The 124719-nt window shown below is 39.1% G+C and overlaps 3 protein-coding genes across 5 annotated transcripts; 1 reads left to right on the forward strand and 2 right to left on the reverse strand.

Annotated features, from left to right (window-relative positions):
* Positions 1–16267: 16267 nt before the first annotated feature.
* Positions 16268–70510, reverse strand: gatad2b (GATA zinc finger domain containing 2B). Its single transcript, XM_047604762.1, has 11 exons — positions 70372–70510; positions 39229–39609; positions 37786–37915; positions 34960–35091; positions 34142–34270; positions 29277–29447; positions 27683–28046; positions 26038–26240; positions 24077–24187; positions 23724–23934; positions 16268–21975 (listed from the first exon to the last, which is right to left on the reverse strand). The coding sequence occupies exons 2-11, from the start codon at positions 39606–39608 to the stop codon at positions 21839–21841; spliced, it is 1968 nt and encodes a 655-aa protein (XP_047460718.1). The 5' UTR covers position 39609; positions 70372–70510; the 3' UTR covers positions 16268–21838.
* An 8217-nt stretch (positions 70511–78727) lies between these two features.
* si:ch211-57n23.4 (immunoglobulin superfamily DCC subclass member 3) lies at positions 78728–102944 on the reverse strand. 2 transcript variants are annotated; one of them, XM_047604381.1, is made up of 14 exons: positions 102595–102944; positions 98103–98408; positions 96572–96716; positions 95927–96057; positions 95195–95332; positions 92813–92971; positions 87509–87674; positions 86509–86759; positions 86177–86341; positions 85555–85743; positions 84520–84633; positions 84086–84209; positions 83578–83689; positions 78728–82369 (listed from the first exon to the last, which is right to left on the reverse strand). In XM_047604381.1, exons 1-14 carry the CDS (start codon positions 102641–102643, stop codon positions 82295–82297), a joined length of 2124 nt encoding a protein of 707 aa, XP_047460337.1. In that variant the 5' UTR covers positions 102644–102944; the 3' UTR covers positions 78728–82294. The 2 variants fall into 2 exon arrangements, with proteins under 2 accessions (XP_047460337.1, XP_047460336.1); XM_047604380.1 differs by having other exon boundaries at positions 78728–82372; positions 102595–102942.
* A 7392-nt stretch (positions 102945–110336) lies between these two features.
* LOC125020499 (syntaxin-12-like) lies at positions 110337–118660 on the forward strand. 2 transcript variants are annotated; one of them, XM_047605862.1, is made up of 10 exons: positions 110337–110462; positions 110996–111134; positions 111695–111764; positions 112156–112255; positions 114288–114425; positions 115712–115755; positions 116770–116875; positions 117013–117085; positions 117790–117872; positions 117968–118660. In XM_047605862.1, the coding sequence occupies exons 2-10, from the start codon at positions 111038–111040 to the stop codon at positions 118058–118060; spliced, it is 804 nt and encodes a 267-aa protein (XP_047461818.1). In that variant the 5' UTR covers positions 110337–110462; positions 110996–111037; the 3' UTR covers positions 118061–118660. The 2 variants fall into 2 exon arrangements, with proteins under 2 accessions (XP_047461818.1, XP_047461817.1); XM_047605861.1 differs by having other exon boundaries at positions 110368–110466.
* The last annotated feature ends 6059 nt before the right edge of the window (positions 118661–124719 follow it).

The raw sequence follows: 124719 nt of genomic DNA on the forward strand, positions 1-124719 counted from the left end.
TTCTGACTGAGATACACTGATGTAACTCTTTTTTTTGAGAGGGGCCAGGGGTTGTTCTGATGAGTTGATGGTTGAACTTTAAGCACAACGTGTACAAATTGTGATAGTTAAATTTTTAAATTTGTTTTCCAAGCATTTTGGATCCCTCCTCTAAATGTCCCTTTTTGTTATTTCTATCATTGTTATTATTATTTATTTATTTTTTTAATTATTATTATTTTTGTTGTTGTGTTCTTGTTTGTTTGTTTGTTGGTTTGGTAATTGTTCACCCCTCCTGTTTCTCTTTGAGGAGGAGAGAGTCGTGTTTGCTCATTGTCAGCATTACTCATTGCATTTTGCTCATGGTTTGTGAATGTAACTCTTTTATTTGTGTGTGTGTGGGGGGGGGGGGGTGGGGGGGGGGGGGGTTCTGAAAGGGGGAAAAATGGGTGAAATGTATCCTCACTAAAGGAAATGTGTTGTATTTTGATAACCCAATAAAAAATATATATGAAAAAAAAAAAGAAATAAACAAAATCATAGCGTTTACACAACTGTATTTCTGCATATGCTTAACATCAATCAAACAATCAACAAAACCTTTGTAAATCTGTTACTTTTTTTTCTTGAATCATCTGTGTTAATTTACATCTTCTTTTTATTCTTAGACTGACCTCAAAATCACTGTCTCTTTCTGCAGAGAACAGTCTGAGCATGTCCAGGTATAAAAACATAATTTCCATGTGCACACACAGCATACAGCTTCATCGTTTTTCCCCTAATAACCCAACAGTCTCACATACAAGGTGGAACATCCATCACAGATATTTACCAGATATAAAGGTAATTTGGACGTGACTCATAAAGTCTGCACAGACATGTAGCAGTTAAGGGTTGTGTGTGACAGTGAGTGCATGTCAGGACATGTGGGTGAGAATGAGCAAGTGAAACTAATATTGCGCAAACACACTGAGGAAATGTGGAATGTCTGGCTACACCATCAACAGCAAAACACGTTTCACCATGAGAAAAACCTTGACAGCCTTGTTCCATTAGCCATTTATTGCCACCAACACATACAAGAAGAAAATAGTAAACCTCCAATAACTGGAAGGGGAAATGGCCATTGACCAATAACTGGACTACAGGATGTAACCATTCTATTTACATAAAAGATACAAAAGGAATGGTTCATTTTACAAGACAACACACTGACTGATGGAGCCAGCTTCACACCAGATCATATTATGTCTAATTCAGTGCTTCTCAAACTTTTTTGGTCATTCCCCACTTTGAACAAGGCGGAATTTTCTGACACAATTGCCCCAACAAAAATCCTGACAAATTACACATTTTTAAATTTATTAAGCAAAGTAACACAAAGTAATGTTATACTTCAACAAATCAACACCAAATAACACAATGTTCTAAAGAAAATGAAAGTACAGTTGTGGAATCACTTGCATCAAAATCAAAAGTCAAAAGTACAGAACATAATAAAACCCTGTTTTAGTCATTTGTAATCTGTGCAAAAAAGGTACACAAAACAATGTAATCCATTTGTCAAGGCAGGTTGTAACGAGCCTGTTTTCCACTGCACATCTTTTCAAAACAGGGTAACAAGCTTGACACTGACACTTTTAAATCATGCTCAATGTTGAGCTGGGATCTGGGATTTTGTTTTCAGCAAAGCAACGGCTAAGAAGCCCATTTCACAGAGATGAGATGTGGCAAAAGGTAGAAGAATGCAGACAGCTCTCTGACCAGTGAGTGGATACTGCCTCTCCTCTCCAAATCAGAATTCTCTAACCCTGGATTTCCACCAGATGTGTCTGTGTCGTTTATGCAGCACGGTCACAGCTCTGCAGTAGATCATGGCAATTCAAGTCAATCTGAGTGTTTCCACCAGACATGCTTCAGAAGTGTCCTGGAACCATGATGCTGTACTAACCTGCTAAAAATATGTGGCTGTTCTACTTTTTCCCAATTAATGCTTGGAAACCACATCAATAGGAGTGGATTGATCGTTCAGACATTAAGTCCATCGTTGGAAATCAGTGGATCCAGGGTTATTGTCAAATTTAATATTAGGGAGGAAGTGGAGTTAATTTAGCTTGTGAGGCCTTGTACAAAACTCACAACAATAATACTTGAACAAACCAGAAAACATGTAACCAGTCAGGCAGACAGGTATAAGTACATAGCAAGATAAGATAAGATAAGATAAGATAAGAGTTTTGCCGCACACAACCGATATGATCTGGAAAAAATCATTGTGTTAAGCAAGCTATTGGAACAGATAACAAGATGGAACAATGGAAAAGAAGAAAAGAGATAAAAAAAAGAACAAAAGAGGGTTAGGGGAACTGTTGCAGGAAATACAGTTATTTTACAGTCACAGTTCACTTTAAAATCACACTTCATCCATGGAGTTCCCACTGTTCCTGCAACCCCCTTTGGTCACAGGGTCTCACTTGATGTGTGATCATGTGAGCACAACATTACGCTGGAGTAAGGAAGGGAAAGAATAATAAATATGTACTTTCATTTGGGTTAGAAGCAGAGAGGGACCACCATCTGCTCTCTGGACAAGATAGTGACACTGACTACTCTATTTAGTATTTAGTCTAACCCTAGAAGACTTTACAATTTAGACCTCCAGACAAACTGTGCTGGAGAAAAGTGTTGTCTTACTGTCTTAATACTGAGAACTCACAAATCCACATGGCTGTATCAAGGTTCTATGTTCCAATATGGGAAGGTCCTAAACATGCCACACATAACTACATGTATGACATGCTCTGTGAGGTCATAGTCATATGTGCTTAGCACTGGTGGTCCTAAGCATACCAAACACTACACAAAGTAGGTTAAGGTTCACTGGCAAAGTTGCACAGTGGTTATGAGTCCTATCACATCCATGTGATTCCATCTGTTCCATCCATCTGTTCCGAAAGATGTCCCAAATAAAGATATTGGAAACGTTTCAACATAGTTTTTTCTTTGTTTTTTTGTTTGTTTGTTTTTCTATATTATCAGCCTACTACTAATACTAATTTGTATACTATTATTACTTTTATTTCTTAGTATCACCAAAACCTCTACAACTTATCTAAAGCATAGATAAGCACTCAGACACCAGCCCTCTCCACCAGTGACGCAGCAGTACAATAGCAGCCAGCTAGCGACGGTCAGAACTCAACAGTTTGTTCACAGAGAAGTTAATGTCATTATGTCAAAAAGGCCAAAGATCTTGGTTGCACAGTGAACAAAGAGAAGAAAATAGGAGGAGGCAAAACAGGAAAAACACATAAGTGATTAGGTGTTGAAAATCCGTATGTAATGTTTTGTTGCTAGCTAGCTTAATTGGAGCAGAAAGTGGGATACTATCTAATAGTAATATTAGTAATTACTAGTAATCTAGTTTACTTTGGAGAACAACAGAGTGAACTTTGGCAATTAGATAAATAATAGCAGCAAGAGTTACCATCAGTGACTCCCGCCTTAGGGGATCTTGGAAAGTATCCAGGTGTAGAAATAGAATATTTTAGTTGTAGAAGTAGAATAGCATAGCAACTTTTTCTCTTATATCCTACTGCATAGACCAGTGGTTCCCACCCTGGGGTGTGCCAAAACTTGTCTGATCTGAGCTCACCATCAGCGTTTCATCAGTCACCAGTAGTATTGTGTGTGTCTTGCATGGTTTACAATATTCTAGCACATTTCCTAATGAAATGAGAGTAAGGCAGTTTTCGCATTCCAAACTAACGTCACTAGCCAATCAGAACTAGGGAGGGGGTGGGTCTTGGAAAGCATGGTTGAAATCCAGTTGCAGTTGATGCTGCATTCAAGGCAACTTGGGAAAAAATGAGCTCTGAAATGACTGCTTCTAAAATAAAAATAGCTGCTGCACATATTTTAATGTTCAGCAAACGGTGACAACATACCTAACTTATTTTTGCTCATCTGAGTTAACCTTTAACGTGAAAGCTATGATATCAGAAGTCTGTAATTTCCAAGTCGGAATCTCGAGGTGTTATTGGTTTGTCATCTAAGTCTGTGTTTTTTCATTGAAGTCACTGCTGTTGAACCTCAAATCGAGAAGGAGCAATGCGTTTTTCGTCCCGGGTGAGGAAATGGGACTTTGCCCAACCAGTCCATGTGTTTTGTGGATTTGGAGAAGGCCTACGACCGTGTTCCCAGAGACAGAGAGGGTTGGCCTTCGCAAATGGCTGCCCTTTGTCACCGGTTCTGTTCATAACTTTTATTAACAGAATTTCTAGGTGCAGCCAGGTAGTGGAGAGTGTTGACTTCAGTGATCAGGTGATCTCGTCCCTGATGCCCCTTTTGCAGATGATGTGGTCCTCTTAGCCACGGATCGGAGCAGCATCTGCAGTGATGCAGGTGCTTAACTGGGCTGTTGCGGTGAAGGCGAAGCTATCAATTTACTGGTTGATCAACGTTCCAATCCTCACCTATGGTCATGAACTTTGGGTAATGACCGAACAGATTTTTCAATACGCATGCTAATGCATGTAATGCATTAGTGCATTACTTTGTTATGCAACAGAAGAAGACTGTTGTTGGGGCTACAAGCCTGACTGGGGCCTGTATGCTTCAACTACAGCCTGACCACAGGAAAGCGCCGTAAAACTCAAAGGGAGTCCTAAAAAGACTCTCCCACTGCAGCATTCACACCTAGGTGTGTTCCACCTAGTACCTCCACTGTTAAATGTAACGGCATAGGCGGAGTTACTATGTGTGTGTGTATGGGTGCGCCCACGTGTCATCCCTACTCTCATACAAGATGGACACAGAGAATGCATGGATAGAGATTTCTGTCACGATGGGAAAGAGTGTAAAAAAAGTGTCAAAAAACACTGGAAAAAATGTGAGGGACAAATTTGGTAGGGCGCATAAACAGCAACATGTGCTATCGTCTCTTATTGCGCTGGCAAAAACATTCCTGTGTTTTTCCTGACTGAACAACAAGATTGAATTTGAATTTAATTTTTATACTTTAAACAAAATATAAACACATTTAAAAGCCAAAAAAAAAAAAAAAAAAAAAGTTTAGTGTCCGAAAATGAGCAGGTGGTGTAAAATGTATCTCTACCCTGTCTCACCCATTTATAAATAAATAAAGATGAAAACTAAATACAGCTTTAAATAAATCAAGATGACTCACAATAAAATAATGCACTCCTCCTCAGTAGATATTTTGTTATATAGATAATAATATCTCAATAAATGCTGCCCCCTGGTATGTGATGGATATGTCGCATTTCACTTATGGCCTGTCTGTCTCGCATCCATTGTTTATGGACGTGTTTGTTTGCGTTGCGTCATTGCATCGCATTGTTCACGTTGACTATGGACCAGGCCTAAGTGGTGTTGTCCTTGAGTATTCAAAGTTGGCACACAGTTAAAAAATAAGTTTTTGGTTTGCCTGAATTTTTTTGTTTATCAATGAAATCAGAAGAAAATGACATATGCAGCTTTCACTCATGTACAGAGCTCTGATTGGTTCAAAAAGCTACTGCTTTCCCATATACCACCCAGTGGAATTAAAGGGTTAAAGGGTTAATACTGTTTTTATTTTTTGGTATTTTGTTGCATGTAACATGGAGTTGTATTTGCCCGTGTGTGCTATAGAATAGTGCTACATGATGTACAATGTACTGAGGTTTCATCAGTATATTTTGTGCAATAGCTTATTGATCGGGGTGGGGGCGCCACTATAATTTTGCCTAGGAAATTACTAGGGCTGGTTAGGCACTGGCTGGTCCCTGTACCAGCTGTCACTGACCGAGAGGCAGTAGTCGGCTGATGGATTCGGCTAACAAGTCTCAATCAATTAATCAATTAAACTGATTTTGACTGTGACTGTGTTTTAATTAAAGTAAATAGCGTTCTCAGAGTCATTTATATTTCACTATTATTTTTGTCAACACAAAATGCAAGTTTGCTTTTGTGTGCGCTGGCTTAGGTGTGGCCCAGGATACTTTCATTTTGATCTAATCTAAGAAGGAATGAGAAATATGCAACCACTGATGAACGCCACAACTGTTCCTAAATGTGCATAAATCAAGCTTAAAGTGAGCTTCTACCGCTCTGCTCCTACTGGCACACTGCCTGTGCTCACGCAATGTCATACCTCATACTCTAGTAAGACACCTGTCTACACACAGTGTGCCATTTACAGCCACACTTCAGAGCCACATGACTGTTATTGAGTTATGTAATGTGTTTCCATCCTGCAGACAAACAGAGACCAAGGTGCAGTTGTTTGCTTTTCATATGTCAGCAAAGTGTTCAAAGCCTAGAGACATCATTAACATGTAACTGTACTGTTAACTCAGCAAGATAACAAATAATTTAAATGCATTAAGTACCATTGTATTAAAATGCAATCAAGCATGATGACAAGACATTACCTGAATTTTGATGGAATTTGTTTTGCATATTATGTGTTGTTTGGGTAGTCAACATTTTATTTGAAATAGTGAGAATTCATTTCAACAGTGAAAATATCAATTTTCTTATAAAATATGAGTAGAATGTGTGTTCACCAAAATCAGCTCTGGACTCTGAGGTTATTTGTCACATCATGGTTACAGTCACAATGAGCAGTCACATGGCATGCCACACCCCAAAAGAGACATTTTGCACAAATTAAACTGTCCAAGGATGTGATGTCAACACTGAAGAACATTCCTTGGGTTAAACATAAACACTTTGCAGGAGTACATCTTGTGTGGAGTAGATGCAGGTAAACATGATAATCAGGAAGATCAGGTCAGGCAGCAAAATTTCACACTTTTTTCGATTTTCTGCAACGGTGCTTTGCTTTGCTACTGAAATGATGAGTGTGTCGCTATTGTGTTGGATGTTGGATGGCGTACGTGAGTGTGTCCAAAGTCAAAGGTCACACTCTGTGTTATAAACTAATTCAAAAAAAAAAAAAAAAAAAAACCTTGTGGAGCGAGTTCCAAAGCAAGACTGCACTTTGACTTGGTTATTGCTCTGGTTACTTACTTGCTACTCAACCTCCTCTTCCTATCTTTGAGTCCTCCTCCATGTCAGCCTCAGAAGTAGAAACAGACCAGCTGGAATCCAACTCTGATGTGTGTGAAGATGAGAGTGTAGGGGAGATGGATTGTTATGACTGGGGGTCATAATCTTGTTTTGTTGTACTGACAGCTCTCTCTCCTCCCCTCCTTTACAGAGAGATTCAGGTGTGTGTGTGTCTGTGTGTGAGAGATCCAGGTGCTGGTCGAGTCCTGATTGCCCACGTGACCGGGTTTCCACCTGCAGATTGGCTGACTCTGTAGTTAAAGCTCCAGCTGAAGCTGCCGACGTTCTCCCCATTCCCATCTGACAGCAGCCTGTGTGTGTGTGCGCGTGGGTGTGAGCATGAGAGAGAGCTCATCTTTGTTAAACTACATTTGTTAAACTGTCCATTGTTTAGGCTAAAGCTCAAATTGTGATCATCAACTACTAGCATCTTGTGATCATTGTAAATATTGTAAATAGTTGTATAGAATTCTTCAAGGGTAGCAGATTTGAGTAGGAGGAAGAAGCCTTTTTAAGTTGATTTTTTTTTCTCCTGTTTGTCTATTAGGGGTCAGGTCAGTTTGACTGTTTTTTGTTTTCATCTTTATTTTGGAAACAGGTAAGATAGGATCCTCATTTAGCTGTTTTGTTTGTTATTTTGGCATTGCTCTGCTCCAAAGATTCAAATTATTAATAAACTGCTACTTCAAAAAAAAAATAAAAAAAAATAAAAACTCAGATTGTATGTTTGGCTGTCCTACTTGGGAGTGGGAAGAGCAAGGGCACTTTATCGTGTGTGACCCAGGTGTCCCTAGGCCTGGGCCATAACATGGATAAAGCAGGTAGAGTGGGAAATCAGGATAGAGCTGATGGGATGATTTGATGTGCCACAAGAGGTTTCACCACATCTGTTGAACATTAGGATTCAGCTACAAGCTTTCTTGACCCAGGAACTACAATGATGAGCTGACTGCCTTCTGCCGGTCTGAGATATGTGGATGCACCCTGTACAAAGCAAGAGGAGTCATAGGTGGATTTTGAAAAATAAGGGTTTTATTTACTCCCAAAAAATGACAAAAACAATTTACAAAAAAGCAAGCAATTAATTCTAGGCCTATAAAAGAGGTCAAATCAACAAAACTAAACTCAGGCTATAATGCTAAAGTAACATGGCAAACCAATGAACATAACACAACTCAACTGACCTAACAAAGAGGACCAAAGGGGACTTATCTAGTGGCTGATCAGGCAAAGTACACAAAAGGGGGACCATCATAAAACACTAACACAATAACTAACAACAAAAGAAACAACACAGAACAGTTAATTTACCAGTTAAATAAAGACCATATTGAACCAAACTCAGACTATTCAAATAACCACTTTTAACCTAATGAAATACCCCCAAATAGTTAAACTAAATAACCCCAATCCCCCGCTGCTGTAGCAGGCTCTTGGTATGGCTTTATTGGCACTTCCTGTATTTAAACCGACTGTTTCCTGGGGCCTGTCCTTTTGCCCACTTCCAGCCAGTAGAAAAACTTAATATAATGTAGAATATACAAAAGTTAACTAAATGTTACACACTAACAAATGGAACTATCGTATTTTCAACAAATGCTAAATAAACAATAAATATGCTGTATGACCTAAAAATGTGGTCATTTACATGTTTGTGTATGTGCATATGAATGTATGTCACAAACAGTGATGGGCAGATGAAGCTTCATGAAGCATTGAAACCTTTCATCCAATTAGTTCACTCCAGCGCAAAGCTTCTTGAGGCTTCATTTACTCTAGTAGGACATCTACTGGACGCAAAAATATCAGTTGGCATGAGTTTGAAGTGTGTGGCATTTTGCAGAAAGCCTGTGGATAAAACTGTCAGCAAAATAAAGAAGTATGCAAAACATGTATATTGTAGTGATGGAAGTATACTATATATACAATATACAGTGAGGTGAGGGTGGCTGGGGTTGGAGTATGGACAGTGATTGTGCTTTTGTAACGTTGATGTATGGCCAGTGATTATGGTTTAAGGGACACATTATTGTTTTTTTATTCTCCACTGTGGCAGGTGTTAGGCGAACCACTTCCTGAATCAGTCACGTGGTATCAGCCGGGCACCGAGGCTTCGGACGTCCTCATTTTCAGCTCCTCCCCTAAATGAAACAAGCCTCGATACGCACATCGCGGAAACGCCCCCTCTCCTACTCGGCACATGCTTCAAGTGTGGCGTTACGCAGGCGTTACCAATTTTGTTGTGGCTGTGGGGCTGCAAATGAGGCTTTAGACGGTATATGCCAAAAAAAACACGGCCAAATATGTAAGGAAGATTTAGGTAACTTGTAATCTCAAAACAACCTATGCCTGGAGACTGTCGGTGAAAGTACTGAAGTCAACCAGGACATGTTGGTGGTCCTGGAGATGACAGAGGGACTCCAGGGAGACATCATTACCTGTGACAATTCAGAAGAGAACCGGCCCTGGGTGGCACAATTTGCCAAAACAAACTGACCTTCATAATTTTCACACATATTTGTTTAAAAAAAATCACCACGTTTTAGTAATATGTAAATTATAATGGGATAACCGGGGGAGCAGCAGCATTCTGACACATAATAATGCAACAGCAGTGACGTCATTAACTGCGCGTCAAACGATGACACGTATAGTGTCTGAAAGCTGTTGGGATTGAGCTCACTATATAGTGCAACCCTACACACTGAGTGAATGATTCGACATAGGGCATAACTTCAGCCAAAACTTTGCAGCTGGCCTTTTCTTCTACTGGAGCGTATTAAACAAATAGTTGCCACCTCACTGCCACCAAGTGATGGAAAGCTGCATTGCGGTCCCGCAGCCTCAGCCCACAGGTGCAGAACTGAAAGTTTTTTGAAGCCCATTAGTTGGCGCTTGGGGCACAAGCATGGTTAAGAATCCCAAGTGTCTACATCAGATACAAGTATACACTTATGTCTTTTTAAAAAATAAAACTAATGTGTGTGTGTATACATATATATACAATATCTAGTTATATATATATATATACAGTTATCTGTGTCATCTGCCTGGTTCAGCCTCCGACTGAAACAATTGTTTCTCTGCAGCTGTAAGTATTCCATCTTTAGTGTGTCTTAATATTATGTATAGCTACTGGCAATGCTCTACCCATTCATATTCATTTACATTCTTGAGTGGAATTTGGTGATATGATGATATAGGTAATGGACAAACTAGCACATTCTTGTCCTTCAACAGAACATGGCTGGGCATCACCAAGAGGAGGGTCCATCAACTTCTAGAGCACAGCTTCACACTGAGATTTTCGGTCAATACCATGTTAAATCTGTATGTAGAACTGCAGAAATTAAATGTCGTCCATGTTTCTCAGTTGCTGGTAAAAGAGTTGTACAGGGTGCACCTAATGAAAACCATTCAAAAAAGAAAGAAATGGTGTACCTGGACCAGCAAATCAGAAAAACAGACTTGGAAATTCTATTACTTGAACGCCCGTTGAGATGGGTGCATTGTCATGATGAAACAGGTGAATATGTGAAATATGTTAATGGTTGGAACTATATTACAGATCCTGACTGTTACTTTTGTACTTTTAGGGAATAAAGAAGAACCAAATCACATGTGAATTTGTCTTTTATTTTTAATCAAAAGTGATCCCTTGCAGCCCTTACATCTTGAACATCTGCAGGGATGGGATGGTCATCCTCAGTGTCATTTAATTGTTGCGGCAGGATGTTGCTCTCCTCTAATAATTGCAATATTATGGAGAACAACACATGCCACAATGATGTCACATGCCCTCTCTGGGGTGACCTTTAGCTTATGCAGGCACTGGAACCGGGATTTGAGTATGCCTATGGTCATCCCAACCTGGGCTCTAGACCTGCAGTGGGCCACATTAAAACATAGTTGGGGCCACGGCTTTGGGTCAGGGTGAGGGGTCAACAGAGAGGGCAGGCATGGATATACTCGATCCCCCAGCAGGTAGCCATAAAACTCTCCTGTAATTATAGAGGACACATTTGAGTGCATCTAGAAAGGGGGACAAAGAGTATTTGTACAAAGCTTTAGCTTCCTTACCACGTGCAAATCTGTAGAAGCTGCATCACATATGATCTTTACATTGCAATGTATATATACATAGATATACATACATTTTCATGTACATATTTTTTAAGATGGTAGGTCACATACCTGGACATTGATGCTGTGAAAGGATTTTCTATTCACATAGTCCCCTTCATTTTGTGTAGGCGCAGTAATAGGTATTTGTGTCCCATCTATGCATCCTGTCACATTTGGAAGGCCTGCAAAATGACAGCTAATTAAGCTACTGACCTCTCTCTGAGGCCGCAGCAGAATGTAGGCCTATATCATAATTTAAAAATAACAGAATATATGATTTCTACATCAGTCATCACCTGCAATCCTGTGGAATTCCTCTTTGATGTTGAGAACAGGTTTATGTCCGGGGAACACCACTATCACTGGTAACAGGCATTTCAGTGTGAGGGTTACCTTCCTCACAGCTCTACACACTGTTGCCTTTCCGTAATGCTCTGCATTCCTGATGTTATAAAGAAAACTGCTGTTTGCAAAAAAACGTAGCGATATGCATAGCGTTTGCTCTAATGTGGGTGCTTGTCCATGGTGTGTAAGGTTGGTGATATATGGCCGGACAATGTTATTGAGATAAATTATACTGTTGGAAGAAAAGCTTTGGAAATGATAAAACGTCTAATCTGGGTCGGAAGATTCTCTCGCGACGTAATGCATTTCTTATCGATACAGCTTTGATGTCGATTGGATTTCTAATGAATGGGCAATCCATGTCTAACCCCCGTGTGTGGGAGGAGACAGGTGGAAACTTTGGGTTTCTTATAGTAAACCTGCCAGTGAGCAGGCTATGTTCACAGAGTAAGTTACCGTAGTAACAGACCCAGAATTTAAGTTACCTCTCTTTCTGGAACTGGAACTCAGAGTTTTCACATAACCCGCTTTCTGGGATACCCCCCTGGTCACTTGCTTTATGAGAGAATTGAAACCAGGTGATTAGATGTTTAGGGCCAAACACAATGACCCATCCAGCCTGGAAGACACAAATGCATGAACTAGTTTTTCCGCATCACTCTGAGAAAGGATGCTCCTAATTTTGATGATATTATGAAGGTGAAAGAAAGCAGTCCTGGTCACCTGCTTTATGTGAGAATTAAAGGACATATCCTGGTCAAATATAACACCAAGGTTTTTCACAGTAGTACTGGAGGCCAAGGTAATGCCATCCAACAAAAGCAGGTGATTAGATAATGAATCTCTGACATGTTTAGAGCCAAATACGATAACTTCAGTTTTGTCTGAGTTTAAAAGTAGAAAATTACAGGTCATCCAAGCCTTTACGTCTTTAAGGCATGCCTGGAGTTTCGCCAGCTGATTAGTTTCATCTGGTTTCATGGATAAATATAGCTGGGTATCATCCGTGTAGCAATGGAAGTTTATGCCGTGCTTTCTAATGGTATTGCCTAAGGGAAGCCGGTATTATGTGAATAATATTGGTCCTAGCACAGAACCCTGAGGAACTCCATAGCTTACTTTGGTACATATAGAAGAATAATTGTCTGCATGGACAAACTAGAATCTGTCTGACAGATATGATTCAATTCACTTCAATAATGAAGTGCTGGTTGTTCATAATTTTCCAATGCCTTCAGACTAACCTTTTAAATTGGTTTTACTGATGCAACTATCTTTAATTTAAGTGGACCAGCAAAATATTTAGGTGTTTCTGACATTCTAACAAGTGCTGCAATATTAGGTCAGGCAAATACAAGACTTTGGGTAGCATATCTCTCATGTATTTAAATACAATTGTAGGCTACAGCAATTTATGTTATGGTATAACAAGACAGGTATAAGTACACTCAAGAGCGTTCCCCCACTTAAATAGGCATTTAAGCCTTACAGTTCAACAAACACTATTGTAATCCTGTCTAGGCCAGCTGAAATGTTATTTTTTAAAAAGCCAAATAGCCCCTTAGACTAAACTGTAGGGCTAGCTCTAGTTATTCGCTCTGGTGAAACAAGTGAGCTGAAATGCCCTGCTTGCAACTAGCATAGCCTACGACTGAACTAATTATGCTTTTACTTTTGTATGGTAAAAAAGACGTTTCATACTCAAGCTCAGACTAGAAAAGATAAATTGTATGCTCTCTCTATTTGTCAGGGGCATGTCAAAACATGAATCTGAAAGGACTTCAGTTGATTATCTGTGTTACACGATTAGCTTGCCTCGGCTTATGCTAACTATTGTCAGGCCAAAGTTAGCCATCCGAATGGCTTGCTACAGCCTGTTGAAAAAACAGCTGTCAAAGTGGCGGGTGCATGTGGCTTTGACTACTCAAACGTAACCGAGAGTGTAAAAAGCTGCATTATCGCAGCTAGCCAATCATTTAGTGCACTTTTCTGTAGCTAGAATCTAGCTTACAAATGTAAGGAACTTTATTTCAATGTACGTACCTTGACATGCTTCCGCAAGTTGGAGGATGAATTTTTGTAGGCGGTGATGAAGTTCTCTTTAGGTAAACAGAGCAAACACTTGAAGCGAAAACTATCATTAACTTGTTCAGAAAATTTAAATAGTCTGGTGAGGCGGGGCCATGGGTTGGCATATTCCCAGGATGGACCTGCTGCGTCTTCTTCCATTGTTTCCTCCATGGTTTCATCTCTCATCTAATCTGACCATGGAGTTGACTTTGGCGGAAAGTTGAAGGTGATTGCTGATAGGCTGTCCCAATCAGTGGTGCCTGCACAATCCAATCACGTTTGAGAGGGAAACGACAAATTGAGTTTTTTTTTAGTAGAAGTAATGGGTACTCACGGTTATGGATAGAAATGTAGCGGAGTAAAGAGTACAATATTTATTGTATTGTATTATATTGTTTCAATTTAATTACAAAACATGGAATGAACAACTGGACATTTCTTAAGAAAAAGAAGTGCAATTTCAGTTTTTATTGGAAAAATTAGCAATGTATTTTGCAAATTCATCCCTCCATGGGCCAGAAGAGACTTTCTGGAGGGCAGCTTTTGGTCCCCAGGGCACATGTTTGACACCTGTATTACAACACAATCATCAACTCTGCTCAAATATGAAGGTGATGGTCTACTTATGGAAACTCCTTGGATGCTGCTCTGAACAACTGGATCGGGTGACCAAACGCTGTCCTGGTGAGCTCAGTCTTCTACAGCAGTATCGTCGGGGAAAACCCAGTGGTACTGAAACGTTGAGAGCAAATTAATGGACAGTTACAGCAAAGTTTTCCTCAGTGTTATGAAAACCAAAGTGACAACTGTGAAGTTGTTCTGTGTCTGATAACGTGTTGAAAATTGATTGTGAATGAATGAATGGAAAAATACTTCCAATGGCTGGTCAAAAATATCTTCAGAAATATTATTAATGTGTGACTGTTTTGACAGTTAAAATAAAATTCAGCTTGTACTTTGAAAAAGTGGTGCGTTAAACATGGCGAGAATAATTCAAAAATAAAACTTAAACACGCCAACTGGCAGCCAATAAAAACTTCAAGTAAAAAAAAAATAAATAAATAAAAAGTATCACGAAAACAAAAGTGAACTAAGAAGAAATTTGAGCCAGGAGAAAACTGGACTCTAAAAAGATGTGAGTGAGAACTGGACACTAACAAGAACTTAACAACACAGAACTGAATAACAACTGGACTTAGACTGGCCAGGTGCTAGTTTATCGACTCTCCAGGGTGTGTGTCTTTGTTACGACACTGGTTTTCGCGCCTTTCGATGATTTACATATCATTGCTTTCATAAGAGTATTAACTAATGTTTGTACTTCTCACAATGTTAAACTCCGAATTAGGATGAGAGAGAGATTTGAAATCAAACACTTTCAATGAAACATGTCAGCATGAAAACACGTTATCAGAAACATTCATTCATTTCTACGACTTTCCTCAATATCCTAATTCATTTAACTAAATAATAATAGTAAGCAACGCTAACTAATAACACAAGAAGGAAAGGCAGATTATATTCGGGTTAGGCTAACCAGTCTTGCTTTGTAGAATATAGACGTATTAAAATAATATAACAGTATTACTTGTTAAAATTACGTTTCAAAAACATTTCTCTAACTAGCCTCTGGATGACAGTATGGTTCCATGGTAGAGACTTATGATTAAAATACTCAGGGGCTAACTTTATCAAATTTTGAGGTAGAAAAACTAACAAAACTCTAAATTGACACAAATCACAAGCTGAGTATAGATTAAACATTGTAATTTTGGTTACAAGTGTACATTTACACAAAATAATTTTGTAGTCTGAGAGAGATCTTGCAATTCTTAATTTGTTTACGACCACTATCTCCAGGTGGTCCAGGCGCCGAGAAGTCTGGTTGTTCTTATCTGAGAGAAATGGGAGAAAACTTTAAATCCCTGTTTGTTTTATGGTCTCAGAAATCTGCAAAGGAAACAACAACAGTCCTGTTCATTATAGACTGTCTGACAAAGTGACCTGTCCTTGTGGGTCAGGGAAGAAATACAATGTTCTCCTACATCTGAGACATTCCAAAGAAACCCAGAGTAACTTCTAGGCAACTAACGATCTCTGTTACATTGGTCAATGTTAATTTTGAACATTAAACAACCATGGTGTGATGGCAGAGTGGATCCACTGCTTACCATGAAGACCATTTCTGCACCTCTGCAGTTTGCAAAACCTGATGTAGACAAACCATGTGGACTATCAGGGAAAAAAGTGTTTGAAGAGACGCAAGTAGAATAGACTGGTTAAAATGGAATGCAGTATTGTTTTGTTTAGAAACAAAACAATACTGCATTCCAGCATCAGAATCTAATCCTGTCTGTTAAACATGTCCTTGTTGGAGCCTGTCTTCAGCTGATATTTTGGGTCATTTTATGCAGACATATAAAAATTCTGAAGGGTGCAAATATTTTTAACAATAGTGTACATGAATGCAGATCACTAGCAAACAGACAGCTGACTTTGGGAAATGTGGAGGAGGTTACTCGAGGGCTTCTGCGTAAGTGAAATATTCAGTAACCGACATTATAAAATAAATAGTGAACTGAGAGGAATGGGCGGCATAATAAAACAAACAACAGTTTCTAACACAACAAAGGGTCTGTCTTTGAAACGATTACAAAAAGGGTTGATGATATCTCACTTTGAAGCAAATTGTTTCAACCTTTATTAAACATAGCTTGCAAGAGATAAATAGTACAAAGTTATTTCCTCCAAAATTAGCTTTTTTTTTTTTTTTTAAACAATGCATAATTGTCAATCAACTGGCAGTATTCAAACAGCATCATTTTCTTTTTTGAAGACCTTTAAATATCAAGTATGTGCAAAAGGTCAGAATTGATGTAGGCAAACAAAAGTTACTTAAAATAGTCTCTGGATTTCATCATCCGTTTCTGCTTCTTCAGATGTTTATTTCAATACTATTCAAAAGGAAATGCTTTACATGAAAATTGAAAATTGATAAAACTGAATTTGCAATTGAATTTTCTCCTGCATTAGCAACACCAAATAGAATATTAAGTCTAAGAGTACAGGGCGAAACATGTTGTATGCAGGTGTTAGCAGAAGAAGTGATCACTGATTCAGGGCGAGCAGCAGCTGTGGCCATTAAAAAGAAAAGATATTTTCAAAAAAAGCAAACCAGTACTTCTGCAGACACAGATGTCGGACTAATGTTGAATCAATCCATTGATTAGGGAATCAAAATGTATTTATCTAGCATTTAGAAAACTTTTGTTAGAAACAATTATTTCAAGTTTCAATGCTTGAACAGTAAACAGTAAATGTGTTAAGAGATGTAATGTGTTTTAGACTGCAGGCTATGTCAGGCTGAACCAGTGATCACTTTACTGAAAACTTGAACAAGTTAAACACAAATTGAATGCATCCATCCAGACCACTTCAAGAAGCAAAGGAAGAGGGAAAAAGTATCCCGAACATTTTGCACATTTGTTACACAATACACAGTGATCACAAAACAAAATGACAAGCTTCACAATATTCATGGCTTTTTGTTTGCTTTTCTACACAATGTACAACCATTTAATTTTTTTTTCAGTACAAGGAAGGAAAATGCTTATGTACAATAAGTCATTATTACTTCAAACCTAGCAAATATTGTCATTTATTTTTATAGACAATACACTTTTTTAAAACTGCAATAAAAAGGAAACAAAAAATCAGCTGAGACAACAGAATGTCCTTTGAAATCTAAAAAGCTATGTTTGACAACAATCCATAGTCCAAATACAAAGGTGTGTGGATGTATCTGCAGGTATTTAAGAGAGAAAAGAGATTTTTTTTTTCTTTTTCTAAATGTATTTAAGCTTTGACTTGGCAGCAAAAGTAGAGATTCATGACACTGTAGATTGTGAATGGCAGTAAAAATGGAAATTTCAGTGGAAATAAATACCAAAATAATATTTTGACTGATGGGAAAATTCTTATCTTTTTATAATCAATGGCTCATTCTGCTATAGTGACAGGTCTGGATTATTCAAGGACAATCAGAATACATTAATTTTTACAAACAACCACCCACAATGGAATTGTGATGATGCAGTGAGGAAGTACAACAGTAACATAGATTACATATAAATAACAGAACCTACTAGAAAAGACTGTTGATAGTTAAAGACTGCAGAATCAGGGATATGTGAAATGAGCACTGTGGTACGAATTAGGATCTATGTATTAGGGTCATATTTTAATTTAGCAGTTTGACAAATGTACATTACCTTAGAAATGTCTTGGGGGCGTTCTAAATGAATATCACTAGATAACAGAAATTTAAGATTGCCCGTTCTAGCAATGCACACATTCCCTTATCAAGATTTTCCTTAAAAATGGTTGAAATTCACTGAGCAAGAAATGATCATGACGGCAAACCTCCCCATAAACATATTGAGCATTTTGATTTTGCTGACACAAATTTCATTTAAAATGAATATGATAATTGGCACAAACTTCTTTGTCCATTTTGCAAAATCTCACTTGTTCATGTAGTATATCCTAAAAGCAAAATAAAAAATAAAATAAAATAAAAATCTGTCATTGTGAAACGATAAAAATTTGAAATATGCAACTTCAACTACTTATGGTACAATAAAATGAGTTGCTGCTACTGTTACCAGGCGACGGCGACTTGCTATATTTTGTGACCTACGTTGAGATTAGATAGATCACGTCATACAGTTATGGATGACATCAAAGTGCACAATATTGTCACCCATCCCCTTGACCCTGTCCTCTGTTTGTAACACAAGATTGGAGAAATAAAAATTACAAAATATTTTGCAGGTACTTGGGGCTTATTTTGCATGAGAGTGTGAGAGACTTGTGAAACACAGGAACAGTGTTACAGATGTTAAACCCTGAATGAGTTACCACTGAGCAATGAAAATAAGTGAAACAGAGAGGAATCCGTAATTGACCTTTGTTGGGGGCAACAAAGTAGTAAAAGTGACCACTACTTCAACATAGTTATGTTAAAACCAGACAAAAACACTCTTCGATATTATCATTTTCTTTCTTTTTTTTATAGCAAGAAGCTACACCATTTTAACCGTTTTCTTAAAACAGGATAATTTTGCATCATCTGACATATTGTGTGACATAGGAGTGCTTTGAGCTAAATGCCAATGTCAAGGTGGTAACATGTCAACTTCCAATAAAACTTTGCAACTTGGGTCTTGACAAATGAAAACACATAATATTAGGTTAAAAAGTATCTATAATCTATTCTGACATACCTTGGACACAACTGTAATTTGTGAGCATTCCAATCATCATATGCTAACTGCATAGAAACAAAAATCAGGATTTTGTTTCACAAAGATCAGTTGTTTGCCAGCTGAACGGGCTCAACTCAACTGGCACAATATGTGTTAGACATGTAGCCCTCTGCCAGTGTTGATGTCATGTCAATGATGAACCTGTTCCGTACCATTTTTGACATTTTTTGTCTGAATGTTCTCCAACAAAAGTTTGTTAACCTGCCTTTTCACACAGATTGGACTTCTGGATCCTTTTGTAAGTCATAAAAACTGCATGTATTTAATTTTCAAGAGCTTGTAGATTAGGTAGAAATGGTTGACAATGTGAAATGTAAAGTGATGCCTTTACTCATTAGTTCTTGACTAATTAGACTGAGATGCGTTGATAAGCTTAAAGTCCTCAATGTAAACTTCTGGCTCTCCATGCTAAATCAGACTGACTGTGTCACCTCTATGTCCTTCTGTAACGATCCATTACAAATACTGCACATTGGCTGAACACTGCTTAGGAGTTACTGCAAACTGATGAACAGTATGTATATGGGAGCAAAATGAAATTTGGATTTCTGTCATAGTCCAACTTGTCAGGACTCTCATCTGAGCCCCGGTGGACAAACTTAAACCATAATCTAACCTGATTTGTAGGGAAGATGTGCTGATTTTGCTGGTTGTGGGTAGATAGTGTCACTCTCACTGAATGTCTGCACTAATAACTCCAAGTGGAAACAGCTCCCTTTGCAACCTCAGCATTACTTAGTGTTGGCCCGTGATTCTGCCACATAGTTTGAAGAATATCTACAAAGATAAATGGAAGTAGTACAATCTAGAAATAAGGGATCTTGCAGGTTTGCATCAGGAAGATAACAAAAATATGTTTGCAAATGCTAATGCTAACTCACATCTTTCAGATTTAAAACCTGCAGCATAAAACCACAGGGGAAAAAAGCATTCATGGCTTGGCCGTGTGATGCATAATGAAATATTCTTGCAATACTTTCCCCACTGTGGGATAAATTAAAGGATTATCCTATCTTATCTTAATGTGACAAAATGGTCAATGCCTCATTATTCTCCAAGAAAAATACAGGTTTTCAAACGGGACCCAATATATTTTTCATGAAAAGGAAAACAACTTATAAAATTGTAGTTTGGTATCAATGAAAGTCATTGATGGATTTTCCAGACAGTGAGTAAATAGGACACTGTACTGGTGCTGGTATATGAACAACAGAACCATCTCTTATGTATACTGGGTTTAAGCTCATCATCCTGGCTACCGGGGATGTGGAAATTGACACTTGAGGTCCAACATTTACAGAGAGCAACACTGCCAACATGAAATTGGGAATAAAGCATTTATCACCCACTTAAAAGAATCACATCATTGATGCTATCTACAATACTCGGGACATCTTGACTCTCTAGCTGACCACCACGAAAAAAAAAAGGCCTTTTTTTTTTTTTCCTAATTGGAAATATGCAAAGTGCTCCTCTAGAGAGAGGAAACTTGCGTGCCAGGCATGCACACAATGATTGATCCATGTCTCATAAAAGATAAAATCCACATCCTTTTTCTCTGAAGCTAGGTATCTATACAGAATCCATACAGGTATTTCATATTTATGCTGATTTTTATCGTCTCCAGGAGCTAAAACCTCTCAGGTATGCCACCATATTAAAAGGAGACGCCGCAAAAAACAAAAAAAAAAAAAAACTAATAAAAAAAACAAAAAAAACAAACACACACACAAACGGAGCACAAGGGATCAAAAAAAGGAAGTAAGGGCCACAACAATCAGAAAACTACCTACAAACACAAATATAAAAAGAATAGGAACCCAGATCTCTAGGTTTCTAGGAAAGAATATCTGTGGTTTAGATGCATAAAATGTGCTTCCACCTTCAGATTTGAGTTTTATTCACTCTCAAAGAAATCGTGATGCCAAGAAGAATTCCTGCTCGAGGTTCAGTTTATAAGTATTGGAATACGAAAGGGGGGCGGGGGAATCATTGGCAGGTACTAAGATAGGATGGGTCCAGTGGGGAAATTCGACTGGCTACTCGCCAAGTGGAGTTGACCATTCCCCTGAATACTTGATATGTCTGCAGATGACGTTGGAAGGGATTCCTCACTGCTGGAATCCGTATTGATGGTCTGGGCAAAAGGGCAGCACTTGTCAGTCCAGGTCAGCTGCTTATAGTCATCTGGACTGTTCAAAGAGGCTTAAATGAAGAAACTGATGAAATCCATTTGATGATGAATGGTGGAAGAAACGCAAAATGCTTTCCAAGCCTTGATTGGTCAGGAATCTCCGTTCCACACATCTGCAACTTTGGGGAGTTATTTCCAGACAACTATGTTGGCATGTACCAGTGTGAACAGCATTACCTATTGTTTATCAGGATTTTTACATTGCTAAAAAGTTGTTAAACTTTATGTTGCCTAGGAACAAGAATGAGCCCTGTTGATCTTCTGTTACTAGGAATAACCACATATAAGTAGAGAAACAAATCCTAAATTGTGGCTTAGTGCCCCAACAATGATTGACTGTATGTACTCAAAAGAAAGGATGGACAGCAGAGAAACAAAAAGTGAATAAACACAAAAAAGCATGAAGAGTAAAAGTAACTGAAACAAAAATGGTAGTTACAGGTATAATAGAGCTACTACAAGCAATAATAAAGGGAATTATAATTGCCAAACAACTCTGACGAAGAAGGTTTTTACTCTAATAGGAACATTTGAGATGCACTGACAGTTTAGTGTCTTTGTCCAACTTGGTGGGTTTTCAAGGGTTGGTTTAGGTAGGCACACGGACAGGCACTGCATGCGATGGGGCAGGGGGTGGGGATATCTGTTCTGGGAGTGCTTCAGAACTGAGTAGGTAGATAGATGGGGGTGTCTTCAGATGGGCAGGAGAGATGGATGGGATTTATTTCTGTCCGGTGATGGACTGCGATATGGATCGAGGTGGGATCATGTCCAACAGGTACTCTCTCTGCCGGTCTGCTAAGCTGGAGCTCTTATGGGCTCCAACTGCTGCTGGGTTCAGATAGGCAATATTTAACCCTGTGGGAAAAAGACAGAAACCTTAGAGCATACTATAAGGTCTATCAACAAATTACTTTAACATCAGCCTTTTGCGCTTCTCATCTCATCTCTCTCATCTTCTACTACTGCTTATCCTCACTAGGGTCCAGGTGGAGTACAGTCTGGACAGGTCGCCAGTCTATCGCAGGGCTAACACAGAGACAAACAACCATCCGCACTCACACTCACACCTAGGGTCAATTTAGAGTCACCAACGAACCTAACGAGCATGTCTTTAGGGGTGGGAGGAAACTGGAGTACCTGGAGAAAACCCACACAGACACAGGAAGAACATGGAAACTCCACTCAGAAAGGCCTGAGTATTCACATTTTGAGTATTCACATTTTTTTAAATATATTTTTTAAATTATTTTAACTGTTCAGCACTTTCTCTGCTTGATAGTTTGCTTGATAGAAATGGGCTTTTCACTCACTAATTATTTCAAGTCACTTAACATGTTTTTGTCCATGTTAAGATACTACTCTGGAAACCTGTGTAACTTGAATATCAATGTTTCAGAAATCTCTCTATTTCAAGTACTACTGATTATTAAAGTGTGGCTACAAGCAGCCCAAAAATGATATGTACAGCTTAACTATCTGCAACTTTAAATAAATATTTTCTACTGAGATAAATATAGTTTGTCATTTGCGTAATGCCATTATTAACATAACGCTATAAATGGTATTTGGTCGTATTTTGTATAACATGTCATTGACAATAGACACAATATTCGCACATTCTGAATGTTAAGTTGTTATTTTTGTTGAGTAAAGTAATAATTCCATTGCTCAGTGTGACTTTTGCTAAGTGTATGACAATAGACTCATTGAATGGGTTCTATGGTTTGAGGGGAGGGGCCTCTGTGGATCATCCCACAGAAACATGATCAGTTTGGGATCTAATGAATTTGGAGGCCAGGTCAACACCTTTTCTTGTATTTTATGTTTGTGTTTTTGCGTGTGCCTGTGTCAGGATGCATCCTGCTGAGGATAGTTGCTGTCATCAAGGGTGTCATTGCTTTGAGTTATGTGTCAGTGGGTAGGGGTCTGGCTAGGTGGGTGGTAATAATAAGTAATAATACATTTTATTTATAATGCCCTTTTCATCAAAGGATCTCAAAGGGCACATGTCTAAGTAACATTCACATGAATACCAGGTCCAAACATTTCCCAACAGAACTCTGAATTGTCACAAGATGGTCAATGTTACTTACTTCTCCTGTTAGTGGTCATAATGCTATGCCTGATGGCTCCAAAAATGGAGGACTTTAGAACAGAGGGCTCAGCACACAGTCTTTACCTTTAGCAAGTATACTGTTCACCATGTCTACAACTGCATCGTTATTGTGTTAGATTCCTAACATTTGCTAATAAGGACTAAACTATGTATGACTGAAGGTCATGACCATAGTCGATGGTCAATAATTATGAAAGTCTATCCTTGTAGAAACTTAATGTTTAAATCAGTTTTCAACCCCCTCAATTGTCAGAGTAAAAAAAAATTTCTTAGCTCATCAATTTCAGTTTGAAGAGGAGAAACATCACATTTCCCATTTCTAGAACTTCATTTAAAAATTAAGTTTCATCAAAGTTACAATTTACAACGTTACAACTGCCTTTTAGTGTTGTCCACGCTATCATAGTATGGTAATACAAATCCATGTGGCCAAGAGACAGCAGTTAACAGAAAATTAGAAGTGTGGTTAAAACTAATCATTTTCTACCTGGGATGTTGTAGATTTGACGACGGCTGTCATGCTGCAGCCTATTGCTGCTACTGCTGCTACTTCCACCACCGCTGCCACAGTGCTTGGCACTTGTCATACCCATGAGGCTGCTGGCCACTGACAGCTGGGAGGCCTGGGCAAAGTTGGACAGGACACCTCGAGCAGAGTTGGATAGACCTCGCTGCAGGGAAGCCTGAGGCTGGGGAGCCTGAGGAGAGAGTGAACAAATGAACACACTGGTCATTAGCAGAAGCAGTGCACTACTGACTTAGGTTAGTTATCACATACAGAGACAGACATTTTCTGCTGAGTGCCTAAACACTGTTGTAAGGTGCAGTGCTACAGTGTACCTGACGGAGGGCATGATGTCGGATCAAGTTTTCAGTCTTGGAGGCATTGGTGCCAGTAGGAGCTGAGCTGGGTGAAAGGGCTGCATGCTGCTGAAGCCGCTGTTCAATCTCCTATGCAAATACACATACATTTAGATGGATTAGTACTTTTCTGAAGATACAAAGGAATTAAAAAGTCTCTACACCCCAGGCATATTGTGCTTCTGTAATGCAAAAAATAAAACCTATATAGTGCAACTGAAAGCCATGGAGGCACATTTTCAGAGAAAAACAAAATGCTTTTTGTGTCTGAATTTGTGTGTACATAATCAAATTTACACTCATGATCTAGTATGCGTGTCTTGGTCGAACAGAGTTTACTTTAAAAAAAGGAACTTTAAAATCCATTTGAAGAGCTTTTTGAATAGATTTCTGATATCTCCTTAGTTGTTGCAACTATAGATGCCAGGGGCCACAAATAGTTGGCACAGCACCAACGGAATCTCACTGTTGAAAGCTATCGCTCAGATGAGGACAAACTCTCTTAATAACTGGAAGACTGTCATGAACAAGGAATATACACTGGCTGGCCAAAAAAAATCACCACCTGGATTCAAGTAAGCAAGTAGGTACGAGGCTCCTTTTGAAAAATTATTTTCAGCTGGCGACAAGATATTTAACACAAACCGATGCAATGAGTAGTTTCTCATTTCTTAAACTGGCTTAAGAACTGTCCAACACATTATTAAAGCTGGAAGGATAGCGGGGAACCATCGGCAACCACTTAAAAGTTTGGTGAAATCAAATTGAAGAAAGACAACAGTAGATCTCAGAACTATGTGTAACATTGAAAGTAAGAGCATTTCCACTCTACATTGTGAACTCAAGGGACTGGGACTGAACAGCTGTGTAGCCTTGAGAAAACCACGACTCAGTCAGTGCGTTTACATGCACGTGAAAAAAACAAATTATTGCCTTAATTGGACTATAACAGGAGAACTTAAGTGCATGTAAACATGTTACTCCGATTAAAACTGGAGGTCTCGTTATCCGATTAAGACGCCCAGATAATGCGATTGGAATTTGATTTTCTCCGGCATGTACATGGTGAATCGCATTTTTCAATTGCATGATGCATGTGCGCAGGCTCCACATCCCTCGTCTGAAGGATAGCACATATCTTACCTGCACAAGAAGTAGTGCGCAGATTACGTAGGAGATTAAAAAATATAGTATTAGCCATCTGGTTGTTGTTTGAAATGCCGGTCTGCCGCATGAATCTTGTTTATTATAAGAGGTAATAGGTAAACTGGAAAGCGAGCCGTATTAATGTGGTATTCATATGGTGGAAGAGTGCCGCAGTGAATGTGTGCTGTAATCAAAGCTAATAGCACACCAATGAAATACTAGAGTGTGCAACCTTTTTTTCAGGTGGTTTTTGGCCAGGCAGTGTATATTGCACAATGGTGACATTGTCAAGAATAGATACCCCTGCAAAATGAATTAAGACAAAGAAAAAAAAACAATTAGGAAGCAACAAGGTTTGTCAGTGCTGTACAACATTAAAGGAGTCACAACTCTGTCCGGCAGCTGCTCCCCACATGAGAGATCCCTCTCCTGTACTCTTCATTTGTCTGGGCTATGGAGCAAAGTGGCAAGATGCAAGTCTTCCCAAAACACATAGTTCAGCTGAACACACCAAAAACACACATCTAGTCTGTCAAAATCAAGTGGGAAGAAAACTGTTTTTAAAAGTTATGTGACCTTATGGCAAATAGTCCTTTGCAACAGTCAAGATTAAATTATCACTGACGTCTCTTGCAATTTGTCCCTCAGATATAAATTCCTTTAAATTATAAAAACAACAGGGTACAAAACACACTATACAAAATAACATTGTTTATGTCTTACTGGGCTGTAAGACTGTAGGAATACTATAAATAAGAAAATAAGACATGGAATAGAAGGATAGTAACCCTGACCTGCTCTTGCTGCAGGGCCTTGACAAAGGCATTCTTCAGCCTATTGGTATGCTCTGCCTTTAGAGCCTTCTTCTGATTGGATGTCATGCACTGCTCACAGAGGATTCGCCCATTCTTCTCTTGCTTCCAGTGGGGAGTAAAGTCAGTACGGCACTGAGCACAGAAGAAAGGCTCCATACGAGCCAGCGTACCTCTGAGTTTACCTATAAAGAACACCCAGCTTTAGCCAATAGTAATACTTGCAGTCAAAAAACAAAACAAGAAGCCCAAGCCCATGGATGTCTTGAACCTATAATGATAGTTCTACTACCCAATTATGAAAGTATAATTATAGATTCAATTTAATCAATAAAAGAAAAATGATGTAGTCCCTTTATGCTATACATGAAACAAATAAAGAATAAACAATCAAATAATAAAACTAAATATATATCTGTGGTATTTGGGCTGGGCAGTATGACAAAAAATGTATGTCACGATATTTTTCAAAATTCTGATGGCATAACAGTATATCATGGTATTTTTTTCATGCATAATTACATGTTCACAATGCGTTCTGAAATTAAACCTGGGGACATTTACAGCTTGTAGATAAAAAAAAAAAAAGATGAAGTGTTATCAAGATGAAATGAAGAAACAGGGACAAACGGTTTCAATTATTTTGGCATATTTATTCATATTTAAACCAGGGCTCTCAAGTTTTGAATTGAGATTTTTTTTGGTTGGGGGAGGGGGCGTGGGCTGTTTAAAGAGCCCACCATGATTCATAAGAAAATATCCTGCATAATTACTAGACTTCATCATAGCAATAATGATAATAATAATGAATTAAGTGATTACCAGATCACAGACTCCTACTTTCAGTTCTCCGCGTGGTTAGTGCACTCCTATTTCACGTGACAATGACAAATAACTAAAAACTAAAAACTATTTTCTGATTGGCCATTGATATTTTCTGATAGGTTAATGATTAAGCAGAGCAGCCAGCCTGTCTCATCTATTCATAGATTACTAGTCTCATTTAAAGTCTATGTGCGGTCAGTTTTATCGTCTTTCGGCATCAGAAATGTCATGTGTGACGTGAGAGCGTGTGAACTTATTGAATGCGTGAGGCTTGAGAGCCTGTAATGTCAACAGCAGCGCGACCAGCTACCGTAATAGCTGTTGTTGTAGTCTGTGCGCAACATTTTTTTTTCCTCATTCATAAAATGCTAAAATCAGGGCTATCAGGGCCCCCGTTTTGAATGACTACAAGTCATTCAAAATGGGGGCTGTCCACAGAAATAAGGGCTATCTGGTACCCTAAAAAAAGACAAACCCACAGGACTGACACTGCACCTTTCAAGTTCTTCTCGTTCTGCCACAAACTTTAAATCTTCACCACACCCCACAGTGATGCAGTCACACTATGCGTGTTTAGAAGCACTACATTGACAATGGTCCGGTCTGAAACAGTCTCTCGCGGCGAAACGCTTCGAACGCTGTATAATCAAATACACCGGTATGCCGGTATATTAAAAACTGATATCATAACGAAATATACCGGTAGTCGGTATGAACCGATACACCGCCCAGCCCTATGTAGTATTATGTGGAGGAACAATTGTCATCTCAGAGCAATGGGAAAGTGGGTGTCATTCCTTACCTTGACTGTCCAGCACACTCTGCACCACCTCCTCTAGGCCCACCATGTAGATGAACTCACTGTTGGCAGCAGAGGGTAGGAAATGAAGAAGAGGGGCTGGAGGTTTAGGCGGCGGGATCTCCAGCAAGGTTTTTTCCAACTGCTTCCTTAAAGCCAGTTTGGCTGCTGCCTGGCTGCTAGACTGGTCAGCAATGCAGCTCACCCCTCCACTGGCTGAGCCAGACATGGTGGACGGGCTGACGGCCGAAGTTCCACCAAGACTGCCCGCCACCCCGCCTGTCCCTGCTGTTGCTTGCATGTGGGCTAGGTTCATGTATATGGCACTGGAGCCTGAGCGCTGGGAAGCTGCCACCTGCTGACTGGCCTGCAGAAAGACACAAATTCTCCATAACTTCCCACAATTTTAAATCTCATCTCATCTTCTACTACCGCTTATCGTCACTGGGGTTACAGGGATTGCTGGAGCCCAATTTTAAGTCAATAAAGTCAAATTTGTGACACGGAATTTTGAGTATTTGGATTGAAAAACTTTTGAAAAATAAGATTATTACTTTATATACCTGTCTCATTTTTCATTACTTGTAGCCAGTTGCCACATGAAAAGAAAATTCTGTCCTGTCTTGTCAGGTATATAAGTGAATTTTGCTATAGTTTGTATAGCGTTGCTATTTGACTGACCTCTCCAACATCAGCAAGGCCAAAGCTGAAAGAAAGTGGGCTAGTACCCAAGCCCACTTAGTTTCAGCTTTGGTCCTGGGGGTGTTCTATCTATATTTGGAACAGTTGATCCCTATAAAATGTGTGTATGATACTACCAAAATTTTTAGGCATCAAAAGTTCCATATCCATGGGATACACATAAAAACTGCACAGTGCGTGTATATAGAGGATAAGGAAAAAAAAAAGATATAAAAAGCAAACAGGATATAAACAAGTAAATCAGAAGGTCAAAAATATAATCAAGTTCTATCTGAATCCTTCCTGAAGTGTAGCGATGGAATCTAGGACTCTTTGAAGGCAGCTGTGCCTTGTGGATCTGCTCCTCTCAAAGAGGCGTTCAAAAGACTGGTTCATTTTGATATTTTTAAGATTCCAGACTGGGGCGTCAACATATTCTTCATTTTTTTGGGGTGGGCAGCTTTAATGGTATGGCCAGCGAAGAGGAATAACATGATTTGACACTGTAGGGACGTGTTATTGGTTTGGCTGACGCCCAGTACCATTCTAATATGATCTCTACTACTGTCAAAGGCTTTGGATCAGGGTCCAACATTGTCCAGCCAAATGAAACAAGGTTATATGGTAGAACTGCATTAGTATTTTCTTAACAAAAATTATTATTATTTTTTATTTATTTATTTTTTTTACTTCCGGAACAGTCTAGGTGTCCAGAATGATCCTAGGCTCACTTTGAAAAAAAGTGTTGTGGGAGTGAACGTTTACTTGGTCCCCCACATAAACTATACTGTATATACTCTTACACTCTTCATCAGATACGGTTGATGCAGATCGCTACTGTGGACTTCACTGAGAGCACAATGTTTGCCTTCACAATGATTGGTGTGGTTAGCTGGGGCTTGGTATGAATCCATACCTGCTGGTAGCTGACAGCATTGGCCAAGCTGCTGGAGCTGGAGCGAGACATCCCAGGTTTGGACGAGAGCCTCTGGCCCTGAAGTTGGGCGGGGTTGGGAGCTATCACCCGCTGAGACATCAGCATGGGTGGCAGGCTAGCACTTGCAGCTGACCGGATGACAGTATGACCCTATAGAAGGAGATAAAGTTTTATGAAAAATGCTTTGTTGTACTGCTGATTCATAACAAACACTTCATGACACTGTTTTTGCACAACCACAGACCAGATATTCCCAGCCAAATACACTCACTTGTCAGTACATTAGGTACACTATTACATTGTGAATGCATTCTAAAGCCCTATTTGCACAGGTTTAGTTTTACCCGGGGACCTCCAGTAATTTCTAACAACCATGGAGGTTGTCTGTGATCTTAATCACGTGCGAATTGCCCACGTCCGTGATTAGTAAAGTAAAAATTACACCGCAAACTACCCATCATCATTCTTGTAACACAGAGGTCCTCTGATAATACTAATCCAGTGTGAATCGACATCTCTGTGATTTAGGGGCGAGTTTTTACATTTTCAAGACTTTTGTTTGATTTGTGACTTTTTTTCTGCTCCTTGTCAGTACAAGGGGCAGTGTTATCAGAGGACCTCTGTGTTATGAGAATTATGGCAGGAGACGAATTATGAAGGATGTTCTATAAATCGCTGAACTATTCACATGTTTAAACGGATGAAATCATTAAATGAATCATTACGCCTGGTTCATAGTCGACGCGAGCGACGCAATGGGTGCCATGGTGTGTTGCTGAATCAAAAAATGTGCCAGTGTCAGATTTTTAACACAATTCGTCACCGTAGGAGGCACTAATGTGTCACCACTGTGTCATACAACAGAAGAAGACTGTTGGAAACAAAAATGGCAGAGGCGGAGAAACTAAGCGAGGTTGTACAGGCACAACCACTTCCCATCCCTACTCTAGAAGACTGACACATAGAATGTGTGGAAATAGAAATTGCTATCACGATGGGAAAGACTTGAAAAAATGTGACGCGCAAGATCGGTACCGTGTTTTTCCTGATTTTGCAACAATTGAATTGAATTTGAATTTGAATTCGAACATAACAGAAATATATTTGAGAGCTGAAAGAAAATAACCAAAGTTTAGTGTATGAAAATGAGTAGGTAGAAGTAAAGCTTATATAACTAACCCTTCCTCAATTATTTATAAATAAATAAAGACAAAAACTAAATGCAGCTTTAAATCAAGATGACACACAATAAAATAATGCACTCCTCCTCAGCAGATATTTTTGGACTTTACCTCAGAGCTGTTCATAGAGATAATAATATCTCAATAAATGGCTCTGTTGCTGCCCCCTGGTGTGTCAGTGGTATATCAGATTTCACTTATGGCTTGTGTGTCTCATGTCCACTGTTTACACCATGAATGGACATGTGTCGCTCAGGCTGACTACGAACCGGGCCTATGAACGCATTATTTTATGTGTTCATCTGCAAAGGTGCAGCTGATTTAAATACCACCAGGCTGTTGGTAATTTCTTCCCTGCTATAAATAGTATCAAAAACATATTTTTATCATCCATTAGATTTTGCAAAGTAATTAAAATGGTGTCTGCAAGGCAGTGAGGCGGAAAGTAGCAGAGACATAACAACAGAACGGAAATTTCAGTAAATACAGAGTTTGTTTATCCTGTGTGAATGCGCCACATGAAACACAGATGTAGGGGGTAATATCTGAATCACAGGACATCCTCAGGTAAAACTTACTATATCAATATTACTATGTTGCACTAAATGTTCAGTGGTAGTTATCATTTGTTCAAAACAACAGAGAGCAGTTGATTCAACTACGTTTTGATCTTGGAGGCTGTGGTTTATAGTATTGTACCAATACATGTTACTGTTACATCAACAGCCCCATTTTAGTTAGAAGGCTAGAGTAGATAACAGGAACACCATTGTGTATAATTAATTACAGCTTATCAGTAGCACAAACAACATGCTCCAAAATGATCCTCCCGATGAATGACCACCTTTCTTATGCTATTTCAACATAAACTGAATTTAATAATAACTAATGATAATATATTTTATTTGTGGGTGTCTTCCTGAGGACTCAATTCCTCCTTACAAAAAATGCAGGAATGTATAAAACATACAGCAATGTAATAAAATAAAGGCCAATTCAAAAGTATAAAAAGTATAAAGATATGAAGTCATGTAAAGGAAAAACAACTTTAAACAGGGAAAGCAGTTCTAAAAATTTGTTTTCAATCTTTCATTTGAAGGTTTTCAGAGTGTATGTTTCAGATGTCTCTGCAATGGACACTGTGACACTGTCATGTCCGATGACAACAAGGCAGGTGGAAAGTCTTTGGAGCTGCTGAAGAAGTGGTGTCATGTGATTTATGGGGGGAGTCTACGTAATGATGCGAGCATCGGCCTTTTGGACCTGTTGAAGTTTCTGAAGACATTTGGAGGGTAGATCAAAAGGAACAAAACCACAGTAACTGATGCCTGATGTAATGAGAGCATGTATGAAAATGGCAGCATTATTCTCTGTCAGGGATATGAGGAGGAATTGAGGAATCAATTAATGTTGCAGAGGTAGAAGTATACCAACCAAGTTACAATGTTGATATGGGGTCCTAGAGATTAAGTACAGTCAAGTAAGACACCCACATTCCTAACTGAGTGATAGGACATACAGTGGAGTTATCAACACTTGAAAAAATGAAACATTTTAACTTTGACTAAAATAGACTGAGACAACAGTCTGGACTCTTCTGTTTTATTGCTGTTCATTTGTAAAAAGATGAAGAAGGACGACCCAAAACAGAAGTCGTAGGATAGTATTAAAGGATACACATAGATGGAGGAAAATAAGAACTGTTGAGTATGGAGTCAGCTTGCCATGAGGAGGTCAGTTGTGACTTTAAGCAATGTATGAAATTATTTTAAATTTTCAAATTTTTCAGATTTAGTTTATTTTACTGATAATAGTCATAGATTTGAGTTGCAGGCTTTTTTGTCAAGTATTTTCAATAGAAATAGTAAATTCGATGTGGGATAAAAGTGATGGGACTTCCCTGCCACTGTCACCTATGTGCTTGCTCTTGGAATTTCAGACTAGCTTTTTTAAAGCGTCTTGAGACAATTTGTATTGTAATTGACGTCATAAAAATAAAACTGAATTGAATTATTGGACAGGACAGAGAAAGCAGGCAGGCTTTTATTAGATGGGTTAGAAGAAGATCTCATTTGCAGATTGGTGGTTTGGAACAGTGCATTATTGTTACACTACAATCCATTTGTGTTCACTACTGTACCTAGCTGATTTGGCAAGTGAGTGATACAGGACCAATGCAGTATTTGCCGGATAGCATTTACAATGTGAACAGCAGAGGGCAGCAGTTGCTTGCTGAGTAAATTGACCAGTTCAGGTATACCCTTCTTCTAATTTTCAGGTTTGTATATACAAAAGGAGGCAAGGTGAAACACAAGGGTAGAACAGTCAAGGTAATAGGCATGCACCTTGTTTTGCCTTGTTTTTAAAGTAATGCCAATATGATGTGTGGTACAGCCACATTGAAATCATTTAATGATTTTATGTCACACAAGCATAGTAGTGTTTATGACAACATTTTAATTAAATTTTTGTCAATGCGCTGGTCGATCCTGTAATTTCTATTTACTGCTCGACTCTAACCAAAGTTTACCATTCCTTATACACTGGCTGGCCAAAAAAGGTCACACACAGTAATATTTTGTTGGACCACCTTTAGCTTTAATTACAGGACACATACTTTGTGGCACTGTTTGGATAAACTTCTACACCAAGATCTTGAATTGATGATGGGCACTGGCCACTGCCCAAAGTCTCCTCCAGCACATCCTAAAGATTCTCAATAGGGTTAAAGTCTGGACTCTGTAGCGACCAATCCATGAGATCCCTGAACCACTCTTTCACTATTTGAATCCTGACATTATCATCTTGGAATATGCCCGTGGCAACAGGGAAGAAAAAAATCAATTAATGGAATAACCATGTATTAAGTATATTCCGGTAGTCAGCTGACCTCATTCTTTGGACATTATGTTGTTGAACCTAGACCTGAGCAACTGCAGCAACCCCAGATCGTAGCATTGCCCCCACAGGCTGGTACAGTAGACACTAGGCATGATGGGAGAATCACTTCATCTGCCTGTCCTCTTACCCTGATGCCCCATCACTCTGGAACAGGGTCAGTCTGGACTCATCGGACCACATGACCTTGCTCTCTAGCAGACTGAAGCCTTTTCTCCCTGTCAGCCTCACTGATTAGTGATTTTCTCAAGGATACAAAGCTGTTCAGTCCCAGTCCCTTGAGTTCAAACTGTACGTGGGAAATGCTCTTACTTTCACTATTAAACACAGCTCTGAGTTCTACTTTTGTTTTTCTGAGTGATCGCTGATCACAATCAGGATTTTTTTCACGACCACATTACTTCCTCAAGTGGAAGATTTTAATAATGCGTCTTATCCCAATTTTAGTAGTTTCTGCTTCAATCTCTTCCAATGTTTCTCTGCTTGTTGCATGCCAATGATTTGACCCTTCTCAAGCAGACTAAGATACTTTCCACCACCATGGGATGTGTCTTTCAATATGGTTGTTTAAGAAATGAGAAACTATGCATAGCATCAGTTGGGGTTAAATAACTTGCCAGCTGAAAGATAATCACGCATGGAATAATTATCCAATAGGAGGCTTGTACCTACTGTATTTGCTTAGTTAAATCCAGGTGGCGCCTTTTTTGGACAGGCAGTGTAGCTCATCACACATAAAAAAAAACAATACAAAAACACATTGACCTGTGCAGTGCGGAGGTTCTGGGGTTCAAGGTTGTGTAGGCCTGGCCTCACAGGCAGCTTCCCCAGGCCAGGAGAGCTGTGGATGGGAGGAGGCTGCACAGAGGATGCAGTATTCTGGACCACTGGGACCTGCACACAACATTGTAAGGAGTATAACAACTCAGGTATCTCTGGGACACTTCCCAAGATCATATTTTCATATCTTTTTTATATTTTTATTTTATTTTATTTTATTTTATCTAAACACTGAATACTTGCCATGAGTAGCCTAAATAATATTTTATTCTATAGTCAGATCTTTTACAGTTAGACTGCTCTGTGCAAGTATTGATCAATGTCTCAAAAACAAATCAGCAGTTTTTAAACTCAGAACATTTTTGACACATTATTCATTTTGTCAGAACATATATATCCCACACAAATGCTTGTCGTTTTCCACTACAACACGCATCACACTCTTCCCAGTCTTATTGGCCTCCTTAACCACCCATGTTTGTCAATATCAAATATTATATGACATGAAATGATAACTCATTTATACAAAACCTTTAATGTTTTAATTTAAAGTGGGGTAAAGACTTATGGGATCTTTTACACTGAAGAGAGAATTGACAACATAGTTTTAGACTGAAATGTGTCCTGTAGAGTATAAATCTCTTTCAGTTCTTTAAATGTATTTATTTACATTCCATAAGTGAATGTTCCACTGCCAGGCAGTATAAATGAGATCCTGCAGATAGAACTTCACTGCCATAATATGGAACAATGGAATCAGTGGCATTTGATTGTGAAAGTGTCACATCGGGATAAACACTGACCTTTTGCACCACATTTTCCTTTTGCATCTGGCTTTGTCTGAGCTTCTTGAGCAGCACAAGGCGGGCTTCTTCCAGTCGCAGCTCTTCCCTCAGAGCTTTGATCATCTGTTGCCTTTCCTCTTCTGTCTTTCCCTAGAATATGAACACACACGCAATTGGAGTGACATGAACTCTTTCAACTATGGACTATTTGTGTCTTCAAGATCACTCATCCAGTGGCCAACAGGGAGAAGTTGGGAACATGGACATACAGTAGATGAATTGGTTTAATGTGTGGTGCTGACATGAATTACATGATGTTGCAGGAAGTGACCAGGCAGTAACATGACATCACCTGGACTGATTCTCAGCTCTACTGTGTAGAACTACAAAACCTAATCATTAGGATTATATTTACTGATTTCATTATTAACTGTACTGAATATTGAACAGATAGTTTAGAATATTTCATGAGACGGATCTTCATACTTGAGACTTATCTAAATAACAGTGCCCCAAAATAACCGTGGCTGATGAAGCATAAGTTGTTAACTGCTGTAACAACACGATACCAACGAGACTATTGATTAACAGGTCTTTAACTGCTGGTATGATATACTTAGACAATGAGGCTGGTCTTGGACAACCTTTTGCATGTTTGTCACACTTAAATGTTTCAGACTGGCAAACAGTAGAGGGTTTTTGAGCATGAACTATATTTTTAAGGTACAGTAATTTTCATGTCACAGCATCTCAATGGGATCCAGGTCAGACCACTCCGAAGTCTTCATTTAGTTTTACTTCAGCCATTCAGAGGTGGACTTGCTTGGATCTCTCAGCTTGAGGTCACGTACAGATGGCCGGACATTCTCCTTCAGGTTTTTTTCGTCAGAATTCATGCTTTCATTTATCACAGCAAGTCTTCCAGGCCCTGAGGGAGCAGAACAGCCCCAGACCATCACACTACCACCTCCAGTTTTAACTGTTGGTATGATGTTCTTTTTCTGAAATGTGGTGTTACTTTTAAGCCAGATGTGATGGGACACACGCCTTCCAACAAGGTCAACCTTTGGTAAGGTAAGGTGTCAGTCCACGGAGTATTTTCCCAAAAGTCCTGACACGACTCTTCATGTTCTTTTTGGTCACTAGGCAGGATGAGTCTTGATCTCTAACATGAGGCCATTTTTACCCAGTCTCTTTCTTGTGGTGGAGTCATGAACACTGACCTTAACCAAGTGGTCTGTAATTCTTGGATGTTGTTTAGGGGTTTTCTGTGACCTCTTGGATGAGTCGTTGCTGCACTCTTGGGGTAATTTTGGCTGTCCGGCCACTCCTGGGAAAGTTCACAACTTTTGCAGTCCAAAACCTTTAGAAATGGCTTTATAACCTTTTCCAGACTGATAGAGCTCAGTTACTGTCTTTCTATGGCAGTAACCACTCCTGGGTGTGGCTAGATAAACTGAATTCAGGTGTGATAAACCACAGTAAAATTATGTTTTAACAGGAGGGGCAAACAGCTTTTCCACACAGGGCCATGTAGGTTTGGATTTTGTTTTCCCTTAATAATAAAAACCTTCACTTAACCTGCATTTTGTGTACTAGTGTTATATTTGTGTTATATTTACATTAGTTTGATGATCTGAAACAATTAAGTGTGACACACATGCAAAAATATAAAAAAATTAGAAAGGAGACCAACACTTTTTCACCACTGTATAACCTTAATTTGATTGATTTTGAGAGAAAGCATTTCTCTTTACACAACAGAATTCATTTGACTTGTTCTATCTGCAGTCAGCCATGAACAATAGTAACCCTTAAGTAGTAGTAGCAACTGTCAGATCATGAACTTTCCCGGACCTTTTTCAGGCTTCCTTAGAGATTATGAGAAATAAAAAATTCACAACATTTCCATCATTTGACCGATTTGCATAGAATTTAAAATGCTAGGGCACAATGTACAAATTCAAATATCCACATCCATACACAGTAACAGTTCGAAGTAACCTCTGACTACTGGTAGTTTACTAGTGTGGAAAAACTGACCTTAAGTTGGCTTAGTTAAAAGGAGATTTTTCCAAAATGGAAACACACACTGCCACACACGGCCACACAAAATGACATCTCACTAATTCTTAATGATAAGGTTTCACACAATCTTTTCACACCCAACTTGTTTTTCCTGTTTGAAAAATCCAGGGGCTTTTTTTCCTATTTCGGAAGCAAATGCACACAAGGAAGATCTTTGTCAAGATCTTAAGCATAAAACTTTAAAATACACTGCAGTTCCACTGTTCGGTCGATTTTACAGCTGATAGTGCACAATGTACAAAATCTACAATTTGCTCACAAATTAATGACATAGGGTTCAGAAACTCATTTCACAGAAATATTGTCTTGGCCTGTATCATCAGATGTGGCTTCATTATAGGACTTGTATGGGTCATATGCTTAAATAAAGTGCATTCACCTTCAATATAGTGCCCCGTGTGGTTGACCTTTGTAACTATTTTCCTGCAAACCATTTGGGGCCCTTTTATCTACTATTAAAGTGGCACCTTTACACCATTTATGATAAAAAAACAACAACAACCTGGTACTTGGAACCCCAATAACAATAACAATAATAATAATAACAACAACAATAACAATAATAATAATAATAATAATAATAATAATAATAACAACAATAACAATCAAAATGAATAGTTTGACATTCATTCACTTTTGGTGGACCCCTAATAAAACAACAACAATAATGGCTCTGATATGCTATTCTCACTTAAAGCATTACAATTAATTCAGTTTATTTCCCCAGTCTGTGCAGATTGCTGTTGATCATTTTACCTTGAACATACTGAGGTTGGCCTGGTGCATACGCTCTTCAAGCCGAGGTGTTGTTCTAGGACTTGACACCTCGTTGTCTGACAGGATGATTACATCTGGAGATGGAGTTTGTCTGTCATGGTCCACATCACTTGATAGAAAAAAAACAAACAAAAAAAAACAAAACAAGGTCAACAAAGAGTCTTGTCAACTTTTCTACATATTAAATATTAATAATAAATATTCATCACAATTTGACATGAGCGTATTTTAGTTGTTCAAAACGTGCCTAAATCCATTATATAGACATTATATATACACTTGTGATTACATGGTCCTATTACATTATAGGACCAGTGTTTACATTACATATTTTATTTGACTGACAGTTTATTATTACAATTAAAAATTAAATTATGGCTTATTATATATAGTATGCCAATATTAGACCCATTATGAAACCAGATGAGAAGGAGTTTGAATTTTGCGTCATGTGGGCAAAACACTGCACACTTAAGCACTGAGAGAAATTAAATTATTTATTAATTGAACTCTTTAGTGTTCTAAGGGGAGTTCTAAGAAGTATTGACACGTTTTTGTTGGTTTAATTTGGTTGTGGAAATATGACACATTCAAGATGCTGCTTTGCTGGCAATAAAACAGCCACAAAATTAGAGCCAGTGTGTTGCATGACTCCTTATAGTAGGGGTGGCTAACCTTGTACTACTGATAACCGCATTCTACAGATCGCCAAAGGTCAACCCACTGATGAATTAGTGGCTCAAGAGGGGTTTAAGTGCCTCAATTCCTGAGGTACCTAATAGGCCTTTAGGTGGAAATATTCAACTATATAATGTCAGGATTTAGTTCCACTGCCTTGCAAGGTTGTTCATGATAGCTAACTATTATGGCCATTATTAAAGTTATTTTTTTCTGTGAAACAAACTAACTTATCTTTAATAGGGATGTCCGATAATATCGGCCGATATTAGCTTATTTTTGTATTATCGGTGCATATTGTTATTGGTTTTACCACCGATAATGAAAACAGATAACATCATGCCCGGGCTGTGCTGCTGCACGCTCCTGCTGCTGCTGCTTGTGGGATCCTGAGACATCGAACGCGATTGATGACCTTATCAAACCGCACCTGGAGCCAAAACAACAACTTGTAGCTAGTGTGGCTAACAGGTTACTTAAAATTAGCTACCTAAAATTAGTCTGGGCAAAAAAAAAAAAAACACCTGCATATATTGGTATACCATATCAGGAATCAGGAAGGAGTGATATTGGAATTAGAAATTAAGAATTTGGAGTAAAAGTAAAATTGGCAAAAAGTCAATACATCCCTAATCTTTAATGTCAGAATTTTAGTATTTTAAAGTTGGAAAAAAGCAACTTTCTTCTCTGTACAATGTTTTCAGAGAGAAACAGTGCGCCTTCTTTGAAGTACGATATTCTCACCATCTTCTCCCAGAGCTCATGTCCACTGGCTCGTCCAGGATGTTCTCCTTCCCATTTTTACTTGGTCCAACATGACTGCTGTGGACTCCCAGCCTCAGAGTCCCATTCAGCTTCTCCTCATAAGCAGCACCCATTAGACTCTGGTGGTGTAGAGTACTAGCGCTGGGGCCCTTCCCGTCTCCCAGTGTACCTGCAACCTCTATGGCTGCTAGGTCAGCTAGGTCTTTGCGTTTAAGTAGTGCCAGCATTTTGAGGCGCTCCATGGCCTCATGACCCTCCATTTTTAGGCGCTTGGCCAATGCTTCCTCTCGTTCACTAGGTGACTCCAGGCCTCGCTTTAGCAGGTTGAGCCGCAGCGCCTCCTCAGACATCCGCTCCATCCTGAAGGACACAAAAGAGGAAAAATGTGATCTCAAGGTCTTAACTGGGCTTGTAAAGTAAAATTAGAGTACATCATTCCTGAGAAAAAATGTCTGATATTTGAACAAACCAGCCAAACAAACACATCCACTCATGTCAATATTAAAAAAGGGACATGAGAGTGTACTTGCAGGAAGATGTGTTGTACTTTATGTATTTACATATCTCATCATCTCAACAATTAACCACTCACACATTTAATGGTTTTCATGTGTCCCATAAACCAGCTGTTAATGGTTGAGAACATAGACATAAAGATGGAAAGCAAAACTGCTCCTCAAAAGTGAAGCCAAAGCAAGTACAGCTCTCCCTGGTGGCTGACTGCAGTATAGGTCATAAGCTCCACCCCCTCCAGGTTAGTGGATGGGACTTGGGCCAACTTAAAACGAATGTACACATCAAATATATTTTTTTCCCAAGGATTGTTTTAGTCATTTTGTTAAAAAAATACTGGTGTGTGCAAGTGATCATTTTTCTGACTAGTTTCATTTTAGTTTATGAAGTGGCCCCGTAGGGCCGTGAATCCAACATTTTTTTGTAACTGCTGGACAGCCCTAGAAAAACAGTGTCAGTTTGGCCAATGCAAGGAAGTGGGGATGCATTATCCATATTGATACAGTTCATATTCTATGGTTGAGACTCCTAAAGACCTCTGAGCTGTCCTGAAGGGATGGCTCATTGGCGTCACCAACAACAGTATACACTGTAGGGTCACAGTAAGTTACTCCCCCCTACTCAAAGGACTGTGAGAGAGTGCTGTGTTTTTGTGTTTGTGGAAACATGGCTCAGCAGCAGTGTTCCAGGCGGCACTATACAGCTGGTCCAGCTACCATGCCACCGAGCGGACAGAACTATCGCCCACGGCGGCGGGCTCTGTGTTTACATCAACGCTGCCTGGTGCCGTGTTGCTGTCTTGGTCAGTAAACACTGTTCCCCACTGCTGGAGTTCATGGTTCTTAAGTGCCGGCCATTTTATCTACCGAGGGAATTTACAGCCATACTGTTTGTGGCTGTCTATATCCCCCCCAGCTCCAACAACAACAACAGGAGTGACACACTGAATGAACTATACCAACACATCAGTGAGCAGCAGACAGCCCACCCAGATGCTTTCCTTATCCTGGCTGGGGATTTCAACCATACTGAGCCCAAGACTGTGTTTCACAAACTATATCAGCATATTATCTTTCCAACACGGGGAAATAACACTTAGTGCGTTTACATGCACAGTCCTTGTCCCAGTTTACATGCAATGGAGAAACTCTAATAACTGAGGGAACATGTCCTTCTCCTCCACACTAGGTGGCGATATGTGTCTTTTCAGCAGAGTAATACCGTGTTAATACGGTCCGTTTTCCGGTTGACCTATAATGTCATATAATAAACAAGAGTCGTTCATGCGGCAGACCGGCATCTGCATCATGCACCTGGCTGCTGGACTTCCTGACCAGGAGAACACAGGCAGTACGGGTCGGCAGCAACACATCCAGCACCATCACCCTAAACACGGGGGCCCTCCAGGGATGTGTTTTGAGCCCCCTCTTCTTCACCCTGCTGACCCACAGCTGCACACCGATGCACAACTCCAACCTCCTCATCAAGTTTGTAGATGACACGACTGTGGTGGGTCTCATCAGCAACAGGAATGAAACGGACTACAGGAGTGAGGTGAGTGGGCCAGGGCCACCAGACTGAGGGACAGCTTCATCCACCGGACTGAACTCTCTTCCTGATTTTTTTCACGTACTCCTCAAACTAGAGATGAGTATCTCCATGGACCTCCTGAATCTGTAGGATTGGATTGATTTAGAGATGGTTCAGTTTTGAAACATTTTGTCTTGGTTATGAAATAGATTTTCACAAAAATAATGTTATCATCGGGTCCAGAGATTTTGGGATATTTCCAATATTTTCCCTCTGTGTCAAATGTTGCATATGGCTTTGTTTTGTCCAGCTTTTCTCTGTGATCATTATTTTTAAATCCAGTCAATTAATCAATTCCCTTCTTTTCAGATTAGTTGGTTTATTATTTGGTTAACCACTAAACAATACAACAGAACCTCTCCCATCAAACCTTACTCACACATAATCATATTTTAACATGAAATCTATGAACGAAGAGCCCACTTCAAACTAACTTTTTCTAATTATACTATTTACAACAAAAGTGAAGATTCATTCAGTGTTGGCCTAATTAGGAACGTGTTGTTTATGATATTTTGACATTTATTAGAAAACTTTATTCTGTAGAGGGTCATCATTCACACTAACATGCATACCTACAGCCAGTTTAGAATCCCCTCAGGCACAGAAAGAATATACAAACTCTACAGATTGTCCTCAGTCAGCTAACAGGTTGGAACCCAGAGCCAGCTGCAACCACTGCTAACCAGTGCACCACTATACTGACAGCAGTCACATTATTTAAATGCTAAACATTGCTTACACCAACATGGTACAGAAACAAACTGCTTACAACTTATAAATGCAGTGAAAAGCAGCAAAGCCATACTAGCAACTACCACCTGTTCGAAAGTCTTAGCTAACTGCTGCTGTAAAAATACAGACACTGCTTGTTTATCTGACATTGTAGAGACAATGTCAAATTGCTGTGTGGCTCACAGTTGTTCAGACCTTGCATTAAGATCCAATCTGGGCTATACAATTGCATGTTGCCTGTTTTACATATCTGGCATTAAACATCTGTCTCCTTAAGCATCTCCATATCCGATCCCAGTCTCTGTATGCAAATAAACGTAAACATCATCTGGGGCGCAGTAGAATATGTTAACAGCGAGAATCGAGTTGTTTTATGTGTGTGCATCATGACTTTGACGTACACAAAGTTAATTATTTATTGAGTACACATTAGAATTCTTACTGAAACCCTGGAAGTTTCTTTATATAATATATTAAATACTTTCATTTGTTAATTATTGGATTTATTTATTTTTTAGTTAGTTGACAGCTATAAGGACAGAATCATTTGAAAGGCTAGTATTACTAATGAATGAACATCACTTTCACATCACGGTGCCTTTTCCTTTTCAGGTGATCATATACACTCACTGGCCACTTTATTAGGTACACCTTGCTAGTAAAAGTAAAAAAACACGCCTAAATGCATCTAATTGCAGCCATTTTTGGCTGATTAGATATTTGTGTTAACAAGCAATTGAACAAGTGACAAGCAATTAGCAAGTGAGTGTATAACAACAGTCATAATTTTTTCTGAATGAATGAGACAAAACTCTGTTCATGCAGGAGCATCCCTGTTGAGTATATGGGTCTATAATGCAACTCAGGACATAATACATTTACACTGTCAAAAGATTGCAGACATATGCAGACACACACAACACAGACCACCTTCAAATGTGGTTACAATTCAAATCTCTCAAATGCTTTCACAATGCATCCTGGGGGTATTCACATCTGTCTTTCACGTGATCAGACTGTCCAGTTTGGCTCTTAATGCAAGGTCTGAAGAGGCCCTCAGAGGTTGTGCTGCAGTTATGGATAGGTGTACATAGATTTAAATAAGCAGTGTTTCTTTTTAAAGAATGTGCAGCCTTTTCATTCTCAGATTCAAGCTTCTCTTTGGCAGCAGTAGCTAGCATGGTTGGGGATAAACATGCTGCAAAGCATGATGTACAGTACCAGTCAAAAGTTGGGACACACCTAATGTTATGTTTTTTTCTTTATTTTCATGACTATTTACATTGTAGATTCTCATTGAAGGCATCAAAACTATGAATTAACACATATGGAATTGTGTAGTAAACACAAGAATGCGCAGACTTTTCATTCTCAGATTCAAGCTTCTCTTTGGCAGCAGTAGCTAGCATGGTTGGGGATAAACATGCTGCAAAGCATGATGTACAGTACCAGTCAAAAGTTGGGACACACCTAATGTTATGTTTTTTCTTTATTTTCGTGACTATTTACATTGTAGATTCTCATTGAAGGCATCAAAACTATGAATTAACACATATGGAATTGTGTAGTAAACAAAAGAGTGTGAAATAACTCATATTATACATTTTAGATTCTTTAAAGCAGCCACCCTTTGCTTTGACTACTGCTTTGCTCTCTCTCAGCATTCTCTCGATGAGCTTCATGAGGTGGTCACCTCAAATGGTTTTTCAACAGTCTTTAAGTAGTTCCCAGAGATATTGAGCACTTATTGGCCCTTTTGCCTTCATTCAGGTGACTGTGGAGGCCAGGTTATCTGGTGTAGCCCTCCATCACTCCCCTTCTTAGTCAAATAGCCCTTACACAGCCTGGAGTGTGTTTGGGGTCATTGTCCTGTTGAAAAAACCATGGCATGGCATGTTGCTGCAGGATGCTGTGGTAGACATGCAAGTTGAGTGTGCATTTAATTTTGAATAAATCCTCAACAGTGTCACTACCAAAGCATCACATCTCCTCCATGCTTCACGTTAGGAACTATGCACAGAACATGTTCGCACGTCGGGTGGCAACACGATAAGCCAGTTCAATCATTTGAAGAGGAAGCATCCTAAACAATATGCTGAGAGCCAACAGCGAGGGGCCCGGCGGCACTGCAGGCAGAGGCAGCAGCTAGTGTAAGACCAAAACAGTCAACATTAACACAGGCATTTAACAAAGGCACTCCGTAAGATAAGTCAAGCAAGCGATGGAAAAAGGTAACAGAAGCAGTTACCTTTTATCTTGCAAAAGATATGGTACCTTTCAAGACGGTAGAAAACGAGGGGTTCAAACGCCTGCTTAAAGTAGTTGACCCGTGGTTCGAGCTGCCCAGTCGAAAATATTTCTCCAACACTGCCATGCCACGTCTCTACTCTGAATGCCGAGAAAATATTGCCTGTTTTTAATTTTTCAATTTAAATTGAAATTGAAATTTTATTTTTTAAAATATGATATTTTTGCCATATCGCCCACCCCTACTGTGAAGTGAAAACCATTTCAGGTGACTACATCATGAAGCTCATTGAGAGATGACCAAGGGTTTGCAGCACTGTCAACAAAGCAAAAGGTGGCTACTTAGAGGAATCTAAAATATTAAACATATTTTATTATAATAGTTAATCAACATTTTTTCTTTGGTACATAATTCCATATATCTTGCTTCATATATTTGATCTTGTCTTCAGTATGTACCTAGAATGTAGATAGTAGTAAAAAAAAACATTGAGTGAAAAAGTGCGTCCAAACCTTTGACTAGTAGTGTGTTCCACACAAACTGACGGGTTTACGTAGTCATAGTGGTCGTAGTCAGTCAATAGTTGTTGCTGGACTAATTTACACGTGGATATTGTATAGTACTAAAGGGAAACCTACAGGCTTTATACAAAGTGGCTTGTGGTGGGTGTTGCTCAGTTGGCAGTGCGGGTGTACCACGAACTAGAGAGTTAGGAGTGATCCCGATACATGTTGAAGTGTCCTTGAGCAAGACACTGAACTCCAAGTGCTCCCAGTGTCATGTGACTGTAAAGCCCATTGAACAACAATATGAAGAAAAGTGCTCTTTTAATACAAAACTCACTGTATCTCACTGTAGCATTTTCCAACAGTGACTTGTGCTAAAAAGGGACAAGAAAACAGAAAACTCTCTAATATGTACCCATTATACAGTGTGGTAGCACCATGAATATTTTCCAATGTGTGAATGCGGAATATTGCTTGGACAAGTGTAGAGAATCGCAAAAATTTGTTGGGTATTACCAAAGTCTAAGACTGAAACATTACTTTTCTGGATAATTTGTGTAGCCTTCTGCATATTTCTAAATGTGTATAACTTAATCTTGTTTTCCACTGTTAGCCAGACAACACTACAATCAATGAGCACTGCAAAACCGCATAAACTTTGATCAGCAATGAATTTAACAAAAGTCTCATGTACTCTGTGACTATAATTCAGGCAGATTTAATTGACTGCATTAGCACTTAATCAGCTTCCCATTAGCAGATTGTATCTGTGAAATTCTATCATTTACTCTAATCTAATGCATCATGGAGCTGTAGCTGCCACTGCTCTAATCTGGTCATTCTGTGCTCCCCTAGTGTTATCCTCTTCACATACAGAGCAGCCTCTTTAATACGTAGGAGTCTTAATGATCCACACAATCCTCCCCACTTCCTCTTCTTCAATTAATTTGAGAAGCAGCAGCAGGACCATTGCCTCCATTTTCAGAGAAAAAACACAAGTAGTAACACAAGTAGTAATCTCGTACAAGCCTCCATCTTTAATCAGGCAAGGAGCTCAGCTGAAAATGTCTCTAATGAGCCAATCACAGTTGGCCTTTTTTGCACGTCATCAACTAGCAGCTCACACCCTCCCACTCTAACTACCCGTTTCCCGGTCAACGACACTGCCACCAGCCTTTACATAATATAATGACTGTTACAGTGAGCCACAAGACAAGCAGCACGCACATTTTCCCTCCCACCACCACCTCCCATTCATCTCCACCTTCATAAACTTCATAAGCTTTGGGTATTCTGCCATACCAAGGCAAGATAGAGACAAAGAGGGTGGAGGATGAAAGAATACTACAGCCACAGTCACACTATTCATATGACTAAAAGCAGAAGTCTCATCTTCTACTACCACTTATTCTCTCTAGGGTCGCAGGGGTTGCTGGAGCCTATCCCAGCTATCATCAGGCGAGAGGCGGGGTACACCCTGGACAGGTCCACCAGCCTATCACAGGACTAACACAGAGACAAACAACCATTCGCACACTCACACCTAGGGTCAAGTTAGAGTCACCAATTAGCCTAACGAGCATGTCTTTGGAGGTGGGAGGAAACCGGAGTACCCGCTCTAAAAGCAGAAGTTAGACAGGTAAATAGATACAGGTAAATATTTTTATCTTTTATGTGATTATGTTGAACATTAAACCTTACACTGCTACCATTGTGCTGCAAAAATATGGCATACTAAGTGATGTAGCACTCCCTTATAAAGCAGAAGATATATTCAGTCCAGACATCCACATACAGCCAGCATTCCAACAGAAGGCAGGATTTTACCTCGCTTGCTCCAGCTACATAGTACCACAAAGAAATCCTTCCCTGCTTCTCTACCCTCCCCCAATTCCTCAAACTCCCGTCTTTTCCTCCCCCCACATTTCACTGTAAAAATAAACACATGCTTATTTTCATGGGCCCCTCAAATGTAGTGCGATCTGAGACTCCCATTTCTTCATATTACACCAGCCAATCAGGTGTGGATATGTGTGGACGAGTGTGCATGCTGGGTGGGGTTTGGGGTTAAGAAATGACAGCCAAAATACACAGTGAGTTTTTCCCCCCTTCATCTTGAGATATCCTTAAACGTCTTTGTGTGTGTGTGTGTGTGTGTGTGTAGACAGGGCTAGAAAGGAGACAGAGATGGCAGCTCTCTCTTGACATAATGCCAACTCCTAATTCCATCCTCCCATCCCCCAAAACCCTCAAAACACACACACACACACACACACACACACACACACACACACACACACACACACACACACACACACACACACACACACACCAATCTTTTTATGCTTCTCAGAATAAAGCCATCAGCCTTCCTCTTACACTCCTACTATACATCTACAGCAAAGACCTCCTGTCTTTCCCTATCTATGTGGCACCAGATTAACATGCTTTGTTAAATTGACTGGGTCTTATGGTCACAAGCTCATTTGGGACTGCAGTATTGAATCTTTTGCTGATTTCATGCAAGATAAACATCAGAATTTATTTGGCTAACCTTCCATTTTCTGCCTGTTTACCAAATAATCACACTTTCTTCTTTGTTTGATTACGTGATGGATACTTATCATATCTTAAAATACTTATCAATACTGTGCAAGGAAAAAAAGTAAAGTCATACCTATTCCCGAGTATGATGTCCCCTCACATTGTCTGTGTGCACACCTAAGAGATATAACAACCAATGGCCAGCTGGCCACCGCAAGATTACAGCCAACAGCCAGCTGGCACATACGTTCTTGCGTCTATGGGAAAAGCATTAACTTTTCATACAAGCAAGTGGCAGTAGTCTATATTTGCCTTTCAATGAGGAAAACTGAAAGAACTGTTGAATGAGAGGCTAGGAAAAGCTGCAATCCCTTGTACAGAGGTGGGCTCTCTGATCAGTTGGTTAATTCATTCTAGAGATGATCATGTAGAAAGGGTAATAAACACCAACACTACTCAACACTAGCAAAGAGCCGACCAGAGACCAGAGACCAGATTGAGTCAAAAACATGGATTGGACCACCCAACCACTTCATCTGCAAAAAGCAATGACGCAATTCTGAGACACTTTCAATTTCTTTGTTTTACTCATTGCTTCGTTAACTGTTGCATTTCAGGCCAAAACTCCATTCTCCCTAGAGGTAATGGTAATGGCAACACCGCTTTTCCAGGGTGACTAATAACTAGGGGTGGGGATTGGCAAGAACAAGAATAAAACCAAAACAAAAAGAAGCGAATGGAAATACAAGATTTTGCATGGTTACTAATAATCCTTGTGGTTTAACCATTGCAATTGCAGACATAGGTTTGAACACAATTTAAACATAGCTACACACATGCAAGGGAGGCTCAAACCTCCTGCTCCACAATTTCCTTTGTTCTGATATAACTTATCAATTTCATGTCACTTGCAATATATATATTCACTCATTGGCCACTTTATTAGGTACACCTTGCTAGTAAATGGTTGGACCCACTTTTGCCTTCATCCTTCGTGGTATACCTTAACAAGGTGTTGGAAACATTCCTCAGACATTTTGGTTCATATTGACATGATAGCATCACAGTTGCTGCAGATTTTAATCTCACATTACACCACATCCCAAAGGTGCTCTATTGGACTGAGATCTGGTGACTGTGGAGGCCACTGGAGTTCAGTGAACTCATTCTCATGTTCAAGAAACCAGTTTGAGATGATGCGAGGTTTGTGACATGGTGCGTTTCCTGTCCTTAGCTGACAGGAGTGGCACCCAGTGTGGTCTTCTGTTGCTATAGCCCATCTACTTCAAGGTACGACATGTTGTGCGTTCAGAGATGGTATTCTGCACTCCTTGGTTGGGATGCACTGATATACATATATACATATATCGAAGAAAATTGTAGATCGGGTATCGGTGACAATGAGTCGATCCATATCAGTAATGGATGTATAATTCCCATTTGCACTAAACTACATTAAGAGCTGATTGCTATTTATTTTGAAAGTCTACCAACCAAGCTAGTAAAGCGATAGTTTTTTTCTCAATTTCAGCTCCTTTGTTTATTATTATTATTAATATTTATTTTGTTTTACATTGGATTTTGAATCCCTAATTGCACTGACCGAACCAGTTACACTTGTTATATTTTTATGGTAAAGATTGTTTTACTGGTGCACAATTATTAAATAAATAAGTAATTCAGTATATTTATATCTGATTATTTGATTTAAAATAAAATAGGAAAGAAATGTTTAAGTCAAGTCTGATGTTGCCTTGCACAAAAGAATGATCCCAGTCTTTTCCACACAATGAAACTTACCGTTTGTTACCATAATTCTACGCTGTTTTTCTGTATCGTTATCAGCTGATACTAAACCTCAGATATGGGCATTGGTGGTAAAAAAGGGGGATCGGTGCATCCCTAGTTGTAACGAGTGGTATTTGAATTACTGTTGCCTTTCTATCATCTCCAACCAGTCTGCCCCTTCTGCTCTGACCTCTTACATCAACAAGGCATTTTCGTCCATGCAACTGCCACTCACTGTATATTTTCTCTTTTTCGGACCATTCTCTGTAAACCCTAAAGATTGTTGTGTGTGAAAATCCCAGTAGATCAGCAGTTTCTGAAATAATCTGGCGCCAAATAATCTGGCACCAACAACCATACCACCGTCAAAATCACTTAAATCCCCTTTCTTACTCATTCTGATGCTCGGTTTGAACTTCAGCAAGTTGTCTTGATCTCCTCTACATGCCTTAATGCATTGAATTGCAGTTATGTGATTGGCTGATTAGATATTTGTGTTAACAAGCAACAGAACAGGTGTACTTAATAAAGTGGCAAGTGGGTGCGTGTATATGTATGTGTATATACATGAATGAATAAATAAATACTAGGGATCGACCAATTATCGGCCTGGTGGATAACATCGGCCAATATTCGGCATTTTTGCGATCATCGGCATCGGCCGTTTTTTTCACCGATGAAGGATAAAATTAATTAATGTATTTTAAAATGCGCTCCTTTGGTTCTGATGCAGCCGTCTCTCTGCCTGATGTCACAGCTCTCTTGGCTGTGTAACAACGTTTCGCATACAGCCCTCACTGATTGGCTACTGGGCACAAGTGAGTCAGTGACAGCAAATCAACACTGAAGCCTCTACATGCATTGCCACAGACACGGAGGAGAAGCGGACAACTGCTCCGGTGAGCCAGCATAGGAGGTAGGGCAGAGTCAGTCGAAGTTTCAAAACCCTCTAGGATGAAGTTTTAAAAATACCACAACCATATGATCAATTTCAGTGATAACATGCAGGCCCAGAGTCGACATTTCACCAACCTACTAGTCTAATCACAACAAGCATATTACTTTGCAAGATAAATAGCATCACGCATGACAAAAAAATAAATAAATAAAGATGGACATAATGACATAGGTAGGCTGTAGCAAGTACAAGGGAGGAAAACCTGCTGTTTGGCGCTGGAGATCAAACTTTTCACAACGTCAACACGGCGTAGGCTATTTCATGGTGGCCCACCGCTAAATTATAAATGCTGGGGCCAGATGCAAAATAATAATATAGACCCTTACGGTTATCATTACTTTGTGGGAATAATTAATCTCCTAACGTGTCTCAGCCCCTGGGGTGGCTCCCGGTTTATCAATAAACAACACCCAGGGTGATTATAGCCTTTAACTTTAACACCACACACTAACGTGTCCTTGTTTGTTTACAATTGGCTCTCCCTCAGCGATCATGCTCTCACTACACTATGATCAACTTAATTACACAGAATAGATGTTAAATATGCTGCCAGAAGGCCCCTGCACTTTTGTTTTAAAATAATTAAACTTAAAGGCATTTCAATTAAGATTTTGTGTTATTTTACAAAAAGGACATTTTTTCAGTGTACACAAAACAAACAGTATACTGTATTCATTCTAATCCCAAAGTGCGTTACTCTTAATTTTGACACCAAAATTTTCATTTTTACTGCAAATGAATATCGCTTCTCTATATTGGCTATTGGTTTTGCTTGGTTATTAATAATTGGGTGAGGGTTCGCGGTTGGATCCCCAGTATACTGACCATATGCCAAAATGTCCTTGAGCAGGACACCAAACATATGATTTGCACATGCACTAGTCAAGTGCATGGTGCCTATCCCATATCAGTTGAGCAGTTCAGCAGCCTAACAGCTTGGGGGAGAAAACTGCTGTTCCGGCACCGTTCGCCTGATGGCAAACATCCGAAGAGTAGAAGTGGAGGGCTGTGCATTTTAAATCTAGGCCTTCAATGCCCTCCAACCTCTAATGCGATTGTTGCTACCCATGCTATGGAAACTAACAACATATGGACACAGGTATCTCATACAGGAAGATGAATTCCATTGCTACAGGAAGAAACAATGCAAAAATGTCAGAAATATACATAAAAAATGTATGCCACTGTTGCTATGCAACTGACCAAACAACTGGATCACCCTGGACCCTGTTTTGCCAACTACTTTTGTACATTTGTTCATAATGCTAATTCTGTACATATTTTGATTACTCTGTTTATTTTATTTTACTAGATAAGTTTAGATTAAAATAAAAACATATTAAGTAATTTCTCTTGCAGATGACTAAAGTCTATCTAAGTCTAAATATAATTAATTTTACTCACCAGAATACAGAAACTATGAACTATGACTTCTCCTCGTAGCGCTCATTGTTGCTGCCCTGAAAGTGGCGGACACACCTCATCTCCAGCTGGGTCAGACTAGCTAGCTATGGGATAAGGCATCCTTTCCTCACAATATCCAGCTTTTCATTCAGATTCTGCCATGAAAATGGTTTTCTAAGATCTGCAACAAAGTCGACAGCCTCTCCTTCTCAGAGAATGCTAAGACGATGTCACTACCATAGACCACAGAGAATCCCTAAGAATATGAAATTGAAATGTGATGGCTGCTGGCTTTAGTATGCTAAGATAAAAGTTCTAATGCAAAGTTACACTGCCAGAGGCACTGCAACTGAGAGACAAAAATGAAAAGAATAGACTATTAGGAATAATTTAATAAGATTAATGAGAAAATATTTAAATGTGAGTCAGTGGCTTTGATTAGGTTTAGGGGAGAAGGCTTTGCTGGACCTGATGGTCTGCCTCCAAATTGTGAGGGTATTAAGTGTCTCTGACAATTCTTTGTGTCCCGTTTCTGCACTGACTCTGTAAAGCCACTTGAAAGGGTTAACCCGGGACCCGGACCCATTTCGACACGGGTCAAACGACCCAGGATTTTATCAGCTCTATTGAGCTTCAATATGAACAGGGATCCTGTGTCGACCCACTAATTTACACCATAGCGTTGATGTACCTGCTCTGTTTTTGAGCTGCGAGGAGCTCAAAAACAGAGCAAAGTTTGGTCTACTCCCAAAAGATCAGTCTTGCTATTGGTCAATGGGATTACACTGCCCGAGACCGATCTTTGAAGGGCAGAGATTTTTGCCCATTTTTTCATTCAAACAAATCAAATGTGTTGTTACACGATCGTTAATAGAAGCACATAGGTGAATTTGCCCAACGTCATGTTCGGGAAATGGCACCAATTGGGGAATGCATGTGAGACTGTGTTTATATACAGGTTGTATAGCAACATGGCACACTTTCTTTTATCATGGCAGGGTACTTGCAAGACTAGGGATGGGCATCGATAACCAGTTCTTTTAAAGAATTGATTCCAGCTGATTCAATTCAATATCATCAGCCTTCATGCTTATCGATTCCCTTATCGATACTTTTCGTGCAAAATCTTTACATCCCTGTCCAGATGGTATCGGTAATGCACCTTAAAGTCGTTTGCCAACAGCCAGGAAAGCCAGGAAAGCCAGGAAAGAAGAAGAAGAATTTTTATTTGAAGCAGTCATTCACATCACGTGATGACAAAGAAGATGCGGTGGCAGAAACGGTTGAAAGTGATTTCACTTCACCAGAAGGGACTGTAACAGCACAACATGCAACTTGACTGCAACTTGACTGAAAATATACCTCCTGATAAATGACAGGAGTGGTATGGGTACTATTTATTATCCACTGAGGACGTTGTTGACGCGGTGATGTATTAGAGGGAGGAAAAAAACAGGCAGGCAGCTCTCACAGCAGGAGGTCAGACCCGGGACTGCTGTCAGTGTAAAAGCACACCAAGGCAGGTCCACTCAGATCTAAAAATCCTGTGTCAACCCACTATCTTTAATGTGAAACCAATTTAAGAGTTCTTGGACAGTGAGTCCGTGCAGCTGTAGCACCACCAAAATATACAGTAATTCAGTACACTCTCCACCAACCCCTCTTTAGAATGTTGTGAGGATACTACTGGGAAATGTAGCCTGCTTCAGTTTCCTAGGTCTTCACAATGGCAGTGATGTTTTCTGACCCAGAGAGGTTCTCAAAGAGCTGAACTCCAAGGAGCTTGATGTTGCACACCTTCTCTACTGCAGAGTCACTGCTGCAAAGGGGTGTGTGCTTTGTTTTGTCTGCACCAAGCACCAAGTTGTTGTCTGCCGCAGCCCTCAAGATGTTTCAGCTCTTTCTAATCTCCCATCAATTTATTGCCACGAATGTGTCCCCCTACTATGGTATTATCCACAAACGCAATGATCAGAGTCTCCTCATGATGGGAAGCACAGTTATGCATTAGGAGTGAAAACAGTAACAGACCAAGTACATAGCCTTGGGGGGAAACGTTGCTCAGCATGATTGTACTGGAGATGTTATTTCCAATGCGAACTGACTTTCAGGCGGAAAGTTCAGTACCCAGTGGCAGGTGGTGGTGTTCAGGTCGAAGAGAGGGAATTTCTCTATTAACCTCTGGGGGATGATAGTATCAAACACTGAGGTAAAGTCAGTACACTGGATTCTGGCATATTATTTATCTTTATCATCCAGATGGGTGAGTACTGTGTGTAGGGTGGTGGACATGGCATCCTCTGTGCAGGCAAACGGGTATAGATTCAATAATGTAGGCAGACTGGCTGTGTGTTTGAAGTTTGAAAAGCCTTTCAAAATACTTCATCACTATCGAGGTAATTGCAGTGGGACGGTAGTCATTTAAACAGGACAGGACAACTGACCTGTCTGCCACTGGTTTAATAGTGCAATTTTTCAGCATCTGGAGATGATGTACTTGTCCATGGCAAATGTTGATTACTTCCGCCAGGATAATATTATTCTTTATTTAAGTCTTGAAAATTATTGTGGCAGCTTGTCAGCACACTCACTGAGCACAGAGGTTGTCTAGAGATGCCGCTTTACGTGACTCAACCCTAGATAGGGTCCTCCACCTATTTGCTGAGTTGATGGTAAATGCTAGCTCAGATGGTTAGAGAAGACCAGCTCTTCCCCTTGTTGCCAGATTTGTTGCTCAGAAGTGGGCAAAGAAGTGGATAAGACAATCTGGAACAGCAGTGTCATAGTCGCTGCCTGATTTTGTAATCCATTAAGTATTCCCCGCTACATTTGTCTGTTCCCTGTTTCACAAAGGTGATTCTGTAGTTTGCTATTAACTATGCTGGAACAAATCACAGACCTTTTCACTCTGGCTTCCTGAACTTCTCAATCCCATAGAATCTGTTTTGCATACACATACTCATCACCATGACACCAAGTGTCCAAGTGCTTAATGCCTTCAGTTTAAAATGTTACTTAATAAATGTGACTCACTGTGTTTACATGCACAGGTAATTGAGCTATGCTTGAAATTCGACTTTCTGACTACAGTCCTTGTCTCAGTTTACATGCAGCAGAGACATTCAAATAATTGACGGGAACATAACCTCCTCCACACTAGGTAGCGTATGTATCTTTTCAGCAGGATAATATCATGTTAATATGGCATCCTTTCCGGTTGACCCATTACGTCATTTAATAAACAAGAGTGGTTCATGTGGCAGACTGGCAACAACCAGATGGATAATAGTACAATTTTTTTTAAATTTTGTACATAATGTGCACACTACATTTGGTGCAAATGCTGACGATGAAGATATATGCTATCCTTCAGAATGTTCTTCTATTGGCTCTGTTTACCATCTTCTTCTGCAACTGATTGTTGAGCATACGCACACGTGTTATCATGTTGTAGTCCAATTAGGCATATATATGCTGGAGAAAACTGAATTCCAATCGCATTATCTGCGTGTCTTAATCGCATAAGGAGAACATAACATTTTAGTCGGAGTAACGTACATGCACTTCAGTTGTCCAGTTAGAGTTTGATTAAGGCAATAAGTAATCTTTTTCATGTGCATGTAAACGCAGTGACTGTCAGCATTTTGTGAAATTTGTACTTGAAACCAGAGACTAAGAAAGAGATTTGTTCCTAAATAACTGCGTACAACCCACAGCAGTATGTAAGTTAATCTTTTTATATCACTGAATTAAATCTGTATACCTTTAATGCTGTGAGGAAGGGTCCATGCTGAAACATGTATGTATATGATTTTCCAGGTACAATATCATACACTCCACTCCACTCCCATGTTAGGTATTATTATTCATGCAAGTTTAGGCAGCACTAAAAGGGAGAGAGCATCAAACTATGGAGTCGTAGGAGCACATGCATTTCCATTTATCTATCTATTATACTAACTGTCCTTTAGTAAGCACTACAGGTGGCTGCAATCTGGCTTTTTTGGCCTGTGCTAGCAAAGATGGAATATACAGAAAACAATAAACCACTCCCTGTACCATTAAGAGGCAGTAGCCCAGCTCATTGTCCAGTTGATGTACTAAAACAGAATCTCTACAATATACTGTAGATAAACATAAACACACAGTGACTGGGTGGCTAGAATATGTGGATGACAGGCCTGCATCAAATTTGACCAATATTTTCTATGGCTAGTTATTCACACAAATGAGGCCAATGAGAATGAAGCCCATAGCAACAGAGTTCTAATTGGCTGTGTGGAGCAGAATAGGCGTTGATGGTTGCGTGATGCAATGTCAGGGCCAATGGGAGTTCAGAAGGGAATGCTGGTGATGTCTTGTTGGCTGATGGGTGTGTTGACTCAGAAGTTAAACCCAGAAGGACCACAGTGTGATAATTACACACCTTCACACAGCACACAAGGCAACACATGCACGTTACACCTAATGCACAGAAGCTGTGCTTTATTAAAGTAGAAAACAGCTCATTGTGGGTGTTGCTATGACAACTAGTCATCTATTTTTAAGCCGTACCACTAATCAATTCTTGTTCTGCTGTCGCCTGGGGGGGGGGGGGGGGGGGGGGGGGGGGGGGGGGGGGGGGGGTGAGGGTAGAGAGAACTGATGTAAGAGAAGAGGGGCAGTAGTAGGGGGCAAAGGGGTAAAAGAGGAGGGGTGACTGAGCAGTTGGAGACAAAGAACAGAGCAGAAGAAACAGTGTTAAGGATTCCTCTACATATTCCACACAGCAGAGGTTGTGTTTTCACACCAAAACTGCACAGGTTATCTGGACCTGACTGACCTGACTGTCTCTTTCAACCATTCACTAATTACAAATATCAAACATTCCCAAGTTACAGCACCTCAAGTATGAAAAATTACTGTACTGTAATTTTCTTAGAGTTTTTTCTAGATTTTATGAATAAAATACCACTCCTGGTTTGTGGACTGGTTTATTTTATTCTATGTAGTGATGATTTTGAAGTTATTAAATGTACTTCTTGGAAATCTGGATGGTATTATAGTATAATTGCATATGGTTCCAGTGAATATATTGAAGTGATAAACATGCCACTTTTGCGTAGAAACAATTTCTGTAGGTGGAGATAAGATCTCCACCATACAGTGCAACCACAACCATTTGAAGGTAGATATCAGCAAATCCATTGTGCTTGAGGTGGTCTGCTAGAAGAAGAGGAGGTCCCCTGGTCTTGTTGTCATCATCTTGTTGGAGAGGAAGTGAAAAGAGTGTGAAATACAATTAAGACTTCCTCACTTGAGGGAAAAAACATAGTTTGTGAGAGTGCCTTTGTGTTTAATGGAATGGTATAAATGTAAGGCCACAGTGACAAGTCACCTTCACTGATGATCAGTTTATACTTAAGTCTAAGAGAACATCTATGGTAAGTCCGAACAAAGTCATTTGAAGGTATCTCAGAGATAATATATTCACAAGACGACAAACATGGACAACTCAAAACATAATGTCTCTAGTGACAAGAGAAAAAGAACATCATCTGCAAATAAACCGATCTTGAGTTACACTTGGAAATGTCCTGAGCCAAAGAGGAATAGACTGGTTTTGGAAACACTTCTAAAATAATGGTATTACTTAAATCAAACCAATCACCAAATCAAAAACCAATCTTATAAGTGCCTGGAAGTGATGCACCACTGTTCCCATCAATGACTGCTACAATGTAAATTGGTATTTAAATCAAATGCATTTTGTGAACCTAACTTGTTAATTTGTTGTCTACGCTTACTAAGATTAAGTTAGCAGAAATCTGGGATTACAACAATTTAAGTTTACCTTCTTTAGAAAAACTTCAGATCAGCCCCCAGTCACCATTTTACTTTGTTTCATTTCAAATTTTGAGAAAAAGTAGTAATTACATACAAATAAAACTAAACACCTTTTCCACACAGGGTCATGTGGGTTCCGATTTTGTTTTCAATTAATAATTCATTTAAAAACTGCACTGCAACTGTGTTTAGTAGCGTTGTCTTTGTGTTACATTTACATTAGTTTGATGATCTGACACATTTAAGTGTGACACATGCAAAAATATAAAAAAAAATAGGAAGGGGATCAGCACTTTTTCACCACTGTATAACCTTAATTTGACTGAATTTGAGAGAAAGCATTTCTCTTTACACAACAGAATTCATCCGACTTCTTCTGTCTGCAGTCAGCCATGAACAATAGTAACCCTTTGTCTCTGGAAGTCAGAGCATGAACTTTTCCAGGCCTTTTTCAGACTTCCTTAGAGATTGTAAGAAATATATTTAAAAATTCACTACATTTTCACTATTTGACCAATTTAAAATGTTAGCACACAATGTACAAATTCAAATATCCACATCCACACACAGTAACATAGTTACAAAGTAACCTCTGACTACTGGTAGTTTACTAGTGTGGAAAAACTGACCTTAAGGAAAATTATGCAAAAAAATAAGTAAATAAGGATATAATAATAAAAAATAAGTAAAGTTAACTTATTAGATCTTATAGTGAGGTTACACTAGGATTTATTGTGCCATATTGGTTTGTCAAAGTCTAGGACTGTAGCAGTTACTGACATTGTGACACTGACTGCGGAAATACAGCAAATTCAAGTGAAATATGTCAATGTAGTGCAATCCATACCCAACTCTAGCAGCTCTTGCTGCCAGGAATGCTGAGGAAAAAAAACACAAAAGTGTAGGGATGCTTAAAGGAGAGGCCCAGTAAGTGGCACGCACAAAACTGAAGCAGCCTGCCACTATAGCACAGGTGCTCTGCACGAGCAACTCAACAGAGAAGATCTATGCTGTATGTTTTATCAGACATTTAGTTAGTGGTCAGTGCCTGGGGTTAGCAATTGCATCCACATATGTGGTTTTTCAACAAAGATTCTCTAGAGCTGAAGCTTTACACTAGCATTGTGATGGTGTGCTTTGTTGCACAGATTTTCATTAATGTTACAGTTTAAGTGGGTGTAAGCACAAAAACGAAACAGCTACAGGCAGCATAGTGGTGCAGTGGTTAGCAATGTTGCATCATTGAATCGGTGAGGGTTTTGCATAGTTTCCCTGTACAAGTCATTCCCCATAGACCTTCATTTTAGGTTAATTGGCATTTCTTAATTCGCTATATGTGTGTACTAGATTGTGAATGTTGACCATCTATAGGATAATGCAGACACATCTGTAATTACAATAATTAATATATAATAATAATAATATAATTCATTTAAGTTAAATTACACCCAATGCTATAGCTGCCAATTAATGATAAAACATCATAAAGAATGTTTCCTAATTAGGTCAGCACTGAATAAATCTTATCAAAAGTTATGTTGAATAGTGTCATTAGGTAAAAGTTAAAAATTGAAATGTTTAGCTAACTTAGACCAAGTTTTTATCTGATACAGCTCACGTGTGGACCTTGTATTAAGCTCTGATCTGGGCAATCTGATCTTAGACCTGCCATTAACATGTGTCTCCTGATCCAACCTCAGTTTTGCCCTCTGTATACAAATAAACTGTACTTTAATAGCTCTGGTGTGTGTGTGTGTGTGTGTGTGTGTGTGTGTGTGTGTGTGCATCATGACTTTGACACACACGTTAAGTTATTATTTATTGATCTTTTATTGACATTAGGTAGACCTGCATAAAACTCATATTATAACTCCAGCCCTGGAAGTTTCTACACGCGCCGTAACCTCAGGTAATAAAAGGTAAATAATTCCTAATTCTATGACTGAAGAAATGCATAACTTAACCACCAATAGCTCCTAAAAAATGAGCATGTCAGTATCAATAATTAACACAGAATCACGCTTGTATACTCATATTAAATACATTCATTCATAAATTCTTACCTAGATTTTATTCATATTTTAGGTAACAGCTAAAAGAATAATTTAAATGGATATCTATTACTAATGAACAGACATGATTTACAGTGCTTTTTTCTTTTCAGGCGATCAGTTTTCCGTTTCATGTCTATATATCTCAAATCGCCTCAAAGTCCTGTGGTGGTCACACTTGCCTTTCATGTGATCATAGTGTCCAGTCCGAACCATAATGCAAGGACTATACAGGCCCTTATATACAAGAATGTCATTAGGACGAAGTCCATCAACAACTGAACTATTCAGCAGTGGCTAGAGGAGGGAGAGGAAGCGATGATGACGGGTCCCACACAGTGTCAAATGCAAAACTTTAGTTCCGTAGAGTAATAGAGTGCTTTCTTTACCAACAATCAATTCGACAACAAGCTATTGAGCAACAAGGACATCAAAACACTGCTGAACAGGAAGGGTGATTTATTATTCCTTATTGTCAGACAATAGTGGTTTGTATTTCTTGCAGCTGTGGCAGCACTACTGCAAATTAGGTTTGGGTTTCCTTAAAAAACGCTCATGAGTTGTTGTTTTTTGGAAGAGGGAACCGAGTGCAGTTGAAACACATTGAAACAGTCTGGGTTAGTTTGTAACCTCAGGGTATGGAATTATCTGTTAATACATAGCCGTTAGTGGTCAAGACGTCACACAGTAGATGGCTGAAAAAGGAGCCAAGGAGGGAGGTGAGGAGAAGAAGCAGCCGCCCTAGTGTTCTCAGAGGAGAAAAAGGAAAATCTCTTCTTTAAGAGCTGGCACCATGACAAAAAAGACACAGAACTTCAGACCACAGGGTGGGGTCAACACAATTTCACCAGCAAAACAAAAGGGAAAAAAGCAGCATGAACCCAAAGCATTTAGTCAAAATGAGGAAAAAAACATTTAAAATGGGACTTGAAGTGGCAGCCAGTTTGAGTATCAGTACACAGCAGACAGAGGAGTATAAGAGACAAAAGTATACACTTGCACTGCTCGCGTAAGCCTTCACTCTTAAGTAGAAAAGGACAATTTCAGCACAGCTGCACAGAGATTGCCAGACTAGGTGTTGCAGTCCATTTGATAGACATTGTTTAATTACTTAAGTTGTTGGCTTTTTGTATCCTTTGATTTATAAATTGATTTATAAAGTTACCAGCTGTATGTAGCTGTATGTAATCCATAGTGGTGCATGGAAAAACTGACAAGTTCATTCTGGCATTCAGGATCAATGCAAAAATGTTTAACTTCACTTTTCGTTTTGTCTTGATGTTTTACTGCAGTTACTATTACAATCACAATGACAATTCTATACCATATTATTCTAAAATTAAAATTTCTGTAACCACTACATCACATACTTTTGTTCATTTCCAGTGTTTCCCCTACCATTATATTAGGGGGACAGCCTGATGGGCATCTTCTGCTGCTGGGCTATGTTAATATAAGGGAAGGGGGAAATCTGTTCTTTCATTCACCTCAGTCAATTAAAGAAATGATCCAACAGTAATTGGCAGTGTAACTGTGACGAATCCAGCTGGTGATTAAGAACTGTTAGCATTATTGCTGAATCGCTATGCTGCATTTTACCAGGTACTTGCACAAGGTCATTCCTGTCAATTTCTCTGAATCCTTCTAATTTAGTCCTCCAACACAAAGCAGAGCAAAGCAAATATTTTACTTGAGATGAAATATGGGCAATTTATATAGTACTACACTTAACAGTTTAACAATTTATGGGAGGTGCTTTGCAGATTTATTTAAGAATACAATGGTGGGGGGCAGTGTTTGGCTCGGGGAGTGTAGCACCCGCTGCATGTGTTGAGGCTGCAGTCCTCACTGCAGGCGGCCCTGGTTCGAGTCCCACGTCAGGCGCCCTTCCCTGCATGTCACTCTCCTCTCTGCCTCCCATTTCCTGTCTGTTTCCACTGCCCTCTCAAATGAAGGCTAAAATGCCAAAAAAAAATATATATATATACAAAAAATAAATACAAATATTTAGTAATAATGTATATTACACTAACTATATGTGGAGAATCTGGGGATCTAATCAAGTTATAACACAGTAAGCAACCAGTCACCACAAGACAATTAGGTAAAACCAAGAAATAAAGAAATAATAACCAGACGTAGCCAAGCAGCCAAGCCAAGTATAGGATTTGCAAATGCCCAGTTGGTTTCTGAATTGTCCCAATGTTGGAAACTTGAAGGACCTCTTTTACACCTCTCTTCTCTTGAAACGGTTTCTAAGCGTCAAGCAGGAAAAATAGAACTATATTTACTAGTGCGGCACCATGCTTCTGGGACACTCCTGAAACTGGCCACAGCACGCCTGGTGGAAACACTCACATTGACTTAAATTGCTGCGATCTATTGCGGATCCGCGACAACTCTAAGTCCGGCAGAAACCCGCCTTTAGAGAGCTTATTCTTATATATAGGCATTCCAAATTAATTTCATATATATTTTCTTTATTATTTGTGGGAATGTTAATCTCATTTTATGAGATTGATCTGAGCAGTTTTGCTCTCTAGGTTTCATTACTCTGTGTCCCCACTGAAGATGGATGAAACCAGCATTGACTATGGCTTTAAATGGTAAATGGTCTTTCTTTTATATCTATTGCTACGGTCACACAGTCCGTTACATGCACAGCTTAATGGAGCTATGCTCGAAACTTTCTGAATGCAGCCCTTGTTTACATGCAGCGGAGAAAATCGAATAACTGACGGGAACATGTCCTCCTCCTCCACACTAGGTGGCAATATGTGTTTTTTCAGCAGGATAATACCATGTTAATACAGACCCCTTTATGGTTGACCCATTACGTCATACTATAAACAAGAGTCATTCATGCGGCAGACCGGCATTTCAAACAACAACCAGATAGATAAAAGTACAGCTTTTTTAATCTCATACGTAATATGCGCGCTATTTTTGGTGCAGATAAGATATACACTATCCTTCAGACAACCCATTCTACCTACTGAGCCACAGCACAATTGGCAAAGCTGAATTTGAACAACTTAAGCAGTTATCAAATATCCCAAGTGTAAGTTTATAAAATTATACTTATTTTCAGTCACCCAGCATTTTCAGACCGGGGTCGACTCGCATTTGGTGCGCTTTCACATCGACAAAACTCCCGGGTCAGACTGTGAGAGTTGCGTGCCTGTTTTTTCCTCCCTCATACGCCATTGTGTACATTGCTGAAGAATGGACCAGTCAAATTCCCGCTCTTTCAAAAGACTGCTAACATTAGAATAAATCACTGTGTTCTGTACAGTGCCCGATATCTGCCGGCAAATATCCTCTTTTCATCGGATGTGAACGCTGCCATGATCATTAAAAAAGTGTGGGAGATCACTATACAAGCTGTATATAATACACAGTCGCCGTTCACTATGCGCTTCCATTAATGATCATGTAACAACACATTTGTTTTGTTTGATTGAAAAAAATTAACAAAAATCTCTGCCCTCCAGATGAAAACTTGTTTTTGAGCTGAAGCCTCTACAATGATACAGTCTATCAGGCCATCAAGTCAGAGTGTAACAGGCAGATACATCAATATCAGAGCGAAAAACCCAGGTCAACGTGGCATTCCTGTTCCCATGGAAGCCGCGTTGAGCCAAGCCGATAAAATTCTGGGTCGATTGCCGAGTCGACCCTTTCACAGCAAGCGAGACAGGCGTCGACCCGGGTTCTTCACTCGATGAGAAAGGGGCTTAATACAAGGATGGTTTCATCCACCCTGGCATGCGCTATATGGTCAATGGGTATCACCTGCCAATCACTGCCACCTTTAGAAAACAATGTGGGCCGTGGTTAAAGCTTAGCAACTCATGATGGTAATGAAAACATTGAGGCACAAGTGCCAAAGAAGGTGAAGCCAGAGCCAGTAAAATTCTGGCAGTATTGAGAGGAATATTTGTTGGTGGGATTCTATGAGTTGCAACCCACCCATAGCATTGTGTTTTCTCTGCGGGGAGAAATTGAAGTCAGCACATTTTCAGTGCCATTTTCCCATATGACAAAACATACACATCATGTTGCTAAGCCATCTCACTTTTTTTAAAAGAAACTTTCAGAATTCTGGTCATCTCAAGACACGATGTGGAAAGTCTCCATGACCTCCACCAATAGCCAAAGCCCTGGAGGCCTCTTATGCACAGGCTCGTAGCTAAAGCTATGAAACCGTTCACAATATGCGGAGAACCTGCTCCTTCCAGCTGCTGTTGTACTAGCTAAGACCATTCTCAATAAAAATGCAGCAGTGAAACTAAACAATGTGCCATTGCCAAATGCCACCATTTGCCAGAGTTGATAAAATGGGAATAAATATTATCAAGCAAGTTCTGGAAAAACTTAGGTCTTTTTTTCCCTCCAGCTGGATGAATCTACAGCATTTGTGAGATATGTTGATATTGACAACATTTATGACCACATACTTTTCTACAAATCTCTGTGGAGAACAACTGGAGAGGACAATTTTAATGTTGTCAACACTGTCTTTCATTAAAACAGCGTGAGCTGGATATCCTGTAGCAATATCAAGACACCCTCATGGCGCTTTAAAAAGTAAAAACCCTGACGTAAGGTGCTCTCACTGTATCATACACAGAGGAGGCCAACAAAACGAGCCCTGAGTTACATGAAGTTTTGAACAACATTAAAGTGATCAACTTTATAAAGTAATGCGCTCTGTCAACCAAAGATTATCATTTAAGTGCAATAGCGCCAAGTTAAATTAAACAATGTATTTCAAAAATGTTGCCAGGTTGCAACCTTAAGATGCCATTCTAATTGATGATAACGATGACATTTAAACAAGTTATTTTAAGATAATGCATTATTAAGATTTCTCTTTTGTGTGAACATATATTATACATGATTAGTCGTTTTTGATACATTGTGAACAGATGTTTATAATCAAATTCACAAGTTTAGTTTGAGAACAGATATTTATAATCCCAAAATAGGGCACTTTAGCTTGATAACTGTTTCATGCACACAAATTTGTATTCATAATTAAGTTCAATATTTCTTTGTTAACAAGTTTTAAGTTATTGTTTGTGTATTTTTGTCTTCAAATATTTAGAAGAGAACACTACAGATGATAAATGTCTTATAGAGTTACAAAGTTTAATGAATCCAACACTGGTGCTACAGGGCTCTTTTTTTTCAACCAAAAATGCTTTTCTCCGGGTAGGTTATACGTTACTGAAAAAATGTTGTGAGCCACTGCCCTAAACTAAAACCAAACTTAAATATGTCTGCTCGGCAGTAGTACTTTACACAGTGTTACAGGCCAAGCCTGTCCCTTTATGGAAAGTGTCCTTATATGTAACATTAGTTTCTGAGTTGTAGTTTGAAGTGTGGAAAGCTAACATTGTTAAAAGCTACTCTGCAATGTTGATATGCAGACTACTTATATATATATATATGTAGTTTACTGTTGATAGTGTGGTGGTCTTTTGAGGGAGTTTTAGCCAGACCAAAAGCTAGTTACTCTAAATGAGCTAGACTGCAGATAGGTAAGCAAGGCTAAAACCAGAAGAACCACGTTACGTAGCCTATATCTGAGGGAAAACTGGGAAAGTAATGGAGTCAGCCAGTGATTTGTAAGTTGTGCAATGTTTGGTCCATTACTACTACCTTCGAAACACCCTTTGCAGAGGCTAATGAGTTCCACAGGTCTCACATGGCTATTTATAGCATCAAGTTAAGCTATACACCACAGAGCTATTTATAAAGATCGGTTCATAAAGACTTGGTTTGTTCCTTTAATATTTTGCTAAAACTATCCAGCTGTGTGTGTTTTTGGGGAAGATAAGAGCAAATATACATTTCCTTTCTTTGTTGTTTAATTTGTACAACAAAGAAGGCTCTACTACAATGTATATAATCTTGTCAATCTACATCAGACTGACAAGTGATTGGATTGGTTGATATTTCATATAAAATGATTGGGATCTGAGGCAAATACCTAGAATTTACCAACCATGTTTCAATATTTCTTGTTACAAATGCAACCTCAAAATGTTTTGACTGATGTACGCTAATGAGTAAGTAAAATTAACAGTGCAGTTTTTGTCAGTGTAGATCATTATGGAAGAAACCTTAATCTAAGAGACAGTCATACTGGTTGACAAAGCATAAAAGTAATATAAAAACAACAATGAAAAGTTACGATCATCTTCTGTAAAATTAACAGTGGGGCCCATGTAAGGTAGTTCTGCTGTACTAACAGGTCTATTGTCTTTGACTAAAACATCTTCTCCAGCTACACCACAATCTTCACGCATTTTGTTGTACCAATGAGGTAATGCTAGCTCTGAAAAATATTTGCTTCTCAATGGTTCATACTTGTACCAGATTCTTTTGAACAATTACACAAACCCAGGCTTTTGAACTGTGAAATGGACCCTATATTTTACAGATGAAAAATGCCAACATTTTTGTAGTTTCCTTCCATCAAGGTCCTGTCTCTTCACACGCGGTTAAACTTGAAAATGAGGCATTTGCTACTTTCTGTTGTTGTGGTGGAACAGAGACAGGAACTAGCGACAGATTTTGTAGAGACCTACTGAGAGTGCTTTACATCCTAACATAGTGTTGTATGGGTGACATGTTCCATTATTACTATAAACGCAATGGCTTATGTAGTCCAACATACACAGACATGCCCCCTCCAAATACCCTTGTACTCCTGAACTACATTTCCCAGGAAATGAACCATTTACCTATAAATAAAAGGCCAGTTTTATGCGTATAGAAACACTTTATACTTACATATTTTTTGAAAACAAACCATGAAAGTAAATTTTAAATCAGTAAGTAAGTGATGAAAAAAAGAAGTAAAACCTCAAAAAGAAAACCAAAAACAGAGCAAGGCGGATAAAATGACCTGGCTGACATCAAGTCAAGTTTAGTTTATACATATATTTCGGCAACAAACTGTATGTACAGTGGGGGAAATAAGTATTTGATCCCCTGCTGAATTTGTAAGTTTGCCCACTTCCATAGAAATGATCAGACTCTGGTTTTTATGGTTGTTTACTGGTTATGGGTATAGACAGAATATCAGTCGAAAATGCATAAAAAACACACAATCTAAAAGTTATAAATTGTTATGTATTTTATTAAGGGAAATAAGTATTTGATCCCCAAGCACAACACAAGTCAGTACTTTGTAGAGAAACCTTTGTTGGCAAGCACAGCGATGAGACGTTTCTTGTAGTTGGTCACCAGGTTTGCACACAGCGCAGGAGGGATTTTGGCCCATTCATCTTTACAGACAGTCTCTAAATCCTTCAAGTTTCTTGGCTGCCTCTTGGAAACTCGGAGCTTCAGCTCCCTCCACAGGTTTTCGATCGGGTTAAGGTCTGGAGACTGACTAGGCCACTCCATGACCTTAATATGCTTCTTCTTGAGCCACTCCTTTGTTGTCCTGGCAGTATGTTTTGGGTCATTGTCATGTTGGAAAACCCACCCACGAGGCATCTTCAGTGTTCTTGCTGAGGAAAGAAGGTTTTTGTCCAAGATGTTACAGTACATGGCTGCATTCATTGGCCCCATAATGTGGTGAAGTTGCCCTGTACCCTTTGCTGAAAAACAGCCCCAAAACATGATGTTTCCACCTCCATGCTTAACCGTGGGTATGGTGTTCTTTGGGTCATACTCACGTTTTTTCATCCTCCAAACACGGCGGGTCGAGTTAATGCCAAATAGCTCAACTTTGGTTTCGTCAGACCACAGCACTTTCTCCCAAGCCTTCTCTGAGTCATTTAGATGTTCACTGGCAAACTTAAGGCGGGCCTGTACATGTGCCTTCTTGAGCAGGGGGACCTTGCGGGCACTGCAAGAGTTCAATCCATAACGGCGCAGTGTGTTGCCAACTGTTTTCTTGGTGACGGAGGTCCCAACTGCTTCCAGATCATTAACAAGCTCCTGCCGTGTTGTTTTAGGCTGCTCCCTCACCTTTCTCATCATCATCCTCACTCCATGAGGCGAGATTTTGCGGGGAGCTCCAGACGAGGACAGTTGATGGTCCTTTTATGGGTCTTCCACTTGCGAATAATGGCACCAATAGTTGTCACCTTCTCACCAAGCCTTTTGCTGATGGTTTTGTAACCTATACCAGCCTTGTGCAGGTCTACAATCTTGTCCCTGACATCTTTTGACAGCTCTTTGGTCTTGCCCATGGTGCTGTAGAAGTTGGAATGTAAGAAACTGATTCTTAGAGCAGGTGTGCTTTATATACATGACGAGTTAAGATCAGGAGTATTGGTAATTAGTTGACTGAGCACAGCTCCGTGCCACATGCGCACCAGCCAATCTGTAGGAGCCTGAATTCTAAGTGAATTGTTGGGGATCAAATACTTATTTCCCTTAATAAAATACATAACAATTTATAACTTTTAGATTGTGTGTTTTTTATGCATTTTCAATTGATATTCTGTCTATACCCATAACCAGTAAACAACCATAAAAACCAGAGTCTGATCATTTCTATGGAAGTGGGCAAACTTACAAATTCAGCAGGGGATCAAATACTTATTTCCCCCACTGTAAGTCGCAGAGTCGAAATGAATAGCAGTATAAAACTGCAACAATATTTCTGAGCTCATTTGTAAACCACCATGGCCACACCCATACTTGTTGGATCTATAAAAATCCCTTATTTAAAAATATCTCTTGAAGCAGCATATAAAGAAAAACTGAGGCTATCAGTAACATCTTAAAGATCACTTTTAATGGATTGTCTTTTCATAGAAAACAACACAGGCAACATACCTTGCGAAGTTGTGTGCTAAGTTATCAGCACTTTTTAAAATGTGATGTTTGTGCACTAGACCATGTAGATTTAAAATGATTTAAAATGATTTAAAGATGGTCAAAACCCAGAGAAAATGGCTCTAGACGTCACGTTACTTACTTTATAAGAACTTGCTAGCAAAGTTAGACTGAAAGCCAATGGTTTACTCAAAATTAGATACATTCACTGATACTTTATTTAATCTTAGATACATTTGTCCATAGAATGCCACATCTCAACAGCTTATATTTAGTATTTAAGTATACCAACTGATCAACTGCAAAAACTGCTGATATTTGTGGTTCAATCCACTACAGGCATTATTATAATAATAAAAAAAACAAAACAACAACAACAATAAAAACACAGGATATCATGGAATCACATTGTAGACTTGTCACTGTTTAAATGTGGTTTTATTACAAACATGCCTAATCTGTCATTTACATTTATGAACCTAGTTTTTGTCACTGGAGTCTTGAGATGTTTATATTGTTTACTATATATAGTTGTACTGTTTATTATTATACACTTTATTATTGATTATTAATAATGTACTGTATCACTATACAACATCTCTGTGGTGTTATTAATGAATAAGACTTGCTATTATTTCAGTGATGACCAGCTAATGATAGCAGTGATTGCAATTTCATGAAAAACTGCACTGCAGGTCAGGTAGAAAGCTGTCAATATGATTGTCTTCATTTGTATGCAGCCAGGAAACCCTGAGCTGGAAAGAGCAAGAGGAACAACTCTATAACTGAGAATACTACAGTTCATTCATACTCTTCAACAACAGGGACTTTTCATTCATGCAGACCCCCCTATCACTGTGCGAGTAGAAGGTGTGCTACCATTTATCTCAGAACTCAAGCCTGTGTGAGGTTACCCTTCTTACACATTAAAACAATACCCTAAAAAGGAGGCGAGGGTTGAAACAAACTGGCTGAATATAGTGCACATCTGAGAAAGGGTTGCAAGAAGTGACAAAACAACAACAGCTACTTACCTGCTGTCAGCTTTGATTCAACAGACAGCTTGTCTCACGCAAAGCTGCTGTACATGACAAAGATAACATTTGCAAAATGGAACCTGAAATAATGTGCTCCAGTAAATCCAACTTAGACCTCAACAGCTTGCAACGAAGAAAGGGAACATGATCCAAATCTGACCGAAGCCTACACATTCACACTGGATGTATGGCACTCTTCAGACAATACAATAGAATCCTATAGACATGAGAGTCTGAATGTATCTGTATGTGCTCATGTAAATCCTGTGGACCTGAGAAGCAACAGAAGAACCGATTCTGTTTGGTCCAAACGAAAGAAGCTTTTGTGTACTGCAGAATAAAAACAGCAAACGTAAAATATTGATCTCGACGTCTGTCTCGGTTAGTTCAGTGCTCAGGCAACAATCAGCTGGCCGGTTAAATGAAGTATTGCCCTTACAGTAAAAATGTTGCTTGTGCTGTCAGGCGTCAGGCAGCCATTTAGGTGCATATGGAGTCAGATGAGTCTCTACGTAAATGGCTGATGCATTTCGAATTTTTCTTCCTAATTGCTGAGAGCCACCAGCACACCCCGGCCTCCTCTTAGCGCCTTTTAATCCACTCCGCTTCATGCAGTACCGCTGCAATAAAACCATTCTGGGATCCCATCTTATTCTAGACCTCTTTAAAATGGGGATTAACAAGTATTTGGGAGACATCGGTTCTTCCCAGTCTGACTTAACCCCTGGAGACTCTGGATCAAACAATAAAGCGAACTGGAGGCAGTCCGAAAAACGTTCCAATCACAACGTAATCAGAACATCTCCGTTAACCGTTCGGTTTTTGTCAGTCAGAGCATAAATAAAGAACGAATTACATATCCATAAAGGTTTCTGCTGCCACCCCAGACCTTTAAATGTAAATTAACAGTTCGTGCTGGTCGCCAACATGTCAGCCTGCATTAATAAATAGCAAAGCAAGGACGTTCTATTGTCTGACAACACATCCGCATTTCCACTAGCATAAAAAATGGCACAACTACTAACTAGCCGTTATTCCGAGACTCAAATCTTAACGATGCCATTACAAAGCGTGTCCAACCAGAGCCAGGCCGTGCCCATATCCTCGGACTCACCTGTGTGTCCTTTCGCCTCAATGTGTACCGTCTCCGGGTTCACGATCCGGTCCTGACGCGCTGCAGAGCCTCCTCTCCACCAGACCCCGGCACCGGCAGGCAGGCAGCACTGGTCCGTTGATTGGGCCTCAGCAGACGCTCACCGCCTCGGAGCAGCCAGACAGACACACAGCTCATTGGTCAGACAGTAAGTCCGTGAAGTCCAGACAGACAGATGATTGGCTGTTTTTTTCAACAGCAGATCAAGACGGAAATGTGATTGGTCGCCAATTTCCGCGGCGGAGACAGAGAGACATTTGATTGGTCGGTAGTAATGTTGTATGTGGCTGGTCGGAGAGCCATGTTAACTCCAATGGGACTGAGGACACATGTGTTCGTTTATATTCACTCAGTCATCCAGCGCACATTTTTTTAAAACGTTGCGCATCCTCCGGATTATTGGTACTATTGTTATTATTAGCGGATGAAATGAATCTTGATTGCTACATTTTTACTAAATGCGTCATGATTTCTTATCACAAAGAGTTTCTAATGGGATTTCTCTGCATCGATGTGCCTGACAAAGACTCAAGACAAGGCAAACGTCGTTACAGCAGGGATGACAAAAGGCAGAGCAAATACTTTGACAGCAGTGCGGGGTTGATGCAAAATGTTATTTGTATCAAAACTAATGCACCACAAATAAGCCCTCTGTTAGCAACTATTGGCTCTGTAAACATGTTGTGTCCAACAATGCTGTGACAAATACTCATCTTGCAGCATCATGCATTCCAAACGCAGGGATCAATGGTTTCCCGGTCCTGACTGCTAGTTTTCATTTAACACACTTGCAGTGAAGGCTTTTCAGACTTGTAGTTATGAAGCAGATAGGACAATAAATGTGATCCTCAACATACATGAGTTAGCTCTGGTTAGCTCTTTAGATTTGTAACAAAAAGCAAACATAGAGAAAGCAGTTTGAGTTCACTTCCAGCAAGTAAATTATATGTTTTGAAAACACATTATAGCTGACACATAATGATCAAAAACAACTCAACTATAAAAGGCAGCATGGAGGGAGGGAGGCTGAGGAGTGAGAGTAAAATGTCAATCCAGGGTTTGGACAACTATTTGTTAAAAGGAAACCAATGACTATCATAAAAATGAAGGAAACTGTTGTTCTGAGAACCAGCAAGATATACTGAACTTAATGGGACATACTTCACAGTTGGAAGTAATTCCTGGAGTTGCTTTGGGTGAAGACTGAACCTCAGTCTCACTGACCTGCTTTTTTTTAGAAGTTTTATTTCTTAACTCTTCAGGCTTCTCCTGTACCTTTTACACCTCACTCCCATCTTCTACCTTTCATAGACTTGAATGCTTTGGACATAAATACATAGCTGCAAGCACTAAGACACCTCAGTCACACAGGGACTTTAGAACACTGTGGAGCATTATGTAGGCGATATGACATTCACGGCTACATCTAGATAGATAGATAGATAGATAGATAGATAGATAGATAGATAGATAGATAGATAGATAGATAGATAGATAGATAGATCCTGAGGGAAATTAAGTGTCCATTAGCTTTGTTACATAAGCACAGATATGAAAGCGGTTTAAGTAAATTATAAATTATAAGGTGGTGGACATCAGTGGCCTTTTCTCTTGGAAGCCAAGGGAAGCCATGCTTTATCACTGTAGATGACATTAAATAAAAAGACTCTTCTTAACAATTCTCTGTTGTGTCACTTTGTCTCTTCCTTATTTCTCTTCTGTAATTATTGAGGATTTTATGATGTGTAAAACTGCGCCTCTAAAAATGTTACGTGGCCAAAGATGGTATTGCACTGTTAACCAATCAGGTGAGACTGCTGTCATGACACTGCTCACCTATTCGTCAGGACTGTGTCAAGCTCAAAAGGCCGGTAGATGCATAAGGACACTTACACTTTGATTTATTTACTCTGTGTAGACTCCATAGTTCTAAGAGTTTGGTTGCATGTTTTATTTTTTGGCTCTATCCACACATACACACACACTAGCATACTCATAAACACCATATATCCAAAGTCTGGATGACAGACTGCAATCCTTTTTAGTTCATCATAGTGTTGAAGCAACAGTGCACTCACCAGTCACTTGAATAAGGTACACCTGTTTAAGTGCTTATTAACACAAATAGCTAATCAGCCAATCACATGACTGCAATTCAATGCATTTAAGCATATAGAGGTGATCAAGACAACTGGCTGAAGTTCAAACTGAGCATCAGAATGGGGAATAAAGGAGATTTAAGTAAGTCAGAATTTGGCATAAACAACATGAAAGCATGGATCCATCCTTCCTTGTATCAACGGTTCAGGCTGGTGGTGGTGTAATGGCGTGGGGGATATTTTCTTGGCACGCTTTGGGCCCCTTAGTACAAATTTAGCATGGTTTAAATGCCACAGCCTACCTGAGTATTGTTGCTTACCATGTCCATCCCTTTATGACCACAGTGTACCATCTTCTGATGGCTGCTTCCAGCAGGATAATGCACATAATGTCACAAAGCTCATATCATCTCAAACTGGTTTCTTGAACATGACAATGAGTTCACTGAACTCCAATGGCCTCCACAGTCACCAGATCTCAATCCAATAGAGCATATTTGGGATGTGGTGAAACAGGAGATTCGCATCATAGATGTGCAGCCGACAATTCTGCACAACTGCAATATGCTATCATGTCAATATGGACCAAAATGTCTGAGGAATGTTTCCAACACCTTGTTGAAAGTATGCCACGAAGAATTAAGGCAGTTCTGAAAGCAAAAGGGGGTGTGGTGAGGTATAAAACCCTAGCCACCCAACGAGGGTTGATATCTGATTCAGCACCGTCATAAGCCTGTAGTCCACCACTGATGTTGTTGTTATGAGAATTCGGGGGTTAGAGGGGCTAGAGGGGTGAGGCAATGACATCATCATGTGTAAACCATCATGTTTAATGTTGGTTTAATGCCATGTTTTGGCCTAAAGGTAAACATATAACTCTGTAACTCATGTGCTCTGACTGTAAAAGCACTTTGAGTACCTTTTAGTAGGTAGAAAAGCACTATATAAAAGCAAGACCATTTGCCATTTACCTCTTCCACCCCTTCAACTCATTCTCCCAATTAGGTCTGTATTTCCCCTTCACCTCTTTCAGCAGGACCTTGAGTTCCTGTTGCATGCTCTTCAGCTTCTGGTTAAGAAGGGACTTGATGTTGTTGGTGATCCAGAGCTTATTGTTAGGGAAGCACCACACAGATCTGGTGGGAACAACAACATACAGAGTACTGAAGGTAACACATTTGGACTACAATAGTGGAATCAGATCAGTGGAATCAGTGATGAAGTTATGACTGGTGCTGGCATTTATTTATTTGTTTGTTTGTTTGTTTTAATTTATCTGACCTTGCACATAGTATACTTTTTAAAAGGTTCATGGTGTTTGACGTTAATCCCTTTGCAAATCCGTTCATTTCCTTCTCAGATATACTGAATTTGAGCTGTAAGCTTCAGCTGTAATTTGAGGGTATTTACATCCAAATTAGAGGAAGGAGTTAGGAATTAAAGCTCTTTAATATGCAACTGCGTCTTTTTCAAGGGACCAAATGTAATTGAACAGTTGACACAAAAGCTGTTTCATGGGCTGCATGGGTTATTCCCTTGTTAATCCTCCATCATTTAAGCTGGTAAAAGGTCCATTCCATGGTCACAACATCCAAAGAGAAGAACACTCTAGGTGTAGCAGTAATAAAAAGAAAGCTTTGTGAGAGTAAATACAGAGGGTTCACCACGAGGTGTAAGAGACAGAAGACAGAAGCAACTGGATTAATTCTGGAGTATATAGGGATATACATTCCAATGGACAATGACTCAAAACATACTGCATACTGTATTAACCATACTGTGGTATGCAGAGCCCAAATCATGAAGACTGTGTTACTGTCCAAATATTTCTGGGCCTAATTGTATGTAATATGGGTCTGTGGTTTACATCTAGTCATGTCTGAGTTATGTCTTTAGGCTTAGCTCAACTTTATATATATATATTCTTTATTATTATTATTATATATTCTTTTTTCTTTTCTTTTTTTTCCGGTTGATGATACTGCCAATACCCAAGCACTGGCGACACATTATCCATGGTAACCTTATGTACTTGATGTATTTTATTTTTATTCTGTCCATTGTATCATGGTGTGGGGATTCTTTCATGTGCATTTTTTATTTAGTTGTTAAGTTTAATTTATTTGCTTAATATGTTACATGCTTTACAAGTACATGGTTCTTTTATTCCCTTTATCTCCCTCTAATATATAGCAATAAAGTACTGAATATTAAATGGTTATGATGTAAAAATAATCCTACAAAACTTAGAAATCTAGAAAACCCAAGCTCCTTGTGACAGGACAAGAACGAAGAATGTGATTTTACAAGAGAAATCATTTCTTTGGCACATACAGTAACTTATTGAACTAGAATGTTCAAAAATATATTCATTTGCTTGTTAGGACAAAGTGCATGTTTTTCAAAACATGCACTTTTCTAACTGGATTACAGTTTGATTATATCGTTAACACGAATGCACTTAAAAGAAGATGTAACACAAGTGACAAATTTTTGAGTACGTTAAAAACATCAAAAGTAAAAAATTTCAATATTTAAATGGAAATAAACAAAAAACAAACAAACAAAAAAGACAAATGACAAAGGGACTTTCTACTTTGGTTGAACATAGCTTATGTGAAAGAGAAACCATGACCATGACCAGGACCATGACCATGCTTTAGTTGTAGTAGAAGTAAGTAACAAAGTAGTCCTAAGCTTCATCCATCACAAACATTAGCATCCAATAGAGTGGGAAGTGTGGGTTTTGGTAGGATTTAGCAATAATGCACTATATGTGTTCTTTAACAACTAAACCAACAAACTAATCATAAAAAAACTAAATCATTTACTAAACATTAGCAAATGTGCATGGAATATCAGTCAGTATTAATATAATTTAGCATAAACACATGCAGTTATCATTTATTGCAGAAAGGTCTTTACAAATACAAAAAACAAAACAGTCACATCAATATTTTGTGTTACTACTCTTTGCCTTCAAACCAGCATCAATCCTGATAGGTACACTTGCACAAAGTCAGGGATTTTGTAGGACCGTAGGCGCAGTGGTTGGCCAAGGAAACTTCATCAACTGCATCACCTTTAAACCTACATATCCGTGACACATCCACTACAGTACTCTGTTTTGCCCTGGGTGACCAGTTTCTGCCTAAGTGTATTGCCGAGTTTGAAATAAACTGGAATGCGGTGTTTTCTAAAAATTCTTCAGTTTCTCCAATACACCAGCCACATAAGGGATAACAATGTCCTTCTTCTTCCCTCTTCCTTTTCGGGATACCTTTTTGATCCTTTTACAAAGGCCCAGTTGGGGTATCCACATGTCTTGAGGTTTTTGTTTGATGTGTTTCCCCTCCTTCTCCTTTCCATCCTGTCTAGGTTCTGATTACTCCCAGTTTGTGTTCAGTATAATAAATGCTGGTCAGTGTGAGTGGGTTTTCTATATACTTAAATGTTGAGGTTTCAGTCTTCTTCAACATGCACCACAGTCCAAAAAGGCCAAACTATCCACGTAGATGTGAACTTGATGTTGCTGTCCACTGCATTGATGTGTTGTGTGAATGATTCCACCCCCTCTGTTTTGATTTTAACCCAGGTGTCGTCCACATACCTGTACCAGTGGGTGGAGGTGGAACCTGCAAAGGTGTCCAGGGCTCTGGTCCCTGCCTCCTCCATGTTAAGATTGGAGTGGAACAGAAACAGGATGCATGCCAAATGCTTGGCGATGTAGGTGACAGAGTTTATGATGCTGACGATGGGTTTGAGTGGGGCTCTTTCCTTGTATGTTTTGGGGAGTCCATAAATACACGGTGTGGCTTCCCCCAAGTACAGTAGTAAAGGAGTCTGTTGATAGCCTTCTCCTTTTCCAGCTGTTGTAAGTGGTTTATTATTTTGGTTTTGTAGGTGTTGGTTGTGTCCTTGTCTCTGAGAAAGTTGCTCATTTTGGTGTGGTAGTCTGCTTTGTTCCACACCACTGTGCATCTCCCCTTGTCAGCTAGTAGTATAGTGATGTCCTGGTCCCTCTGCAGTGACACTAGAGCCGTCCTTTCCTGGGTGGTGCTGTTGGAAGGTGGCGCTTTCGCACTGGTGAGGGCTGATGTTACTTGTCTGGATTTTCTTTTCTACAGAAAATAATCTGTGTCTGTATTTTAAACCCATATTCATACTACATATAAAGGTTTTGGTAAATGTATTTTAGTAAACAGCTAAAAAAAAAAAACAATTCTATATGCCAAATATAAAAGTATGTACTATATGCATATGTACTTATTAAAAAAGTAATTATGAATAATAGGAAATTATACCTTTGCATATTAGCTACGGTTCATTAAAAAAAGACGCAGGTCATGGTTTCGCTTTCAGCCAAACCGAGAGTTAGCCTGCACTCCACAATCATGACTAACCAATTAAGAAATGTATCATTGATGATCAATGGAAGTTTCATGACCCGTTTATGTTTTGCTCAAGAGTTGCAGCCCCTGCTGGGTTCAAAATAAAATCAGTGTTAACATACCAAAAACTTCATTACCTTCAATTTCCACTTGAATCTGGCTCAAAGGTGAGTCAATTTCCATGAAACTGTCATGTTAAAATCATTATAATGTCCTCTATAGATTGTTAGGGTGGCACATCGGCCCGGTGGTTTTTCTCTGGGTGCTTCAGCTCCTCCAAAGACATCCTCTCACCTCCAAAGACATGCTCATTAGGCTGATTGGTGATTCTTAATTGACTCTTTGTGTACGTGTGAGTGCAAATGGTTGTTTGTCTCTGTGTTAGCCCTGTGATAGGCTAGCGACCTGTCCAGGGTGTACCCTCTCGCCTGATGCCAGCTGGGATAGGCTCCAGCATGGAGTATAGCTTGATCTTTTCATGTTGTCAATTACCGGTGTATTTGAACTTTGTTAGTATTTCGGAGTGTCTCCTGTATAGCACACCTCCAGTGCTACCTCTTAGAGTAAAAAGTTAAATAAGATGCATCTTCACCGATCCTTGTAGGAGGAACTCAAAAGTGATGGATTACATTCAGTGCAGTTACACGTTACTCTGACTGAAATTGGAGTTCTCCTTATCCTATTAAGACACCCAGATAATGCGATTGGAATTCGGTTTTCTCCGGCATGTATACCCTTAATTGGACTATGACAGATAACGTGTGTGCGCATGCTCCAGAACCGGTTGCAGAAGAAGCAGAAAGTAAACAGATCCAGTAGAAGAATCGTCTGAGGGATAGCGCATTTTATCTGCACCATAAGTAGCGCGCACATTAAGTACGAGATTAAAAAAAAGTGTACTATTATCCATCTGGTTGTTGTTTGAAATGCCGGTCTGCCGCTGAACGACTCTTGTTTATTTTATGATGTAATAGAATAATAGATTTAATCTGCCATCTATTTACTATTCAGTCTTGACTTCAACACCATTCACACGTTGAGACTGGAGGCTCCCAATTCAAAAATGAATTATTGCCTTAATCAGACTCTAACTGGATAACTTAACTGCATGTAAACATGTTACTCCGACTAAAATTGGAGTTCTTCTTATCCGATTACGACACCTAGATAATGCGACTGGAATTCGGTTTTCTCTGGAATGTAAACGCTTAATCAGACTACAGCAGCATAACGCACATGCGCATGCTCTACAACCACTGCACTGGCGTGTGACCCCTTAACAAGAACATCCAAGAAAGCCAGTCGCAGAAGAAGAAGGTAAACAGAGCTGGTAGAAGAACTACTTGAGGGATAGCGCATATCTTCTCGTATATTATGTACGAGGTTAAAAAAGCTGTACTGTTATCCATCTTGTTGTTGTTTGAAATGCCAGTCTGGTGCATCAATGACTCTTGATTATTATAGGACATAATAGGTCGAACGGAAAGGGGGCCATATTAACATGGTATTAACCTGGTGAAAAGACACAAATCACCAACTAATGCGGAGGAGGAGGACAAGTTCCTGTCAGTTATTTGATTTTCTCCGCTGCATGTAAACTGGGACAAGGACTGTAGTCAGAAAGTCGAATTTCGAGCATAGCTCGATTAAGGCCTGCATGTAAAAGCACTGAGTGTCTTGCACTGTTGAGTCAGGCCCTGTTCAGAATTTGCATTAACATCATCAGCAGCCAACTTTAACTACCTGTGCTCATGTATTTTTAAATTTATAGTCTTTTTTGGTGGTCTTTAGACTTGAAATGAAACTGTAATATATACAGACCTGCTGTCTCTGAATTTCTGGTTCAACACCTCAAATGCTCTTTATTTGGTTTTAGGCGTGGTGGAATACAAGAGAATGAGAAAAGTCAGAGTACAGACAGTTAAGATAGAACAGTCAGCAGTCACACAGAGACCAGGTTATTTGGTAGAAATCAGAAATCTGAAAATGCTGCTTTCACTTTTATAAAATCATCCGATTCTATTAGCATTCACTCTATTTTAAAAAGTAAAATTCAACCCACTATATGTTTGTTCAGATATTCATATGCAATTTATTACCAGAATAGAAACCAAAAAGGTGAATAAATGTAATTCAATGAGATTTTGATAGTGTTTCTCTGCCAAAGTGGCAGTGTTGTGCCTCCACAACACTAAGACTTACAAAATGTCTAAATAAATAAATAATATGAAAGGTTCAGTTTAAACAAATCCCCAAATACCCTTGTGATATTTAGACATTTTGGCAGAACAAACAAATGTAGGAAGTACATTTGAACTGTTTCCAGGGTAGTTTTGAAAGTTTTAAAACAGGTCTGTTAAGATATTGCAGAACATGTGATCACAAGTTGTATTTACATGATAAAATACAAAGATGTAGCATAACAGACGTACAAGCATTTTTGCATTATGTCAGTAAAACAGAAATATCTATTTGATAAATACCTACCATAGAATATTGGTCATACCAGGGCAAATAAGACTGTAGCTGCAAAGGATTTAATTACTCCCAAGATAATTTGCAATAATAATAGTAAATCTTAAGATTAACAAAAAAAAAAAAAAGAAAAGAAAAAAAATGGCAAAAACATGTCAACGTTATAGCTTTGTCTCTGTATCCAGCTGCAGCTTATCAACATTCAGTCCATTACTTAAAAACCTTTCATTTTGGCCAAAGACTGGGATCTCACAATAGGTTAAAGCTTTAGGTTTGCAATTGGCTACAATACACCAATGAGAAGTGAAGCACTTAGAATCATTAAAGCATTGTTTCTCATTGGTATTAGCATCTGTTTTCTACTTTCCTACTTTTTTTTCTCTTTTTGCAGTTCTTTTTCTTCTACCAGCTGGAACTTCGGGTCAGAATGTGAGTTTGTTTTTAAAATGTTTTCAGCTTTAAACTGTAAAACTCACATCACTAGCTCAAAGACCAAAGTAATCCTAATAAATATTTTCGCATCATTCCAAAATCAAACAAGGAAAACTGTTGAACATACCATAATCAATGTTGTCAAATCTAATAGTAACAGTAATATTAATAATAATGAAAATAATATGTATTAACATTCAATATGGAAACATTTCCTGGCCACAATATGAAGAACAATGGACTGAACACAGGTAGAGGAATGAAGCATTACAAACAGAATCAACAATTTTTCATTCCTTAAAATAGTTTAACCACTACGGACTTAACACTACAAAAACAAAGACTTATGAGGTCTTCCATATAAAATTCACTTTTTGGTATCACGTTGGTGCCTAACAGAGGAAAGGGGGAGATAAGTCAGTGTTGTCATACTGTTCTGCTTTGAAGAAACTCTCATAGAAGCTAAGGTGAACATTGAGGACTAAACACAGATCAGACATAACGTTATGACCACCTTTCAGATATTGTGTAGGTCTCCCTTGTGCCTACAAAACAGTTGTGACTCATCAGTGGATTGTTATGGCTTATCGGTGTTAAAGTTTGAGGCATATCAATATAGTTTTTTTCCTAGTATATCATCAAAGTCATGCAGACGTTTTCTGCCTCTTGGTGACTGTCTGTGATACAATCTAAAATGAAACTTTAATAGTCACATCTGCTCTCAATGTTCACCAAATACACACGTACTGTATTTTCCAACATTTTTTTCTGCTCAAATTCACGTATGTGCTATGGTTAAGGGAAAGTATCAATGTAAGGACTATGTGTGTTAAAAATATTATTTGGTTACATATTTCTTTAAGGTAGTTAGGCATTTGGCAAAAAAATCACCCAATTCAAGGAAAAATAAAGTAAGTATTATTTATAATATTGACATAAAACTTCTATCAAAATATCTGTCATCTTTATTTGGTCACTCTTTAAAAGTTGTTTTCAAGAGAGCTGCTAGAATCAACAAAATAAGAGTTTCATACTAATGGAATACACCTGGGATACACTCAGGATGTTTTCCAAATCAAAAGACATTAAAGATATTCTTGACAACTCAAAATTATTTTGGCTTGGGTTTAGTTAAAGCATTTTACACATAGCTAACCCCTTTCATCCAGGAACTGAACAAAACTGAAAGTAAGTGTATCATTGTAACTTTGAAAGGAGCATCAACAACAAATGTTTACATCTTTGGGTATCACTCACCTTGGTTTTCACAAAAACATTTTCAGGATAGGCAGACGTGGTGAAACATGAACTTTGTGCATGCATTTCTGGCAAGTCTCAGCTTAAATGTTCTTTAGCCACCAATGCAATGTCACTGAGGTCCAAGGCTAACCTTTTTGGCATCTGGAGAATAAACATGGCATCATGGCTTTAATCATTTTTGGCTTAGCTTAAGTATTCCATGCGGTTTGTGCAGATCCAACAACCATCCTGCCTTCTTTGATGGACTAGAAAATGGAGTGCTTGGCATAAAAGTTTCACAATGAATTCTTCGACGGCCATATTTCTGAGAACCAACATCCTCTGCACAAATGTCTTTGGAGATGGACATGTGGATATTTGAAAGCCATGGATAACTGTACAGTAGTGCAGTAACAGAGAAGCAACACTACATGGCATCCTTTTTATCTTCTGTTGTCACAGCATTCCACTAAAACTGGCCATGTTGATGGAAAGAAAAGATGTTCTGGTTTGAATTTGAGTTTGTTAAGGTTAATGCCAATTTCTGGTACAGGAAGGTGCAGGCTTGTGGCAGTAATACTGACACTCCACTGCTCCTAAGTATGCTCTCCATAGTATTATTCATGTTGAGCACTCTCTGGACTGAACTGGTTGTCACCTGGCATGGAAACTGTGACTGGGACTCATCAAATAAGCAATTATTGAGGGAAAAGGGTTCTCTGGTTGAGGTAGGGTAGACGAAAAATCATCATCAAGCTCGCATTGGTCTCAGGTGTGGCCCAGGAATTCTTGTGAGACAGAAGTAGCTTTCCTTGAATATGAACAACTTTTTGGTAAAAGGAAGCAGATTAAATAATTCTATATTCTGTTTAGGTGGTCCCTTTAAATAGCCTGTAAAGAGATCATTTCACAATCATTTTCACCTTCATAAGGTGTTTGCAAAGGCAGCTATGTAACTGAAGGCAAAATCATAAGTTCTATCTCAACAGATCAAATGCAGTGTTTCATGTAAGAATGTTTGGCTTCAGTGTTTTAAAACCATAGTGCACATTCTTACATGGTAATTTACTAGAGTAGATCTGATGGATAGAACATTTTGGTTATGTAACAGATGTGGACAGGACAGGTCACAATGTTTTTGAAGTTTTTTTCTGCATACCTGTGCATTTTCACAGGCAATATAGGCTTTGAGCTTTGGTTTGAGGTAGGGCTTAGGATGGACTTTGGGTGGCAAAGGACCACCCTAGTCTAGAGTGTCTCCGTGCCAGGCAAACTTGATGAATGTTGCTCAATGATAACCTGGCACTGCGCTGGACAGATTACCTGCTAACAGGAGAAACACAAGAGAGAAGAGGGACAAGTGATACATTAGTAGAATGAAATTGTTTATGAGCACTACATGACCAATGGTTTTACTTACTTGACAACTACTATCATTCTTAACAATAATTGAACTTCTAAGAATTGAACTTCTTTCAACTGTTTTCGTTGTTTTGGCCATCCTTTATAGTTTTTTCAAGATGTTGGAAAATCATATTTTTGAAGAATCAAGTTTTTACACTACAAAACCAAACAAATTGTCATTGTCATTGTTTTTTATGGGAATGGATGTTTGTCTAACCTAGCAAAAGTAGGGCTGTCAAAGTTGTGTCATTAATTTTTTAATATTAATATGACCATGGACCACACCATTCTTTGGTAATCAGTCAATCAGTTAGTAGCGCTCCAGAAAGCTCACAGGATGTATATGAACAGATTTGTTCATAAAGTACAAACTTGTCTGCTTAGTAGTTCAGATTTAGCAAGTATGACTCGGGATGGCAATACAATCATTAGGTATTTTGGAGCAGCTGTGTACTTGATGAGACCTACAAAATGCATTCTGAGATACCTAGCTGTCTCAAGTCAAGGCTATCAATGTGAACTGAGTAACCAACAAATTAAGCAGACAGCTGAGAGCAGAGCTCTTAGCTCCCATGTGATGTGTGCATTAAAAACTTAAAAAAGGTACATTAACAGTGGAAACCATATGATCAATGAATCTATGTTAAATATTTGAATCTATTGACAGACCTAGTTAAACACAACACATAAATCAGAATGTGAAATCTCCAATAAAGACTTCTAGTTTTAAATATCACAGCTAGTCGAGATCCATTAAAAAGAAAAAAGGCATTCACCACTGGGATCTAAAGCTGCTGCCTTTTTGTGTTTGCCCATTACTACTTTAAACATGCAAATTAGTTTCATGAATTTATCCAGATTCATTATTTACCCCAGTATGAATAAGACTGATTTCCACTGGAGGGAAATTCTACTTGATCTTTTGGGATCTTCAGCAGACTTAACACATTAAAGTTCTACAGAACCTTTACTTTAACATTCATTAACTTTTTGCACTTGTTTTTTTTTTTTTTTTTTTTTGATTTTTAACAGAATGCTTTGTTTCATGTGCTTACACTAAGACACATTTTCATATGTTGAACTTTAAGAAGGAAATAGCACAATAATTTCCAACAAACTGTGACTACCTGAGAGGCTGCCTCCACTCTGGGGTGGCTGCCATCTTTAGGGTTGTCATTGTGTCCTGTGGTGATCCTCTGTACATACCAGCTGTCCTGTCTCTCTTTACTGCAAAACAGGCTGCAAACATACCGTTTAACTTTAGATCAACAATTCCCAAAGTAGCTTGGTCCATCTATACAGCAGTAAACATGATACACAATTCATAAGATTGTCATTTATTAATTGTCTGTGAAGGTTCTCAGTCATCTAGGTCATGGTAATCCAAAAGGCGTTTGAAGAAAGGCGACTGGACTTGTAGAAATTTCTTGAAGACGTTTTGCCACTCATCTGAGAAACTTCTCGGATGAGCTACTCAGATGAGTGGTGAAATGTCTTCAAGAAACTTCTGCAAGTCCAGTTGCCTTTCTTGAAATGCCTTTTGGATCATTTAAAAAGTGATACAATACAGTGTTGTAATTTATAGCTTTTTTTTTGCATAGATATCAAAAAGGTAACATGTAAACTGGCTCATACCTGCGACGGTATCCACACAAGAAGAGAATGCAGAAGATGATGCAGGCAGTGCCAATATGAATGCCAATCACGATGCTGCCCAGTGACACCTCTCCATTTCTGCACTTGCACAGACTGTCTTCTCCTGAGAAAAATACGGACATAAAAACTTCCAGGAAAAAAACTCTATGGAGAAAAACTCAGATATGACATACTATAATTTTTTCAAGTATTGGTTTTAGTATTTGTTAATTCAGTTTAACAAAAAGATCAGACATTCCATATAAATGATGTCAATAACAATTACTGTCTGGTGGTCCTTTGTTTGGAGATTTGCTGGTTATATTTAAAAATATATACATATTCATTCTAATTAGATTAGTTTCATTTTCAAATTATTCAGCATAGAAGTTATTGCGTACACAGCTGTACAGGCTGATCAAGCTCCCACTCACCAGTGGCTTGGTCGCTCATGCCTTCCCCAGCAAGTGACACTAGTCTCTTCGAGCAGTCACTGTCGCCATTTCCATTGTAGGCCACCAGTTTGATTTCGTACACTGCACCTTGATCTGAAACAGAGGGTTCCACACTGTTAGTAGGTGTTTTTAATGTGTTTTGTATCATAACACCAGTGAACGCCCACTCAGAAAGTTTGTTCTTTGCAAGACTTGTAGACTATTCTGACTTATTGTATCAGCGAGGCTAAGACAAGGGGAACAAGAAAACTAGATTTATGGAATTATTACCATAATGCACTCATTATCTACAGTTTCTATCCATATGACATGCACTTGTAAAGCATGGTTAAGGTAGGTAAGGCTGACAATGTAATTTTCCATTTTCCTTTTCACTATCAAATTATATTTCTTTTTAATGCTTTTTTATTTTCTTTTTTTTTTATCATCATCATCAGTTGCTTTTGCATTGTTACACATTCGGCTGACCTGCTGTCTAAGGACTCTGCGTTTGTATGTGTGTATGTGACTCTCTGTAATCTGTAATAGTACTACCATCTCATTAACGCCACCTAGTGGGCCAAACGACTATTACAGGAAATCAACAAATCATTTTCTGATGGGAACACAAATGCTAGCTGACTAACAATAAATTTGCATCCCATAGTTCATCTTGATAAATGTGAAAGGGAAAAGAGGGTTTCAGTTATGTACTTATCCACTGTATGCAAATGCAACAAAGAGAGATCTACTAACAAACACAAATATACAGAGAGGCACTATGGTTATCTTTGTGAGGACATTCACATGATACATTCCCTTACCCCTTGTGGGTTATCACAGTATGCTTGAAGCCAATCCTTACAGTTACCTATACATAATTATAGCCTCAACCCTGAAACCAAGTCTTTGAAGAGCTGTGAGAAAGTTAAAATGTCCCAAACATTTCTCTTTCTGATGATGATAAAAATTTATAATAAAAATACAGGTGTGTGTTATTGTACCAAGAGCATGTAGAACAATACAAATACTTACCCAGATTAGAGATGATGTGAGCATTGATGTGACAGGACAACTGAACTGGCCCATGATAAGTTGAATGGGGCACCCTTCGGTAGGAGAGCTTAAAGCCCTCAGCTTTACCAGCTTTACTGGGAAGCTCCCAGAGGACCTGTACAGCGCTGGAGTTCAAGACTTTTGTCAAGTATGTGGGTGGGGTTGGTACTGGGCGGAGCAGAAACAAACAAAGAAAAAAAGAAGCGTGATGACAAATAACGCTTACAAATTAGAGAAAGAAAGCAACAGCATAGTTCCTCAAGGAGATAATGGAAAAATGATTGTGGTTCTGTGGTTACGCACGGTAAAGCAAACAACAGCAAAATTATTGAAGAAAACTGACAAGTGATTTCATTAATGAACTCCTTTAACTAAATAAGAACTTTCTGAAATTAAATTTAGTGGTAAAGTGAATCTTGAGCCAGACTTAGAGTTGTCTTGGGTCTTTCTTAAATTGTTACAAATACGGTCACTGTTGCCTTTCTCTTCTTGATTTGGACAATGATCAATAAATTTTACTTTCATATTAAATATGAATAAAAATTAACCTGGAGACAGATTGTGGTCCCCTATTGATTTCATGAGTGTTGTGTGCTCTTACCACCCCCTAGTGTTGTGGCAACCACAGTTCGGGACTGCTGACTGGCTCCTAGCGGGGAGTAGGCCTTCAGGTAGAGGGAGTAGGTTGTTGCTGGTTCCAGGTTGGTCACATCATGCTGAAAGGTGCCCTTACTTATGGCTTCCTGTAGCTCTAGGTTGTCAGGCTCTAAATCATCAACATACACAAATTTAGTTGAATTAAACTAAAAAGCCTTTTTTCTACTGTAGCCCCATACTCATCGTGTGTGTGATGTGTCCAGATATTTTTGTAAAGACCAGTCTGGGATTTAGACCAGGTCCTCACAACAATTATCTGTGTGTATTGACACCCACCTCCTATTTTACGTATGTGCAGGACATATCCGATGATACTGTCGGTGATGTTGGCGGTTGGCTCACTCCATGTGATCTGCAAGGTGCTGGTGGACATCACTGTGGCAGTGAGTCCTTGAGGGGCAGTAGGCAGGTCTTTAGCCTGGGCCACAGCCAAACGAGCACTTGCCTGGTTAGTGCCAGCACTGTTCTCAGCAATGCACTGGTAGATAGCCTCGTCGTCAAAGCCTATGCGGGTCAGAGCCAGAGTACTGCACAAACAACACACACAGTGGCGTTAGTTCACAGCTGCTCAAAGGCTACCCATTTCACTGTAGTGTTCAATATAGCCGTCACAAAGTTAGATGAACAAAGACATGCATTGTCTTCCTGCCTTCAAGCAGGTTAACCCAGCCCTACGGCTCCTACACTATATGTCTTTAAATGCCATTGTTACTACTATAATCATGTACAATGACCAGTGATAGATTTATGGATGCATTTATTAACACAGACAATACTGCAGATACACAGTTCTGTCTAAAGAAATGAGTTGGTTACTCAGAAATCTTTCAACCACATCATATGTCCTACTAACCTTAACTGCACATCTCAGCATTAAATGTTACAATAAGAGTAGAACATATCTGAAACATGCAGCATACAGTTATACAAATAATATAATTCAAACAGCTATTTTTACAGTATACTATGTATGTTAAATAAGGTAGTGTAATTGCACAGTTTAAATGTAAAGATGTCACCATTCATAATCACACAGCAGTGACACTAGTGAAATGGGAGCTGGTTGAAATTGTATAATATGACAGATTATACACCAGTGATCAAGACATCCCTACATCAACTCTACAGGAACATATATAACATTTTACTTTATCACTATAACATTTTACATATTTTGAACATTTTTATTTACCATGTTGGAGAGACTAAATTCAACGCTAAATGATTAACTGAAATTTTAAACATCACAACACAGCACATCACTGACATCACGTACCTGTTGTTATTGGTTAACTTGATGTTATGTCCAGGCATCAGGACCTTGCCATTCTTCAGCCAGATGAGGTGAGGCTCGGGGACACCCTGAGCCACACAAGTGAATACAGCACTGCCCCCTGCTGGTCTGGACACAGACTGTGGCCATTGAAGGAACTCAGGAGGAGCTGAGGGAGAACAGAAAGGGAAATGAGACAAAGTACCAAAGGTAATTTGCTCTCTAAAACATGTGCATCAATAAGATGCACATCATAGACATTGGTCCATAGCATGCACATGATACAGAACTGCATCACTGCAGAACTGAATCACTGTGGTGTAAAAGCGCTTGTTGGTGGTTAAACACAGAGTACTGTGCAGAGACATGATCACAAGTAATTTAATATATGACCAGTTACCAAAATTATTTTTCAGAGGGATCATAACAATAATTCAAACCACAGATTCTTGGCTGAACAAGAACTTGCTGTGAGACTGCCTTAAAATAATTTTTATTTACATCGTGGGTCATATTTTTATAGTTTTAACTACACTCAACACAATGAACATTATCAGTGACAGTGACATTGGACTTATGTCTCATGGTAATTTACAATGAGTCTGAAGGGTCATGAAAACAAGACTTATGAAACATTAAAGGAACCCAAAAGTCAGAATTTAATGCAAACTGCTACAGCAAAAAAGGAGGTCTTGATGCTATGCAAGATACTTCCTGACTTGGCATCTAAAAATATACCAACACATTTACAGAACCGTTAATTTGAAAATAATTGACTTTATTACTACTTTATTAATCATTAAACAATACAGTATTACATTCATTAAAAATAGTTTTTCTATTTTGATTGTATGTGGTGTGTATTTTTATTTCCCTGAGGATACTGAGGCAACATACAACATACATACAAACACATACTCACAAATCCAGCTGGTCCTAGCCAGATACAAGGTTGACAGCCGATGCAATATCAGAGCCACAATGAACATGTGAACATATGTGTTTCCACTCCTTAAACCCCATAGATCCAGATTCAGTCTATTATTGATTTATTTTCTTTTATCTCATTCACAGGAACCTTACACAAATTTACACAAATTCACTAGTACAACAGGACAATAAGAAAATTAAATGTGGTTTTTTGAATGTCAGATGTCTCTCATCTAAATCTCTTTTAGTGACTGATTTAATAACTGATCATCAGATTGATCTATTTAGTTTGACTGAAACATGGCTGCAGGATGATGAATATGTCAGTTTAAATGAGTCCACGCCACCCAGTCATAGTAACTATCACATTCCTCAAAGCACAGGGCGATGAGGAGGAGTGGCAGCAATCTTCCACTCTGATTTATGTATTAATCCTAGACCTAAGCAAAGCTTTAATTCGTTTGAAAGCCTTACTCTTAGTGTTGCTCATCCAGACTGGAATTTTTATACACAGAATTTTTAGCTGAATTCTCTGAGTTTCTATGTGATTTAGTTGCTTAGAACAGATAAAGTCATTATAGTAGGTGACTTTAACATCCATGTTGACGTTAGCACTGACAGTCTTAACTCTTCATTTGTGTCATTATTAGACTCAATTGACTTTTCTCAGAATGTAAATGGTTCAACTCACTGTTTCAATCACACCTTAGATCTTGTACTAACTTACGGCATAGAAACTGAAGGTCTGACAGTATATTCTCATAACCATCATTTTTTTTTTTGATCATTTTCTTTAACATTTGAATTTAGTACAAGAGATTACACTGAAATTGGAAAGACATTCCGTAGTAGACACTTAACTGGTGATGCTGTAACTAGATATAAGGAATTAATACCTTCAGTATTTACCTCAGTGCCTTATGTCAGTGATGTGGATGTCAGCAACCACAATCTAACTGCATCACAAATAGATTATTTTGTTAATAGCATTCCTAAACTCACATAGTCTGGAAAGATAGTTTAACTTATAAGAAAAAACTCCGTACACTACGTAAGAGTAGAACAGCATATTATTCTTCATTAATAGAAGAAAACAAGAACAACCCCAGATTTCTTTTCAGCAATTGTAGCCAGGCTGACAAAGAGTCACAGCTCTGTTGAGTCATGTATTCCATCAGCAGTAATGACTTCATGGTTAAACTCCAAACATGCCTTAAAGACATAAAGACTTGGATGACCTGTAATTTTCTACTTTTAAACTAAAAAAACAGAAGTCATTGTATTTGGCCTTAAACATGTCAGAGATTCATCTGTTATATTTGAAAAATGCAGCAAGAGCACTGACAGGAATTAGTAACAGAGATCATCATATATGAAAGACGTCATGGAACCATACTGTCCCAACAGATCACTATGATCTTAGAGTGCAGGCCTGCTTGTGGTTCCTAGAGTTTCTAAAAGTAGAATGGGAGGTAGAGCTTTCAGCTATCAGGCTCCTCTCCTATGGAACCAGCTCCCAGTTTGGGTTCGGGAGGCAGACACAGTCTCTACGTTTAAGGTCAGGCTTAAGATTTTCCTTTTTGACAAAGCTTATAGTTAGGGCTGGCTTAACCATCCCTTAATTATGCTGCTATAGGCCTTGGCTGCAGGGGGACGATACACTGAGCACATGTCCTCTACTCTCTCTTCTGGGGCCTCTATTCTCTTATAATTTATTTTCTATTACTAACCACTGTGTCTCACTCTCTCCCCTCTCCCTCCATCTTCTTGTGAGGGCCTCTGGTCTGGAGTGCTGAATATCTGACCTGTGGAGTTCTAAGCTATATTTGCTGCTGTGGCCTCATCAACCATCCCAGTCTTCATGGTCTGGAGTGCTGTGTATCAGACCTGTGGAGCTCCATAAACTACATTTGCCCCAGTCGTCATTGCCTCCTCCAGTTGTCCACTCCTACCTAGATGAACAATTCACAAATCTGCCCATGAATCCTCTTATATCCCCATCATCTATGTGTTATATTATTAGATTCTACATGTTTCCTCCAGCTCAATAGATGTATCTATGACAGAAGCTTGCTTATCTGTTTCCCCTGTTCTTCTTCTTCTTTCTCTCTATCTTCTCTGTTTCTACCCGGCTGGCCTTCGGCAGATGGCTCAAGGTTTCTTCCTGTTAAAAGAGAGTTTTTCCTTGCCACCGTTGCCCTCAGGCTTGCTCTGGAGGTTTCAGGCCATTTTTGATAAGCGCCTTGAGACAATTTGTATTGTTATTGGCGCTATATAAATAAAATTGATTTGAACTGAATTGAATTATTGACCTCAACGCCTCACAGCAATCCATCTATGACCTTGAGGATGATGTGTAAAACAACAATATTTTGTTTTCTTTCTTCTGTTGGACAGACAGAAACAAAATTTGGCTGATCGGAGTCAAAACTGCCCTTAAAAAGAAAAAGAAGAAAGTGATGATATCATGTAACATCATCAGCTATATCTTGTGTCTGTATCATCACCATTATATATGTTTGCTTTAGTCAGATGTATGGTTATCTCATTTCACCTGCTCTCTCTTCTCTGTTTCTACCTGGCTGGCCTTAGACAGATGGGTCCCTCCATATGAGCTGGGTTCTGATCAAGATTACTTGTTGTTAAAAGGGAGTTTTTCCTTGCCACCATCGCCTTTGGGTCTATATCAGTCAATATATTCATATGTCCCAACTTTGTCATAATAATGTAAGAATTAAGGGGAATTAAGGAGCAACCGATTTGGGCCATTCTTTAGATATGGCACTCAAGATGATCTTCAAAGAACTGCAACTCTTTCCAGCTGACTCCCTAACAGATCTTAAGGAGGATCAGTTAACTTTTCCCCCATACATACTTGGTAACTAACTGGACATAGACAACACAACAAAGTAATTGTGTACACACAATCCTGCTAACTACTGGTACTATACAGTCAGTAGAGATAGTCAATATAAAACAACCCAAAACCTAGCAGAAAATGAGATACAGGTACATTAACACTTTTTTGTTAACAATTCATTTGATATTGCTGTTGCTGATAAGCGTATACAGGGAAATGTTTGTATATATGTAAAGTGTATTTAATGCAGTTTGCAAAATGGCTGACCAGGCTTTGTGTCTCATTTGTGACATCCAATTTGCCCTTACCCCTTTGCTGGGGATACCGTGCATCTCCCAGTGCGACTAAATTAACCCTGGGGCCACACCTTCTTTCACCTCTCTGTCTGCCTGTTCTGACTCCCTCCCTCAGCCAGTCAGCCAGTTTCAGACATATTCTGGTAATCCTCCTGTCAAGGTCAAAGGTCAGAGGTTGCAGGTCATTCTTCAACCCCCTTCCCTTTGACTGAGCTCGCCTCCACCTGCACCATGCATTGAATGGCCGGTTTCCCCTCCCCTTTTTGGCCTATATGTTATCGCCTTTGTCCCTTCATTGTTACATCGTTGCCATTGTGACTGTGGACAGACTGTGTGAAATCTCAGACTCCAACTCAACAGTCACAAACACCATTATTTCTCTCTCTCTCTAACTATATTGTACTTGACTACAGGCACATAATTAAAATATTCATCCTTACTAACAGTCCGGATGGGAACATGTGAAATCTACAGATGAAGTACTTAATAATGTGATGGCGTGGTGACCCACAATAGGGAACATAGTAAAGACATTCATCCAGGTACCAGAGGGCTTGTACCTTTACTATGAACATTTACTGTATATAAAATTGGGAAACGAGAAAGTTTCATTATCTGACAACTCAAGCATCAGCCCCACAGCCATGACACCATATTTATGGATGGGAACTTAAGCTGTAGTAGTTTTGCAATAGATGACCAGACTAAAAGAAAAGTTAAAGCAAAAAAAGAGCAAAGATTGCTAAATGTAAAAATGTGTTAGAATTGAATGTAAGGAAATTGGGTTTTTTAAAAATTAAAAAAAAAAATTGTGTTATCAGACAGCCGAAACCTTAAGCTCTTTGTCTTTTCTCAAGTCTCAAAGGAGAACAATGGATCAATAAATCAATGAATATATTAAAAATTAGTCCCTTCCCCCTACCCTACACCAGAGGTAACACCAGTCACTGTCAAAGAGTGATGGATGTCAGTATATAGTAGAATAGATAGAATATAATTATTGATAGATCTGATCAAAGAGTCAGCCACAAGGCAAACTGGATGCATAGGCACAAGCCTTTAACCATCCAAGATGCCTTAACAATCTGATATATATAGATATGATAACACAGGAGTGTATTTGGTGTTGGTTGGTGTTGATGGCCTGAGCTCTACCAGACCAGCAGAGAATTAAATCCTTTCCTAGAAAAACACCCAAAATTAGTATCTGTTTGGGCTCACCTTGAACCACCAAGCGCCCAAGTGCAGTGCGCCTCATTCTGGTGCCGGGTCGATTGGCAGCACACACATACACACCAGAGTGCTGCAGGGAAACATCTGAGATCATGAGATTCCCTGTCCCCAGAACCTGGATGCCCTCCACCCCAATGGAGCGGCCATCTGATAGACACAAAGAAAGAAAGAAATGTTTGTGCTTTTGATGATGAGCAACCAGAAAAATTCGAATCCACATTGTCTATTAATTAGACTAAGCATTTTAACAACTCTTGTCGCATTCATGTAGTTTGCAAATGGTATTCATGTTTATGTACCATGAACACATGACATATACCATGAGATATGGTATTTCCTCAACGGTGAACTCATATTTAATATGGTAGGGGAGCTTTGCTGTATTGTGTGATGCAATGGAATCGAGTTAATGATCACAGGTCGTCATAGTGAGCGGATGTGGAAACACATTTTAATGGCATATGTGAACAAACATTTTCACTTGTGGCTTAGCTAACCCAGGACACATGTTAGGTTTGAACAGGATCTTAGAATGATCTGAATGTAGTGGTATGAGGCACCACTGTCTTGAATACTTCTGGTTCACCCTGCCCTCTCTGGCCAATCATTAGTCACACAGAGAGGATAAAAGTAGGAGAGGTTTCTCCCCCCGTCCTCTCGCTTCCTGCCTCGTCGGCCCGCCCACTTCCAGGTTGTCCCCGCTGCTCACCGCATCGGACAGGTAGGCACGCATCAGCATGCCGGTAAAAGTGCACACTTGTTAGTGTCAGTTAATTCAAACATAACCTTTCCGATAGATCCGGCATCCTTGACGCGGTCCTGGCAGGGCACTGGGGTCGCTATCACTTGCGTTTAGGTGAGTTGCGGTGTGCTGCTGCTGCTAATTGTCTTGGCCAGGTGTTGAGCCTCCTCCTTTCTCCACTCCTCTCCCTCTAACAGTGCTGGTTGTTGGTGTTGTGGTGGCTGTCCCTCGCCGCTACGTCGACCCTCTTCACCCCTCTCCCTTTTTGGTAGAGACCGAAACCGACCGGATAAAAGGCCGGTAGTTTGGACGCCAAGCAGAGTAAGACTGGTACTGAATAATCCCGGCTGATTAGCCACGGCTGCCTCGCCACTTCGCTACTGCTACCTTGCTACTGCTACTTCGTTGTTCCTGTTATTTCGCTGCTCCTGTTATTTCGCTGCTCCTGACTTTGGGTTCTTGACGGCCGTTTTGGGTCGGCCTGCTTCGCGCTGCTGGCCCGGGTTTTCTGCTGCTATTGCACGTGTGGCGGTGCGCGTTCGTGGGTGTGTGGCTACCGCTTGTGCTGGACATTACGAGCCCAGTCCGGACCCCCAGCCCCTAGTTTGGATTGCGTGTGTGTGTGAGTGCTTGCGTGTGTGTGCGTTTTAAATGTAATTCTCAAGGTGTGGTGTAATTTTGTTTATTTATTTATATTTTGTTTCTTCTTCTGATTAATAGTAAAGTTTATTGTGGTTATTTATTTTTTTGGTTAAGTGGTTTGCTTTGCTTGAGTAAGGTGTCATTTTGGGAGTTTATTGTAATTATTTACGTTCTATTTGGGGGGAAAACTTCTTAATTTCAGCCCTCAGTTACTTGTCAGAAATGGATTAGTTACGATTACTGTTGAGTAGATATCTCTGGCCAGAGACTTTTTAATCTTTTTGTTAATTTGATTTTTGATTAATCTAATTGTATTATTCCTTAGTGTATTAATTGATTATTCTTTAATTCGTTTATATTGTGGGATATTGTTTGTTTTCCTTTAATTGTGAGCCCTGTTGACTGTGCTTTATTTTCCCTAGAACTGGAGGTGGACGGTGGTGGTGGTTCTTCCCCGGGTGGTGTTGGTCCCCTGTGTGTGTGTGTGGTGGTGGTCCCTGCTTATTTTGTGCGCTCCTCACGTTTTTTTGGTTGTGTGAGTGGGGTGCCCCCCTTTTCATTTTTATTGTGGACGTCACTCCCCATGTTGGTTCCTCCTCCAGCCGGTAAGCCCCAGCTCGTATCCTTTTTCTCAGTTGGCTCCGTTTTTTTATTATTTTCATTTTGTCCCATGCCTTGTTTATTTTAGAGTGCCAAAAATAAAGTTTTTGTATGTGATAATTGAACTCCGTCTCCTATTCTCCCTGATTGAACGAACCTGTGTCCTTTTGTAATCGTTGGTAATTGACCTTTAATACGGGTCCTTGGGCCCTAACCCAAGGTGGCGTTGTCGGTTGTATACAAAAGAGAAAAGAGTTTTGAGACATAACTGAGTAAATTATCCCTCGTGTTGCCACAAACTTGGCGTTGTCGGCAGGATACAAAAGAGATAAGAGTTTTGAGACATAACTGAGTAAATTATCCCTCGTGTTGCCACATGAAGTTACCTAGCCTGCTCCAGGAAACGATAGGCTTTGGGTTTCCTGTGGCGATGCACTCTAAGATAGCAGTCTCATGGACAGTGATGGTTAGATTTTGGGGTCCTGAAAGGATAACTGGCTCCTTGTAAGTTCGGGGAGCTCCACCTGGAAGGGCAATAGAACATAAAAAGTGGGTGAGATGACTAGCACATAGACTATACATGTGTGTGCATACCACAAACTGCTACACCAGTATAAATGTAAACAAATACTGTGACTGTTTTCTTGCTATTTTTTACTAAATGTATACTTATATTTGCTTCATAAAACTGTCATCAAAGCAAAAGCTGGCTACTTTTTGTTAAAGATTGGATTTTATTTTTCACATTTAAACAACCATGTTTTGTGGGGCTGGTTGCCATAGCTAGAAAAAGTAAACCCATTTAGAGTCTATGATATTAACCAATCTTAAGGAGGCAACTTAAGAGCAAGACCATAGACCCAACGTCTGTGGCCTCCAACAATATGAAACAAAAGTTCCTCGTGCTATGAAAGGCAACCTGCCTTATTTCCATGCCAAATACACAATGTTTCCAACATTTTCCCATTTTATATTTTTTACACATCCTGTATTATATTATATTATTATTATTATTTTACTCAAATAAAAATGAAATAAGATGAGACAGAATTATGTCAACAGTTTACTCCAAAAGTATTTCCATTTGTATGCTGTGTGCTACACAACTGTCCACTTACCAGTGACATTAAGTGTGGCGTCGTGACTGTAGCGAGTGTTGGCAATGTTTGTAGCAACACAACGGAAAACGCCTGCATCTGCATGCCTTACCCCTGTCACCTGGAGGATTCCCATTGGTAAGAGTGTGTACCTAAATAGAGAGTGACAGTCAAAGGGCAAGTGAGGCACTGAAAGTTCTTACCATTATAACAGAACTATTAATATGGCCATGATAAGGCATTTGCATTCTTTAACTTAATGTGAGTACAGCACAAGTTCAGAAATGTCCTTTATACTTCAAAATACAAAAAGACTTGAGCCCAAATTTTGAACATTTTTTCCTTTAATTGAATTTCATTTAACCATTTGACCAAATCTGTATGATTTTGAAGTGAACTAAATGTAGAGACAAGAGTGTTTTTTTTTTTTAAATGTATGGATGTTTTCGTGTTTTTGGATTTGACTTCCAAAAATAAATATAATATATATATATATATAATATTTATATATATATATATATATATATATATATATATATATATTATATATATAATAAATATTTAAAATATTTTAGAAATAGCAGTTGAATCAGCCCCCTGTACATATACCGTTCATACTGTCCAGGGCAAAACACTACATTGCAGTGTATGAGTGTATAGTGTTACCTGCTGTCAGTGTTGTTGAGCAGTACTCTGTCTCTCTCCCAGGTGATTTTGGCCTCAGGTACTCCGTTGATCTGACACTGGAAGCGAGCAACACCTCCCTCATACACAGACATGGACACTGGATGGGTGTGGAACTTAGGGAGTGCTGGAGCAAACCACAGAAAGACAAGGCTTTTAAGGAGGAAAATTCTCATTAATATTAACGTTATTTTGAACAAAAAAATGCTCAACAACTTAAATTAATCTGGAAATCAAGCCACTACTTTCCAGCTTGTCCTTTCCCTGCTCTGTTGTACTTGCACTCTATGTTTTGACAAAGAACTACCGAGAACATACAAACTAAAAGGGTTCCCCGGGAAAAGCAAGTACAGCAAATTGGAAGAGTGTCATTTGTTTGTCAATGAGAAATGTTTTGTTAAATTTGTTTTGAACATGTATATGTCTAAAATTTGTTATTCAATTGCTTGGATATTGTGTGGACTATGCACTGGTCAACATACATCCTCACCATGTTATGGGTTACCACTGCATAAATGAGATGTGGCAGAAAATGGCCCTAACAATTCTCCACATACATTCATTTACATGTAGACATCCAGACTTGTGTCTGTAGTACTTTAGAGTTAAACTTGATGGTCATAAACAGTTAGTGACAAACAGTAGCTTTATAGCATGGGGGTCTACAGATGAAAGATCCATGGTTGCTCACTGCATTTAAATGAAACCACAACACAAAGGCCATCATTCTCCTGGGTGACTCAAAGCCCCCCTACTCAGCAAGACACTGAAATTCATGAAACTGTGAAAAAATCATAACTGCCATTTTTCCATATGTTGACTTGTTAAACATAAATGTGATGTGAAAGGTCATAGCTATTACATTATTTCAATGTTATTTTGATAATAACAGATTATGTTAAATGAAACTATTTATAGCTTATTGTGAAAGTTGACATTCAACCAAAATGACAAATTACCTAATCTGCTTTCTGCACTTAATTTTATCAGGCAAAACTGTCTAGCACCTCTTTCACTAAAGTGGTACCATAACTATGAGGACCTTTTGGCAAAAATAAATAATTAATTAATGCAAAATCTATAGGATGGGGACCCATGACCTCTGTATTTCAAACGTCTTGACAGTATATAATGATGTAAATGTATCATAAGACCTAAAACCATATCTGCACTAGCCAATGAAAGAACATGGCAATTTGGTTCTTGTGATAATTGTTTATATCTCCCATTCTTTTCCACAATAAGAAGTAATGTGAAAAGGGGGTGTGCTAATGTTCCAAATCCAAACCTAACTAGGAAAGAGATCTTTGTTATTGTACTCATGGATCTCACTCAACTCATCTTAACTGGAACAAACTAGTTCTCCTGGGAAACATATGCAGTGACATTTTTTCTTCTTGTCCCCATGTATCATTTATACCGTTCCAATGTACATACGCTACAATGATGTAGCACAAACAATATAGAGATGGCAATTGCATTGCTGAGCAATGTTGCTCCATGTATTACTTACATGCCAAATGGACTTTTGCCTTGCGGCTGAGCAACATGCCATAGCGATTTTGAGCAGCACAGTCATACTCTCCCATATCTGCATCGGCCCCCTCTCTGCGTTTCTGGAAGCTCTGAATTAGCAGCGTGCCATTTTCCAGGACTCGGACACGTGATGTGGTGGGTAAAGGCAGTCCATTTTTACGCCACGTTACAATGATCGGCTCTTCGCCCTGCACCCGGCAGTCCAGCATGAGTGGACGCTCCCTCACCGCAATCACATCACTGGGCTCCAGCAAAAAAGACAATTCTGAGGCCCCACAGCCAACTGCAGACAAAAAGAAATAAGGATGGTTATTAGAAAGAAATTGACTGGACTTATGTGCTGTCTTGAAGTTATAATTTCTTATTAAGGTAAAAGGGCCAAATAAATTCTGATTTATACAGTACAATCCCATTATATATACCATTACACATGGTTGCTTCACTCAGTGTCTCGGCGCTGCTTTACTGTAGCACCTACAGAGACTTTCTTTTTTTGGATTGCTTAGTGCTCCTATTTACATTTAATTCATTCTATTAAGAGAAAAACTATGAAGCAGGCACAGAGACAATATAACAGACAAACAGCACCTACAAATAGAAATTGGAAAACTTTCAAGCAAGATGAGTACAAGAATAATAGCTGAAAAAGAAAAAAAATAAGAACAATAACTGAAAAAGATCATTGGGATTGGAAATTGTGTATTTTGAAGGTTGTTTAAGTTGTAGTTTTTCTTATGGCTTGTGGCTGAGAGAACTACTGCAAATCAAGAAAACACATGCAATTTGACAAAACAAAACCAATATAAGCAAACATCTTGAATGGTTCTGCAACACATGCACTGCAAATATTCACAACACCAGCAGATACATAAATGTGCTGCAAGAAAGGTCCAAGTTTCCTGAAATTGGCTGGGACGTGTTGTGACATGAAGTGTTGAATAAACATTTTTGTTTTGTTATTTTTGTAGGCTTTTTGCTTTTTTATTAGCTTTGTCAAATCAAATTATCTAATTACATATGCAATTCTGTTGTTGCCTGTGTTCCAAGTAGCTACAGCATTTGTATTGTCAAATCAAATTGATCTAGACATTTTCTTAGTTTCCTTGTGTTTTGTCTATTTGCGTGTATAACAATATGAGCATTAAGTGCTGTGTTACTTTTCACTACGTTCCTGTCTAAAGTTGTTAAAAGTGGCTAAAGTTCTGTGGTAAATCTTCAGTCCAGAAATAACCTAATCAAAATAATCCAATCAAGGAAGACCCATTGTTTGAGTTGTATCATGAATAGAGGCATTGAACTACAGAGGAATTACGGTTTAATAAAGCAAATTCATTTTTCATCTCAAACCAACAAACATCCCATCCACTGGTACCAAATAACTCTCAGCTGATGTATATATTTTTGTATCTTGGAACAGTTTTACTGAAGTTGGGCTACTGTGGAAGCTGAATGGCAGTTGGCCATCAAGCCAGAGAGGGCAATAACAATGGCTAAGCTTTTGGAGGAGAACACTGGCAAGGATTGCTTAGGTCAAGTTGAAAATTCTCCTATGAAACAGGGGCCAATAGTGAGAATAGTAAATTGACTATGTTTATTTGCACCCAACCCCCCCATAACCGCTGCAAAAACTCCTATCAGCCACAATGCACACAAGTATACCATCTGCCCCTTCTTATGCATCTGCCCCACCCTGCACCCTGTCTGCCGCTTCCCAGAGACCAGAGGTGACTTTCCCATGCCACCAGAGCTCTCTTCCTCACCCTTGTCTCCTCTCTTCTGTGACCTTGGTGACACACCCAGTCTTTTCCATTTTCTACCAATCTTTTGTGGTGTTAATGTCCTTGCATGCAAATAACCTTGAACTCTTGCAGTAGGAGCTTTCCTCCCCAGCTGTGAAGAATTAAATGTTCCCTGTTGTCCTTGAACTAGCACGATGCCTTATCAACATCACTATGGAGGCTTCTTTCGATTCAGCTAAACATACAAGAGCTTTTGTTGTTCAGCCTCCACCAAGGCTTACATTCCACACACAGCACTGCACAACTTGAACTTGACTTTGGACTGGCTTCTGCCATTTTGAGTATTATTTGGTTAATTGTTGAAGACTTGTTGGTTGCTAATATGTTTAACATTACTGTCAGCATAAAATATATACAGTACTTTTGTTAAGACATTACTTATTGGGCTATTTATCAAGACATCTGAAATTTTTTCTTAGAAGTAGCTGGACAATTGACTTCAATGCTTTGTGATGGGCAGGTGTGGGATATTTCAATATTTGTTAATCAACAGAGTAGATAAAAGGTCTGGAGTAATTTCCACATCCAGTAGTTTCCAGAGACTGTGCGCAACTTAGGGTTCGGTGCCTTGCTCAAGGACACTTTGGCGTTTGGTCCATTTGCTGGGGATTGAACCGTTAACCATCATAATACGTGAACAACCTACTCTACCTACGGAGCACCAGTCACCTCCAGTTTATGTTAAGCCTATGATCAAGTAAACCCTAATTCATCTATGTGTTCCTGTCAGTACAATAAAATCTCATCCAACACCACATCAGACCAGGCTCAGGAAACCACAGTCAACTGAGTGGCATTATTCTCATAATCATGGGATTAATTGAAGGCCAAGTAAGTATTGTATTAGATTGTACATGTCAACCAAATTAGCTGTAACCCACTTTAGTTTTGTACTAACTGGACTGGAACAGTTAATTGTACTCTAGACAAGTTCCAACAAGCTGAAGCTGCATTAAGTGTGATTAAGTGCATAGAATTAGAGATTGGACAGGTCTATAATGAGATTTTTTTTAACGGAGGGGGTCGTCCAGGAACCCCCACACTCGCACCCACTGATTTTGACCTCAAGCTCTCCAGAGGTCATCAGGGAGTCAGAGGTGAGCATGATGGATATGTAGATGAGGGTGGGGGTGGGTGCACTTGAGTAGAGTCTGAACTATTCTCCCAAATAAACCATTGTTTAGCGAAGCTGCTGCCCCTGAACTTCACAGATCTCTGACCACCCACCATAAATAAGGGGACAGACAAAGAGCACAGAGTCCTAATCACCATACAAATTCTTTATCATCCCTATGGTTTGAAATGCAGTATTGGAGGGATGCATGGATGTCTGTTAGGAATGATAAACAGAGTGAAACTGAGATCTATATCTGACTAATTCTTGTTTGTAGACTTGGGTTGGTGTCACATGATTAGAGCAAATGCTTGATAATTTAATTAAATAGGGCATATTAAAAGCAACAACATGTGCTTATTTTCCCTTGCTACTGACCTTTCATTATTAATATTGTCAGGAGAAGAAACAGTTTTAACAATAACATTTTATTCAATTCAGTTTTATACTGGAACTGCCCTAAATAATTATCTCTTTACTCAGCCAGAGATGTACATGTGCTATCTAGTCCAGTTCAAAGTAGCAAACCTGTCACTGAATAGACAGAATGGGGGCCTTTGGGGGTACTCTAGGGCCTTCATATGTGTAAGGAGGTTTGTGGTTTTCATTGAAAAATATACCAAACGGGAGCCAGCATTCGAGGATTTTGTCCAGCTAGCAATGGGTAAATAAACAATAATGAATACATTAATAAAAGTAACATTGAGCCTTTACATGGTTTAAACTCTCTGATGGCCTAATGCACTGTGGAGCCTTTGTGAGTAGAGTGAGTGAGGTGGGCTAACAGGGAGTTGATTTTGGAGGAGAAAGTCATGGGCAGCTGTAGGTGGATTCTCTTCTAGACATACATCTCATGAGGTCCTAATATGACCACAGACTAGGGGCAGTGTTATGGAGATGTGGGTGTTAGGGTCAGGTCAATCGAAACAGAGGACTTTGGGGGAGGTGGAGGTGGTGCATTGTGTTATTGCGCCACCCCTCCTGACAGACTGCTCTCCTGACCCAGACACACACACACACACACACACACACATACACACACACACACTCGATCAGGGATCAGAGGTCAGTGACTCTAACCCCACCATCTGCACTGCTCCCCTTCTCTTAGGAACCTGCTCTGTTTTTACACAAATAAAACATTTGCGTTTGCCCTTTTACGTAAAGACGTAAAATAATTTTCCCCCTCTTATACACACAAACACATAAAAATGCTATCCATTCAATGCAAAGTATTCTCAGGGCTAAAAGTAACTACATTGCATACAATTCAACATCAGTTTATTGAAGATTGCCTCCTTTCACAAAAACTACAATATGTGGTTGAAAGCAAAGGAAAGAACAGTATACAACAATTTATCAAATCCACCCTGTTTGTTCTCTCTCTGGTTATTGTAAAATTTACAAGAACTTCATCTGGGCTGAGCCATATTGATCATCCACTGTTGGTTGGTAATGACAACAGACCAAAAAGCATTTTTTCCAATGCACAACGATAAAATCATATGTGTTAAAATTGACTTACAATATATCATTGACAAGGTTAATATACTTACACAAAAAGTACAAAGCTGTGAGACAGGTGTAATAGATTGCTTGTTTCATTTTTGGTCTTCTTCCCTCCAGGCTCCTCAGCGTTCAGACTCTTTATCCTCAGAACCCCCAAATCAAAAATGTTAGAAAGTAATCCAAATGGAATGGAAAGGCAGCTTATTCTATGTCCCACTATTTATGTCTTCTTTGGTGTCACAGCAATCTACATGCTACATTGTTTTTTAAAGCATTGCTATGGTCCTGTTGTCCAGTGTTTGGCCATGTCCAAGGCCATGTCCTAAATGACTCCGAGAGAAGTGCGAGGAGGATACCTTAGCCTGGACAAATTTCATTAGTTAGTCAGCTTCATTGTTGTCAGTGAATGGGAGCTGAAATAGGGGTTTTCATCAGCCACTGACAGGTTGGTCTCCTATGAGCCTATCACAAGGGCGGAAACACAGCCTGGGAGGCATGATTGATATTCATTTAAACCGAGAGCTTCTGGACGGTCACTGAGCCCCACCCCACTGATGCGGTCAGGCAGTGGCCAGCTGTGACCAAAAGTTGCTTTTCAAGCAGCTGTTATGAGACAAAAAAATATATTCTACTATTAAATACTGTCCATTGCTATAAGGTTATTTACAGAAGGTCACATCAGTGCCATACCACCAGAAATAACATTTCAGGTATGATACAGATATCCAGTTATTAATTTCTGAAGTCATGGAATTCCATGAAAATGACATTTCCTTTTGTTTTATTTCCATTCGTTCAGGTGTTGTTGTCAGGATGCAAATAAGCAGCAGTGTGGATAAATGATTTTGTAGTAACAGAAAAAGCTGGGATGGGATTAGGTTTTGAAGGACAAAACAGCAGTTGGCCTACAGAATGGCCTAAATCTACCAAGATGAAACATACAAGTCATTATAATACACTGAAGGAGAGTTTATTTTCTAGGAAACCACAAGAAACTGTTTTTCAAGTGATTGTATCACGTACAAGTGACGCCTTTCCCTGGTTTTCAGCTAAAGCAAAATGCTGCAGAGCACTGATGAGAATTCACACAAAAGACGATGGTTGTCCAAGTTTCTCTTCTCTTCTCTTCTTCGTTCCCTGTAAAATTTAGAATAGAATTTCAATGTCTTCTCCATTATAAGCGTCATTGGTAGCACTTTATGAAAAATGCACACTATGAAGCATAAGTAAAGAATTGGCAAAGATTCATTTATCATTTAGAAAGCATGAGTCAAACTAAGCAATGGATATTAATAAGCAGTTTATAAATGTACTTATAAATTTCTCTTAATTCATATTTATCTCTATAACGTGTTCAAAATGGTGTTTTCACACTTCTTCTAATCTAAAGTGAGGATTATTTATGCCTTGCAAAGCATTTATAAAGGTGATTTAACTAAGTTATCTTCTCATCAGAAAAACAAGACAAAACACAACCCAGAGAGATACACAGAAATATTTATTGCAACTTTACACTTGATGTGAAACAAAATTTCTTGAAGACTTCCAGAGAAAATACCCACAGTCAAATAGCACTCAACCTCTACAGTCTGATACAAAAGTAAATGATTACTTTAGATGGTGATAGTTTTATATATCAAATTAAAGATCTGCCTGCCGCTTTTGGCACACCCTCTTTCATGCGTAATCAATAGACCCTTTTACAACCTACATCACGGCTACATTATGACAGAATAGGATATAGACATGCTTTTGAGTGAAGAATAAATCTTTTACTACATTTATAAACTTACTTATGCCTTTTAATATAGGACTGATGCTTTATAATTATCATAGTGTTACTGCTACGTGCTCGCTTGCTGATAACATGGTAATACCAGTGTGTTTACAGTGTGAACAATGATCTTGTGTATGTGCAGAAAAACAGCCTGAAGAATAGAATACTGTATGTTCTGCAAAAGAACCACTGAAGAAGAACAAAATTAATATTGGCCAAGTCAAAGTCCTGACCTCAATCCAATAGAAATGGATTGCTGTGGAAGGAGAAGCAAGCAGCTCATGTGAGGAAACCCAGCAACATCTCAGAACAGAGGCGGCTGCTGTAGACAAGTGATGAGAAGTTACTGGAGAGATTTAGTTGCTGTTATAGCAGCACAAGTGTATATGATTTAATTTTTTTGAATAAACAAAGACAAAAGCATAAAATTTCAGTTTCAGTTCTTGGTTCTCTTTCTGAAATCATGTGAAAATCTGCTGATGTTTTGAATCATTTTTGTGCAGAAATGTAGAACATAATGAGGGGTGAAAATATTTTTAAGCGTCGCTATACAATGTGTGTGAGTGTCTTAGAGGAATTTAGGGCAACCACAAACTCCCCAAAAACCAATACTGGCACACCCGTGTTTCACCAGCTCATCACCTCACATCTTAAGAACTCTGTTTTTTTTTTTTCCATTCATCATCAGATTGTGCATTGTCACTGTTTGGGTAGTATTTGTCAAGCAAGTCTCTCATTTTCTTGTGATTGCTTGTCTCTTTTATATTTACTATTGTACAGATTATCTTCATGCCAACCAGCCACTTTGCACATTCTAAAACCTTTGTGAATGCTGAAATTGTAGTTTGTGTTCTACATTCCTGGATTCTACAGTCACACAAATGGTTGATTGTATTTGTCAATATGAAGTGATGTGTTGAAAGAGAGTAAAGTTGAAAATGCCTTGTATTATTAAAGCAATTACCATTCACTTTATCCTCATTGAAGTATATACTGAACGAAATTTCATTGCATCAGCACTGAAATTTACACAGTATGAACCAATTCAGCAGTGAAAGGGTGGTCTGTAGTATTAATAGCTGTGTAAACTACAACAAGGCGATAAAGGACACAAGACGAGCACACTTTTAAAACATCATTGAAAACCCAGAACACTTTTCTCCACCATTAACTGACTAATCAAATCAGTTTTTATCATGTCTGGCAGGATGTCAACAGAGTCCAAATGTGAGGAATGAGCAGCTCACTTAAGCAGTAAAATAAAACCTATTAGGGCAGCATTTAGTCGATCTCAATCTCATTTTATTATAGCTGAACCTATGTTTCTATGTGAGAAAACACTGGATAGTTTTGTCCTGGTTAATGCTAAGGTGCTGAAGGAAGTTATCGCTCAGTTCTCAAAACCAGCAACCTACCTTTTAGATCCGATTCCTTCACCATTTTTTAAATCCGGAGGATGTTTTCATCTCATCTCATCTTCCATACCGCTCAAGGGTCGTGGGGGTTACTGGAGCCTATGCCAGCTGGCATCGGGTGAGAGGCGGGGTACACCCTGGAGAAGTCACCAGTCTATCATAGGGCTAACACTGACACATACAGGCATTCGCACTCACACACACACACACCTTCTTTGGAGGTGGGAGGAAGCCGGGAGAGAGCCGGGAGAGAGCTCACGTGAACACCGAGGATGTTTTGAATATTTTAAATGATTCTCTTCAGACATGAGTTTTCCCAAGTGCAGCCTTGGTTAGGCCTCTTCTGAAGAAGAAGAATTTAGACACTGCAGTGCTGAACAATTACAGACCAGTATCCAATGTGCCATTTTTAAGTAAAATTTTAGAGAAAGTGGTTTTTAACTAGTTGAATGATTTTATGAAAACCCACAGTTTGTACGAAACTTTTCAATCATGTTTTTTTAAATGATATTCGAATGAACATAGACAAGGGGAAACTCTCTGTTCTGGTTCTACTGGATCATACAGCATTTGACACAAGAGACCACAATATTCTTTTAAGCAGACTGCACAACATGATTGGCCTCTCATGTACTATTTTTAACTGGTTTAAATCCTACCTCACTGGCAGACAATTTTAGGTTTCTATAGATGAACACTCCTCTTCTGAGAAATACAAACTGACTTAATCTTAGGTCCAACACTTGCCTACCAATGTTGCCACTTGGTGAAGTCATCAGGAGACACGCAATAAGTTTTCACAGCTATGCTGATGATACACAGCTATACATCGTCGTGTCTCCTGATGACCCAGGACTGATTGATATCCTTTTTAATTGTATTTTACATATTAAGACATGGATGGGAGAGAACTTCTTATAGCTCAACCAGAACAAAACTGAGGTTTAGTTATCGGTCCTGAGGCTCAGAGAGAGAAAGTTTTACCAAAACTACAGACAATGTCTATGTCTCCCTCGCAACAAGTAAAAACCTGTTCGTTATTGTTGACTCTGAGCTTGGTTTTAGACTTCACATTTAAAATGTAGTAAAACAATGGATTTTATCACCTCAAGAACATAGCCAGAGTCCGCCCGTTTCTCTCTCTAGCAAACACAGAGACGCTGATGCATGCTTTTATCTCCAGTCGTATTGACTATTGTAATGCTCTCCTTTCTGGTCTTCCTAAAAAGACGTAGATAAAATCCTTTACAATTACTTCAAAATTCAGCAGCACATGTGCTGATGAAGACCAGAATGAGACAGCATACTACACCAGTTTTAAGATCGCTGCATTGTGTTTCAGGATCGATTTTAAGGTTCTTTTATTGGCTTATAAATGTCTTAATGGTCTTGGTCCCTCATGTTTATCAGATCTGCTTTCACCACATCGGCCCGTTGCAGCCCTGAGGTCCTCTGGTACCAGCTTCTTAGTGGTTCCTAAATTTAAGACACAGAAATATGGTGAGGCATCTTTTCAGTTCTATTTACTTATTTATTTATATTTGTTTATTTTTTATTCTGTTTTATTTTATGTTATTATTATTGCTGCTGTTGTTTTTTTAATCTTTTACCCCAGCTCTAGTGTTTTCTCAATGAGGGCCGTCCTCTCTGGGAGCTGTGATTGGTTGTGGCTGTGCTGACGTTGTGGGGATGTTCCTGGCTTGGCGGGTAGGGGGGGCCCGGTCACTGCCTATGGTTGTGGCATGTACTCCTCTGTCAGCCTGGGCCGGGGTGGTCCCTGCCATGTTGTCCCTAGTGATCACAGCTGGGGTCTGTGTTCGCCTCCTAGTCCTCTGTGATGCATGAGTTCATGTGTGTGTGTGTGTGTGTGTGTGTGTGTGTGTGTGTGTGTGTGTGTGTGGGTGGGTGGGTGGGAAGGGGGAGGGTTCTGTGGGCTTGTTTTATATTTGTTTGTTTTATGTGTGAAGCACCTCGGGTTGCAGTTCATCTGCATGAAAGGTGCTATTTAAATAAAGTTGATTTGATTTGATTTCAATTGTAAAATGGCAGAGCAGTTGTTTAACTAGTGTGCAGAAAACAGATTACATACACGTACAGCACACTATGAAGTGCAATAGTAAAAAGAATCTGTGGAATTAACAGTAATGCAAAAACTTGTTCATATACTGCATACAGTACATGAGTAATTGGATAGGTATGGAGTAGACAGTAGCAGCATATTTCCAGATCATCCACACACTCGGGACATCTGGACTGATCCTTTTGGGCGAGCGCCCCCAAAGCAGTTGGATAATTGGTTAGTCACACGCAAACACACAGCTTTTTTAGTACCTGTATTTCACTGTTTTAGATTATTTTCAATCCAGGTGTATATTTATATTCTTTTATATATATTACTTATGTTATATATTATTACTGTATATATTGTCATAGGATAAAAGGTGGTTTACTTTACTTTTTTCCCCCATTTCTTAACACATTTTACTGTTTTATTCTTTTACTTCTCCAGCATGTCCTCATGGGAGCCTGCCACACTGTGAACTGTTCCTGTCTGCCTGTGGATGCAGTGCGTGTTTTATTAGGCTTTGTGCTATTCATCATTATCCAAGTTATGCAGAGGTTCCTCTACACATGTCACTGGGTCATTAACTATATTTAGAGTGATTTCCAAAGTAGTGATTTAAAAGCCCCTGTTTGGACAGAGTTAATGGTTATCTCTTTGTTTGTTTGTTTGTTTGTTTTTTCCAGATTTAATCAACATGTACATAGATAGATAGATAGATAGATAGATAGATAGATAGATAGATAGATAGATAGATAGATAGATAGATAGATAGATAGATAGATAGATAGATAGATAGATAGATAGATAGACACAGACACTCAACACCAGACATACTGTAACAGGAAAAAACACATTGTAGTGTATAGACATTATTTGCAGAATTATAAAAATAAGTGAATAGGGTTGACATACGTGATATGTCAGCCCTGTTACTGACATATCAAGTACAGTTTGTAAAGGGTTTAAGTCCATATTCAGAACAAATCCGATATACTATGAAATATCAAATCCCTCTTGTTACACAAGTGTCTGTGTAAAGTGAGAATCCTAATGATTTTACTTCCATGGATGAATATGCTCATTTACAACTGACTCTTTCAAAGCAACTTTTGTTTTACAAAAAACTGAAAGCAAAAGAAGAATGTCACAATTTCTAGTGGATTATTGGTCTGTAATGAAATGTGGTGTTACTTTTGCATCAGATGTAGATGGGACAAACACCTTCAAACAGTTTCAACTTTTGGTTCCTAGAGAAAACACTGAAGTGAGTTAGCTGGTATAATGATTTAAAAGAGGTGTCACAGGAGTGGACAACTGCATTTGTATTTGACATAAAGAGAATGAAAACACACCAATCATTAGAATAAATACAAAACTTTGATCTTTGGTGATAAAAAGACAGCAGTTTTTTTCCATATTCATGTTTTGGATAATAGTAACAGGGTTGAGGGTTGTTTGTCTCTGTGTTAGCCCTGTGATAGGCTGGCGACCTGTCCAGGGTGTACCCCGCCTCTCGTCCGATGCTAGCTGGGATAGGCTCCAGCAACCCCCGGAACCCTAGTGAGGATCAAGCAGTATGGAAGATGAGATGAGATGAGATGAGATGAGTAACAGGGTTGACGGTAACAAAGTTTACGTACAATGTTATTGGCACTCATTGGTACTGATATGGAAAAGGTCATGACACGATGACGACATTGATAAGTGGGTTAAATGTTGTGTCAGCTTGTGTCACATATACATCAAAATGTTTTTAGAATTATTTTGTAATATATGTAACAGGGTAGACGCATTGAGCTTGTCTCCTCTATGTCTGATGTTACTTTCCCCTAGGAAAATCCATCAAAGAGGAGGACACCAACTTGACTTGTCACCATCAGCTTCATAAAAGACACATGAAACCACTTCCTGGGAACTCATTTTGGAAAACTCCATTATCTCTGAAAGGGTGATTCTTCAAAAAAAAATAACAGGGTTAACAAAAACTTGAGGATTCTGCTAAATAGCTGGAGTGTTTTTTGACATTTTAAACATAGGCTATACGAATGATTACTGAAATGAATCTTGAGGTTTTACATTAATTCATGTTAGCTGGTGAAATTGGAAAAGTCCTACAGAGGGATAGCCATTTTAACAGTTTTTTGGAAGGAATTAGTAACACCAGGAATTAATGACACTGAACAATAAATGATAAAGTTTATGCAACACCCTTGGGTTACAATTTTGTTATAAATTTGCATGTTATGCACTGACCAGCTTTTTCCAACTCACACTTAACTGAACGTTGGCTCCATCTAGCGGCGCCAACACTACAACAAAGCCGATACAGGGATGGTCAAACGATATTACCAACAGTCACAGCAGTATTGCTGTTGCTTTCAAAGCCGTCGTTTAAATATCTACAACAACGATTACTCCTAATAGTTCAGCTCACAGGCTTCTTGATTGCGGAACCTGTCTACAGGTAGCCCCGTGTGCTGCGCAGAGATGGTTGAAGAACACTGCTAACCAGTGCGCATGTGCAACTTCCTGATAAAACATCATTTCCGTTGGTGATGTCAACGGAAAACGTTGCAAACGGGAAGAGCCGTAGGTTGACAGCAGGACGGATATCATTAACTATCTACGCCTATGTGTACATTACAAACAACCAAATAAGCAAGTATTGCATTAAACGATATACTCTCATTAACCGTATGTTGTCTCTTAGGTTTACTGGTGTGAAAGACATTTACTGTTTGAAAATACCCAGATTATCGTAAACATTTGGGACCCGACAAGTTAGCGTCATTTAGCTTAAAAGCTAAAATGTGAGCATTCCTTTGTGCAGTCTATAGTTACATTCTAGATAATAAACAAGGGGACAGTTAGCTAGCTGACCTGACTGGCTAATTATGATGACACAAATATGATGACAGACTTTTAATACGTTCGTTTGAAAACGGACGTATAAACTAAATCGGCGTTAATGGGACCGAAACAAGTTTAGGTTAATCTCTCCCGTCAGTAAAGAGATATAACCTATATTAGTTTGAAACTCTAAATTGCAAAGTGGATAAAACTGAAAAAACACACTGCTGATTTCTTGTTTAAAGATGTTAAATTCAGCTGTTTTGATCCTTCGTCAATCCTCAACAACTGCCATCAGTATTCACGATTAGTTTAATTTTTTTCCTCTTGTTTGTCTGCAGTCAAATTTCAACATCAAAAGGCACGACCACACTCTGGCAAACATGTCATATGGCAAAGCAGAGAGAAGCCTTGTCTCACAGGACTTCAACAGTCTTATACAGACATGCAGCTCCAACATCCAAAAGATCACACAAAACAGTAAGTGTTTGCTTTTTTTGCTACTGTGTGACATTGACACACAAAGTCATCTAACTCACACAGTCATTTGGTAAATAATGCTGGAGAACACTGCATCAGCCTGTACTCTCCCTCACCCAACATTTGTTTCATTTGTTTCGTTGTTAAACATTGATTCACCATGGTGCACATCACTGTTCTCGAAATGGTTTGTTCAGTGATAAGACAGGTGTTGCAAGAAAGTCAAAAAAATAGATGAAGTTAAGAAGAAAACAGTACAAAAGTATAATATATTGACGGTGCAGAAATACTTAGTTGTGATTTCTAACTAGAGCATTATATCTTGTTGTTTATATTCTGTTGTGATATATGGTATATGTTGTTATTGTCATAGTGAATTTTGAAATTACAGTGACCATCTGTTGGCTTCCTGAGACATTTTATAGGGCTTTAGTTTTGAACAATAGAATGTCCTGATGTAGTCTTATTTTAATTGTTCATTTAGCGTGGTTTGTTGTCACTGTTGCACGTGCAGACTAATTCTTTCAAGATTTCAGACTGACACCGTGTTCTTATGACAGCTGCTCAGATCAAGACTGTGGTGAACAAGCTGGGGACCAGACAGGATACCAGTGAACTTCAGGACCATCTGTAATGTTACTTCCTTGTTCCTTTCTTTTTATCTCTGCTAAACATTCAGACACATACTATTACTTTTGGCTAGTAATCTGTTATGTACACTGTACTCTTTTTAACTGTCCAAGAGCTGAACTGAAATGATTGAAAAGTGTGTAGTATCTGTATGATTGTTAAACATCAGGAAAAGTATCCTCAAAGCCTACAACATTGTAATTCTGAAGATAAGTCAAAACAGTTTCAGGATGTCCATTAAATTGCCCATTTAGTAAAACTCTGTACAGCTGAATTGTGTTTTATCAAAAGGTAAATTTTATTGCAATCTTGGGTGGATTAAAGCTCTGTACAGTACCTCTTTCATCAGACTGACTAGCAGTCCTGTTTGATATTTTTGATGTTTCTGTAGGCAGCAGATACAACACTACACCAATCAACTGGCAAAAGAAACCAACAAACACCTAAAGGAGTTGGGGTCAATCCCTTTGCCCTTATCACCCTCAGAGCAAGTAAGTATCAGTATACGTTTTCGCTAATACATTGTCATTATGAGAACATAACAAAATTTTTCAGAGATCCCGGCTTAAAGGCACACTTAAGCATTCAGACATTTAAATAACACTTATGGAATAGAAAAAAAAACACCCTTAAGTAAAAAAAGTAAAAAATATATACAAGAAAATGTGAACATTTTATGTCAGCATAAAGTGCAGCTTAGTGTAGGTTCTGGTCTGTGAAATGTTGTGAGTGTGTTTTTGTTCTGAGGACTGATGGTCTGTTTGATTGTCAGCAGGGGTGACTGTGTGTGTGAGAAGGTGTGTGAGTGTATGTGGCTGGCGGGGGCAGGGTGCATGTGATGTGATGTAACTATTGATTAGATGTAGCGCATGTAGAGTGATGTTAAGAAATACTATAGCTCCAACATTTGTATGTGTAAATTAATCTTCGTAAATTTGTAAAATCACTAGTGCTCCGTCTGTCTTTATGCCTGGATATGACTCTTGCCCTTCTTGTGACCCAGAAAGACTCACTTAGTAATTTAATTGTTAATGCTCTTGTTATTAATTTCATTTCCTATGAATGAATAGAAGGTGCCACTAACTTTGATTGCATTCTGTGGTATCACATTTAACTAAATGTAGTAATATATTTAACATTTTTAGTTCAAGACTGTGTTAAATCATTAAATTTTATGTATATTTATTTAGTACTTTGGTTGAAGGGACTCAAAACGGCAAGTTTTCATGGAATCACCATCACCTACCAAGGAACTTTTCAAGATGGAGGCAAATCAGTCACAAGCAGTTTAATCTAAATTTCTTGTGGTTAAGCCGTTGGTTTTCAGCAGATCAAGATACTTTACAGCGTGAAAACCAACAGAGCAAACACACAGTATTCAAATATGTTTTTCAATCCAGCCTGTGTTTCTTCCACTGATGCTTTTCAGTGGACAGACATCCTTTATTTCTTAACAGTGTTTTTACATTTATTACCCTGGTGTAATTTCTAAATCCCATTCATTTTAGATATCGGTGACCTTGTATTAAGCTGTTCTCCACTCCTGGAGTCATAATGTAGGCATTACAGTGGATCACTCTGAATCTAGACGCAATTTTGAATGGAATTGTGACATTGGCAGCCTTTATGGCATATTGAATCAGATAACTTGAAATTATGCATATAACAAAGAAATTGTGTTTGGCAACTGTCTGGTCACCAACACAAGACAAAAGACAACGAACTAGATGAACACAAAAAATAAATAAATCCCCAATGTATAAGTGAATGCAGCACTGAATGTCAGCAGCAAAGCAAATTCACACAAAGCAACACTGAAACCGGTGAGGTACGGACCAGTTGTGACATAGGCTCAGTGTGGATTTTGTTCATTTTGTCAGACAGATACAGGCAGGCAAGCGGGAACCAGTAGAGCAAAGACCAACTTGGCCTCAACCAGAAGGTTGAGATTGATTACCAGGAGAAAGACAGAGTCAGAGACAGGATTAGTACCGTAAAGTCAGGCAGATGAATACTGGAAAGTCTGGCACAGCAAAGAAGTGAGTGTGGAGAGGAAGAGGAGCAGCTGTGTGCACAGGTGAACTGAGCTGACTGATGACGTGGGAGTGGCTAGCAGGCTGAGTGGAGCAGAGGTGGGGTCAGTGGAAAAGTAGTGAGAGGGAGATGGATGACTGAGCTGTGACAAACATGACATAAAATATGTACCATGTATTTGCTCCTGAAAACTATGTCATTTTCATAATTTCTGTTTTTTGGGTTTCAGGCTCTGGCTTCTGTTGGGCGTCAGACAATTTGTATTATTACTGATGCTGTATTAATTGAATTGAATTTTGCACTAATTCTATAGTTGATGTGGTCATAAAACATAAAACCTTTAGTTTCAGCTGCTTGTTTAAGTTGAAATAATTTCATGGCCAAGTTTTTATCTGACTAGCAGAAACATCCTAAGGTGGCTCTATAACTTATTCCTCGTCTTTCAAGATAACTCTTAACATCTGTGTTATTTTGCTCTGTGATGTCCAGAGGCAGCAAAAGATCCAGAGGGACCGACTCATGAATGATTTCTCGGCAGCTCTAAACAACTTCCAAGCAATCCAGCGACGTGCAGCAGAGAAGGAGAAAGAGTCAGTAGCCAGAGCAAGAGCTGGATCCCGCTTATCAGTAAGTGGGACTCACAACACTAAATAAGCACCATTAACTGTTAGATTTTTCACCCTGACTCCTGAACGTCGCTCAATCCAGGCAGGTGCACAAATAATCAGCCTGGTCACATGAAGAAAGACAGCTTTTTGATAGAATGTTTGTCTTGTTCTCAAATACAGATAATTTAAAGTATTTGTTCAAAATAAGTATTTGTAAAAATCACGTTTTGTGCCTTTCCAAATACTGTATTCAGGTTCACCCCTACCATTAACTTTAAACTAGCATGAAATATTAGCCACTACAAAAATTAACCTATAAAACTAGTAAGAAAGGTTCAGACTAAGTCTTTGTAGCTTCATAAAAGAAACCGGAAATTCCAGTTGGATTGTTGATCATATGTTTTTAAAATCACCTCAATCATCTTTTTTGGGGTCCAATCACTGAAAGTGACACTGTCTGTCTCAGTGAGTGTGAGTGTAGCATGTATGGGAACTGTAATGTTAACTGTTTTCGTCTTACGCTAGCTGTTGCCTCCGTCTGCGGTACCAGTGCTGCTGGGCCCCTCACTGTTTGGTTCTCAGTATATTGTTTGGGCTGCTTCCTCTTCAAATGAGTGAACAAGTTTGACGTGCGAACCTGTACTGTGCACAGAACATTTGCCTGCGCTTCAATAGTTGATTTAAAATCCAAACCAATTCCATATAATGGAAGTAGATTTTTTTTAGTAACCAACTCCGTTTGGCTTTCAGCCATGGCTCTCCATGCGGCTACCGCTACACACATAAACAAGGCGCATAAGAAAGCGCGTCACTGCCCCTAATTCGCTATGATTGGTCGGTCAGGTTGACGACATAATACATCTGGTGCGTTGGTGCATCAGCATAGAACTGCAATTTATAGAATGTGCCCTAGACAATCCCACGATCTCTGCAGTTTGACAGATCGTCTTCACATTGTAATCATTCACGATTTAATATCGTCATATCGCCCACCCCTAGGTAAAAGGTTACCCATTAAAAGGAAGCATGGCAAAGATGTAGTGACAAGACCATTCGTGACAAGAATGGGGCATCCTGGCTGGGGTCGACTTGGCTTTGGGTCTGAGTTGTGGGGGAGCTGCTTGGACTTCTTTGTAAGAACATGCAATTCTGGTTTTAATTGTCTTTTTTCATAAAAAAGGACAGTTATAAATAAATATAAGTATTTCTATTTGATTTTTGGTACTTAGTAGAGATTTTAATTGCTGAAGTGTTGCTTAATCTTCATTTAGACATTTAATGTTTAGGGTTTCCTTTGTTTTTCAGACTGAAGACAGTTCTCGAGATGAAAAGCTTGTATCTTTTGATAAGTAAGTTACTGTCCTCACTTCTGGCTATGAATGTATAATGAAACTTTACAGGGTGGATGTATTGTAGGATCCTTGCTTTTCATGACTGTTATCACATAGCAAACTAGATGATCACAGAAATGCAGCCAAAACAGCTTCCAACCATGGTGCTGTTTTCCACCAAAGGACAAGTGAACGATATATTTACTACATAAAGAAATGCCTTAAAAAGTGAATGTCAAGCCCTTACCAGTTCTGACTGTAAACTAAGAGCAACACGAAGTATACAGAAAACTTTCAAACAGAGTGCAACAAGTTCAAACTCCGTAATTTTGCATATTTAATTCATTTTTATAGTTAATTGCATAGTAAAGGATAATTCCACTGTTGGATCATTTTGGAGGCAGTAGTCGTTACAAATCAGTACAGCTTAATAGTACTATAAACTGCAGCCTGCAGAATGATAACACTTTAGTGGATTTAGTGGAGGATTGTTTTATAAGAATGTTTTCACTACAGGCTTCAGTTTGAATTTTTTGTGGCTGAACTTGTTTATGCCTGATTTCCCTGCAGACAGTTTTTAGTGTAGAATAATGTGCTAAAATTTCTGTGTTTACATGCAAAAGCCAGATTGAGACCCATCCACGCGGACTGAGTGCTATAATCTACTAAATACTGACTAAACAGGGTGAATCCATATGCAATCATGTTCCCTATATATTTTTTTTAATTAACTGATATTACTTTGCAGAAGATCAGCAAATAAAGATTAAATTCCATTGACCATGATTCCATGTTTGAAAGCAACAAAAAGTGAAAACACCTGGCAGTACAATAGACATTATTTTGACAAGCGGATGAGCGCAGGCAGCAACAGGGGGAGATCCGAAAAGCTGCAGTCAAGTTGGACAGTTCACGGTAGCCTTAAATCTACAGGAAGTTAGGGAAACACTCAAGTGAACACTCAATATTTTCACACAATTCATTAATTCACTCTTGACATGTTTTATTAAATTCTGTCCCTTCTATTTAAAGCCAAGAGGACTGGGGTCAGATGACCACCCAGACTGAGGAAGTAGCCTTCACAGAGGAAGACCTGGAGCTCATCAAGGAGAGAGAGACCAACATCAGGCAGTTGGAGGTGAACATTTTCTCACTGTTCTAATAGCAGTACAGACAAAGCTTAATAGGAACTCCGACATAGTTACTGGCCTCTGCTAAAGTCTTCTTGGACCAGCACACAAATGTCACATTTTTATACATTTATTTATTTTCCAGTCTGACATCTTGGATGTAAACCAGATCTTTAAGGACCTGGCAGTGATGATTCACGACCAGGGAGAAATGATAGGTAAGTATCACTGGGTCTGAAGTCTAATGTGCATCACTGATCAGAACACATCATAACAGCTAGTTTTGTTATTTTCTCTCCAAACCCACGCACCAACTGCATTGAGATCAGGTCCACTAGTACAGCCGGTATATTTATCTTCATGCATACAGTGATATGATACACATTTGTCATCTGTCAGAGATTGGACTATGTAAAGAAACAGTAGTAGAATCTGGCATGACAATGTTTGTTGTGTTTCATCCTTTTAGCTAACACTAATTAATGGTTAGAAAATGGTGGTGTCCGCTTAATACAAAAAATTCCGTGATTGCTTGACACACAACATGTAAACCACAATCTTGATCTTCCATTCCTGTTTGTGCTTTTTGCATACATCTAAGGGTCTCATCTATGTGTATCTGCGAGAGTTGTGAGCACCTACCATCTGCCAAACCAGTATTAAAGTGGAATTTATTTATTTAAAAAAAATGAAAAAAAAATAAAAAATGAATTCGATCTGTTCGGTCAGTGCTTATGTTTACCTGGAAAAACATTGGAACATTTTATTATTTTTTTTGTATAAAATCACTGTGACGTCCTTGAAATCTTTAATGAGATTATTACAGCATTGGCCTCTGACGGACCGCAGTAATTAATATACAAACATATGAGTCTTCCCTCATTAGTTCCCAGCAGACTTTGATTTTTATTCTGCCTTGCAGATAGCATTGAGGCAAATGTGGAAAATGCTGAAGTTCATGTAGAACGAGGAACAGAGCAGCTCCAGAGAGCTGCCTACTACCAGGTGGGTTTGCAGGACTCACATTTACTCCTGATGTTCAGTTCATGCCCTGCAAATAACCCTGCTATTCTGTCTTGTCCTTGCTTTCTTTTTCACAGCAAAAGTCCAGAAAGAAGATGTGTATCCTTGCTATGGTTTGTTCCATTGTACTCATAATACTTGCCATCATTATCTGGCAAGCTACAAAGTAATCTGATTTCACACAACCAATGTTTCATTACTATATCTAACTCTGGCCCCACTTTCTTGCAAGTACCTGCTTAGAATCACAAAGAGTGAGGAAAGACTGATGACTGGACAGTGGAATAAATCTAAAGAGAGAGCTGATCAGTGTGGAAAACATCCAAACTGATCAGGTCCATTGTTTTGTTAAATAGCTGTAAAGCATCCTATAATTGAGGAGACAGTTTCCCTCATTCATTTTTCTTAATGACTGCACTAACAATAGTTGTCACTGTATTTCAAATGTAAACTAAAATTGATTATACACGACCTGTTTGTGTGTTTTGTTTATTTGATTTTGTTTTGTTTTTACATTTATTATTATGACTTCTTGTCTTCACAAAAACAGCATTCTGTTGATGACAGCCATTGTTGGGCTATACATTTTGTAAAATAAAAAGTAAACCAGATACAAATATAAATCGATGTCAATATGTAAATACTCTGTTATAAACATCAATGATTATAAATAATGACAGTATCTCCAAACTGAAATGTGCTTCAAAAAAGTGTTTTAGGGTGATTTCTATGACTCATGACAGTATGGGAAATAAAAGTGTTAAACTCTTGTGCTCTTTTGGACGTTTGATCATTCATCCAGTTACATGCTCTTGGATTTTGTTTAAGTTGAGAAGATACTAGGGAGATTGCTTTGGTCTACGTCACTGTCACAGTGGAAGATTAGTTAGGTGAGTTGATATTGGATTGCTAGGTTACTGTGATTTTGAACCTTCGGAGTGCGTAGCTTGCCAAGGGTAGGTGGTAGGCCTATGTCTGTTTGAGTAAGGCTTTGTGAGTCTTCAAGTGGAGGAGAAACTAAACTAGTGACCCTAACTTGAATTGAATTAGCATTACACTTGATACATACTTTACTTGGTTTCCATTTGCTTGTGGGATTCCAGTGTTTTTGACGTTATCAACATATGCTTTGTTGCCTTCTAATAGTCCCCTTCCTTCTTGTTACTGTCCATATGCTTATCCTGTCTGATTGGCATTACAGTCATTAAGAAGAAGAAAGTTTTAGTGTTATGCCCCTCTGCACCCCCCACTAGCATTGCAGTGGCAGAACAAATGTCTTTGGCTGGTGCATGTGTGTAATTGTCTTAGTGGGCCACACCGTCTATAGGGCATTGTTGAAGAGGATTAAGTTTGCATGTTCTCCCTCTGTCTGCGTGGGTTTTCTCTGGGTATGCTCACTAGACTAATTGGAGATTGGTGAGCCTAATTTGGTTCACCAATGACCCTAGGTGTGAGTGCACATGGTTGACTGGCGACCTGTCCAGGGTGTACCCTGCCTCTCGCTCGATGACAGCCGGGATGGGCTCCAGCAACCCCCGCAACCCTAGTGGGAAATATAATAATTAATGTTTTTCTTTTTATTATTTCTTCTACATGCATCTGCATCCATAATCCAATTCGTTTCGTTTCGTTTTCTTCCACTTATCCTGTCCGGGTCAGGGGGGCAGCAGCTTTAGGGGTAGGAGGTCCAGACGACCCTCTCCCCGGCCACTTCCACCAGCTCCTCCTGAGGAATCCCTAGGCACTCCCAGGCCAGACGGGAGATATAATCCCTCCATCGTGTCCTGGGGTGACCCCGAGGCCTCCTAACGGTGGAACCTGCCTGGAATACCTCTAAAAGGACCTTAGAACCGTCATGGTGCCAAGAGCACCGATGAACAACCTTATGTTCGAACATGGTGTTAGTTATGGACAGACTGCGACTTGCACATAAGTCCAATAACTCGGGTTCAAATCAGGCCGGCCATTCCGCCCAATCACGCCCCTCCAGGTCATGCTGCCATTGCCCACGTGAGCGTTGAAGTCCTCCAGAAGGACAATGGAGTCCCCAGTCGGGACACTATCCAGCTATCCAGTGCCCAACCTAAGGTCTCCAATTCCATATGCATGAAATATAACCTAGTTTTGGAACTTCATGCACTTTTGTTATTTAGAGTCTCTCCTGTTCCACCAAGTCAAGCCGAGTGTAGTATTTTTTGACGTTGTTCTTAATATAATAGTCCTGTTCCACAAAGAACAACTACTGTCAGTGTCCAGCAGAGTGCAGGAGAGAGTGGAGAAGCAGAAATGAGTGAACAGGTGGTCTCTGGATGGATTATTTTCATCAGATATCTGCATGCTGATCCAGTGGGAAGGGAAGAGCAGAATGTTTATTGGAGCTGTACTATCATGTATGATCAAACATATTATTAACTCTACACATCTGTCCTGCTTAGGGGAGGGTTACTGTGTTATCGTCTGATAAATTAGTATAAAGACCAATATAGATAGATAGTCACTGAACAGACTTTCCTTGCTTTCCAAATAGCAGTATGCAAAACTACGTTGCAGTTTATTCCTTCAATTTCAATTTCAAATCACAATTTCTCAAATAGTGAAAAAAAGATAAGACTGGACTAAGAATAATAATAAAAAAAATCTAATTGGCTGCTAAAGGGACATCACTGGTTAACTTCAGAAGGTCAGTTCCCACCAAAGTGTAAGTGAAATTTCTCTCAGATAATATTTGTTACATAAAGGCTAATAAAATCACTCAATCAATAAAATTTGCGCACTAACAGTATAAACTGGTCTAAAATTATTTAAAAAGGAATGATCAAGGTGTGATTTCATAAAAACATGGTGCGCCATCGCTAATCCTGTAAGAAAAAAAAAAAAGTAAGTGATGACTGAGTCTGTTACTTATATAAAATTCTAGGGATGGAATGTTTTTACTAAAATAAAATTACAGGAAAAATGCCCCTCTTGCAATACTGGGTAGCAAGATTTTATTTGATTTAATTCTGTTCTATTCATTTCAATTTAATCTCACTCTCACAGCGTCAACAAGTCAAAATACAGAGAAAGAACAAAGTAAATCCCATTGCTTTTTTAGGTTAAATTTAGAGATCTATGGGAATTAAATGTCTTTGTATCATCATTTGAAGTGAACCATTAAACCTCTGTGGGGATTTTAATTACTTAAAAGAAAAGAAGAAAAAGAAACACCAGCCAGCGTTTTTTTTTTTTTTTTGCTCAGTGGTAGCCAGGCTGGTGGCTATTGTTGTGTATGCACAGAGGTAATTGAGTGGATGTGTAGGGAGGTGATTAAAGATAACATGCTCAGCAGGAGGACAAAAGCACAGATGTTAATAGATAGCGATGAGAAGGCAGCTTCTTCAACAGTGCTTTGTTCACATGTTGAGAAAATGTGATTTATATCATAGGCCGGGTGTAAAGTCTAATCTCTGGTGCAGCACAGTTCCTGAAATCATAGGCAGGATAGGCATCCATATGTTGTCTGAAATTCACTTTGTTTTGTCTCGATGATAATGTTTTTTTGCCAGGTTGCATATTCCCTCGAGGAACACTGTGTTGTGTGATATTAAGATGTATAATGGCAATCAACAACACATCTGTTATTTGGATTGTTTTAACTGTAAAATATACTTGCAGTGTTCTACAGAGTGGTGGTACATAGTGGGCAGCGATAGGAGACGTTTTAGAAAGATGCTGTGACTAATTGGTAGTGTTCTACAGTACGTCCTCTTCTTTGGGGAGGTGCTGTGCTCCAAAAGAATGAAGCTCATCATCTCCCTGTTCTGTTGGAGCAGACAATCTGGTGTAGCACCTGCTCCTCACATTAAAGAAGGGGGGTTACAGGATGCCAGTGAAGGGGGATGGGGCTTAAAGGCTGGCCTTTTGTGAACTGATGGTGGAGTGAGTTGCAGTTGTCTGCATGAACAGACTACCCAGACAAAAGCAATCCAAGTGGCTCAGATATGCCAATTATAACCAAGCTCTATCTCTGGACTCCCGCTGCATACCCCTGATTGTACTTGATTAGTTTGCAGTTCTTTTGTGATGACTCTGTTTTTGTTTGTTATTCAATTCTGTGACTGCTGTTGCAGATTATTTGGACAGACTAACACATTTTGGAATGATATGTCAGAAATATAAATCATTCAACATTTAACAATGTAATAACTCTAAAGTGACTCTGCACACTGGATCTGTGCCACAACAGCACAACCCTTACAAAACTGGAACAATAGAGGTTTTACCAAAAAATTAATTAACCTACGATTTGTTTTCTCATCCCATCTTCTACTACCGCTTATCCTCACGAGGGTCTGGAGCCTATAGCAGCTGGAAGCGAGGTACACCATTCTATCGCAAGGCTAACACAGAGACAAACAACCATTCACACTCACACCTAGGGGCAATTTAGAGTCATCAATCAACCTAACGAGCATGTCTCTGGAGGTGAGAGTAAATCGGAGAACCCGCTATACTACAAAAAATGTAATGCTAATATTAACATATAAATCGATCCAGTATGTATGCATGTATGTACATACTAGGGGTGTGCAAAGTATCCACTATTTGCATTTGTTGAGTTGTATGTAAGTATCTGTGTGTGTTGTGGGGAAAAAAGTATTTGAATGAAATTCAAAATAGATGTAAAAATCAATTTTTTTTTTTAGTTCACTTCAGGTACCTAATTATCCATTATAATTATTATGGAGGTGTGTTACGACCCGACAGGGCAGAAAATGTCTAGGGGAACACAAGGAGGTAACAATTGAGGTAAAAGGAGAAAACAAACCAAAGAAGCCAACCAAGGACCGTCTGCAATCGCAGGGATTCATTTACAATCTACAATAAACCAAGAAGAAGCCTTTTCAGACACCACAATGCCGGCCAGAAACAAACACGCTGCACACGCTGGCTGCAGGATCACTCTCCCAATGATGCACCCAGGTAGGAGCTTTATGGAATACAGCTGGCAATCAGCTGATTGAGGTGGAGGGAGGGAAGGCGGTACCTGAAATGAAAGAACAAAAAGACAAGGCCACACACACACACTGGCCCGTAACAAGGTGTATCAAATAGGGGTGTGCAAAGCTTCCAGTATTTGTATTTGTTGATGGGAAAAAGGTATTTGTATTTTAATAAACTTTAAAAAACTGAAAATATGTTACACTTCTAATTTAGGACATGCTGGTGTAAAATAAGTTTTCTTTAATTAGCCATAGTGATGTATATGCAATATTGGTTGATGTTCTGCATTTAATGCAGCTAATATAGGTGACTGAAGCTGACTTGAAGGGGCAGAGCATGATTGTGATGATGATTTGGTGACTGTGACTCAGCAGGTAGAGAGGTTAATGGTTCCATCCCCGGAATGTGCCACATGCCGAACTGTCCTGGAACAAGACACTGAAGCTCTGTGACTGTAAAGCACTTTCAGTACCAATAGGTAGAAAACCGCTATACAAAAGCAAGACCATTTACCTTTACCATTACCAGTAGACAATAGTTTGAATTACCGAGCTAACAAATGCTAACTAAGACGAATGTTAACATGAGAGAACCTGACTGCAGACGTCTCAATACTAATGTAACGTAACGGAATAATCTCCCGGTCAAACTCCGCTTCCCAAAAGTTAAATGCTACCTCCGCAACCTAGTTAAGACAAACAAATAGAAATAAAAATCTATTCGACAAACACAATGATGCAGTTAAGTCGTGTTTCATGCAGTCAGAGCCTCCTCTGTAACAGAGTCGAGACTTCTCACCCTGGCTCCTGAACGTCACTCAATCCGGGCAGGTGCACAAATATCCAGCCTGGTCACATGAGGAAAGACAGCTTTTTGAAAGGATGTTTTTCTATACAAATACGAATACAAATAATTGAAAGCTATTTGTTCGAAATAAGTATTTGTAAAAAGCACGCTATTTGTGCCTTTCTGAATACTCGGGTTCGGATCCACTCCAGTACATACATGCATGTGGATGTTATAGTGACTGTTATTATTATGTACAGTATACAACATTTACAATACAATATTATGCGCTATTATATACAGTGTTACCACCACATAATTTCTCAATTCATTGCACTACACTACACTGCCTTTTGCTGCCAGAGTCTTACTTTGCCTGAGATGATCAATGGTGGTTAAAGTTAGGGAAAATTGTAACAGTCATTTGTAACGATAATAGTGACTGCTTCACGTATGTTAAAGGAATTTGCGTTTCAGGCAAATAATCCGAATTTGTCTTTTATTCTTCCCTTGTTGGGAAATTCTTCCTTCCTTCACTTACCACATCCATAATATTATTATATTATAATATTATTATATTATGCTGCACAGGAAGCAGTTTGGAGCTTTGGACATGGTGGGGATGCAAACCTATGACCCTACAGTACCAGAGCTGCTTCTCTATCCGTTACTTCACAACTCCTTGTGGAGATGAGGGGTCTGCAGTAGAAAATATCTGTTAGCTCCTTGATGTTACTGTCCCATCTGTAAGAAGGTGATTTTGCAGCTGGTGGTGCGCAGCCTACTGTAGTCATGCGCATGATTGAAAAACATCTCTTCATAGGCAGTTGTGCAGATATCGGCCTACTACAGTTTATTACATAACAGTGTACAAAAACATGTCGGATTTTACACGAGATCACGCTATGTTGCAGTAACAAACAAAACAAAGCTATTCTATTTTCCAAATGACTTATGTTTTCCTCTTTCATTGATGGGGTTTCCAATTAAAATGGATGCATCGATTTTTATGGCACCAGTAACCTTGGTTACTGATGGTGGAGCCTGGCCAAGAACAGCA

This window comes from Mugil cephalus, chromosome 14 (assembly GCF_022458985.1).
Source record: "Mugil cephalus isolate CIBA_MC_2020 chromosome 14, CIBA_Mcephalus_1.1, whole genome shotgun sequence".
Classification (NCBI taxonomy): domain Eukaryota; kingdom Metazoa; phylum Chordata; class Actinopteri; order Mugiliformes; family Mugilidae; genus Mugil; species Mugil cephalus.

Bases quoted from the DNA above. Each gene is read 5' to 3' on its own strand.
- gatad2b (XM_047604762.1), bottom strand. From the start codon at position 39,608: ATGGAGCGGATGTCTGAGGAGGCGCTGCGGCTCAACCTGCTAAAGCGA. The intron at 35,092-37,785 runs GTAAAATGATCA...TTCATATTCTAG, and splicing joins CCAACCTCAGTATGTTCAAG to GGAAAGACAGAAGAGGAAAG. The intron at 24,188-26,037 runs GTCAGGGTTACT...GTATTTGCATAG, and splicing joins AGGCCCTGCAGCAAGAGCAG to GAGATTGAACAGCGGCTTCA.
- si:ch211-57n23.4 (XM_047604380.1), bottom strand. From the start codon at position 102,643: ATGAAACAAGCAATCTATTACACCTGTCTCACAGCTTTGTACTTTTTG. The intron at 96,058-96,571 runs GTAACACTATAC...CTCTCTATTTAG, and splicing joins CTCAACAACACTGACAGCAG to GTACACACTCTTACCAATGG. The intron at 86,342-86,508 runs GTGGGTGTCAAT...TTGATGATTTAG, and splicing joins GCACATACGTAAAATAGGAG to AGCCTGACAACCTAGAGCTA.
- LOC125020499 (XM_047605862.1), top strand. From the start codon at position 111,038: ATGTCATATGGCAAAGCAGAGAGAAGCCTTGTCTCACAGGACTTCAAC. The intron at 111,765-112,155 runs GTAATGTTACTT...ATGTTTCTGTAG, and splicing joins AGTGAACTTCAGGACCATCT to GCAGCAGATACAACACTACA. The intron at 115,756-116,769 runs GTAAGTTACTGT...TTCTATTTAAAG, and splicing joins AAGCTTGTATCTTTTGATAA to CCAAGAGGACTGGGGTCAGA.